The sequence below is a fragment of the Phaethon aethereus genome, assembly GCF_964289735.1.
Source record: "Phaethon aethereus genome assembly, chromosome: 1".
Taxonomy (NCBI): Eukaryota; Metazoa; Chordata; class Aves; order Phaethontiformes; family Phaethontidae; genus Phaethon; species Phaethon aethereus.
The window spans coordinates 154,322,018-154,466,196 of NC_138575.1; the positions used below are offsets into that span (position 1 = coordinate 154,322,018).

At 42.7% G+C, this 144,179-nt stretch overlaps 1 protein-coding gene across 1 annotated transcript; it reads left to right on the forward strand.

Annotated features, from left to right (window-relative positions):
• Positions 1–313: 313 nt before the first annotated feature.
• Positions 314–60,980, forward strand: TUBGCP3 (tubulin gamma complex component 3; the record flags this gene model as incomplete). The annotated part of the gene is made up of 22 exons (XM_082013886.1): positions 314–389; positions 14,078–14,185; positions 16,025–16,092; positions 19,430–19,507; positions 20,126–20,343; positions 28,213–28,385; positions 30,462–30,580; positions 33,799–33,924; positions 37,462–37,530; positions 42,198–42,330; positions 43,358–43,524; positions 45,345–45,455; positions 45,846–45,954; positions 50,549–50,738; positions 51,998–52,133; positions 52,953–53,021; positions 54,328–54,463; positions 56,983–57,071; positions 57,207–57,338; positions 57,724–57,864; positions 58,452–58,568; positions 60,822–60,980. 22 exons carry the CDS (start codon positions 314–316, stop codon positions 60,978–60,980), a joined length of 2,724 nt encoding a protein of 907 aa, XP_081870012.1.
• Between the last annotated feature and the right edge of the window lie 83,199 nt (positions 60,981–144,179).

The following is a 144,179-nucleotide window of genomic DNA, read 5'->3' on the forward strand; positions in this document are numbered from 1 at the left end:
GTCACCCGGCGGCGCGTGCCCCGGAACCCCTGCGCGGCGGCGGCGGCGGCGCGGCGGAGCGTGTTCGTCGCGGCGCGCTCCGATACCGCCGCGCGCGCAGGGGCATTGTGGGTTCTGGGCTGCCGCCGCTGCGGCTTTCGGCGGGTTCTGTTAAAATGGCGCCCTAGGCGACGGGCGGCGGCGGCCGGGGTGGGACGTGTTACCGGGTCCTTGCGCTGCTTAGCGGGGGCGGGGGGGCACGCGCTTACTTCTTTTTTCCTCTGTCATCTCGCCGTGCGCCCGGCTCTGCTGCTCGCTCCTCTCCCGCGCGGCGATGGCAACTCCGGACCAAAAATCCCCCAACGTTTTGCTGCAGAACCTCTGCTGCCGCATCCTGGGCAAAAGCGAAGGTAACGGCTTTCTCGTCCACGCGAGGAGGGCGTGCGAGCCGGGGGGGCTGCCCCGGCGGGGCGAGGGGGTGCCGGGGCGGGCGCCGTCGCGGCGGTGTGGAGAGGTGCCGGTGTCGCCGGACCGGCCGCCAGGGGCGTCCCCCCTCACCCCCTTGGCGGGGAGCGTGTGGGCGCCTGCCCCGGCCCGGTCGGGCCAGGCAGCTCAGGTGATCTGCCCTGGGCCTCCGGGCGGCTCTTCTGACGGCTGGGCACGGCAGCCGTCCCGTGAGCCAGGGCGGTGGGCGGCTGGGGAGCCCCGTGGCGGGAGGTGGGCTTGTGGGGCCTTCCTCTCCTCCGAGCGCCTCGCTGGCTCCTAAGGGCGCTCCCCTCTTGTGGGGACTGGGGCACCGCTCCCCGCGTGTTTGGGGCAAAAGATGGCTCATGTACACGTTCAGGAATCTCCGCTTTCCTCCGGTGTCTACTCGGGTCGAGCCACTGACATCCGCTAGGTCCTCTTCAGGTCCTCTACGTCCTGCTGCTGCTGTGATCCTCCAGCAAGGGAAGGAATCCGTTGCCTGTTTGCCAAAGTTTCTATCTGTTCTAATAAAGGCAAAGACTCTGTTTTTAGTAAGCAGTTGGAGGATGGAAAGGAAGAGGTAGGTCAGCTTTTTAAGTTGCTCATTGCTCACCAGAAAAATTCATGCTATAGCTTTTGTTGTGTTTATTTTCTTGTATGAGAGGTGGCTTTTTTCCTCAGTAGTAGTAGCTGTAAAGTCTTTTAGGTGTTCTTTTCTCCCTCCATGCCAATATCTTCTGACAAGTCTCTCCTGGTTATCTTTAGGTATTTCCATGACAGTAACTAATAATTTTGAGTATCTACCCGTTGTAAAGAATTGTGTTCAAATTGACTAAAATATAGCGTATAAGTGAATTACTGCTATCTTAGGAGTCTAGAAAATGAGTGATAAGGTACAAATATACTTGTTGTGTCTCTCTCTCAAACTTTCCCTTTCCACCTATTGGAGACAGCACTTCACAGTCCTACACAACGCCCTTCTCTCTACATTTGATGGATGGACTGTTTGGTGGATAGGAACTGGGTGGATGGCCACATCCAAAGAGTTGCAGTCAATGTCAAAATGGAAACCGGTGACAAGTGGTGTTCCTCAAAGGTCTGTACTGGGACTGATGCTGGTCAATATCTGTGTTAATGCTATAGACAGTACAATTGAGTATGCCCTCAGCAAGTTTGCAGATGATACCAAGCTGAGCGATGCAGCTTGAGGGAAGGGATGCCATCCAAAGGGACTTCGAGAGGCTTGAGGAGTAGGCCAAGGTGAACTTCATGAGGTTCAACAAGGGCAACAAGGTTGGCAAGGTCTTACACCTGGGTTGGGGCGGTCCCTGGTATCTGTACCGGCTGGGGGATGAATGGATTGAGCCCAGAAAGCCAAACATATCCTGGGCTGCATGAAAAGAAGAGTGGCCAGCAGGTTGAGGGAGGTGATTCTCCCCTTCTAGTCCACTCTTGGGACAGCACCTGCATCCAGTTTTGGGGCCCCCAGTACAAAGCAGACGTGGACCTGTTAGAGAGGATCCAGAGGTGGGCAACAAAACCAGTCAGAGAGATGGAGCACCTCTCCTATGAGGACAGGCTGGGAGAGTTGGGGTTGTTCAGCCTGGAGAAGAGAAGGCTCCAGGGAGACCTTGTTGCAGCCTTCCAGTACTTAAAGGGGGCTTCTAAGAAAGATGGGGAGAGACTTTTTATGAGGGCCTGCTGTGATAGGACAAGGGCAACTCTTTTAAACAGAAGGAGGGTAGGTTTAGGTTGGACATAAGGAAAAAGTTTTCTACAATGAGAGTGGTGAGCCACTGGAACAGGTTGCCCAGAGAAGGTGTGGATGCCCCATCATTGGAAGTGTTCAAGGTGAGGTTGGATGGGGCTTTGAGTAATGTAATCTAGTGAAAGATTCCCTGCCTGTGGCAAGGGCGTGGACTAGATGATCTTTGAAGGTCCCTTCCCACCCAAACCATTCTGTAATTCATCTGAGAAACTTGGAAGAGTTGGGAAGAAGTTGGAATCTCCTTGTCCTCACTGAAATGTTGAGTAGAGACTCCTTCACAGAAACATGCTTAAAGCTGTTGATTGCTGTGCGTTTTGGGTTTTTTTCCCCTAAAATCCTTTCGCTCTCTATTGCATATTTAAGTCTTCTCCAAAGCCATAAATTTCCCACTTCCAGAATTGTCAATCTGTAATAGTTCACAGAATCACTGAATCACTAAGGTTGGAAAGGACCTTCAAGATCATCAAGTCCAACTATTAATCCAGCGCCACCCTATCCCCTAAACCATGTCCTGAAGTGCCACATCCACATGTTTTTTGAACACTTCCAGAGATGGTGACTCCACCACCTCCCTGGGCAGCCTGTTCCAATGCTTGACCAGCCTCTCGGTGAAGAAATTTTTCCTAATATCCAATCTAAACCTCCCTTGGCACAACTTGAAGCCATTTCCTCTTGTCCTATCACTAGTTACTTGGGAGAAGAGACCAACACCCTCATCGCCACAACCCCCTTTCAGGGAGTTGTAGAGAGCGATAAGGTCTCCCCTCAGCCTCCTTTTCTCCAGACTAAACAACCCCAGTTCCCTCAGCCGCTCCTCATAAGACTTGTTCTCCACATCTTTCACCAGCTTCGTTGCCCTTCTCTGGACACGCTCCAGCACCTCAATGTCCTTCTTGTAGTGAGGGGCCCCAAACTAAATACAGTATTTGAGGTGTACCCTCACCAGCACAGAGTACAGGGACACGATCACTTCCCTACTCCTGCTGGCCACACTTTCTGATACAGGTCAGGATGCCGGTGGCCTTCTTGGCCACCTGGGCCCACTGCCAGCTCATATTCAGCCGGCTGTCAACCAGCACCCCCAGGTCCCTTTCCGCTGGGCAGCTCTCCAGCCACTCTTCCCCAAGCCTGTAGTGTTGCACGGGGTTCTTGTGATCGAAGTGCAGGACCTGGCACTTGGTCTTATTAAACCTTGTTAAACGTCATGCAGTTGACCTCTGCCCATCGATCCAGCCTGTCCAGATCCCTCTGCAGAGCCCTCCTACCCTCCAGCAGATCAACACTCCCACCCAACTTGGTGTCATCTGCAGACTTACTGAGGGAGCACTCGATTCCCTCATCTAGATCATCAATAAAGATATTGAACAAGACCGGCCCCAGAACCGAGCCCTGGGGAACACCGCTTGTGACTGGCCGCCAGCCGGATTTAACGCCGTTCACCACAACTCTCTGGGCTCAGCCGTCCAGCCAGTTCTTTACCCAGCGAAGAGTAAACCTGTCTAAGCCACGAGCCACCAGTTTCTTCAGGAGAATGGTGTGGGAGACACTGTCAAAGGCTTTACTAAAGTCCAGGTAGACAACGTCCACAGTCTTTCCCTCATCCACTAGGCGGGTCACCTGGTCATAGAAGGAAATCAGGTTGGTCAAGCAGGACCTGCCTTTCATGAACCCATGCTGGCTGGGCCTGATCCCTAAGTTGTTCTAGTTCTATGACAAGAATTTCTAGTATGTGGTTTTATCAGGATGTGGCAAGTCTCTACTCTTCTACCTCCCCCAAATCAACGTTTCCTTCTGAATGATTTAATACCTACTGTGTTTTTATGTAACTACACGTTCCTTTTAGCAACTGGTTTATTTGTGTATTAAAGGGTATTTCACATCAGCCTGCAATTCTAAGGTGCTATTATAGCTCTGCTTTTCAAGTTGTTTCCATTTTTAACATTTGGAAGTTTCTTTCTAATATAATTGTTACATGCTCTTATTTAAGAGCACTTCAAACTTTTCACTACCACAAATATCAAATTGTTGGGCTAGGTCTGCTCCCAAAAAGAGAGAAAAAAAAAAAAATTGAAAAAAAATTGTTTTGCTTTATTGAAGTAATGGAGATCTCTTCTTCATGACTCTTTTTCTTGAATTTGAAAGGAACTATAATGTAAACTTAATCTAAGCTTGTTTCTTGGTATTGAGTATCTTGTCTAGGTCTGTGATACCTACAAAACTTTAGAGCATTGGAATAGAAACAGAAAATTCTGCGTTTATCAATCATGTTATGAGTATTGAGGAGAGGTGGCTTCTGCTGACTTTGTATCTAGTCATCTTTTTGCAATTATAGTTTTTATACATCTCCCTCTTTTCTGACTGGAGTAATAAGTTTATTTGCAAGCAGTATGTGTTTAAAAACAAACTAACTAACTGATTTTTGTTGTGTTCAACCTATTCCTATACACTGGGATTCTACTCATGTAGCTAAAATCTCTTGCTTGTCTGTGACTAATGAAAGGGGAAACTTTGCCCAAAAGCTGCTGCGTGCAACCTGTAGTCTGCTGTGTCTGTTCACTTGTGGGTTATTTGAGGAGTTCTTTGAAGCAAAAACTTAAAAAAATTAATGTGGGTTGTCTGCCACATTTATTATTGCCAATATTTTTATGCATGGGACAGATAGGAAGCCCATCCTTACCCTGCTCTTTATTTTTGTGTTATGAGGTACATAGCTGAAGACTTGTCCTTCTAGCATAACACTTCTCTTGAAACAGTCAGCTATAATATGTGTGTTAGTTTGTCATCAACTCAGCTGTTGATATAAAGCTCATAGAGACTGATAAATCAAAAAGTCTTTGTGGAAGAAATCGTGGTCATAAAAGGTATGTATGACATCCTTGATGTTCAGGTGTGATGCACATCTCCCTAGGTGATAGGGAAACCACCAGACAAGTTATTTAGCATCTCGCTGTTTTTCAGACTTGTAACTCTAATTTCCTTTCAGCACAGGATAATTCTGAATGCGTTGTGGTTAACTTTGTGTGTGGTTAGCAGTCTACATGCAGCTTCCCCTCCCCTTGTGTACTGATGAAGTTAGGCTGCTTTGTATATACATGTTCTCTTTTTTGAAGAAGACTTTGCAAGTATTACCAGTTTAGTCTTTGATAAGTGATTTATAATGTTCAATTATTTCCACAGAGTTTGGGGAGGAAGAGGGGAGAAGCTTAGATCCTTAAGAGTTTCTTAAAATTCATTAGAGAAATTTCTCCTAAAAATTAGTAACAAGAAGCTGAAGCTAGGTACAAACAGCCATCTTTAACCATTTGTGTAGTTACCCTGCTGTGAGTGTCTTGATATCCTAGCTTTTGATACCTTCCTGGAATAAGTGCTCTTGTAAAATACAAGGTACTGAAGTAATTGGGTGAGAAGTAATGGGTAAATAATAGAAAGGAGTTGAGATTCGTTGATCTAATAGTTCTTCCTGCCTGTACGTTCCCTGAGTTTGTACTTCAGAAGATTTGACCTACTTGGCTATGTTCCTTCTCAGCACTTGTGTTTTATTATGTTTGTGAGGAAGCTATGGCTTTGGGAGAAGCTGAAGGATTCCATTTATATAATATCCATATCATAATGGTGCACTTACAGCTAACATGGGGTGAGTGGTCCTAGTCTGCATCCGTGTTTACATTCTGCGATCCCATGCCTGAACTCATCCATAATCCTGACGGAGCCTGTTGTCTACTGGGGATTCTTTCACTTCTGCCCATGATGGCCTTAGAAGGCCTCCGCCTTCCCCACTTGTTAAAGATTTATGTTGACATGAATTTGTGCTATGATGGAATGTGACTGCAGAGGCTCTCAGGGTGGAGCTTTTTTGAGACTGTACACTAAGTAGATGGCTTTCTTAGTTTCCAAAATCGGTCAGCTGCATAGGCCTAGTTACTGTTTTCACAAACAGCTCTGCTTCTGAGAAATTCATTACAAGGTCTACTGAGTTACATGGAAGAACTGAAGATAAAAAAAAATCTACCTCAACTTTTTTATTTGGTAGAACTAAGGTTTGAAAGCTCTCTGTTCTTGTGCTTTAGCCAGTTCTCAAGCAGTGGCTTCCCATGGTGCTATATGTCCGCAGCCTTCGGGATCTCTGCCTCTGCAGTGGGAGCCATTGCTGACCTCTTTCTTCCTCATGTCCTCACGGTGTCTGAGAACTAGGGGACTAGTTTTGCATTATTTATCTTTCTGTGTTTATCCAGGCTCTCCACCTCACTTTTACAGTAATACTTGATCTTGCAGAGAGCTTGCCTGCCTATGCAGTAATTTCTATGATTTTTCCAGCCCTGCCCTTTATTTGTGGACTCCAGCAGTTATACAGGGCTGTATGCCTCTCTCTGGACAGTGCATTTAATCCTTCTGGCAAAAGCCTTCTTGTTTTTAGCTGTCTTTCACAAACCTCTTGGTAGTCTTAGTCAGAGACTTTGTAGACTGCCGTACGAGCTTGTCCGTTGTACAAAGTCTCACTGCCTTCAATGGAATCAAATGCTATTGCTGTAAATATTCAAGCTACACCTATTTGTTTTTGAATCCTAAAAAGATTTTTTTGTGCCAAAGTGCTTCTGGAGGTGCACATGCTCTAGAAAGCAATGTTTCAGTCTCCAGAGAGCAGTTTGCTACCTGAAGTCCATAATATGGCCTTAATTTAGCCTCTGTAATCTCAGTGGGGGAGTGGGAGTTTTGTTATTGTTGGAGGGGATGTTGTTGGGTTTTTTAATTTTTTTTTTTTTTTAGGCTCTGAACTATTGGAATAGATCTTAAATTTTCATGGTGAGCAGAAAGCATAGAGTTCATTCAGAAGGTGGTATGGAGGGTTTTTTACCTATGCTAATAACAGAAGCAAATGCAAGTTGACAAGTTAGGCAAAAATCCACAGTGAGGGGAAAGTTCTGAGAAGATTGTGTGATTGAGTTGCTGATAGTCCAGGGTGACATTCCTCAAATAAATCTGTATACCGAAAATACAACGAGAGCCAACAATATTAACAGAATTAGAGAATCGTAATGTTTCCTGTGCAGTGCTTCAAAGTTTGTGGACAACTCCTAAGTAAGGAAAGGCATTGGAGCGTGTGTGGTTTGGGTTTTATTTTGTGGGTTTATTGTTGGGGGTTTTTTTCTTTGTAGGAGAGGAGTGTGGAGACTGGAAAGATGGTTAATCAAGAATGAATTGAAAATGTTTTAAATAAAAACTTGCATGAACAGAATACTTTTACATTTACATTTTATAATTTGTTTTTACTGTTATTTTAAATTATGAAATAAATGAACTTACAACACAGAATAGTATGTAATTGTTTTACAGTAATTTTGCATCTGCATTTAAGCAAAAGTCTTGTCTGGGATGACAGACAGCTGCCTGGAAGAAGAGATAGTGGAGAGATTTTGCTAATCTCTGAAGTCTTTCAAGAAAGAAAGTGATTACTGTTTGATTTAGATAAGCTTTCTTTAGCATTGTCCTATACTTTAGAATTTGCTTACAGACAAATTGAAATAACCAAATGCCAGCTTTTCAGGAAAAAAGTTTTCTCGCAATCATGATATGCTAACGTTTGGAAACCCGGTTTCAATTGGTACTTAGATTTTCAGGACCTTTTTTTGTTAGTTTGTTTTTTTTACCCGCTGGAAACTTCAGTAGACTCATAGCTGGCATGTTGAGAGGAATGCGTGAGACTGTAAAGTGAGTTTCACTTCACGTCGTAAAATTAGAGGTAATATTAGAAGCTTCTTTTTAGCAAAACACTTGCTGAATTTCAGCATTTCCTCTGAAATACTGGCTTCTTGTAATTATATTGGCCAATTGTCTATTTGTCTCTTAAACTTTTCCTTTTAACTTTATCTTTTGTCCTATTTCTCCTTGCTTTCCTTGCAACCAAATTCTTCCTGTGCATTTCTTCTCTATTTTTGCATGTGCTACACTTGTATTTTCTGCAGCTTTGAAATGCTGTTACCTGCCTTTTGAAATAGTTCAATTTTAATACTGCAGTTTGTAGGAAAGTTTGAATGGCTGGGTAGAGTATAGTTCTTTGAACTATTGATAGATTGCTGTGCTCAAGAGAGAGTTTTAATTTTTTTTTTTTTTTGGTATGTGTGATTCACAAGTGCTATTTCTTTGCTCAGCTGTATGGCTGCTTACTAGTATCGGTAATTGTGTATGTATGTGTGTATTACTTAAGGGGTATAGTCTGAGGAGCAGTGGCTGTCTTCATCTGCATTCAAGGCTTTGATCAGACTCTGGAAAGCAAGTGATGATCAGTGCTGTTCCCCCCCCTACCCTGCAAACAGCATCATCAATTTAATGCATCAGATACACTGAGCTTGCTGTTACATAAGAGATTCATGCCGTAATCACTTTTTGATGAAGGATGTACACATACATAGATACACAGCTGTGTATTTTAAGCCCCTCTGCTGTCGTAATGTCTGTTCTTTGAGGAGGGAAGAAATTAAATGTGTCTATTAGTTATAAACTATGTGAATCTTTATTTTACTGACAGATACCTGTATTAAGTTATGTTTAATCACTTTAGGTACTAAAGTTATTTTAGAGACTTATAAGAAATAATCTGCTGAAGAAATTCCCACAGCAGGGAGTTTTGTTTGTAAAAGAAAAGCTGGACTTGATATGAATAAAACATGAAAATCTGAATAAAATATAATATAAAAACAGTCTTGCTACGATGCTGTTGAATTGCCAGTGCAAATCTGTATGTGTGAAGAGCAGATAACTTTGTTCCATATCATTAGTAGTGTAACAGGTTTAATAATTAAAATTTTCTGATGGAACTGTAGTCTTTCAACTGGAGATAGATCTCAGATGCCTTGTTAGGGCAGTATGGAAAAGACTATACTAAGTTTCTGTGCTTTAACTAGTCTTGCTGTGCTTGGTGTTGAACCAAGGTTATAACCAAGGAGGTTATATATCTTTCTTAATATTTTCTTTAAACTATCTTATCAATAATGTATCTGTTATGTTTTTATTAGATTGAGGACTTATGTATAAATCTTCAAGGTTGCTGTCTGGAAACTTTAGTATGTATTTCTTTGTCTCTCGGTCTTGCCATCAATATTCCATTGAACCACAGAACTAGAAGCATAGGTAGCCTTCTAAAAGCTCTAGTGTCAGAGGCTGACTGGAAAACACACAAATGGCAAAGTTTATGATTTTCTTCTGTTATTTTGAGGTAAATCCCTATTCCAACACCATCAACCAAAAAAACTCCACCCAAACTTGTGGCAATGCATAGCTGTCTTTGAGTCAATTCTTCTGCAGAAATTAAATTCCGGAGAGTCTCTAGAGACTTTGTACACATCTTTGCTGGATTTTGCAATTATCTCATCAGTGAGTAAAGATAGTACTTGATTTCTCATTGTGTGGATCTTGGTTCACTTAAATTTAATCTGAACCCCCAAAACCACAGGGAACAACAGAGAGGAAACACTGCACTTAAACCTTTTTGAAACACTAATATGAAACATTTTGTTCAGAAACCAAAGAGTTTTGTTGAAGTGAATAAACACAGTAAATACATCATTGCTTACATGAAAAAGCTGTGCATTGTCATTCAGTGTAAATAAATAAAATGTAATGCTCTTATTTTTAATTTTTTTCTTCAAGCATTAAGTTTTCTGATAATCACAGTATAAATCATAGCATATACTGAAAAGTTAGCAGAAACACCTGAATGAATAATGCTCAACTGTCCAGACATAGCAGATTTTTTTTTTAAATCAACTAAAAACTTTCTTATTCAACACTCTTATCAAGATAAGCATACTGTGATATACTGCAAGATCATAAATGTATAGGAAACCAGTCTATTCAATAAAGTTAAATATATCTTTATTTCCTGTGGATTTGTGTCACAAGTCTTCTCATCAGTAAACCGCTGCATTCCTCAGCTGCCGTTCTGCCAGCTTGCACTTTCATTCTGTAGCTCTCTTCAGAAATCCCTCTTCCCCCATCCTCCAGGTCTCTGTTCCTTCGTGCTCGCTGGCTGCAGTCCAGGGAGGATGCAGTACCCAGTACCTGACACTGCTAATTCTGAGCAGGCAGATGAGAGGGAATACTTAACCATGGAGCTTTCACTGCAATCTCTCCCCCAGGGAGAGCTGCTTGGATGTTCTACCAGCCTCCAGCTTATATGAAAGCTGTTTAACTTGATAGCCTCGAGACCTCCATCAAATCTGTTTAAAGAAAAAAAAAAAAAAGAAAAAAGAAAAATTGAAGTGCAATCCTTAAAGGATAGGGTGGTGCAGGTGGACACAGAAGTTAACTTCAGAACACAATTTTCCATAGAAAACCGGGGTAATGGGTCTAATGAGTGAGGAGGAGCTATAGGGGGAAGTTCTTGTGGTTTTGTTCTGGTTGTGGTGTCTGTGTGTAAAAAGACTATGTCTATTTATGTTTTGGGTTTTTTTAATAGCTTCTTTCTTTTTATATTTTTCTATAACTTGTCTTGAATAAGTTTATTGGTGATCCATTCTCCTGCTTTTTAGTGGATAATCAGTGAGGGAGTTCATTATTTAATCTAGATACATGTCAGAACTGATAAAGTATTTTGCAATCAACCCTTGATCCTTCTCCTGACATTAGCTCATCCAAGATGCTTGACCTGGAACTCTTGTAGCAATTTTATTTTTAATTTGTAGCCCATGTTAAGTCACTATAGCAGCACGCCAAAAATATGTAAGAATGACTAGAAAAACCTATCTCCTGCCTAACTGCTCCTAGGTACACAGTGGAGGGATGAACAAAGGAAAAAATTCTTACTGTTTTTTGGGATAACTTAGTGCCCGCATTTGACTTTAATTGGCCTTGCAGAATACTTTTGGAAATATTGAGGTGTTCTGTAATGACATGCATTATACCTAATGTGTTGCATTGACCCTGGTTGGAGGCCAGGTGCCCCTCAAGCCGCTCTGTCACTGCCCTCCTCGGCTGGGCAGGGGAGAGAGAATGTAAGGGCAGGCTCGTGGGTGGAGGTAAGGGCAGGGAGAGATCACTCAGCAGTTACCGTCACCGGCAAAACAGACTCGACTTGGGGAAATCAGTTTAATTTATTACCAATCAAACCAGAGTAGAGTAATGAGAAATAAAACCAAATATTAAAACACCTTCCCCCCACCCCTCCCTTCTTCCTGGGCACAGCGTCACTCCCAGTTTTCTCCACCTCCTCCCCACCAGTGACACAGGGGGACGGGGAATGGGGGTTGTGGTCGGTTCATCACACGTTGTCTCTGCCGCTCCTTCCTCCTCAGGGAGAGAACTCCTCGCACCCTGCCCTTGCTCCAGCGTGGGGTCCCTCCCATGGGAGACAGTCTTCCATGAGCTTCTCCAACGTGAGTCCTTCCCATGGGCTGCAGTTCTTCACGAACTGCTCCAGCCTGGGTCCCTCCCACAGGGTCACAAGTCCTGCCAGCAAACCTGCTCCAGCCTGGGCTCCTCTTTTCATGGGTCCACAGGTCCTGCCAGGACCCTGCTCAGGTTGGGGTTCCCATGGGGTCACAGCCTCCTTCAGGGCATCCCCCTGCTCCGGCGTGGGGCCCTCGCCGGGTGCAGGTGGAGATCTGCTCCAGCGTGGAGCTCCATGGCTGCAGGGGCACAGCCGGCCTCACCATGGGCTTCCCCAGCGGCTGCCAGGGAACCTCTGCTCTGGTGCCTGGAGCCCCTCCTGCCCCTCCTGCTGCCCTGCCCTGGGGGCTGCAGGGCTGCTGCTCTCACACATTCTCACCCCTCTCTCCCGCTGCAGTCGCTGTTTGGTTTTCCCCCCTTCTTGACTCTGTCACCCCAGAGGTGCTGCCGCCGTCGCTGATGGGCTCGGCCTTGGCCAGCGGTGGGTCCCTCTTGGAGCCGGCGGGTGTTGGCTGTGTCGGACACGGGGGAAGCTTCTGGCAGCTTCTCACAGAAGCCACCCCTGCAGCCCTCCGCTACCAAAACCTTTCCATGCAAACCCAGTGCATGTAAGAATTACTCAAACATTTCCTCATACTTATTCTTCCCACCTGGTTCATCAGTTCAGTTTAAGCTATCGTTAGCTGAACTATTAAATTATTTTATATGTGTATTTTCAAGTCCTTATTGCAAATGAGAGGTTGCTTAGTCTAACAGTAGAATTATTCTTTCTGGGAGGCATTTAAGTCATGCAGACTGGAGACCTTACAGTAGTCTCGATATTGTCATTTTCTTTCCTGAAAGTTGAACGATACCCTTGCTCCTTTTGTGATCCACTATTGTCAAATTCTGTTAAATATTAATGATTCTGTCTGAGCAGACTTCTTTCGTGGTTGTGTGACACACTGCTTTGTGTGAACTGGTTAATGTTTGCTGGTCTACAGTTGTATTCTAGTAGATTAGGACCACTGAGTGACATTTATATCACAAGACAGTAAAAAAAAAAGGGGGGGTATTCTAAAAGAATGTAGCACATTCTGATTTCAAATTTCTCCTTTCCATAAATTTCTGGAGATTTTTATGCATTTAATCAGTAATTGACTCCTAGTATCTCCCAGGTGATTTTTTTTAGTTGTCAGTATTAGTTAATTTAAGAGATCATTTAACACTTAAAATGCCTCTGCTTCTAGTGGACCTTTACCCTATTCCATTTTTCTGTTCATTTTGTATGTATTTGTCCAGCTGAGCATTCTTTCTTTTTCCTTAGCTGAACCATTGCTGCATTATTCTAAAATTTTCTCTGAGTCAACTGCTTAACTGACTAAATATAACACATGAGGAGCCTGATCCATTTGCACACAAAATTGTTACATACAAAACAGACTTAATATGCAGAATTGCTTATATGATTTTTTTTTTTTTCTTGAAGTCAGGAAGTGTAAAGATTCAAGGAGCTGACACCATGCATTTACACTTACTTTTTCTTATGTACCTTTCCCCTCATGTCATTACACTTATTCCTTAAGAGGAATAGAAATTTATCTGACATTTTGTAAGGGTACTTGACATGTCTGTAGGGTTATAATTTGATTGATTTTTCAGGACAATAAATGGGAACATTGCTATGCTGTGGAGGCATTAAAACTGAGCTGGCCCTATCTTGGTGTTACCAGACTATTAATCTTCCCGAAAAGCAGAGATTCTTGCACTAAAACAATACTGTTCAGCAACAATATTAAAAACAGGATTATTGCATGATGAAGGAGCAGTGGAGGGAAGTCACTGGCTTGTGACCTCTCTGTATCTATGTTATACATTGGAATATGATGTCCATATCTCTGAGCTGGCTTTGAACCTAAGTGGTGAAACCATGTAAACTGATTTAAAAACAAAACAAACAAAAAAAAATAAAAACAACATGCAAACTGGTAAAACCACTGTTGTAGATATCTGAGTAAAGATCCATAGGTAGGATAATCCAGTTTTGCTGCCTGGTGAGAGAGTGTGCCTGGTGAAACGTGGCTATTTTTTTCCTATGTGTGAGCTGAATTGTGTGACTTTGTGCCAAGTCCCACAGCATTAATGTCTGTGGAGAAGGGCAGAGCGAACTGAAGTGTGATAATGCTCTCTAATAGTGAGTAGGCCTGTGTCTCTTAGGTCAGTACAGAATGGGAAAGGCTTATTCACGAATTTAAGTGCAATGATTTTGCAGAGTGTATACAGGTGAGTGTGTCTGAAGTATAACATTGATAACATGCTCATGGATGAACTGGACTTCACTGCCCTCTGGTTAGAACTGTGTCTAAGGATTATAGTATAACGTTATCTGATCTAGGCCAGGTACATTGAGCCATAGCAATGCTGAACTTTTCACTTGAAACTTTATTTATTTATTTTAATAGAACTATAACACTCAACTGAGAGAATTTTCCTTTTTTCTTTCAGCTGATGCAGCCCAACAGTTTCAGTATGCAGTGAGAGTTATTGGAAGCAACTTTGCTCCCACCGTTGAACGAGATGAATTTCTTGTAGCAGAGAAGATTAAGAAAGAACGTACGTCCATCTTTGTTTCTTCCTTAGAAATAGGAATGGAGGTTCTTCGGGAAGTTATCTGATCAGTTTATTCCTCTGAAAATGGGACAACTCTGCCTCATAGATAGTTGTCTAAGCTGTTATTAATGCTCACCCCCTGAAAACCTCATGATGGGAATTACATTAATTCCTCAGTTAGTATCCCTGAGCAGCTGTTTGTATTCACAGCTCAGATTTTTCTGAATGCTAAGCTTAGACTTCGCTTGCTGCCATTTACTTCTATTTTAGCCACCATGAAAATAAAGAAATTAATATTGCACTCCTTTCACTTTAATAGTACTCAGACTAAATAAATTCATAGTTCTTTTTAGAAGACTGATATTTTTGTGATGTGCACTTCAGATATATTACACTTTGGCACAATTAACTTCATAAGCACCTGTGTGAAACTTGCTGAATGAGCATCCTGGGAATTGATGGAATTGTTTGTGACTTAACTGCTATTTCTTGCCCTCAGTTTCTCTCTCAACAAGTTTATCTGCAACCACCTTCTCAAAACCAAAACATTAGACTGTGATAGTGTAAGTTATGTCGCAATTATATTCCATTGAGCTCTATACTGCTCTGAATCCAGTGGGCATACGATGCATTCTTCTTGGAAGAGCCAGATACTGCTTTCAGAAGATTACGTGCTCCACAGTAGAATGTCCAGAAACAATTACTTGAAGTATGCTCGTTAAATTAAAGCTTCATATTTGAGCTTTGAATGTTCATTCAGGAAGATTGAATTAGGATAACTGAAGTCTGTGGTTGTAACTGCTTTAAAGTACATGTGTATTTCTTGCTGACACAGAGCTTCCATGACTTGCTGACAGGCAAATAAGCCCATCAGGATTTCTCTAGATGCAACTCCAAAACACTGTATTTTACAGTATAGACTTTCTGCATGAGTTTCTGTGTGCTTTGGCTAGTACTAGCCAGCACAGCATATATTCTTTGCGCCTATTGCCAGAAGTTTTGAAGAAGGCTATCTCCCTCATTTTCATTCTCCCCAGCTTCAGCTTATAGGCTGATGTTAGTGGTCATGTAACAAGTAACTGGGTATATCCTTCTAACTTTACATTTCTTTTGGTGTTACCATGCAGAAAGTGACTTACTTGGCAAAATGTACTTAGCAGGGGCTTTTGAAGCTAATTAACATTTCTAAAATTTAACAGCAATTTTTTTATTATTAAGGTTTCTTCAGATGTGTTTATTTTATCCCTTTTTTTAAAAAAACATGGCTCTTTCTGATGTAACATGGGATTTTGGATTCTTTTAATCTTAAAGCTTGAAGATATTTTTCCACTGCGCAAAGGCTTCTGTTACGTAAATGGTAGTGATTGAGACTGTTAATTTTCTTAATATATATAAGTTGCGTGACCTTGGAATTCTGCTTGACTTCGTTCAAGTGGCATTATTACTGTTGCTTCTTGCTTTAATGGCCTAAAATAGGAACATTTACACTTAGTTTTGTGAAGGTCTTTATAGCATTCTCTAACTTATATCTGCTTTCAGTTATGTTTTAGTTCCCTAAATCTGCAGAATGGCAGACTAGACTTTAAAAGGGTACTTATATAGAAGATGTGTATTTTTATTGCTCTAAGAAAAACAGGTACTTACATTGCATCACTTCTGATGCAAGAATTTCAGGTCTTTAACACAGATAACATGAAAACAGGCAAAACTGTATGATTAGAGTGAAACAGTTAAGCATCGTTATGCTTTCTTGGATAAGTTTTTGTTTGTCACAAATACATAATTTCAGGCATGACTATTATACTTCTTTCAATTTTTTAATCCTTCTTTTTTTTCTAATAGTTGTGCGACAAAGAAGGGAAGCAGATGCTGCTTTGTTTTCAGAACTCTACAGAAAACTCAGTTCACAGGTAGTGTAATAAATGTATAAAGAGTAAAGAAACTGAAAGCACACGTATACATCTTTCTGACATTACAGAGTTGTTTTGGAGAGTGCTTGAATCATTAGTGGTATTTTTACTCAGAGGATGGTTGAATACTGGAACAGGTTGCCCAGGAAAGTTGTGGAGCCTCCATCCTTGCAGACAGTCAAAACCTGACTGAACAGTGTCATGGGCAACCTGCTGTAGATGACCCTGCTTTTGACTAGATGGTCTTCAGATACGCCTTCCAACCTCAACCATTTTCTAATTTTTGTTTAAAAGGTTACAAGTTACTTTTTTTTACTATCTGTTTGCTATTAATTAGAAATTAATTTGGATTTAATTGTAAATCAGAAGACAATAAAGGATGCATTTTTAGTTTGAGTCCATTTACATGAAGGGGCGCTTCATATGAAGGAAGGAACTGTGTAAAAATAGAATATTCTTTTTTTTATATGTGAAACTGATTAGTTTTCTCATCATTATTTTACAGCATTGCCTTGCAAATATGTTGATTTTTATTAATCTGGGGTTTAAACAGTCCTCATGCTTCTGAATTTTCAAGTGCTTCAGGTCTTTAATGTTGAATGTTAAGGGTGTGCTAACTTTGCTGATTCTGCTAATACCAGTGTTAATCAAAGCATACCGCATGTTGGTATTCTGACAAAAGATGCTAGTGTATAGAGAGGCTGTGATGCAGGAAGGTGGATCAGGTGAAAGGCGGGAAAGATGCAAGGATAGAAGTTTAGCTGAAGTAGGTGAAAAATGTCTGCTGCTAATCTGTTCTGGATTCTTCATAAAATGGAGTTTTTAGCAAGGTAGAATATGGTGGGCAGTAATAAAATAAGTTTCCCAGTTGTCATTTGCACCTACCTGATTTTTGACAACAAAAATTAGTTAATATAAAAGATGATGTTTTCTATATAACAGAAAATTTGTCCTTATTTTGCTCTTCGTATTTAGGAGAAATGTTTTTCTCTGTTTGGCTTTTTAGTCATGAATTTATGTATAGATAATGGCTGAGTTTTACTAAGATTTTAAGATTACAAAAAAGGGGTTCTGTGGAGACTATGACTAGTCAGAACTCTGTTTTGCCCCCTCCCCTCATCTGTACTTAACTTACTCGGTAGTTTGCTAGTACTTGGAGCCGATGTTACTGTGTAACTCTTCCTGTTTTCCTTACCCTGTGGGTTTGCATATTATTTGTATTGGTTTGTACAGTGAAGCAAGTGTCACTGGTTTGCAGACACATGCTCTGATGACCTCAGCCATTGGTTTCAGCTGCTTTTTGCATGTATTACGCTATGTGACCTTGCTCTTTTAATACAGATTTTCTGTAAGGTGTTTCTGTAGCTTACGTGCAATGTTGCCATACCGTTGCATTTGGCAAGCAACATACCTGCAGAGCATGATAGCTGCAAACTTTGAAACAAAATGCCTTGTGCCTGTTCATACCAGTTTGTTTATTCTTCGATGTAATACAAGCTTACATCAGCTATCTCCTCGTATTTTGCTGCCTGCTCAAATGTTTGAGGTTCTTTTAACCTTCAGTCTTTTTTTTTCTTCTGTGCTAGCATCTTGTGTACATGAAATGGTATCATCTGAATACTGTCGTCTTTAAAATTTACTCTACCAATTATTATTCAATCTGATGTTAGGTTTATTACTAGTGGTTGACAATAATTTCTTTTCCCCATGAGCTTAGGGAGGGCCACAGAAGGAATATATGTTTTGTTAATCAATGAGGCTTTTTGTTCCTCCAGCAATTTTCTTCAAAGCAACTAGGAGGAAAGCAAAAAGCTTATGTGAATCTGTTTTAACTTCATTTCATCCATTACTCTAAAGAGAAAAGGAGGTCAGTGCTTATTGTAGTGGCAGATTTCCAGCTGAGCAAAGCATGCTTCTTGAGGCACTTAGACTTATTCTATCCTGGCCAGTAGAAGAAGCTGGTAATGTTGCTGCTCCTTCTTTACCAGTTGTTAATGAGTTATGGGATTAGTTATTTGCAACAGATGCAATACCTCTATTTTTGCTTCTTGTTGAGATCAAAGCAGAAGATAATAGACCTCTGCTTTACATAATAATATAGAATGTCTCCTACTCTTACATAACAGTGTAGAGCTTCAGTAGGTTTGGTTAGTGGGCTCTGTCCTGAAGAAAGAAATGTGCTATAGCCAAAATTCTTGAACCGTGTAACATATATACACAAAATGCATAATTTGCAGAGAAACAGGAAAAATAGAAAAATAGAGAATGAAAATGTATTTAAAAAAAAAAAAAACAAAAAAAGAATTTCAAAGTGACCTTGAAAGTACATTTTGCAAGACTGATAGCGCTGAATTGTGTTGTTTCATAAGGGATGGAATCTTTGTTGAATCTTGGTATGACTAAAGTTTCCTTTGTATTCAACATTGCTTAGTATTCCAGACCATAGCCTGATCAATATTGTGAGGGAACTTGTATGAGTTTCTTTGACTTATTCCACTACCTAATGTCCATTATAAGGTTCTGTGTTCCTGATCAATTCAGGTGCAAGCATTAGTTTCACAGAACTGCAGAGTAACATATCTAGAAACATATGTGTATCTAAAATAAAACATTTTAATATTTGCCATAACTCTTCTCATCAGAGTGTTCTTTTTGTAGCATTGTTCTGTCTTCTGCTGGTAAGATTTCTGCTGAGATCAAAAGCTGCTGAGAGTGTTATTCTAACAGTCTGTATGTATCTGTCTGTTTGCTAGAGACAATATTGCGTATTCCTCAAGTTTCATGTTAACTGTGTCCCTAGCTTAAGAGAGTTACCAAATTTTCACAGCTTAAATTGCATTTAAAGTAATAGAAATTGAAACCCTCAAACTACTGAACCCTCCCCATAAAGGAGAGTGAAGGGGAAAGTGGAGAAAAGACAGTTCTTAGCGTAAAATTGTACCAAGGGTTTTCCTTCTTCATCTTTAGGCTAGAGTAGCATCTGCATCTAAGATGTTTTAAATGGTGACATTGTATGGGAATGCTGGTAAAAGTTCAACTCTGTATAAACCTCTTTCTTAGTAGCTATGAATTTTAAATTCTGTGTACTTGCTGATCTCAGAGCAGGTGAAAGTTCATTATTTGAACACAGTGGAGAAAATTTGTAAAATTAGCAATACAGAGGCTGCACTGCACATTGCCAGTTTACTCAAGAACGTGGCTCCGAGTTGGTCTTATTTGTGTGGAAATTTTATTTATATGTGTACGTGTTTGTAGGCTGGATAATTTAAAAAAAAAAAAAAGTCCATTATTATCAAGAGTTAAACTCATTTCTGTTTGTCTTCATTTCTTTTTAAAGGGCATTTTGAAAAACAAATGGTCAATACTCTACCTCCTGCTTAGCCTTAGTGAAGATCCACGTAAGCAGTCTAACAAGGTAGGTGGAGACCTCTGTTAATTCTGAGAAACAGTAAATGCATGTCATTTACTTTAGATGTCCTTAAGAGTCACTATCCAGACTTAACTAACACTTGTGTGAGGCTGAAAGGAAGAATACACTTGACACGAGTATCTGCAATTTTTTTCTGTGTAATTTTTTTATGCTAAGTAAATGGAAAAATATGATCTGTCCAGTGTTGGTAGCTGAAGATGTGACTTTATTAGATGGGTGATATTTTTTGTTGTTGTTGCTTTTTGCTTGGTAGTGTAATGTCTGCTCACATGCTCATGAGTTCAAAATGGAATACGGAGAGCAGAATTCCTCCTTTGGTTGCAGCTCTGCTAGCACCAAAGTGCTTTGTGCAGCATTGCTAATGACAATTCTCAGGCAAAAATAAACTATGTTGCTAAAAGTACTTTTGCTCACTGTAAGGGACTTGCTTTTTTGTCATTATAATCGTAACAACAATTTTTTCTTTGCCTAAGAGATAAACATGGTCTTCAGTTATTTTTTGCGTTCTTGAATACTACACTCTTGTTAACTAAAGGCATGGCTTAAAGCAACTCAGAAAACTTTTCTTTTTATTCCTCCCTTTTCAAATCCTCTCCTTTTCAGGTATCAAGTTATGCCACACTTTTTGCTCAGGCATTGCCACGGGATGCTCACTCCACCCCTTATTACTATGCCAGGCCTCAAAGCCTTCCATTGAATTACCAAGACCGCAGTGCTCAGTCTGCCCAGAGTTCTGGCAGCATGGGGAGCAGTGGGATCAGCAGCATCAGCCTGTATGCCCTGAATGGGCCAACGCCAACTCCACAATCACTCCTTCCAGGGTAAATTAAACTATTTTACCTTACAACTAGGTTTGGGGAAAACTAGAGAAGATGTGCACTTTTTTCCCTTCTTCTTTTTTTTCTTTCTCCCCATTTGTATGCCATTGGAAATTGCACTGTAGGTGCATAGAAACTGCGTTCCTTAGCTGAACAGTTCAAATATCAATTGCTGTCATATGACCATGTTGTGGCTTAATTCCAGACAGCAGCTAAGTACCACACAGCCACTCGCTCAGTCCCCCACAGTGGGAGAGAATCAGAAGAGTAAAAGTGAAAAAGTTCATGGTTTGAGGTAAAGACAGTTTAATAGGTAAAGCAATAGCCACGTACACAAGCAGAGCAAACCAAGGAATTCATTCACCACTTCCTATGGGCAGGCAGGTGTTAAGCCATCAGCAGGGCTCCGTCACACGTGATGGTTTCTTGGGAATACAGACGCCATCACTCCGAACGTCCCCCCCACCCCTTCCTTCCTCTTTGTCCCAGCTTTATATGCTGAGCATGACGTCATATGGTATGGAATATCCCTGTGGCCAGCCTGGGTCAGCTGTCCTGGCTGTGTCCCCTCCCAGCTCCCCGTGCACCCCCAGCCTTCTCGCTGGCAGGTCAGCATCGGAAGCTGGACCATCCTTGACTGCTTAGCAACAACTCAAAACATCAGCATGTTATCAGCATTTTCTCATCCCAAATCCAAAACACAGCCTCACACTAGCTTCTCTGAAGAAAATTAACTGTATCCCAGCAGAAACCAGGACAGACTATATGAAGCCATAAATGGCTGACCAATTTTATCCATTCTTAAACTTAATCTTGGCTACCTGCTGAACACCTGATACTTCACTGGATCTACTCCTTTGGAATCTACTGCTGAGTACTTTTCCAAATTTCTCAGTTCTCTGAAACCCTTTAAAATATTCCTCATCTTTCTTCTGTAAATACCTTGGATTTAGAGTCTTCACTCAAGTTCTTTGTAAAAAGCATTCCTCAGCCAGTGTCAAACTAGTAGACTTAAGATCCTCCATTTTCAAGTGGGTGATCTTTCTTGCATGGTCCAACTTTCTTTTAAGCATGTTCACAGAAGGTTGGCTGTACTAGAGCAGTTCTTGCATCTTGAGTGGATGGGGTTTTTTTGAAGAAAAAAAAAAGCAAGTGTTGATTAAAAAAAATTACTTCTTAGAAAAAAAAAATCCTAAACCACCTACTGTTCAGCAGTGGTTTAATTGTCTGTTCATACCAAGATGAATCTACACTTGGAACTGAAACATTCAAATACCGAATAGTTCAGATTTTTGATGAATGAAAGACGGCCATTGTAAGCCATAAGATGATTACCCGATTATTGACTTTGTTAAATAAGCCAACACAGACGGTTACATGCTCAAAATGTGAGCCCTTCTTGTGTCATTGGATATCATGTTGTATTACCCCTGCAGCTCTACAAAGCCTGACAGAGATGCACTGCAGAGTGTATGTTCTGTGGAGGGAAAATGAACGTGCTCATCGTCTGTGAGAGGGAGTGGTTCAATGGCCATTCCATAATATATACGTGGAAGTACATTGCTTCATAGAAGCTGGGCCATGGAAAAGGGAACAGAATGTTACAAAACTTGTAAAAGTGAGGACGGTACTTATTTGCATAACTGTTTCAGCCTTCAACGAAGAAGCCTGGAAGAGCAATGGGGACATCACTTTTTAAGAAACTGTGGTTAATGTCAGAAAGACTCAAGAGAATACAATAAAGGAGAAAAAAAAATTATCTAAAGGGATGCAGAAAAGAACAAAGCCCTATTATTTTGTCCCTAACAGAAGCTTCATGGGTTGTGGTTTGACCAAATTCGTAATAAAAGGCTAATTTATGGAAATTTTTATTAATTTCTTTCCTTTCTCATAACCAGAAAAGAGAAAGACATCATATTCTTGTCCCTTAATTCTCTTCTCTACCCTGAACAGACATGAAACAAGCAGAAAATTGGAACAGATGCATTTTCGGAAAGTACCATACCTTTATTTTGAGTTGAAGGTTTTCTTTTAATACAATGTATTTGAGATAATTTATAGAATTCATATGATGGAACTAATAACCAGTGCTGACACAACTGGATTTTATTGTTATGAATATGCTTTACAATACAAATACTTACTTGACTTTGTCAGTTCTAGGTTTGTATGGTGAATCTTGGATGCACAAGTAGAGAATATCTTTAAGCTAGGAACATTGTAGGAGGATTATGCCCCACAACTGAGTGAGGAGGTGGTAGACCAGGTTAGTTAGTAAAAGGTGCAGGGTGATGTGGTCAAGAGAGACCTTGAAACGAACAGAGCAGGGCAGAGGGTGGCCCACCCAAGTGTGCACACAGAAATGAGGAATGTGGAGAGGACATCCTTATACCTCAAAGGGGGTTGTGGTGAGGTGGGGATTGGTCTCTTTTCCCAAGTAACTAGCGATAGAACAGGAGCAAATAGTCTGAAGTTGCACCAGGGGAGGTTTAGACTGGATACTAGGACAAATTACTGAGAGAGTCACCAAGCATTGGAATAGGCAGCCCAGGAAGGTGGTGGAGTCACCATCCCTGGAAGTGTTCAAAAAATGTGTAGATGTGGTGCTTCAGGACATGGTTTAGTGGGCATGGTGGTGTTACGTTGATGGTTGGACATGATGATCTTAGAGGTCTTTTCCAACCTTAATGATTCTGTGATAAGGGAAGCCCTCATACCTTTTCTGGGACATCAGCACAACTTTGCTGGAGTGCCTACACACTAGCACATGCAGCATGGGGAACAGTCAGGAGGACTTAAGAGATCTGCATGCAGTACTAGGGCTATGATCTCGTTGGGATCACAAAAAAATGGTGAGAGAGTTCATACCACTGCTGTGGTGCAGAGGGTAAATACAGGCCCTTTGGAAAGGACAGGCTAGGATGGCAAGGAGTGGAAATTGCTGTTTACGTGAGAGAGCAGTAAGAATATGTGGATCTTTGCCTAGGGACAGAAGCAGTGCCAGCTAAGACTTTAGGGCTTGGGATTAAAGGGCAGACCAACATGGGTGATGCTGTAGTGGGCATCTGCTGCAGACTGCCTTATCAGGAAGAAGTAGATGAGATCTTTAGGCAACTGGAAGAAGCCTTACATTTGCAGGCCCTGGTGTTCATAAGGGGCTTTAATCATGACAATATCTACTGTAGGGGGAGTGCTGCAGGGCACAAGCAATCCAGGAGGTTTCTGAAGTGTACTGATGATAACTTCCTGACAGGTGATTGAGGAGATGATGAGGAGAGGTGCTTTGCTGGACTTGTTTTTTTTACAGACAAGGAAGAACTGGTTGGGAAGGCAAAGGTTGAGGGCAGCCTTGGCTGCAGTGATCATGAGGTGGTGCAGTTCAGGATTCTGAAAGGAAGAAGAGAGCAAAACTCTCTTGCTCTTCTGGGATCTGCTAGGAAGAATCGCATGAGACACTCCCCTGGAGAAAAGAGGAGTTCAGGAGAGAATAGAACAGTTCAATTTGAAGGGACCTGCAACGATCATCTAGTCGAACTGCCTTGAGCTGACGCCTGGTTGATATTCAAGAATCACTTCCTTCAAGCTCAAGAATGGTCCGCCTTGACAAGCAGGAATTCAAGCAAAGGTGGCAGGAGGATGGGGATCCAGGGTGCCAGGAAAGCCCAAACTCACCTAGAGTTAAATCTATCAAGGCACATGAAGGGCAACAAGAAAGAATTCTACAATTACGTAAGCAGCAAAGGAAGGCTAGGGAAAACATGGTCCTGCTGCTCAAGGGGCAGGGGCTGTGGTGATAGATGATGTGGAAAAGGCCAAGGTACTCAGTGCTTTCTTTGTGTTGGTCTGTGCTGGTAAGACCAGCTCAGGACCCTGAGACCCTTGGGAAAAATCTTCATTTCTCATATTTGAGAAATGGCATTTCTCTGCCACCCCTGGCAGAGGATGATCAGGGCCCATGGGACCTGATGGGATGCATCCACAAGTGCTGAGGGAGCTGGCCAGTGTTGTTGTGAGGCCATTCTTGGTAATGTTTGAGATATGGCAATGGAGGGAGGTTCAGGAGGACTGGAAGAAATCAATTGTTGCTACTTTGTTCAAGAAGGATCCAGGGAACTACAGGCTGGTTAGCCTTATCTCAAGCCCTGGGAAGGTGGTGGAGGAGCATCTAATCATGGAAAGCATGAGGACAAGAAGGGGACTAGGAGCAGTCAGCACAGATTTAAGATAAGGGAAGACATGCTTGACCTGTCTTACAGCCTTCTATGATGAGATGACTGACTTAGTGGACAAGGAGAGAGTAATGAATGCTGCTTATTTCAACTTCAGTAGGATTTTTGATACTGTCTACCTGTAACATCCTTATTGACAAACTTAAAATATGAACTAGATAAGGTGACAGTGAGGTGTCCTTAAAACTGAGCAATCTGCTAGGGTCAAAGGATTATGATCAGTGAGACAATGTACAGTTAGAGCCTGCTCACTAATGGTGTATCCCAGGAGCTGGATCCTATACACCTTCATCCCACCTTAATGGGACAGAGTGCACTGTCAGCAATTTTGCAGATGATACAAAACTGGGAGGAGTGGTTGATAAAGCATGTGATTCAGCTGCCATTCAGAAGGGACCTCAATAGGCTCCAGAAATGTGCTGACAGGAACCTCCTGGAGTTCAACAAAGTCCTGCACCTAGGGAGGAATAAGCCCATGCACCAGTACATACTGGGGGCTGACTGGCTGCAAAGCAGCTTTGTGGAAAGGGCCCTGGGGTTCCTGGTAGACACCAAGTTGAACATGAATGTGCAATGTGTGGTAAAGAAGGCTACCAGCCTCCTGGGCTGCATTAGAAAGAGCATCACCAGGGGGCTGAGGAGGGTAAACCCTCCTCTCTGCTCAGTACCGGTGAGGACACATCTGAAATGCTGCGTCCAGTTACGGTACCAAAAAAAAAAGGCATGGACAGACTGAATAGAGTCTGAAGAAGGAACCACAAACTAATTAAGGGGTTGGAGCATCTGACATATGAGGGGAGGCTTGAGAGAGCTAGGACTGTTCAGCTTGGAGAAGAAAAGGCTCAGGGGATCTTACCCATGTGATGGGTAAGATCTTACCCATGTGATGGCCAGGGGAGTAGAGAAAACTGAGCCAGGCTCTTCTTGGTAGTGCCCAGGGAAAGGACAAGAGGTAATTGGCAAAACTTGTAAGACTGGGAATCCCAGTTAAACGTAAGGGAAAAAACTTCTTTTACAGTGGAGTGGGGTGTGTGTTTGGGGGCAGAGGGGATGTTGTGCAACACTGGAAGGGGATGCGTAGAGAGGTTGTGTAGTCTCCACACTTGAAAATGTTAAAAACATGACTGGACAATGCATCAGGCAACTTTCTCTAGTTGACCGTGCTTTGAGCGGGAGGGCTGGAGGAGGTAGTCTCCAGAGGTCCCTTCCGACCTCAACCATTATATAATCCTGATACAGTATAGAAAGGTCTATCAGTGAGGTTATATTGTATATCTGCTTGCTTAAAAATATCAGCAGAACCTACCCTGTTCCTGACATATTCTTGGTCTGACTTGTTCAGACTGTTCAATTTTATAGCAATTTCACTGCTCTCTCTTTAGTCCTGTAGTCTGTGAGCTGAGTAACCCAAATGAGATCTTTCGGTGAACTTCATTCCTCCTGAACATATATAGGATGAACATAACATCCTCTTTATACATAGAATGATAGAATAAATTGGGTTGGAAGGCACCTTTAAAGGTCACCTAGTCCACCCCACCTGCAATAGGCAGGGACATCTTCAGCTAGATCAGGTTGCTCAGAGCCCCATCCAGCCTGACCTGGAATGTTTCCAGGGATAGGGCATCTGCCACCTCTCTGGGCAACGTGTGCCAGTGCTTCACCTCCCTCATTGTGAAAGATTTCTTCCTTGTAGACTAGATGTATCTACTCTCTTTTAGTTTAAAACCATTGCCCTTGTCCTGTTGCTAGAGGCCCTGCTAAAAAGTCTGTCCCCGTCTTTCTTATAAGTCTCCTTTAAGTACTGGAAGGCTTCAAGAAGGTCTCCCCAGAGCCTTCTCTTCTCCAGGCTGAACAACACCAACTCTCTCAGCCTGTCCTCATAGCAGAGCTGTTCCCTCCCTTGGATCAATTTTGTGACTGTCCTCTGGACTTGCTCCAACAGGTCCATCTCTTTCCTGTGCTGAGATGGTGCCGGCTCCAGAGGTGGACGCAGGACTCCAGGGGTCTCTCAGCAGAGCGGAGTGGAGGGGCAGAATCACCTCCCTTGACCTGCTGGCCACGCTGCTTTGGATGCAGCCCAGGCTACGGTTGGCCTTCTGGGCTGTGAGTGCACATTGCTGGCTCATGTCCAGCTTTTTGTCCACCAGTACCCCAAAGTCCTTCTCGTCAGAGCTGCTCCCAATGCCTTCGTCTGCCAGCCTGTATCGATGAGGTTGCCGTGACCCAGGAGCAGGACCCTGCACTTGGCCTTGTTGAACCTCATGAGGTTCACACGGGCCCATTCCTCAAGCTCGTCCAGGTCCCTCTGGATGGCATCCCTGTCCCTCAGGTGTGTCAACTGCACCACTCAGCTTGGCATCAGCTGCAAACATGCTGAGGGTGCACTTGATCCCACTGTCTGTGTCATTGATGAAGAACTAAAGAGTACTGGTCCCAATATGGACCCCTGAGGGACACTGCTCGTCACCGATCTCTATCTGGACATTGAGCCGTTGATCACTACCCCGTGGATGTGACCATCCAACCAATTCCTCATCCACCCAACAGTCTACCCATCCAATCCATATCTCTCCAATTTAGAGAGAAGGTTGTTGTGGGGGACTGTGGCAAAGGCCTTACGGAAGTCCAGATAGGTGACATTGGTAGCTCTTCCCTTGGGGAGGAATGGTCAACAGAAAAAATCTCTTGCAAATGTTTTCTACTTTATATTTTATATATAAATATATATATATATGAGGGTTATAGCCTCATGTTGCACCAGGGGAGGTTTAGATTGTATATCAGGAAAAATTTCTTCACAGAGAGAGTGGTCAAGCATTGGAACAGGCTGCCCAGGGAGGTGGTGGAGTCACCATCTCTGGAAGTGTTCAAAAAACATGTGGATGCGGTGCTTCAGGACATGATTTAGGGGGCATGGTGGCGTTGGGTTAACGGTTGGACTTGATGATCTTGAAGGTCCTTTCCAACTTTAGTGATTCTGTGATTTTGTTACCATGATACTCAAATAATCAGAAAGTTAATTTCTAGTCTTAACATTTTTCACGTTTAAGACTGTTTTTGTGAGAAGAGTGGCAAGTTTGAGAGGGAGGGAAATCAGAGCTTGTCTAGATGCTCCCTCCTTATTCACATCTTCAGGTACTTGGTACAAACTATCCTAAAGAGTAGAGTAGCAGGAAAGTGAACTTTCTTCTCTTTCTCCACTTTCCTTTATTTTTTTGGCATGTAACTATAGTTTTGAATAATAACAAAACTTTGTTATTTTTTGTGTGTTATGACTGTTTATTGTCATTTTAGATGACTCCACTTTTAATCCATTTCAGCATATCTACATAGTTCAGTGTGAACAAAATCAATCTTTGATATGAAATCACATTTGTCAAATTCGTACCTCCTTTTTTACAGGTTTGTTGCGGGGTTTTTTTGAAAGGCTAGGGTTATAGCAAGCAATGAATTGCTTATATGTTCTGTACCCTTTTTTAAGGTTCCTTTATTTAAAAAAAAAAAACACCAAAAACCCACAAAACATCCACAAAAACCAAACTCAAGCTTGAGACATTTTTTCAAAATTTGCATACCCCAAATGAGATGATGGGTATAGAAACAAAGTTTTTAAATATGTTTCTTCCTTTTGTCCTTCTAGACAATCCTATCAAGCTCCAGGCGTTGGAGACTGCCTCCGTCAGCAATTAGGGTCACGTCTTGCATGGACTCTAACTGCAAGCCAGCCTTCTTTACAAAACACTACCTCAAAAGGCTTTTCAAATGCTGTCTCCCGTGGTGTGCCAAGGTCAAGGCGAGAAGGGGATACAAGTGGTAAGCAAAGATGCATTTGTTAAAGATAACTTTTTACAATTGTTATCTATGTCCCCATTATTTTTTAATTATTTTAAAATAGTTTCATAGCATGTTGAATTTTTTGAGGAGTGTTTTGCTAGAATGTATTCAATAGAATGATAGAAGCAAATATGCAAGACTAGTATATTTGGCCACAGTTTCTTTGGCTAATTGTTAATTTCTTTTTGCAATGATTGGTTTGATAATGTGTTCTGGTCGTCTTAAAAGACTGACTTCATTGCAGTGCTTGTCAGATTCAAGGGATTGTGGTTTGTGAGTAATGACCATGCTTTTAGATTAGAAGATGCTACTGCTTTTAGAAGGTCAGAAGGAGAGCTCAATAATAAAATAATTTTTCTTCAAATTCACCCACTGTTTGCAGTGGTTGTACTTGGAGCAATTGACATAAAATATTGTCAATAAAATAAAAAGTAGATAAATATTACTAATTTATTTCCTTGATTAAGTGGCTGTAAACTTAAAACTGATGCCTAGAGGATCTGTTTTGAATTTACGTGCATGTAACTAAGGAGAAATTGTTTAATAGATCATCTCTGTGGCAGTTCTGTAAGTTTCAACCCTCTCTACTATTACTGTAAAAGTGGGAGGCTTCTGAATAGGAGAACTAATAGCAGATGTTGTCATCCTACAGTGCTATTACTCTCTGGCAAAGAAAGATAACAGATGTGGTTTTTTGTTTGTGGGTTCTTTTTTTTTTTTTTTTAGTAACTCCTCTATAAAGAAGTGGGGGTAGTTAGAAGCTAAAATATAGTTTGTCTGCCAGTCCCTGTATCTTTATGAGTAACAGTGTACAACACAACAGCTTATAGACCAGAGTTGTACTTGTATATCTGAGGGCAGCACTTGGCATTAGAACCTAGTTAACAATCCTGTTGATGTGCAAGAGGACGTGTGTATATTAGATATAAAATGTATTTATAAATGTATACTATTTTATTTACAGGATGGATTTAATATATAGAAATGTAAAAAAAAATATGAAAATACGTAAAATCTAGCAGTGCCCTTTTTTTTTTTTTTTTTTGTACTAATCGCTGTAAAGAGCAGTACAAACTTATTTAATTCAGCCACCCAGCAGCTGCGACTCATGATGCTTATGTGGGATGGGTATAAGGACTGACAGTTGTCTTAAATGTAGTCACTGGTTGATGTAGAAAGAGAGCTGCATTCAGAATAGAAAAGCTATTGTCAGGGAGCTATATTTCCATGGATATAAAATTCTTCTAACTAATTAAAAGGTGTTTTTTTTCTTCTAAAGTTGGTTGCTGTTAGTTGGAGTTTTCTTATTGCTACACTTGCACAGACAGTATAATCAGGAGCATTGTATGCCTGATATTAATACCTGTTGTATTATTTACCAATTAAAGAAATGTGCTCTTGAATCTTCTACCATTTCACTAAGAGTTCTTAAAAGTGACTAGCTAGTCTCATGTACATCTTAGTATTATGAGTGGAGTTTTAAACAGCATCTTGAGGTGATGGCTACTTTTGCCAAAATAAGACTAAAATTTATTTGTTGTTGGTTTTGTTCTGGGAAAGTGGATTGTTGGGGAGGCAAACTGATGAGAGTAAGAGTGCTGTCAAATTTTGGAGAAGCCTGTTGTAGCATCTCATTTTCTGGATAGTTGTCATTGAAATTGTTTCATTCTTGATATCTTAAATAAAGTTACAAAAGCAGATGGTGCTGTTTTGTTATTAGGATGCTTGCCTCAGAACTTGCACTGGTGATTGTATCAGAAACGATAACAAGCTTAAGAACTGGCTGAAGTGTTGGTTAAAATGTAACATGCCCTGTGTCATACAAGTTGACCTGCTCTGAGAGAATCCCATATGTTGGTAGAAGCAGGCAAAGGGAATTCTTGGCTTTACTGTCAGGTTGTTAACAGGATTTAAAACATTTCTTTACAGGTTGTGAACACAGGTCTTCCCTTTTCTTTTCTTTGCTAGGCTCCTAAATAAGTTATTGAAGTTGTAATCAAAACTAATTGTCCCAACAAATCCAAATACTGTTTGTTTTTTTTGTTTTCTTTCTAGGCTCTGTTGAAATAACCGAAGCAAACCTTGTAAGAGATGTTTTGTATGTCTTCCAGGGAATAGATGGCAAAAACATCAAAATGTGCAATTCTGAAAATTGTTATAAAGTGGAGGGAAAGGTATGGTATGGTGACTTGTATTTCATGTGTGAGCAGAGAGGTATATAGGGGAAAAACAGCCATGAAAAATATGTAAAAAAAGTTCAAATATTGTCACAAGTCTTCCCCCCAGATTTTTTTTTTTCAGTACAACACAGTAGTTTCAACAGTATTAATTTAGAATTTATTAGTTTAGGTTCCAGAAAGAAACTGTAGCATTTCACAAGATGTGAATATTAAGCCAACTATTAAGCCAGTACAAAGACTCCTAAATGATGGCTTAATTTGAGGATTTTTGTCATAATTTCCCTTCCCAGGTGTATAAGCATGAATATAAAGCAGACTCTGGCTTTTGACCACATTATTACTAGATTAAATTTAACAGCCTGAGATGTGGAATGGATGCTAGCCACTTGATGTTGTGGGCTTGATTACAACTTACAAGTGATCAGATGGGATCACGTAGATGACCCAATAAAGGACTGGTGATAGAACTGAAGAGTGCTTTCAACTGCTATTGCTGGTAGAAAATCCATCTGATGTGAATTTGAAAGAAGGTGTCAAACAGAGGGTAGAGGAACAGAAGAGTAGATCTGGCTTTAAGGTGGTGAGATGTTAAGCATATTGGCAAGGGTGAGATTGGCTCAGCTGAGCAAAGAATAAAAGAATGATGCTAGTTGCATTTGCATCTTCTCCTTATTCAGTATTTAGACAGTACTGTATCACAGTTCAGTTCGAGCTCGCTAATTGTTCTTGTTCAAATGGAAAGACAGTGCTCCCAATTTTCACTTGTATTAAGAACTTTATACTATGACAATATGGCATAGTCCTAAAATGGTGGGGAATTGATTTTGGGCCATTACATGTGCCAAGAGCACAGTAGACTTATCTTAATGTTGATGATAATTGAATTAATTTCCTTGTCTCCTCCATAATAATAGCAAAAAATGAAACTTACTATTGTTCCCTCTGTAACTTTACAATGACATTTAGGGCTGCTTAGTGGAGGAAAAAATAGAAAACTTAAATGTTCTTAAATCTTGTTAATAAACTGATTCTTAAGGATGTCATTTTCTGCACCTGTAGATGCTGCAAAATTTGTGATTCCTCAACACCTGCACTGCGTTAACCAAGTTTAATATATAAGAGTTAGATTGTATGTGGCAAAGGAAAGGTAGCATAATAGATTTTTCTAGAGGACTGTGGAGAAAACTTAATCAGTGATTGCAAAATTGACACTATGTGTTTCATTAGTTTTCTGTGTAGTTTTCATATCAAATACAAAATATATTTGAATATTTTCAAATATATTTTGAATATATTAAAATATTTGAATAGGTGAAAAACTGGTTTAGTTTGAACTCCTAATTCTGTTACTACAGGGAGTTTGATTATTCAGATCGTTTGTGGTCAATAATGCTTCTTCCTGAGAACTTTCTGTCTTCGGTTATTTTTGTGAAGTCAGTTATCTTCCATCATTCTTCCTTACTGGCACTTGTGCTGAGCTACTGGACCTAGTGGAGATGAAATTATTTGACTGACTAGAGCTGCAGCTGGAGCTTTTTCTGATGAACAAGGAGGACCAAGATTATACCTCCTCTAGCTGTGTTGACTGCGCGTTAGGCAAAAAAGTAGTCAAAGCATGTAGTTTTCCCTCAGCTGCACAAAGAAAATATCATTGTACACAGTCTGTTTTTCCAGAAAGAAACACACTTTCCAAGCTGCTATTCTTGCCTGAATGTTTTCTAATGTCAACGTTAATATTAGGACTGTTGGTGACACTCAGCACTGTCTAAGCTAGCAGCTTCCGATTTGGTCTGGGAGGTACAAATGCAATAACATTAAACCAATTTTGCTTGTTCCTCATTTGATTCCAGCGAATGTATATTGTACTTAATGCTTGCCAAGAACTCCATAACTGTATAATTCTAAATAGTTCTTATGTCATCTCTTTGGTTTTAGCTGCAGGCAGAGTTTCTAACTGTGTCCAATCATGCTTGTTTGGGCTAGAATTTATCCTATAGAAGTTGTTTAAGAAGTTAAAGCTGTGCCTGTATATCTAAGCAAGAGGGCCAGGGACTGAGCTCTGCTCCTACAGCCAAGTGTTGCTGCCTGGTTCAAGGCCACACTGCTGTGGCTAACACGTTCGTGTAGCTGATTTTTATCTTAGAGAATGCCTGTACTGCTAACTAAAAGGCTTAATGAGTGAGCTTGATCTCTAGTTCTGTAGCAATCCGTTCAGCTTGTTAGTGCAATTCCTTGCTTTGGTTTGGACTGTTCCAGCTGGCTAAAATTGTCTGTAGAGGTGGGATGGGCCCAATCACTGTGGGCAAAAGTCAGTCTCTGCCTCTTGGCCTAATGGATCAGTCATATTGTTTGTTTTTATTTATCCAATAAAATTTTGGAAACTTGATGATGGCGTTCTTGAGTAATGTGACAAAATGTGGTAGAAGCAAATCTCAAGTACGAACAAGAGGAACAGTGTTTTATGTATTGGTAATTTAAAGGAAGAGATGTGCTGACTCAGATGAAAATAGTAGAGTAGTTAAATAGAGTGTTGGGACTAAGGCAGGCTTGCAGAGTGAAGTGAGATACCTGGTATAAGAAAAGTAGAAACAGACTAGAAGAGCTCAGAGGGGCACATGATTAAATAGCTTATAAAAGCTGTTACTGGTGGATCGGCCTTAAACTTGGAATTTGGATTCTTTAAGTTTTGGTTCCTGATACCTAGTCCAGCATTGGGTCGTTTGTCTTCTACTAAACTTTTGTTTCACATGTAGTAGTAACTAATTATTTTCTCTGGGTTTCTTCATTAGTTTCAGTCATTGACTCCTTTTCTAGAGCTCTAATATTTTCCATCTTGCTGATTATCAGGATAAGAAGTGTGATTCTACATCATAAAATTTCAGATTTCTTCCTCTTTTCTGAAGACTTTTTTGTTACTGCCATAATTGTCTAATGTAAAAGGAGTGTATGAATACTGTTACATTTCAAAATGGCAAGGTCACAAAGTTGCCAGTAGTTTGTTGCCTCTGCCTTTTCAATGCTTACGTGTATAAATTTACTGCTAATTACATGATTGTCTGCTTTTTTGGGCACTATCTCTGCTGTAGAATGTAAAATGATGGTTTCCTGAACTGACTTGTTTTATGAGAAAGAGGGGCTTTCATGAAGAAGGTAGTATTGGCGTGGTAGATTTGACTTACAACTGCAAGTTATTATTTCTGTTAACTTCGTAGGTGAGCTTGTCCAAATCTCTCAGAGATACTACAAGTAGACTTGCAGAGTTGGGATGGCTACATAATAAAATAAGAAAATACACAGATCAGAGGAGTCTGGATCGTGCATTTGGACTTGTGGGACAGGTAGGTCAGCTAAAAAATTGCTTTTACTACAATACTTTGGTCTTGTGCCCCTCAGAAACTACTGAGTAAAATGCAGTACTAGAATGAATTGTAAACTTTGGAGCCTGGATCATTCATCTTTTCATTTACTCCTGTTATGGACTGCCACTTTTGGTATGGGTCATAGTCTGAAGGCAAGGGAAAGGCATTTGCTCTTTCTGGTTGTAAGAAGGAGTTGCCCCCATCATTTTTAACCAGAAAGTCTCATGCATAGATTCCTTTTCTTAATCTCTTTTTTTAAAATTCTTTTCTTTTAAGTGCTCATGCATGTTTATAAAAAAAAACCCAATGCTTAAATGGGATGGTGGCATCCCTGAGCTAATTAATCACCAATTCAGTTGTTAGGGTGATCTATGCAGGAGAATGTTGTCGGCTAATGTTGATGTTCATGTGTTAATACTGCACTAACTTACATTAAATGCAAATACCCCATTATCTTCTGCCCTTTCTTTTGAATACAGCGTCAAAAGAATGTTAATTTTTGTTTTTATAGGTTTCATCATCATGATTTGTAGTCTACAGTAACTTCACAGCTGCTGTAATACCCAAAACCACACTTACTGCTAAGGCATTCCCGTTTCCTCTCACTTGCTCCCTCTGTAAAACTGGATATTATCCCTTCTGAGTCGACAGAAATGTTATCCTTGCCTCTAGCCATAACATCCTACCTAATCTGCCAAGAAATTGAAGTGCTTCTCCCTTCAATCTAATTTTTCTTAAGAGGTCAGTAGAGACACTGTAGTGCTTCCTACTTTTCTAATGTTTTATTCTGTTCCCTTCTGTCTCTTATTCCTAGTAACCCTTTTAGTTACATATAAATAATTATTTTTCTAGTGATCCAATGCTGATTTCCATGTTTTATCTGGTAGTGCTAATGTATATGAATTTTCTTCAGACTCTCCCGCTTATATCTGGGTGAAGTTTCTTATTCTTTATCTAGCAGCTTCCTGCTTATGCTTATTTGTACTGTCTCTGGCTTTAATCTTCAATTTTATAGCAGGGGGAGAACCTTAATTCTTCAGTGAATTTAAATGTGCAATATCTCAGCTACCATATGCAGGTTTCGGATCCTGTGCAGAAGGCTGTGCAGTTAGTTAGCTGAATCTGCATAGCTTTAACGCTGTTAATTTTGCTTGAGGCAAGCACTTACATTTATTTCTAGGATGTAAATGTACAAATAAAAACATATATTCTACTGCTGCTGTCAGGATCTGGGCAAAAAGAGTATGTACCATTGCTCTTCGTGGCTTTTATAACTGACAATTTCAGGTGTTGCACACTGTGCATTAAGAGTTTAGCATAAAAATATATATTGTGCATTCTAAAACATCTTTTGCTTGATGTTTTAAAAGAACACTTGAGTAAACACCTGTTTAAACCACATGTAGGATAAGATGTTTGTCACCTCTTTTATATGATTCCGGTGACTGTTTTTACCACACAAAATGTCAGGTATTGACAATTATTAGGAGTAGACATATAACAATATACTGCACTTTAATGTTATATTCTTCTATCTTTACTGCTTAGTATCAAAGTTCTACTTTGTCCTCAGAAAGCAAAAAGAATTACAGCAATGAAATTTAACTTGCCTTATATTTTGACATTTTGCCCATATAGAACCAGTTGAGGTAGTGGGCATTTTAATTTTTTTCTCTTGAACAAGCATTCTGTTTCCTTCCTGAGTCCTCTTTTGCTGTAGACCAAATCAGAATTCTAGGATAATGTCCAGTTTTCTGTAACAGTTTGTGAAACAAAAATCTGTAGCTTGTAATGCAGGAATTGGCACTGGATGTAAATTTTAACTTCTAAAGCTTCTCTGAAAAATTATGGCCAGTTAGATCCTAAATCCTTTTGGCTACTGTTCTCACTTTATGAGTAGATGTATAGTGCCTTTGAATGTTTTCTTGGAGGCTCTACTCTGCCCTCTATCTTGGCAAGTGCTGCTTTAATAGGTTCAAAAATATACTGAAGAAGCAAGTGAGAAGAAATGAAAAATGGGGTTACACATAAGGGGATTCCTTTTTGCCCTTCAGTATCCTCTGGAATAAAATGAATTTCAAATTTCTTTCCAATTTATAATGTTGAGTTGAAGAGAGGAACCACCTTTCCTTATAAAGGATACAATAGCAAGATTAATGATTTTTTTTTTTCCTAGCAGGTAGGCCTCTTAGCAGAAAGAAGATTTATTTTCTCCTTGTGCTCATAGTAATGATTTCTCCCTTGTACATACTTTAGTGAATAAATATTTTACTTTAAGGTCTTGGGTTCTTTTTGTGTGAGGTTTTCCTTATTTTTTCCAAACTTTGACTGTGATGATTTTAAAAGGGGTTGAAGGGAAAGTCCTGGGGAATTTCCTATTTTTAAAAAATGCATTGAAATAGACATAAAAATCATTAGCCAATTAATAATTGGTTAAGAAGTCAGTTCTGAAGAATTTGTGTGTGTGCATGGAAGTACTCTTCAAAAAACTAACGAAACAAAACATTTTTAAAACCTCCAAAAGTGCTTAAAGTCCAAAATTTTCAATTCAGTCCAAAATTATTGAGCCATATTTCTAATTCTGTTTTAGAAAATGTGTTGCAGGAATTTTTTAGTCTGTATTTTAGGTTAAGAACATTACAAAAACAAAGCAAAGCCCCAGGAGCCCAAACCATGGAAAAATATCTGTTACTAAACAAGTATTCTTTCAGAAATGGTTTTTAAAATCCACCTTTATTTATTTTTGAACAACCCAAAGTAGCTGTGCTTAGAATTGCTTTACAAAGAGGAATCTTTGCTTTAGTTCAGGCATATCAGATTCTGCACATTTTGCAAATTTCTTAGGATACACTTATATATATATATATAAAAGGATATACTTAGTGTTATTAATTTCTTCCATGTCAAGTGAAGAATCGTATATGACTGACAGTTGATCAAAGGCCAAAAATCTGGAGTACTTGATCCAGCAGCGCTTATTGGAATAGTTGTGTTTTCTTGTTCATGTCATATGGTCTATACTGTAAAGATAATGATGGTTTCCTAACTTCTGTGTTCTGTTATTAGAGGCGTTCCTGAAATTGAAACTCGTATTACTTTACTACATACTGTATTTTACATGTTTATTAAAGGAAATTTCTTCTACGTCATGTTATGATTTGCACATCCCTATGGTAATTATTAATGTCTTTATTGGGATGATATATCTATTTGGAGAGTTACACTTGTCATAGTTTAATCTGTTGGTAGAATTAAGGCAGCAAGAAACAGAAAGTCACTTGACAATGGGTATATATTCTTCGAAAGGTCTGTGCATCTCTTAGGGAAGCACTTCTGCTTTGGCTAGTTTTCTGAGAGTTGACTTTTGTGCTGAAACTTGCAGCTTGATTCCTTTCAGGAAATCTCTAACTACCTTCACAGTGTGGTGATAGGATAAAAGTTATTCTGTATTAAACCAGAGAGATTTTTCCTGATTTTTTTTTTTTTCTTTTTTCTCTTTTCTCCTCTTTCTCTTAGAGTTTTTGTGCAGCCTTACATCAGGAACTTAAAGAATACTACCGACTTCTGTCTGTTTTACATTCTCAGGTAAGTTAAGTGGTTCTTACTTAACTTTCTTATTTTACTTTACGTTATCTGAATATCTCCTAAAAGGTCTACCTAGGTATCCCTTTAGAAAGTTAAGGATGTACAGCAGTTTCTATTCAAAGTGGACACAATTCTCTGTAATTTGTATATTTCTTATTCTTTGGATGTATGTACCACTGAATATTTTTCTCTTAGAAATTCGCTGTTATTTGGTGTATTACATAAGCAAGGAATATAATGTGTAATTTCTAAGCCTCTGTCCCTTTTTTGCATAATTTTTTGTTGGTTTCATCTTGCGTTGTATCTTTATCATTCAAATCCCAAACAGTGTGACACATCTTTGAAGGGAGAAAAAACATCTTTCTGTATTTCAAGCAATGCATGGTTCAGCAGCTAGTAACAACAGTTCCAATGTTTTGTTCTGTATGGGGCAGTTTGTGCATTTTCCTTGTCCCTTCCATTGTATTGAGTAAGGTATTTCAGTATTTTATTATTTTTCTGTGATATATAGACCAACTCAGTGCTGATAATAACTATTTATAGCTATGTGCACCTAGATGCTAGCTCTAAAATAAAAATTAGATATTTTTTTCTTCTGTTTACTTTTTTTTTCATATAGGACTTTCAAGGAGTTCAGTATTTATAATTTAGAAAAAATTATTCTGAGAATTGACCTAAGTTAAATCAAAATGCCATTTAAAATGCTGATTCAAAAAAATCTGTAGTTTAAGTCATAGGCTTCTGTAAACGTTTTCAAAGCATCTATTCCTTTTGACTCACTTGCAGTTCTTTAACATTCCTGACTTTTGGAATGCCTGTCATACATACTTTTTGTTTGTTTTTCTTGACCACCACCTGGTTATTCTTTTTGTAATTACTTCCTGCTCTGTACAAAATACGTTTGCTCAGGTTTTGATTTATTCTAACTCCTAAAACTTCTTGACCATGAAAATATTTATGACTTCTTTGAAATGCAGCTTCCTCTACCTTTCCTGCTCCACTAAACCTTTCAAAAGAAGAAATGAGTCTGGTGGGAGGGGAAGCATGCAGGAGGAAAACAAAAGGAAAGTCCTGGCATCACTTATTTTCAAACTGCATGTGCCTTTGTGGCGGATGGACCCTGGCCAGCAGCCAAACACCCACCCAGCCTCTCGCTCACCCCTGTCTCTTGGGGAATGGGGAGAAAATACAAGAAAGGCAAAAAGACAAGTCAATGAAGTTAGTGACAGTTTAATAGGGAAAGCAAAAGCTGTGTGTGCAATCAAAGCAAAGTCAGGAATTCATTCACTACTTCACATCAGCAGGCAGATGTCCAGCCACTTCCTGGCAAGCAGAGCCTCAGCCATTTAACTCTTGCTTGGGAATACAGACTCCATCACCACAAATGTCACCTTTTCCCTCCTTCTTTCTCTGAGCTTTTCTTCCCGAGAAAAGCTTTTTGTCCCTCTCTTCCATATATTTGGAAATGGTTTCCAGGATTAGTTGCTCTGTCAACATCCCAGGGAATGAGGTGAGTCTCTCTGGTGTGTGGTTTGACAAATCCTCCTCCTTGAAGAGAGGAGTGACATTTCCTTTGTCCTGGTCATCATGAACCTCCTCTGATTGCTGTGATGTTGCAAAGATAATTGAGAGTGGCCTTGCAGTGACATTGGCCAGCTCCCTCAGCACTTGTGGGTGCATGCCATCAGGTCTCATAGACTTAGGTTTTTCCAGTTTGTTTAACGTTTCCTAACCTGATCCTTCTCCACTCTGAGTAGGTCTCCCTTGTTCCAGACTTCCCCTCTGATCTCAGGTGACATCTGGTATTCCCAATGGCAAATCTTACCACAAAAACAAGGCATAGAAGGCATTGAGTACCTCAGCCTTTTCCATTTATCTTGTCACCACTTTCCCAGCACCATTCAGTAGTTGGACCCACATTTTTTTCCAGTCTTCCTTTTACTGCTTTTCTTGTTGCGCTTCCATGTTCCTTGCCAGATTTATCTCCAGTGTTAAGAGTTCATGAGTGTATTGAGCACATCGATTAAATGCATTCTGGTAAGGAACAGTCAATACAGTGTAATGTAAAGTTTTGCTGCGCTAGCAGACTGGAGTTTCTAGGGATGTTCCTCAGCACCTGACTGAAGGGGATCCCAGAGGATTTTCAAGAAGCCCATGGCAAGATTCATTCCCAAAGGCTGTGAAAGAAAGGAGACCCAACAACTTCTTGTGACTTGAAGGCTGGGATGCACAAGGTCACATTGCAGGATAGAGGAGGGTCAGTAGTGTGCACCAAAGATTGGTGCTGGTACTGATTTTAGTTGATGTTGATAAGAAGATAAGGCAGAGTGAAATCTCCCAATCTGCCAACGAAAGCTTGCTAACATTGGTACTCTGGATGCTCTGTCCATGGCAAGGAGCAGCATGTAACGGAATCAAATAGGTGATCGGAACTCCCAGTGTGGGAAGTACAAGGTTTTTTATCTGGAGGAAAGCTAATCTAATGCATGCTTCCTCGATGCCAAACTTGGCATCGGAAAAGCCTTGGTATCCTCGCAGGTGGTTGTCTGCACTGCTGGACTTGGTGTGCATTTGAGTGCCAGGGAGATGGGCTCTGAGAACAAGGCAGCAAGTGTCAATGTGACACTGGAGCACTGTGTACAATCCTGATGGCAGCCTCTCAGACATCGGTAGAGACTAAGGGAGAAAGTCAGCTAAAATCCTCAGGAGCATGGGGCAATTGCTGTGTGGGGAGAGGGGAGATGGGCTGAGTTTCCTGAGGCTGAAGAGGAAAAGGCATGGGGGGCTGTGGCTGAGACTTCCAAACTAATGAAGGATAAGCGAAACACAAAGTTGGGGCATTTGATGAATGGCAATGAGAGGAAAGGAGGCACTCTGTGAATTTAGCAGGAGGTTGGTATAAAACAGAGAAGAGTAGCCAACTTGCAAAATGTGTTTCCCTAGGATGTCATGGCCAAAGGCAGTACCAACAGGTTGAAAAAGGGATTAAACAAATTTGTGGAAGGCAGATCTCTAAACTGCTGTTAGAAGGACTGAGCAAGGATTCATCCTCTGACGTCCTGAATGATGCAAGGAGCCTAAGTGGGATGGACTGCGGAGCAGGGTCAGCTTTGCATGCTGCTCTTGTACAACACTTCCTTTTGCCATTATTGGAGATAGAGCAGTAGTTCATCTAGCCAGGGTTCTGACAGAGGATGGTATTTCTTATGTTCATCATTGACGGAGCAAAAATTTTTAAAAAGTCGGCATTCTCAAGACTTGTACCAGATTATCCCAGAGGTGAGCTTGGTGACTTGTCAATCTTATTTTAAAAAGTGATGGGAAAAAAATCTACTTTTTTGAAAGACGCTTTCTTTACAAAACTGTACATTTCAGTTGCTTGAAAACATACAGAAAATTGTGTCTTGGAATTAAGTGCATGCTGCATTCTTGTATTCCGGAGATCATACAGGCTGCCAGCTTAGGAGTCGTTAGCTGCAGTTCCAGTTAGCAGTTCAGGTATAGTAGTACATAACAGGAAAATCTCAAAGGGTTTTGTACTGTCTTTCTCTCTATAACTTTGTATATGTCTTATTCCATAAGCTTTTCAGGTCTTTTCATTGCAGACTGTTTTGACGTTGTCAGCCCCTTTAAAAATGCACTTCTATGATGAAGATGTAAGTGTATCATCTCTTCCCTAAAGGCAAAGGGCAGTTCTTGCTTGTATATCTCTCTTATCATTGCCAATTTCCATCTTTTTCCAAGATGACTTTAAAAACAAAACAACAACAAAAAAACATGGACCCAGAGGCATCCAGAAGCTAATGAACTTAAATGGCTTTAAAGCTGAATTTCATGTGGATGACACTAGTCTTAAGTTTAACTGATGCATTGTATTTGGCAAAGAAATATGGTAGATGTGGAAGCACAAAGTGCATTGGTTGTGGCATACAGGAAGAAATGGAGCATCTTTTGTAAGAGTTTTATCTGCTTGGACTGCTCTGGGAACTTGCTTCTGTATTCTTAGGTTCTGTTCTTGTCCTGCTTACCCCATCTGTACTTGTATGAGCTGTGCATTTGCATGTCAGATGCAAATATTTGGCTTTCATTTTCCATGGTGTTGGAAGATTCATAGTAATCACATTGTGATAGATTTTTCTTATTGTAGTTTTTAATAGTTTTTTCAATGATGGTGATTCCTTAATCTTGCTATATACCTAACTTAAGTTCTGTTGGCTTCTGGAGGAAGACATTGACAAGAATTTGTCCCAGGTTGAACTAAAATAAGCTAAAATATTAAATTTTACCTCCTACACCCTTTCTTTAGATGTTTTTCTTTACTCTTTTCTGAACATCTCTTTGGCCAGTATTTGCTGTTTCAGGATCTCTTCTCTCCTTTTGTGACTATCTGTCGCCTTGCTTTCTTCACCTTTCTTGGTATTTGTGCTCTGTCTGCCCTGTTACACTTCTACTTGTCTTTCTCCTTTCACCTGCGCTTGATTCTCTATTTCCACCTGTGTGGCTCTCGGGTTTTGGCCCAATGATTGGATGACTGAACATATAATACTGGGTATTTCAAGTGTATTAATAAAAAGCTAACTTAAGAACAAAAACTATGAAACATCAGTTCTGCTTCAGTTTTGCCAGTTTTGTTCCTTGATATGTATGTCTGTTTCTAATTTCATCAGTTGCAACTGGAAGATGATCAGGGCGTGAATTTGGGACTTGAAAGCAGTTTAACACTTCGCCGTCTTCTAGTCTGGACATATGATCCTAAAATAAGGTTAAAGACCCTTGCAGCACTTGTTGATCACTGTCAAGGTATGTTTAATATGAATTTAATGTTTACGGGGGAGTTACATAACTTTGAGTCATTGTGCATGCAAAAGGTGGATATCAATAATATTACTGTTACATTTTTAAATAAAATTTTAAGTAACTAATCCAGAGGATTCTCCTTCTTATAGTTTAAGCAAAAATCGGTCGAATTATAGTGCTGTTGTCATACACTTACACTTTTTTTCTTTTCTAAAAGCTAGAACATGCTTGAGAAATCCTTCAAATTTTAAGCACACACTTCTTGTGCTGTTTTCAATTATTCAGTTTGAGTCATCTTTCAGAGAATGTTACACTGTGAAACAAAACTCACTAATACACTATGAAATGGTTAGCTTAGTCGCTCCCTTTTGTATGAGCATCATGCCATTCCTCTGTATATGTTGGCATACAGGAGTCATTTGCAACTTGTCTGGCAAGGAACCTTTAAGCTGTGCAGCATAACGGACAAACAAATACTAGATTTTTTTTTTTCTTTTCTTTTTTTTTTCTTTTGACAGCCTCTTACCTTTCACTTGCAAGAAGACAGGACTTATTGCCTAAAGGACCTGTGGGGGGAACTATAACCAAGAAGCAGGAAAGATGTGTTTGTGTGTATGTATGCACACAGAACATCTGAGAGAGAGTCAAGTACAGGAGAGAAGGAAAACCTACTAAGGCTCCTTTAATGCTATTCTGGTGGAGGCAGTGGTGAAGAAAAGAAGCATAAAGTCAGCCTTTGTGTGTGATCTGATACCTTGAAATTTGCATTCCTCCAAGCTACCATAAAGTAGACAGAATATGGTGTCAGAGAACTGTGCTTAAATGCTTCAGTGAGATTAATGATTCATGCCCTAAAACCTAAGAATTCCCTGTCAACATTAAAAAATGTATTCCTACTACATTTTAGAATTGCTGTTCAGCAAGCTCTGAGTGACATAGGACTAGCTAAAATCAATGGCTGCTGAATTTAAGTGTGTTGTATATATTTTTCCTTCATACATTTCTTTTCCTCTTCCCTATGATCTTACAGGGAGAAAAGGTGGTGAGCTAGCCTCAGCAGTTCATGCCTATACTAAAACAGGAGATCCCTACATGAGATCTCTGGTTCAGCACATTCTTGGCCTAGTTTCCCATCCTGTACTGAATTTCCTTTATCGCTGGATTTATGATGGAGAACTGGAGGATACATACCATGAGGTAATGTATGTGATACAATAAATAATTTTATCTCTGTTTGTTTGCTTTGTGGGAGTATAATCTGTGGGAAGCTTAGAGGAGAATTTGAAAAGTAGACTGTAATGGAAATGTATAACATATGAGTAAGTAATATATACAATAACAACATGAAATGTGATTCTCTTTATCGATTCAGTTAGTGTGATGTCTGGTGGTTGTAATGATGCAGTACATTGTCTTCAATGAATCATATCCTGGGTCTGTTCAGTAGAGGCAGACTGGTGGACTAACAATAGGTGCTTGCTTCTGAAGAGAGACAAAATCATCTCTATCTTTTCTTGCTTGGTGAAACAATACTAATGTAGCAGAGTTCTTTGTAACAGTTTATTCCAAATACAAGGCTTGCATTCTAAAGTTCAGAATATCCTACTCTGACTACCTGCGGTTATCCTCAGCTTTATAAATAACTTTGGTTTGTCAGATTGAGTAGAAGAGGTTTATGGTTCCAGAGTTCCTCTAGAAACTCCGATAGAGTTATTTGTTCTGACTTCTGTAACAGCAAGTTTTAGTAACTGTTCCTTTTCTTAGAAATGTTTTAATGCCTTTTTAAGCTCTCCCAACTCTTTTTCCTGTCTCCAATCAGTACAGTCTTTAAGACAAAAGTCTTAAAGTGACTTTTTTTTTTGTTCTTAGAAGCCAAAGAATAATTTTTAAAAATTAATTGAGCACTTCTGAGATACATCTGAGTAACTCTACTTGAGTGTGAATTATGCTGATTTCTGAAACTGTCCATCTGGGTCAAAATTAAAATAAATACGAGTATCACCCACAGCTGATCTTTAAGGTCAACATTAGGAGACTTGTATGAAATGTCTATGAATCTTTATGGCTAGAAGTGTAAAATAGACTTTACTCTTTTTTCCAGCTACTCCTCAGACACGTGAGGTGTTGTCTTTTGGGGTTTTTATATCATTCATTAGTTTTCAACTCTTTGTTTAAAAATTTACATCTGCACTGTAAGAGTGTTCTTAATACTGAAAATCACTGTGGGATGTGGTATACTGAAAGCTACAATTTTCATACCACAGACACAGTTTTTGAACAAAGACAATTGGCCATTCTTGGTGGAAATGGTATTTGGAGGCAGTGAAAAAAGTTCTTGTCCAAAAAATGGATATCTTGTTTGACAGGATGAGGACAATATCCATCCACGAGGCATTTTAACAAAACTAATCATTTAGTTTTCGTTTCTTACAAATGAAAATGTTCTCTTGCTTGGAGTTGAGAGACCTTAGCATTTGATCACCAGTTCAGTTGCAGGATTTCTTGGGTTTGTTTTTTGTGGGTTTTTTTCTGCAGTTCTGCATCTGTTAAAATAGGAGGAAATCCAAAGGGGCTTGAGTAAATATAGAACCAGCGAAATAAAAGCATATTATACTTATATTGTTAACTTCACCTCCTACCCTAACTGCTGGAAATAACTATAATTATAATAACCAATTGCTGGAAAATGCTATACGCTTCTGTATTTCATAGTGAATGTTTTACAGTTAGTACACTTTAGCCTGAGGGTAGTCAAGGTTTCGTAACATACAGAGATTAAATTATGTGAGCTGTTCTTGAACTTTTTTCTTCAGAGTTCATATTGGTCAACATACAATGTACATATCAATTGCCAGTACAACTCTGCATGTTAGCTATGAAAAAAAATGGGGTTTTTTTTCTTTTTTTAGTTAAAAGAGCAACTCGGAATATTTTTACAATTTTGTGAATGGAGAAATGAACACTGGGGAGAGAGTTTACAGTCATCTTTTGTTTTTAATATTTATTTCAATCTACAGTTTTTTGTAGCTTCAGATCCTACAGTTAAAACTGATCGGTTGTGGCATGACAAATACACTTTGAGGAAATCAATGATCCCTTCTTTTATTACAATGGAGCAATCAAAAAAGGTATGAATTCGCTGATTTGTCTGACCTATGCTGCTGTTTAGATTTCCATTTAGAAAACAGAGATCAAATTTAAGAACAAATAATTGTCTTAAAATTTTTAGAATTGTTTGCTGAGGAAGACTATGATACTGTTTCTCATTTCCATTCTCTAACTGATAAACTTTGTGTAAGGAGATCTCAAGGTGGGAAAAGAAGTTTGTGTTTAAAACCTTTTTGTGTTAGCATTGAAGTTCTGGATTGCTGTGGTTGGGATTGTGAAGCTAAGAGCACAGAAAGATGATAAATTACCCTCTTGTCCTGGTGGCTGTGGGTGGCTTTTTTGTCTGGTGGTTTGTTTTATTTCTTATATGCAAATCACTTAAAAAAACGTATATATCCTTTTTTGTTCAGGTCCTCCTAATAGGAAAATCCATAAACTTCTTGCATCAAGTTTGTCATGATCAAACTCCATCCACAAAGATGATTGCTGTGGCAAAATCTGCAGAGTCTTCAAAAGATGGTAGAGTATCAGTGTTAGTCAGCTCTTCCCTTTGAACTGAGCTCTCTACAATATGTGGTTTAGGCTGTAAACTGACATTTTGGATAGCGGGGTGGAAGGGAGTAACAAAGTCCCATCTGTGCTAAAATATAGATTTATTAATAGATACTTGCATTTTACAAAAGATGTATGAAGATTCATATGTGTAATTTTTTTTTTTTTTCTTAATTTGATAGGTTTGCTGGATGGTTGTTAATGTATTGGATTTCTGAATGAAACCATCCAGAAACCAGTCTGCCTTCAGCTGACTTTTGTTGAGAAGGCTAGGGTGGGGGCAGGGATATTCTTGAGTGCTGCAGTAAGAATTTAGTACTTCTGACTTCTCATCAAATATACTTCATCATACGATTCCATAAATTCTGTGATTAAAAAATAATAAATAATCCATTAGTTGCAAATAAGAGAATGAGCAATAAAAACAGGCAGGACAGAAGAAGCCTTTCTATAAATGTACTCTACCACTATATATCTGAAGAAAATTGAGTATGTGGAAGGTTTAGTAAAATTCTCTTTACAGATTACTTAAAATTGGAGTTACGAGCTGTTGAATGTTAATCCAAAACTTAACTGTCAGAATTCCTTCAGGTTATTTCTTTCTGTTTAGAAGACATTTCAGTTTTAATAAATGAGAACTTAAATACCATTTGCAGTTATTCTTTGGTGGCATATTTTTTGCAATGAAGTTAACATTGTTATGATGAAAGATAGCAAATAATAAACATCTAAAACAAGGAAACCTTATGTGTAAATAGTAAGCAAAGAAGGTAAGGGAGTGCATAGGATGCTGCTACATCTGGGAGAAAGGACAACTTGCTTTCTTCTGGTGAAGGTGATGTTTTACTCCTATAACTTCTTTTTACAACTCATTTAATATACCAGAAAGAGTCTGATTGTTAAGATGTAGATCACTGGGATAATTTCTCTGATGCTATTTTGTACATAGTTTCTAGAAGTATAATCATGTCCTACTAGTATATCCAGCCAAGAGAAGAATAATCTAAACATTTGTTTTTCTGTCAAGTTCTTTACTTAGTTTTCTAAGAACATATTTCTTTGCACTTTTTTGATATCTTGTACAATATCTTTTCTGTTGTTCCTGTACTCAAATATGACTTTATTATACATAACTTTGAAGCTTGATTTTGTGGGATTGTATTTTTTTTTCCCTTCCCCTCCAGATTAACCTTGGATTAGTTTTTATATTAACTCCTCACAGCATGGACTTCTAACATGAATACCTTTATGAAAGATGTTCTAATAGTAAAATCCCATTCGCATCTGCAAGAATGTTTCATCTAATAATGTGGGGGTTTTTTTACTATACGTAGTTCTTACCTAGTCAAAGATGTGCTTAAAGTGCAGAGAAGGGTCAGGATTAAGTGAGTAAGGGCTGTAAATGCATTTGAACTATCATCTTGCCAGCTACTCCTGAAAAAGGCAAAAACGTTCTTTGGCTACACTACTTTCACCACTTTACACAGTGTTTATGGCCATGCTTTTCCAATTTTTTTTTTTATTTGCACTTGTTTCTCTTTCCTTGATTGAATGGAAGATCTGCATAAATACAGGTTCCCTATTATGTATGGGATGAGAGCTTCAAAGCAAGTACATTATCTGAAGTGCTGAGAATACCCGTTTCAGACAGAAGCATGGATTTAGAAATGGATGTTATCCACTACATCTACAGTGTGCTGAAGGCGTACTGAGCTTGTGGTCTGTAGCCTAAATACCTCATAGTATTGCACTGCCTTAATTCTGCACTAAATTGCATTTGTATTTAGGGCATTTTAGCCATTCAATCCAGAAAGAACATTCTATCAGCGATGTTGGAAATGCATCCTGTCCTCCTTGTTCATGCTATCTGACAATATCCTGAGAGTACCTTCAGAGGTACTAAGACGATGGAAAGCTAGGATGCCAGCCTGAATTCTGAATGCTTTTTCTCATTTTAAACCTGAATGTTTCAAGGGTTTGGCTGTGGTTTTTTTATTTCTTTAATTTGCTCTGAAACCTTAACTCTCATGTTTCCCCAGTTGCCTTTTGATGCTGAAATAATCATGATGTGAAAAACTGTCTGAACATGTAATAAAACAGGAAGTCAGAGATGAAGAACAGTGTGGAAGTTGGTCATCTTGCCTGACAGGGGATTGTAGCAGGGACTTGGAGAAGGACAGTAAAAAAGGCAGATAAAGTGATCCCAGCTCCAGTCTCTAGCTGTCCACAGTTTGTGAACTTCTGAACCAGGAATGACATGAGATCACTATGTTCAGTAGCAACTCATGAACCTGTCTGTCAGTGCTTTTTGCCTGATCCTTTCTTGACCCATTTCTGGCTTTTGAAAGTGTCCTGAGATAATTTTGCACAGCTTTAAAAGCTTGTGCCTAGGCCTCTTGTTTGTTGATGTAAGCAACCTTTTTAATAGTTTTGCATGTCAAACAGAGATGGTGCATTGCCTATGCTGTTGTGCATGTATGCAGAGATGGAGCTTTACAGCTACACACGTAAACTTGAATTTTCCAGCCTCAGAGATGAAGGGCTGTGGCCAGGTCACTTCCCTCAAAGCAAGGGGCAGTGGAGGTGAAGGAGAGAGAAAGGGGTTTTTTCTGCTTGGAATAACAAGAAGTTGAGACGGGTCCTCAGCCATAGGTACTGCCTTACATATGCTCACCCCTGCGTGAGTGGAAGCAGGACCAGCATGTGTGACTTGATAGGCTTGCCATAGGCAAACTAGGCAATTGCCTGCTGCCTGTTGGCTTTGCCTGTGCCTTGAGCCAGTCCTAGGCCCAACCTCTGTGTCCAGTAGCTGGAGGTATTAGCTCGTAACTCTTTTTAGGTTGGCTTGTTCCCTCTTTTGCTTTGCCTGTTAGGCTTGTAGCATCTTGTGTAAAGACACTTGCAGGAACGCATCACTGGGGTGTTGTAACCTACTGTGTTCTGTCGGTGAAACTCCTCTTTTAGCTTTTTTCCCCCCCTTCTGGAAGTTATTCCTTCTTTGTCTAAAGCCAGCAATGAAGCCATGTGGCAGATCAGATGGCTGGTACCACTATGCATGCAAGCAGCCAAATTTGAACCCATCTTTTGAAGACAGCGCTTAAGAGGACAGGGTCTGCCAGTGGGGAAAGGCTAGATGAAAGTCAGAATTGACTGGACGTTCTTACTGCTCTGTTGCCGTGTACCAGTGAGACAAATGCATTTGCACGAACTGGTGTTTTTCCCTTTTTCCCAGCAGTGGGAACGCTGCTGCGTGCTTCCTTACCTGAACAATGCAAGAATGGCCTTACCAGACCACACCAGATCTCTGCTTTGGCCAGATTGAGCAGAGACGTGGGTGAGCTGTCTCCCCTGCTTTGCTGTCAGTGACTGGAGAGGGCACTTCGAGGATTTGTTACTATAGCCTGTATTCATTCTCACATCTCCTAAGCTGGATGTGTGTTACTTGACTAAGTAGTATTCTCCTAGCGTAGGGATTTTGAGCACAGCAATGTATTGCTTGCACTTTTTGTGTCTTATGGAGAAATTCACAGGTTACTGAATGAGAGTTCGGAAACCTCAGGGAATGAAATTGAACCAGACATTGTGAAGTTTCCCTCATTAAAGAGTGACTTCTTTATTAGAACTACTGTTTATTTCTTCAATTTAAAAGCATTTTAGTAATTGAAGATGAATCTCATCAGAACAACATGAAACTTGATTTCAATTTTTCCTGTCTGTAGTACAGGTTGAACCTAATTCTGGAGCAGGCAGTGCACTGTCTTGCTAAATTTGGTACCTAGATCTTCATTTTTTTACCTTTAGAGCAATAGTTGTGTAATTAAAAATTGTTGAAAGTGGGAGTATATCCTTTAATGCTGAGGAAGGTCTGAATCTTACAATAGTTGGCAGTCCAGTATTTGGAATTTTGCCATGTTGCCTGAAGAGGCACACTTCTTGCTATCTCAACAGCCTTATTGCAGTCCCTTTCTTAATAACCTTGTAGTTGCAGAAAAGAGTGAAATACACTTCTTACTAAAGGGCCGTGCCCTACTTTCTGACCCCAAGTTGCCATCATGCATTAATGGTGGAGAAGAAAACATAAGGCTGCTGGCTGTCCCCCAGATAGTGCAAGCGTATTTCCACCTCTCATTTTGACTTGCACGTGGGAACTCTTTTCTGTTGAATGTTCTGACTGATTCTTCAATTTCTTCCCCCCCAGAAGTGACTGCTGATGTAGATCCCGCCGCAGCAAAGCTTTTCCCTAACTCTGAGCTTTTAGATCTCCTTCAAAGCTGCAGTATTTCAGCAAGCTAAAAAAAACTACTTTCTTTGTAAAACTGATGAAATAATGTCAGCTCTTTTTGGAAAGTACAAGCTGGGCACACATTAAAAGTAATAATGTTAAAGTATGGGCGGCTTTATACTTGCTTTCACTTTGGCTATGCCAAATGTATAATATAGTGGATCAGAATAAATAGCAATTTCTCTGATTGTATGTTTCAATTCCAAAGCTGGCTTGCCTCAGTTTTGGAAAAATATGAATTTAAATTCAACTTTTTTCTTCTTTTTTTTTTTTTTTTAGCTGCTGATTTGTTCACAGATTTGGAAAATGCATTTCAAGAGAAAATTGATGCAGCTTATTTTGAGACCAGCAAATACCTGCTGGATGTTCTCAATAAGAAGTACAATTTACTGGAACACATGCAGGCCATGAGACGCTACTTACTGCTTGGTCAAGGAGACTTTATCAGGCATTTAATGGACTTGCTCAAGTAAGAGAGTAGGAAGGGTAATTATATTGAATTTCTAATGCTTGCAAATGTGCATGATTAGCACAGAAACTGTTTCATGTTTGGAAGAAGACCCTTTATCTTATTCAGAGGTTTAATTGAACAACTTTTAAATTCTGTTTTGGGTTTAATTTCTTTGAATGTGACGCTTAAACTGTTCTTTTTGGTAGGAAGTGTGTACAGTACCATTTCATAATGTCTTGAAATGTTGCACTAACGTAGATACCTTGGCAGTTGATCCTGTGACAGCCTCGAGGATGTTAGCACTTCTCTTGCTCCTGTCAGCAAGTTTAAGCAGAAAAGTTTTGTTGCTCTTGATGCAACTAGTTAGCATTGCTGTGAATATTAGGCTTCTATATTTTGGAGGTGTTTGGCCCAAAACATTGTGTCAAAACCCCTCAATGCATTTTCCAAAATTTAATTGATGCCTCACCAGCCTCTGTTTTAAGCACTTGGGTGCACCCACAAGTATCAGTTTCAGTTCTTGAAGTGTATTTGCAAGCTCACTGCTTTTACTTGCTGGTGCTACCGATGAAACTTAGTTGACCAAAAATGTCCTTTACAAAGCTTTCCTTTGGTCTAGAAGGCAGGCTTTGTAATAGAGCTTCCATTAACTTGTTTGTAAATCAAAATCAACGTTGTCTGGTGATGATTTGTATGTGACCACACTAATTTTCACTTAAAAAAGCGTGAAGTAGAATAAGGTTGGTTTGCGGAGTCAGTATTACATTTGAGGCAGAAGTAGTGAGGGGCTTCCCAGGACTGGTCATGGAGGGGAGGAGTAGTGCAAAGTGCCTGTTACTTGCATGCTGCAACTCTTCGGAAAGTTTAAGTTACATAGAGGGGATGGGTTTGTGTGCTTCTGCCAGCGCTTCTAAGCCCTATCAGTAAGTCTCTCAAAACTGGAATGAAATTATTGGTTTCATTTGTTAATGATGTAATCTGCCTCATTTTAGATATGAATGTAACTCAAATTACGGAATAGTTGTGCTAGCAATCAATTTCAAATTGCTGGCATAAAGTTGCTCCTCATGCTGATGTTCAGGTGTATAGCTGCATATGAATAGACGTATTCTGCTCAAATATTTTGCTCATAGATTTTCTTCGTGGTTAAGGCTGAAAGAGTAATACAAGAGGTTTTGAAAGTCTGTTAAAGTGTTTCACTGTGTGCTACAGTTACTCCCAAATTGCTGCAGAATATCTTAGTAATATGCCATACCTGTTCGTTTCATAACCACCAGGCCAGAGCTTGCACGACCAGCTACAACCTTATATCAGCATAATCTAACGGGAATCCTTGAAACAGCAGTGAGGGCAACTAATGCCCAGTTTGATAATCCTGAGATTCTCAAACGATTGGATGTTCGACTTCTGGAGGTCTGTTGCATCATGGTGACTCTGACCTGAAACATACTTTGTGTGTGTGTGTGTGTGTGTGTGTATACATGCAGACATCTATATGAAATAAAACTTTTGTATGTGTACATAGTAAATACTCACCCTCTCACACCTTCCTATTGACGTCTACTTTGAATTATATACACCTCACTTAGTAAGTTGTCTTTTCCCGTTTCCTGCCTATTGTCTATTTGTATTTCAAGCTGTGCGTTTACAGCCGTTTTATTGATGATACAAAGTTGAGTATTTAGGGTCTAACAGTAATTGATGCTGGTGGCCCTGATTTGGGGTTCTGCAAAGAGCTCCTACTGCTGTTGCTCTTGCAAGAATCTGGGAGGGTGGGGTGGTCTCTTATTGCCAGTAGTTACAAAGAGTGAAGCAATGAAAATATGTTTCATGAAGGAGACCTCCGGTATGAAACTTGAGTTAATGAGAAAGCTCCAGTCCCAGAGGTGTGGGAGCTAACTGATGTACTGTAGCATCTGAAATAAGTCTATACCTTAGGCTGAGTCCTGCCTAAGAAGTTTTGCCTTCCCTTCATATCCTTTACTAGCTCCAATGGAAAAATATTGACATTACAAACATCAACATCTGGGTGAGATGAATCCCATCCTTGTGTCAAACTTTGGTTCATTTTTGCTTAATCTACTATTTTCGACAAGGAACCCCTGTATCCTGTATAGATGTGGATGTTTGTTTTTTCATAGGCTGTGGAGAATGGAAGAGTAAGCAAGAATTGCTCTTCAGCACTAGTATGCGCTGATTATACACTGAAAGTAGCGTATCTTTCTAATACAGGTATCTCCTGGGGACACTGGATGGGATGTCTTCAGCTTGGACTATCATGTTGATGGGCCAATAGCAACGGTAATGTCATATACTGCTGGATGTGAATATGTCACTGATACTGAATTGAATTGCTAAATTAATTTTTTAATTGAAATAACCTTTTTTATTCCAGAGTGTAAGATCAGAGACACTTGGGGTTTTGGTTTGGGTTTTTTCTTTTTTTTTTTTTTATGTAGGATGCAGCCACTGTATAAGCAGTGGAGCCAAAATCTCAATTCTTATAAATTAACTATGAGTGCTAAAAAGCTACATTTAAAACAGTCATTAGTAAAAATCAGTAATTCATTTGTTCCAGCAGAGATTTTAGCAAGTACTTAATAAATAGAGTGCTCCTCTTCTTCCATTATTGCTAGGCTGTAGCTGCTAATTTGGCATAATTTGCAAGGAACTGAAGAATGTATTTAAGAAGAACCTATTTGTACTATCTAAATGAAATTTGATAGGTAGTGTTCATTAGAGCTACTGAGAAAATAGCTGCACTATTGATCAGACTGCATTTAGGCTCTATAAAGAACTTGTAAAGAACATTATTTTTTTTTACATAGGACATCAAAATGTGAGTCTGACCAGCAGAAGGAAATTTCATGTGCATATGTGGTTTGAAGAGAGTGAAACGTTTAGGCTTTGTCTTGTTTACTCCTTCTTACTCTTTCTCCCATATAGGATTGGAAGTGCTCAAAACCTCCCAAGAAATTATTGTCTTGTAGCATGCGGGTCCAAGCTTTTTCAATTAGCGTGTTGGTAGGACAACAAATGCAGTTGGTAGGACAACAAATACAGTTGTACTTTCTCAATCTGCAATGAATTGGAACTGGCGAAATCATCAGAGCAGTACTTAGGATTTAAAAAAATACAAGAAAACAAAACAACCTTTTTATTTAACTTTTTTTGAAATATAGAAAAGATGCCTATGTGGAGGGCTCTGTAGAGAAGCATGAGAGCTTCAATGCATTTCTACTCTGTTGTCTTCAGTCTTCTCAAGGATATGATGTGGAAAAATTGACAATGTGGCAATCCTTTTAGTGTTAAAATGCAAAAAAATAAAATAATGGTGCTGTTGACGTACACTCTGGACCAGAGCAGGTGCTATAGCTCTGCCCTCAGCAGTGCCCCGTGCTTACTTGTACTTGAATGTTAGGTGACTTAGCTCAGCCCTTGAGGGAGGATCTTCCCAAAAGCTCTGGAGTTTCCCAGGATTTTGTTTACACAATATTTGCCAATAAACTGCATGGGTTGGAATAGATGGACTGTGAAGAGGTTCTTGGTCCTTCAGAACACAGGGTATGTCTATTAAATTTTTACTGATATTTTGTTTGTTTTGTAGGTATTTACACGTGAGTGCATGAGCCACTATCTAAGAGTATTTAATTTCCTTTGGAGAGCAAAGCGAATGGAATATATTCTTACTGATATATGGAAAGGGCACATGTGCAATGCAAAGCTTCTGAAAAGCATACCAGGTGAGAGTCCCAAATGGATGGTATACTTGCAAACTGGATTCATATGACTGCATCTTATTTTAAACTGTATGTTACGAAGGGAGAAAAAAAGTCTATTGGGACAGATGAGTTTTATATTTTGTTGCTCTTCTTGACTGACTGTTTAATGGTAGATGAAGATAAAATAACAGTATGGTAAATGGAAGTTTCGTGTTTGCTGTTTTACTTTAGTTTTTGCAGCAGTGAGCAAAAAAAAACATCCCATATCTCTGGAAAGAGACCGTTACTCTTCCATCCCCTTTTACTCATCTTTGTTGATGCCCTCCTATCTGTACCTTGTGTCTCCCTCTTTCTTGTGTTGGAAGTAGTAAGTCTCACACATGCACGTTTCTGAATTTACTAGTTTTACCTTCACTCATTCCCTGTGTTTTTGTTTAGCTAAGAACAGAAGAGACAAAGATAAGAGAAACAAATGTTTGAGAAGAAATAGGAAAACTCTTAAGTGTAGTGGCCCTGGTCTATGTTTAATGGACTGGGATTTTTGATCCTGCTTCTCTCTGAGAATATAATCATATTTGTGAGCATCTGTACTGGCTCAATTTTGACTTTTTTACCTAGCTACATTTCTCCCAGTAAAAAATAGCTATTGAGGGTTACACTTTTTTGTGGCATAGTTAATATTTACAAAGATATGTTTATGTTTTTATAATTAGGAACTGTTTGATGGGTGGGAGTGAACACCTTGTCCTCAGGAAGGTCGCTGGGAAACAAGGTGTTGTAAAGCGTGCTCCTGTGCACAAGGCTGATCTCTGGAACTGTACGGGATGACTAGGTTTCCTGTCTGTTTCTGTGAGATAGGAGTTATTTTACTGTCATTTCTGTGTCCCAGATAGGTGCTTGTTTCACTCAAAACCAGGGGTCTATTGCATTCTTGCTTTCTGTTCCCTTTGAGACTCGACTCTACTCTCATCCTCCGGGGGTCTTCAGGCTGGAGCTGTCTCCCATTGCTGGGTTTTGTTTGTTCTTTTGTTCTCAGAAGGAAGTTTGTTTGTTTGTTTGTGTGTCCGTCCCTCTGTCCCCCCCAGGCCGTCTGTCAGTCCCATCCCCCCCACCTTCCTTCCTTGGGAGGCCTTTTATGCTTTGCTATGGAGCAATCTTCTGTAAGTAAAACCTCAGTTGCTTGTAGCCTTTAGGTTTGGTTATGTTTTAGGTAATTCAGACATTTAAAATTCTGGCCAAGCTGTTACAGCTATTGTTGGCAGAAGGAGCCATGCTCACTGGTGTGTCTACATTGGAAGCTGTGAGCAGAATTGTTTCTGAAATACATGGAGAGTCCATCACAGCACTAATTTATGAAGGAGTTTTAGGACTTGCTTTTATTTTCTCTCTCTTCCTCCAAGATAGTACCTTTCCCTTCCAGTCACAGAGCACCAGATGGAAGACAGTAACTGATAGGAGAAAGTAGCTGCAAGGTCTTTTGTTTTTCAACCACAGAGAGGTAGCATTGACTTTCAAGGATAGCTTTACTGACAATTCTCAAAAAGTTCTAAGAGCCAGGATTTTAATGCTTTAAAGGAGTACTTCTAAACAGTACTGTCAAAGCTCACGCTTTTCCTATCAGTAATTTGAAGAAGAAACACAGAGGTATCCAACTCATGAATGTTGAGGAATTTCTGTTGTTTAGCCAACCCTGGAGGTTTTTTTCATTGATCCTATTTAAAGTAAGATCATAATGTGTTAGGGGTAGTCTTCCTGCAAAGGCATAAGAAATGAAGAACAGAGTAGCTTGTAATATCTTTCAGACCATTGTATGGTTCTGTAACATCCCAAGATAGAAAAATGTAGAATTGCTTTTGTAGTAGTCTCATAGCTTGTCTGCAGTGGCAAATTGCTTTGGCAGCTTTCTAGAAATTACTTCACCTCTCTGGCTATCGGCCTGATTCCACAAGGCTGCGTATCTTCGTTCCAGAGAATTTTTGCACTTGATAGTGATCTTGATAATACCCTTCCACAACAGAGGTACCTTCTCTTACGAGTGAGCAGCTAAGGCCATTAGTGACTTACCCATGGATCTCTGTGGTGGATCACGGAATTGAGCCTGGACCACATGAGCCATAAATTCCCTACCCGTGTCACAAGCACCCTCTGTTTTGGTGTCAGTGTAGCTAAGTAATAAGAGATGGGAGGACCCAGAAGCAACTGTAAACCTGTGGCCTCAGATTTTCAACCAAAAGAGCACATGGGATACTTACTGTATTTTGGTCTCTAGGGACTGAGAGGGTCTTTTTCACTGTGATACTCAGCAAGTTTCCAGCACTGTCTGAGCACACAGTCAGTGTCATCTTTGGCTCACATTTTCTAGGAGTTAACGGTGCAATGTTCTTTGCTCATCTGTTGCCAGCCAGTATTGCTGCTGCCATCCAAGACTAGTGGCTGTTCTATGAAATATTCAATTTGGTAGAAGAAGTTTACCAAGCTGGTTTGATGGCTGTGCCTGTCCTTGCAGTCTTTAACATGCCATCTCTTTGGATTTTTTACAGAGCTTTCTGGGGTGCTGCATCAGTGTCACGTTCTGGCATCAGAAATGGTCCATTTCATTCATCAAATGCAGTATTACATTACATTTGAGGTATACTCTATCCACCCAATTAGTTGCTTAAGAATGAAGTACTTTTAATATTCTGTATGTGTTGTGTGTCATAAATTTCAAAGAGCTTGTCATCTAGCAAATGAAAACAGCCCAAATACTGAATTGTTGCTCCAGGTGCTTGAATGTTCATGGGATGAACTCTGGAACAAGGTCCAACAAGCGCAGGACTTGGACCACATCATTGCAGCTCATGAAGTTTTTCTAGACACAATCATAGCTCGATGCTTGCTGGATAGCGATTCCAGGGTAAGTCTTCTCCTTTGCGTTAAGTTATAGCTTTGTGGTCTTGGCTTATATGTTAGGAACCGTCTTTGCTTATGTTGTAGGAGCAAAGGGAAAAGTATTTTTTCTTCCTCCGATACAAGGCCTTAGGTAGCCTTAGGTAGGCTCTGTACATAGTCACCACACACAGTGACAGATGCCAATTATAAAACTTGTTACAATGTGGGCCAGTTGCTTTTGGTCCTAAGAAGCTGTGTGATCATGCAACAGCTGACTTAGGGCTTTGCAAAACAGTCTCTCCAGCTGTGTGTGAAAAGGTTTAATTACTCATCTTCTAAAGAGTGGTAGTAACTTAAAACTCTTTTGCCATACAACTCTTCCATTGTTTTGTTGCTTAACTGTCTCACAGGTACTTCTCAACCAGCTTCGAGCTGTTTTTGATCAGATCATTGAGCTCCAGAATGCCCAAGATGCAATGTACAGAGCTGCTTTGGAGGAGCTGCAGTTGAGATTGCAATTTGAAGAGAGGAAAAAACAGCGTGGGCTTGAGGTACAGTAAGGATATTGCCAGAACATGAAAATTCATGGAGGCAGATATACTTGTCTTTTCATATACAGAGGATTTTAGATATCTTGTAGAGGTATAGCAAAAATGAAAAATGTAGTTGGGACAAATGTAAAAGTCACCAGCAGTAGCTAGTGAATTCAAACAAAACTGCTGAATGGTGTTTTTTATTTGTGTCTTGCCCAAAACCTCTAGGTGAATTGATTCTGCAGTGGGCTTTGGAGGATGAGAAATTTAGGTCTCGTTTAGGTGAAGGAAATGGAAGAGGCTTTAATACTCTGAACCCTTTTGCAAAAAATGCCATAGCTCCATGCCTACCTCCCTACTGTCAATATGTGGGACATGCAGTGCTGGTGTGAGACTTGCCTGCTTTGCTAACCTCAGATTTCTTTCATGTGCTGTAGAATCACCCAGGGGACTGATAGTTTCAATACTAGAGGCTCCATGTTTGGCTTTCCATGGCAATAGTTGGTTTGTATAAACATGGGGGTTTAGATGGGCAGAAAGCCGCCCAATTAGCAACTTTTATCATGTGATGCTTTGACCTCTTAACTCATTTGGTCTCTGTGTAGGGCAAGTGGGGTGTAACTGCATCAGAAGATGAAGAAGAGAGCAAGAGGATGAAAGAATTTCAAGACTCAATACCTAAAATGTGCTCACAGCTGCGAATACTCACTCACTTTTACCAGGTGCCCCTTAGATTATTTTTTTAATATAGATGCTGAGCTTTGATATGTAGAAATCAATTTCAAATATGGAGTAGGTGTAACTTCTGTATTCATGTGGATTTGAGTTTGTGGATCTAGGTCTTCATTTTATTGCTTCTCTACTTAGAAGCCTGTATTCACTGTTACTCAGTAGTAACTCAGATCATTTTTGTGATCATGTACGTTCCCCTGATGAAGAGGAATAGTCTCTTCATATAAGTCTCCTCCTTCCTCCAGGAGTGGAAGTAATAGTTATCTTCTAGTGTAATCTGAAAAAAAAAAAAAACCCAAAAAACCAAACCAAAATTCCTTCTGCACACCATTTCTTCTCACCATCTTTGCAAGTCATTGCTGTTAAATCTGCAGAAAGGGTCCTTATTAAGGGCCTAACACTTGATTTTAAGGACACTGAGATGGGCAGTGGGTAAGCTGTTTGGGGGAATGTGCACAGGCTAACTTCCTTGATATGAATTAGTCTGGCTTTGTCTTAATTTGTTATATCTGATTCTAAAGCTCCCATTCCCCAGGAAAATCAGCTGTTAGATTTCAGGGAAAGCATTCCAGAAAGTGATGAAAGGGAGGGACACAGCACTATGTGCCACAGCAGCCTTTCAGGATTAGACCCCAGATCAACTGAAAACCAAAACCCTACCTCAGCTTGACTTTGACATGTGAAATACTCTTGATGTTGTGTAGCGTACCTTTTAACTTCTATTATTTATCACCTTTGGCAGCCTGAAGTTAGGATTTTTTTAATGATGTTGATACTGAGTTTGTCTTAACGTGTAGGGCCTGCTTTCTTCTATCTTGCTGTTGATATTTCTTGTGTCTGTCTTTCTTATTTTAATGTCCATAAACACACATTTAGACAAATATTAAACATGCATTGTTTCCCTAGGTAAATGAATGAGGTTGAAGTGGTTTTGCTGAGTTGTTACCCATACATTCATTTTGCTTTGTAAGAGTACAGTTGGTTCTTTATAGCAGTTACAGTTGTGACTTAGCACCTGTACAGCATGTGCAGAGCACTTCCCAGCCCTTCTCTCTGGTGGTTTGCGCCAGATCCGTTTCTGTATTGCTTATAGCTTTGCCAAGCTATAGCTACCCTGGATGAAGTGCTGCATTGTCAAAAGTAGGCAGTTCACATGCAAGTTTCAATGAAAATGGAATAGGGTACCCAGGTTATACAATACTGATGGCTTTTGTTGAAGGCTGTAGAGATCCTGAGCTCTGATGCGAGGACTTCAAATCTGGGAGGGATTTGCTCCTGGGTCCAAATATTGCAGTTGGCTGTAAATGAATTGTAGTTTGTGTGCTCTATAGGATTGCTCCAATTTGGCAGTGTAGCTTCTGCCTGTTTGGACTGTATTCCTGCTGAGCCCTGCTATGGATTTTCCATGTAGGACTTCACTAGCCAGCCTCAGTCATCTCTGGAATTAATGGGGTGCTCTAGTAATGGGCATGTCCACATTTAGTATTTAGTGGAGACCAGGAATGAGCTCTTCAAGTGAGTCTTCCCATCCTCACAAAGTCCTCTGCTTTCCTGCAGTCTGTGGAGCTCCCACAGTCCTTGGCTAGAGCCATATGGGAAGATGGGCTCCAGAAGTGTGCCTCCCACATGCCGAGTGCAAGTCTCACATAAAAACTTGCTCCAGATACGTAGTCTAGCCACTGGGTCAGCAGCAGTGACTGCCCTGGATGGCAGACGCTGTGCAGTTCTGGGGTGCCACTTGCTGCTGTATAACCTACATCAAATACGTATTTTTGAAGCAAGCAGTCCTGGCCTAGCCTGCATTGTATGGGTAACAGAGAAACAAGGTGAGGTCTCCTGCTGGCACAGGTTGGGTCCTGAATTGGTCTCTTGGCTCTGGTGGGGCTGCCCTGGGAGGGCCGGGGCAGTGGCGCAGGGGCAGCTCCCCTGCAGCCCGGGAGCCTTCGGGCAGGTGGCGAGAGCCTGCAGGACAAGGTGGGGTGGCTTGAAAGACCAAACTATTTGCACTGGAGACTCTGACATGCATGGCAGACGTTTGAAGATAAAATGAAGCTCTGTGTTTTTGCACAAAAAATGAATCCAGCATAACTCATTTGCTAACAATTGGGTATCAGTGCTTGTGCTTGCCCTTTCCTGGATTCCCTCTGCCTCCTTGTCAGGCTGGGGCACCATTTGACATCCCTGTGCAAAACACACTACTGATATCGTCTTAGCTGTCTCTTGGGCTTTTCTTTCTCCTTCAGGGAATCGTCCAGCAGTTCTTGGTCCTGCTGACAACGAGTTCTGACGAAAGCCTTCGGTTTCTTAGCTTTAGATTGGACTTCAATGAACATTACAAAGCAAGGGAGCCAAGGCTTCGTGTATCGTTGGGCACTAGAGGCAGACGAAGCTCACATATGTGAAATGACTGCTAAGGACTGCACCTCGGTATCCAAAGGATGTCGAACCTCTTGTTGAACAGGGCAACCAGCATTGACATAATACAACCAAATCGTGCGTGATCGGTGTCTACCATTCCTGCAGGCAACATGTTTTCAGTCATGTGATTGTGCGACACTGTATAGCAGAAAGCAAAAAAAGTAGAGTTTTTTTACACTGACATTTCTAGAATTACCAGACTAAATGGGCCAACTGAACCTCTTCCAATCAACTTCTTAAATCATCCTTTTAAACAAATGCCAATTTTATTTAAAGCTTTCTGAGCTCTCTCCACTGTAACTTACATCTGTGTCAAGGAAACCGCCTCTTTTGTTTATAGAAAGCACCCTTTCCTTTTTTTAACAAGAAAATAAGAAGGTTATTTTTTCTATATGTACTTGTTCTATTTGAAGAGAGCTTTTGTTAAAGCTGATTAGGACCCAGACCTAATGTCCTTGTTAAGAAGCTATACAGCATTTCATTATGCTGATTTTCAGTGTTGTGATGTGTTTGTGTGAGAAACTTTGTATCAGGAGACATAAACGTATATTTAATTTTTATGTTGTTTTCAAAGTTAACAAACTGATATAAAAAATTTAGTAGGGAAATTCTATGGTTACTATACAGGAGAAAACTATAGAAGCAGAACAGGAGTGTATCTATTGCACATAAGACCTAAAAAATGAAGTTAAAGCCCTAATACCGTGAAAGGAAAATTTTGGTTAAGATTGAATTGAATGAAATAATTGATGTTCAAAATCAGATGTGTAAGGAGAAAAAACTGACTTGGCTAATGTTGACTTCATTCTCTTCCCTTCCCTATTTTTTCATTGTAAATATTTATATATTGCTGTCCAGATGTTGGGGAGAGGGGGATTCTTCTTTTGCAAAGTTGTCATTATATCAGGTCATTTATTATGTTCCACAAGTGCAAGCTTAGAAAAATAAAAACACAATTATCTTTCAAACAAGTGGTTTGCTTTTTGTATTTGAAAGATTATGATTTTTCCTCAGGGTAAGAAAGGTAATTCCACTTAGGAGTGCATTGATTTACAGATCCCTACCCATTACAGGATTTTGATACTAGTATTAACTATAATTACAGTTGTGTACAATTCAATAATTAACAATTTCCCTCAAATAAAGTAAGTCTGTGGCCATTTTTGCCCTTTCCCTGCTCTGCTCGAACCCCTGGGAAGCAGAGGCACCTGCCGGACCATGCAGGCGAGGCTTCTGTGAGCCATGAGGGAGGTGAACTCTAGTGGGGATGATGCACTGACTTGCAGCCCTGGAGTAGCAGGTTTGCCCTCCAGACACCAGGATTCCTGTTACTGTGCAGGCCTTGGAGTCCTTGTTTTTGTTAAATAAAATATACAAGCCTTTTAACCCCATGCCCTTAAGGGACCTTCTGCTGCAGCTACCCTCATGGGAGTGCCTGCCAGCAGCGTTTCCGCTGTAAGAAAATATGGACCCTGAAGCCAGTGATATTCTGTGTGCCAAAGGAGAGCTGAAGGGTGCTGAGCGTGGCATCACAAGGTCACAAATCACTTGACAGGCAGGAGTACTCTGTTTTTGTGGTTGTGGTGGGAGAGTATTGTTCTTGTAAAGCCTGAAAGAACCACAAAGCTTAATGTGATTGTGTTTTGGCCAAAACTGTTGGGAAAAAAAATTATCTGCAAGGGCACTCTTTTGGCCATTGCTTTGAGGGACATATTGCATGATGCCATGTGTCATTAGACAATCCACAGGCCAGAGAGCCAGCATCAATGTCAGAACTAGCAGACAAGTTCCAGAGGAAAATTTAATTCCCTTCGGCGCTAAAGTGAATCCAGCAATACACTGGAAACCCACAGTAGTGGCTGGGAACGATCAGTTTTGGGGTGATTCCACAGATACCTCTCAATCTGGGAAGAGTCCTCACTGCTGCAGGAGTTGCTCCGACTGCCAGGCTGAGGGGGAACTTCTGAACGCAAGGCATGGAATACCTGGACCAGTGGGGATCTGCCGTTGTCCTCACTGCTCCTTTGTGGGTGAAGACCAGTCTTTTAACCCAGAAGCCGTCATGTTTATTTTAATCTACACATTTTTTGTAGCTTCCGATCCTACAACTGAAACTGAGCACTTGTGGTGTAACAAGCATAGCTTGAGGAAGCCAGTGATGAAGTAAGTTGGAGCAATGAAAAAAAAAATATGGACAAAAAGATGAATCTTCATGATCATCTGTTGGCCTTATACTGTTAGGGCCAGACTGTCATCAAGTGAGATCAAGTGGATCAAAAGCTGAGCAACAAATACTTCAAACCTTCCTTTGGGCTTAGAAATAACTATTATTAACAGCACTGTCATAATAAATTATATGAGAGTGCCAACACTTCAAACCAGAGCAGAAAATCGAGACTTGATGCATCAATATTTAAAAGGCGAGGCACAGAATAACCTGTCCAGCTCTGCAGAAAAATCCTCTGGAAGTGTACGGGAACTGTTCCTGAGATCTTCAGTTTCCCAGGCAATGGCTTCCATTCTTCTCTCTTTCTCAGCGATCGCTTTGCCTGTGCTTGTACCTGGGGAAGAGCCACCACCACTCTCTGACCTTCTCTGACTGCCAGGCTGGGGGGATTGTTCTGAATCCCTGGCACAGAGTAACTAGACCAGCTCTGCTGGAAGATCCCCTGGAAGTAGATGGGAGCTAGCGATGAGATCTTTGATTTTTACAGCAATTTCTGCCATATTTTTTTTCCATTTGCTGATTTTTGCTTCGCCTTCACCTGCAGCTGGGTTTTCCCTCTTTGGGACACTGTCAGCATTACCTAGTGCTGCTTCTCTGCAACACAAAGCATGGCTTTCATGAAAGAACCTTGACTGACATGGGTGAGGACACTAATTTGATAAAGTTCTCGCAACAGAAATGCTAACAGAGCTGCCTGCAGCTAACTGCGCTCCAGGATGCTGTCCCCAGAAATGCTTCACTGCGCGGAGCAGCCATCCAACCAAGAATGTTGGGAAAACCAACGCACCCTTTTCTCTTCTTCAGGAACGATTTAACCAAGTGACCCAAAGGTGATTTTGGAAGGAGAAGGTGTGAGAAAACAGTGGGATAAGCAGATAGAAAGGGCCGGTTGTGTGTAAGCAGGGTGCTGGTCAGTATATTTTCTAGCCTTGCCCTTCACCTGATCAGTGCAGGCTGTCCTGTCTCCTTACAAAATCCCTTTTCCTGGGGGTGTGTGATGGGGGTCTGGGTGCAGCGACTGAAGTGGGATGGCGGGTGGGAGGTGTGCCTGTGGTGCCAGCGACTGCAGACACTGCAGGGAGAGGACGTGTGTGTCCGGAGGCGAGAGGGTCCAGGGATGCGCTGCTGGCTGGGCTGTGTGTGTGAGCCCAGCTACTGGAGAGGTGGCAGTGAGCCTTGCAGGAGGTGGTGTGTGCACCCAGCTAGTGATGTTGAACAGACGTGCCTGCTCTTCTGGGCCTCGTACCTGAGGCTTGAGCAGCCTGAGTGTCGGTGTGAGCAGCTGCTGTGTGGGATCTTGATGGACTGCCCTGTGCCAGCCCATCCCGCGCGCCGGGGCACGGGAAGAAGGAGATCCTCGAGGGATGGGACCTGTGCGGTGCACCACGGCAAAATCCATCCAGGCTCCATCCGGTGCTGCACAAAGGCATTGTGCCCAGCACCTGAAGGGATATAAGTTTTACTCGCTACCTGTATTCCTCTTTTTATCCTATTTATATTCCTGGGTTTATTCTGTCTTATTAAAACAGCTATTTTGTGAAGGCATTTGTTGTCGGGCCTTTCTTATCGAAAGCCAGAAAGAACCCTGCACCCACTCTCTTTGTTACTGACCTCCTGGTGCAGAACAACGTTGTGCTTATAAAAACAAGTTGCAATTTTTAATTATATATATCACATGTAATATAATAGATATAATATATATTATATAATCATATATATTATATACTAATATATAGTATATCTGTATCTCCCACTAATGCCCCTCCATCCAGCTCAGCCAGAGAGGGGAACAGGATGAGGCCACTGGTGCTGCCTGCGTCCATGTGAGTGCTGCGTGTGTCTGCCTGGGTTGAGCTGTGCAGCCAGCCAGGTATATATACGCATGTGGCGTGTACGTGTGCTCTGTGTGCTCGTGCCTACGGGGGATGCATCTGAGCCTCGCTGCTGGTTGGACCTGGGGCCGTGGGAGCTGTGGCAGCCTCGCCTCTGTCAGGCTGCTGGATTCAGCAATTCCTAGCGAAAGCAAGAGAAAAATGACCTTACGTTTCCTTTGTGCCTGGACGCCAATAGTGAATTCTACAGAAATGTGCATGCTTAGTGTAAAAGCTGGCAACCTCCTCCTGCTGCGACGGCACACGCGGCTTACCTGTCGGTGGGTGGCAGCAGTGCCGTTCCGGTACATTTCTAAAGAGAAACATAGGAGTTTTACCTTTTTATGTTATTTTTTAACACTGAACTGCTTATCTGCTACAATCAATGAGAAAGATTCTCATTCTTAACAACACATTTACTCTCTTGAGGCTATTCTTCATTTTGTAAGGTATGTAACGCGGGCTTCTGGCTGGTAATTTCAATTTTTTTTTTGTTGGAGCTACCGTGTCTGAAAATATAACTACAGCTGAGGGCGTGAGCGGCGATGTCTCCGAGCTGAAAGAGGCCCAGCTCCTCCCGCGGTCTGCATCCCGCCGCAGGGCCATGGCCAGCCGACCCCGCACGCTCGGCCCCCTCCTCTTCAGAGTTGCCAAGGCCTAAAGAAATTTCTGAGAAACTGCAGCGAAAAGCAGAAATGCAGAAACTGAGGATAAAATTATCACCTGCCTTAGGATGCTATACAGCATGCAAAACTCTCCTGGGGTGGAGGGCTATCCGTGGGGTGCTATCAATATCATAAATACATTAAAAGGAAAAGAGCCGGAAAGTATTTATGTCTTATTCTCTTAAACTACAAGGGATACTTGTGCTGGTAACTGTCACAGAAATTACATCTTAACCAATATCAACTCTGAAGAAGGAAAAAGTTAAAAAATAGCCCCTGAACATTTAATCTCCCTCTGTAAATTACAACAGCTTGTATGCCTTGGGGTACAGTACGATGCAATTTAGTATCTTAGAAACATCCACTAGGAAATGCAGAAGCCCAGGATAGAAAGTATTTTTCAGTGAATTAGTGGCAAGTTTAGGGTAGGAGATCAAGGACAGAATATAATCATAATCTGGTTTTATTTTAGTGATTCTATTTTTCGCTCAAGGCCCTGTGGATTTTCTCCTCTTACATCAGATGCAGTGAACAATTGCCAAGGTCTTTCAACTCTACATAGGAGGATGCTTTTCTTTATAAAAACCCCTAAATCTACGTCATCTATTTTGTTAAAATTAGTTGTGGAATGATTCAGTCTTTCTCCTGTCGCATATGTAAGAACTTTTTTCAACCTTTCAAAATAGCATTTCTATTAAGAATGGCTGCTTACCTTTGGTCAGTGTGAAAACTGTAACTTCCAGTATGCCACATCTAATCATGATTTTCAGTATTAAGAGTGCACATGTAATTTTTTAAACACACACTAAGAGTTGAAAGGTAATGAATGATTGAAAAAAAGGGAGGTATCTGGACTGAATATTGAAGCTTATTTTAAACACTTCTAGACTTAAAAACGGAAGTTGTCTCTGACATTTCAGGCACATTTCCTAATGCTGAGCTTAGAAACCAGCTTGTGGGTGTACGCATTTGTGCTCATTTCAATTTTCACCTGAATGAGCACCCTCAGAGATGACAGAGCATATTATTTCACACACACATAAAGGTGCTCAGACACTTCTCAGAAGTGCCTAATTCGTTTTGAAAATAGTCTTTTGGCTACTTGAAACCTAAAATATCACTTTAACCTCTAATAAGATTCCACTAATTGGAGAGAGGAAAAAAGAGTTGGGAGAGCTGCAAGAGGTGCGCAAACATCTGTAAGTAGAGCAGGGGCAGATACAAGAACTTGCTGTTTCAGAAGTTGGAGGAAATAATTCCATATGGTTTCTAGAAGGGCTTTGTAACCATCACCTGCTCTACCCAATATAAAAAACCAAAATTGCTTACAGTGCCAGGGATAACAATAAATGGCCACGAGTAAGAAATTCTCTTTCTTGAGAGTCTGCAATTGTTCAGAGGGAAAAGTTTCTGCAGCCATTGATTTAACTGGTCATATATCACTCTGAGGGCTTGCTGAACCGCAATTTTAAAATATAATGAAAATATGATATATTTATGTTGACAGGCAATACTAAGAATTTAACAGATGAACACTCAGTCTTTCTAAAGTATTAAGCCAGGCTCCCTGCCATAGTATTTTAACTACTTTATGTTAGCTTGGAGCAATGCAGTCTTTAAGGCATCAGAATCACACTTGATCCTTACTCCCTTTCACCAGAAGAGCAGCAAAGGTGCTTCAGCCAGTATTTGTTTCCCTTCTTTTTGTTCCAAAGTTAGCTCTTTGCTAATGCACTTTTAACTACCCAGTATTGTACATTCTCTCATGAAATCATTGGGCCAAAACCTGAGCTGCACACAAGTGGAAATAGAGACTCGAGTGCAGGTGAAAAGACAGAGATGAGCAGAGGCGTCCGGGGTCAGGGAGGATACGGAGGTCACGAAAAAGAAACCGAGGTGATGGATAGTCGCTTACAAAAGGAGAGAAGAGATCCTGAAAGACAGCAAATGATGTCTGAAGAGATGCTCAGGAAAAGAGTAGGGAAAGAAAGACATTGAAAAAAGTATCATCTGAGGAGTGTAGGAGGTGAAATTTCTCTCACTGCACAGTTAATTTACTTTAGCTCTTTGTGGAACAAACTCTGTTAAATGTTTTCCTCCACAAGTCATCAGAACACCAATTAAGTTAGCTAAATATTAGCGTATTGCGAATGCAATTGGGGTGATTGTTACCATCAGTCTGAATATTAAAAGATACGATAGGAAAAAGCTGTCACAAGGTGATTACCCTGTGTATGAAATTTCCAGTGCCATGGAGCATGAAAGCAAATTATTTGCATTTGAGATACATGCCACGAGAAAAAGGTCGTTAGGCATCTAGGATCCCATCCACAATGGGAACATTCCCAAAACGAATCAAAGCCACTTCATCTCCCTTTAAAGTTTTTCCAAAAATTGCCAAGAGAGAGGCAAAGAACACAGTCTTCTGCTTTGCTTTTTAACAAGGCACTATGTTCACTCCTTAAAAGAGGGTATTTCTACTGAGTTTTATCTCCTGTTTCTAATGAGTGGTTGTGGTGGGTTGACCCTGGCTGGAGGCCAGGTGCCCCTCAAGCCGCTCTGTCACTGCCCTCCTCGGCTGGGCAGGGGAGAGAGAATGTAAGGGCAGGCTCGTGGGTGGAGGTAAGGGCAGGGAGAGATCACTCAGCAGTTACCGTCACCGGCAAAACAGACTCGACTTGGGGAAATCGGTTTAATTTATTACCAATCAAACCAGAGCAGGGTAATGAGAAATAAAACCAAATCTTAAAAAAAAACACCTTCCCCCCCACCCCTCCCTTCTGCCTGGGCTCAACTCCACTCCCGATTTTCTCCACCTCCTCCCCCCGAGCGGCACAGGGGGACGGGGAATGGGGGTTGTGGTCAGTTCATCACACGTTGTCTCTGCCGCTCCTTCCCGCTCAGGGGAGGACTCCTCACACTCTGCCCCTGCTCCTGCGTGGGGTCCCTCCCACGGGAGACAGTCCTCCATGGACTTCTCCAATGTGAGTCCTTCCCACAGGCTGCAGTTCTTCCAGCCTGGGTCCCCCCATGGGTGCCGTCCTTCAGGAACAGGCTGCTCCAGCCTGGGTCCCCCATGGGGGTCACAAGTCCTGCCAGCAAACCTGCTCCAGCCTGGGCTCCTCTCCCCACGGGGCCACAGGCCCTGCCAGGAGCCGGCTCCAGCGTGGGCTTCCCACGGGATCACAGCCTCCTTCGGGCATCCCCCTGCTCCGGCGTGGGGCCCTCCCTGGGTGCAGGTGGAGATCTGCTCCCCCGTGGAGCTCCATGGCTGCAGGGGCACAGCCGGCCTCACCACGGGCTTCCCCAGGGGCTGCCGGGGAACCTCTGCTCCGGCGCCTGGAGCCCCTCCTGCCCCTCCTGCTGCCCTGCCCTGGGGGCTGCAGGGCTGCTGCTCTCACACATTCTCACCCCTCTCTCCCGCTGCAGTCGCTGTTTGGTTTCCCCCTTCTTAACTCTGTCACCCCAGAGGCGCTGCCGCCATCGCTGATGGGCTCGGCCTTGGCCAGCGGCGGGTCCGTCTTGGAGCCGGCGGGTGTTGGCTGTGTCGGACACGGGGGAAGCTTCTGGCAGCTTCTCACAGAAGCCGCCCCTGGTGCCCGCCGCTACCAAACAGTGCAGCGGTGCTGAAGGGCATGAAGAAACAGAGGGAAATTACAGACAGGTTTACAACAGCAACTAAGAAGTCAAATGTGAACTTCCAACTTGGTGTGTAAAAATAAGAATTAGAGCATGTTACAATGGGCAGAAAAGGAAGAAAATAGAATTTCTCTAGAAAGCAAGCAATTTAACCATCACATGTAGAGGAGTAAAATTGCACACTTTAATGGAGAACAGAAAGCATAGAGAGAATATGAAATGGGGGGTGAAAATGATATTAGATAACTGAGAAAAATTGGAGAATTCCCACTCATTGCAACTTTACTAACACAACTAAAATTTAAGACAAAACCAGAATATATTTTTGACAGCTGGGATCCAGGTTATTAAAACATTCATAAATAAACTGAAATATTTTATTTCTTATCCTGTAAAAGAGATTAACATAGTATAAATTTATACTCTTTGTGTACATATATGTGTGTATATATAATATATGCACATAATTAATAAAAGTGTCAGTGGACCACTATGAATATAATCATTATGTCATTTTATGTGCTAAAGAAAAAGACATGATACAGATTTCCCAGCTACACCAGAATGGATGAGCCAACACCATTTTTCTCCAAAGAAATGCCACACAGGGCATTAGACGCTGCAGAAAATGGGTTTCGTGAGAACTGCAGACAAGACAAGCGTTGCGCTTCTGCAAGGGCCATTTGCAACTTAATTACCTGCAAGAGCTGTTGGAGATCAGAGTTTCCTAAAACAACTGAAGAGGAAACATGTAGTGACTTTACTACCTAAACCTCTCATCGTTCTTGTTTAAAAAGACAACTGAGAAATAAGGATGACAGGTAAGTTCTGAAAATGTCATGTGACAACTTTCTTTTCATCTTGGTTTCCCTCCCCACCAGCCTCATTTCTCCCTTTCAAGGGTCTGGGGGAGTACTGGGATCCTCGATACATTTAGGAAGGAGTGTTTAAAGGATGTTATAAATGCAGTTCCTGACAGATTAATTTAGTCAAGAGTTGCAAGAAAGGTGGATCCTTTAGAAAGCCATAAATGAACAAATCACAGAATCATATAATAATAGAATAGTTTGGGTTGGAAGGGACCTTTAAAGGTCATCTAGTCCAACCCTCGTGCCATGAACAGGAACATCTTCAACGAGATCAGGTTGCTCAGAGCCCCGTCCAACCTGACCTGGAATGTTGCCAGGGATGGGGCACCCAACACCTCTCTGGGCAACCTGTGCCAGTGTTTCACCACCCTCATTGTGAAAAATGTCTTCCTTATATCTAGTCTAAATCTGCCCTCTTTTAGTTTAAAACCATTACCCCTTGTCCTATCGCAACAGGCCCTGCTAAGAAGTTTGTCCACATCTTTCTTATAAGCCCCCTTTAAGTACTGGAAGGCTGCAAGAAGGTCTCCCTGGAGCCTTCTCTTCTCCAGGCTGAGCAGCCCCAACTCTCTCAGCCTGTTCTCATAAGAGAGCTGTTCCATCCCTCTGAGCATTTTTGTGGCCCTTCTCTGCACCTGCTCCAACAGGTCCATGTCTTTCTGAGGGCTCCAACACTAGATGCAGGACTCCAGGTGGGTTCTCAGCAGAGCACAGGAGAGGGGCAGAATCACCTCCCTTGACCTGCTGGCCACGCTGCGTTGGATGCAGCCCATGAGACGGTTGGCCTTCTGGGCTGCGAATGCACATTGCCAGCTCACGTGAAGCTTTTCATCCACCAGTACCCCCAAGTACTTCTCAGCAGGGTTTCTCTCAAACCTTTCATCCCCCAGCCTGTACTAATACTGACCCAGGAGCAAGACCCTGCACTTGGCCTTGTTGAACCTCATGAGGTTCACACAGGCCCATTCCTTGACCCTGTCCAGGTCCCTCTGGATGGCATCGTGTCCCTCAGGCATTGTCAACTGCACTACTCAGCTTGGTGTCATCTGCAAACTTGCTGAGGGTGCACTCGATCCCATTGTCTGTGTCATTGATGATGAAGTTATTAAACAGTATAATCATTAACTGCAGTGTTACACAAACACCCCCTCCAAATTGCTCATAGCACCCTCCTACAGTGTTCAGAATCTGAAGAGCTCTGTACTCAGATTGCCTTTGTACTCCAGCATTATATGGTACAGGCTTTACAAGGAATATACTCCAGGTCTTTCATATTTCCATCATTCAGGTTACCTCATTGCCCATAGGAGCTATTAGTTGATCAGATCTACTCTATAACATCCTGTGGGCAAAAGCAGCAGATCTATATTTTCAAGAAGTCTTCAGGGAACACCAAATTTACAAGCAAGAAATAGGTTTGGCAGAGACACCTTTAATGGTAAGATGTCCCATCTTCTAAGACAGAAGTGGCAAAGCAGCTTGAGAGATGGAGCAGTAGAGGAACGGTGTCTGTCAGATCCAGACATCCTAGAGTTAGAATGTGTGCAGAGATACCAGTATTTCACAGGCAAAAAGTTTTGGAAATTAAAATAAATCAAGGCTCGGGCAAACCAAAAGAGAAAAACAGGCATTAATAATAGAATAGGAAATAATTACCAAAAGAGGCATTGGATGGTAGCCAGGATATATAAGAAAAGAATAAATGTTACCATTTCCTTAATTAAGACTGTTGAAGGGCAACACTGTAAGTGACTCAGAAGAAACAGCTGTGTAGAAGTTTACAGGTGCTTGTGACTTAAACTACAGGGTTTCTTAATGGGCAATTATATAATTCCAGGCTTATTTTAAGGCTTGACCTTTCTCTGCTATAAATAAAGAACTCCTGAATGGCACCTTATAAAGGCGTAGGCAGGTACTAAACGAGATCAAATTTATAAGTCCATCCTGGCAAGCTGATTTGGATGCGTGGTACTGTTTGCAGCAGGTGCCCGGACACGCTGAGGGTCTTCCAAGCCTCACCAGCCGAGCGACCTGTATCAGGATGCAGAATAACAGAGATCCTGCTGGTCCCACCCTTTGCCAGAGTAATGCCACCGGCGCGGCATCACACAGCTCACAGACGCCGTCTCTCCCTGGCGCTGGTCAGACCCATCTCTTGTTGTGGCTTGTAGAGCTCCAGCTGAAGCTCTGCCTAAACCTCCCACTTCTCTCCAACCTGCTGGTCTGTACACGGAGACAGAGCAGAAACAATTTGCTTGTTCAAACTCCGTGGCTGAAATTCCTGAAACAGCCTTTAGAGGACAGCGGAGAATTGCAAATGACACATTTTCAGCTCTGGCCTCATAGTCTGGGATCCTCGGGGGGGTTTAAACGAATTATGAGTTCTGATTCAAAGTGCAGCAAAGTGTAACTTCTGTATTTATGTGTGCTGTTTATACACTATGGCTTTCTAAGATAAGGTTGGGGCTCATAACAGGCATGTATTTTTAAGTATGTTCTAGCATTTTCTATCATTAAGAATTCCAGTTTCCACCTCGCTGAACCAACTGCTGCATCATCAAAAGGAGCTCGGTGCTTCACGTTCAGGTCTAATGGAAAAGAGAACAGTGACCCCAGATAAAAATGCTGGTCACCATTGTTGGAGGTGTAGTGATCCTGGGCTTTGCCACAGGGACTTTAAATCTGTGAGAAATTTGCCGTCTGGGTCCAAATATTGCACTTCCTCCCTGGGAAAAGTTGGGCCAACTTTTTTAAGAGCTGTTAGCAATAACTAGATTGTAGTTGGATTTTGCTCTAAATTGGTAGAAGCTGGTTGGGTCAGCAGCAGTGACTGCCCTAGTTGGCAGATGCTGTGCAGTTCTGGGGTGCCACTTGCTGCTGTATAACCTACATCAAATATGTATTTTTGAAGCAAGCAGTCCTGGCCTAGCCTGCATTGTATGGGTAACAGAGAAACAAGGTGAGGTCTCCTGCTGGCACAGGTTGGGTCCTGAATTGGTCTCTTGGCTCTGGTGGGGCTGCCCTGGGAGGGCCGGGGCAGTGGCGCAGGGGCAGCTCCCCTGCAGCCCGGGAGCCTTTGGGCAGGTGGCGAGAGCCTGCAGGACAAGGTGGGGTGGCTTAAAAGACCAAACTATTTGCACTGGAGACTCTGACATGCATGGCAGACGTTTGAAGATAAAACTGCTGACAACGAGTTCTGACGAAAGCCTTCGGTTTCTTAGCTTTAGATTGGACTTCAATGAACATTACAAAGCAAGGGAGCCAAGGCTTCGTGTATCGTTGGGCACTAGAGGCAGACGAAGCTCACATATGTGAAACGACTGCTAAGGACTGCACCTCGGTATCCAAAGGATGTCGAACCTCTTGTTGAACAGGGCAACCAGCATTGACATAATACAACCAAATCGTGCGTGATCGGTGTCTACCATTCCTGCAGGCAACGTGTTTTTGGTCATGTGATTGTGCGACACTGTATAGCAGAAAGCAAAAAAAGTAGAGTTTTTTTACACTGACATTTCTAGAATTACCAGACTAAATGGGCCAACTGAACCTCTTCCAATCAACTTCTTAAAACATCCCTAACGAATGCGATATTTAAACTGGAGGTTTCTGAGCTCTCCCCACTATAACCTGGGTCTGTATCCAGGAAATCACATATTCTTTTGTTTATAGAAAGCACCCTTTCCTTTTTTTAACAAGAAAATAGGATTCTTTTTCTATGTGTACTTGTTCTATTTGAAATCACTTCGGTTAACGCCAAGATTTTTGGACTCAGACCTAGTGCTCTTGTTAAGAAGTTATATAAAGCACGTAATTATGCTCATTTTCAGTACTGTGATATATTTATGACAAACTTCCATACTTTTTTCTGTGTTTGTTTTTAAGATTAATATTACAACTAAGAGTCATGTAATAGGCAAATTTTACAGCTACTATACGGAGCAAGCTAAAGAAGCAGAGCAGGAGTGAGCTTATTGTGTATAAAATATCCTAAGAACTGAAGTTAAAACCTCAATACTGTCAAAGGAAAGTGTAGTTTATTTTCAAAATCTGATGTGTTAGAAAGAAAATGGCTTGGCTACTCCAGACTACTTTATTTCTCTTTCCTTGCCTATTTTTCCGTTGTGAATATTTGTATATTGCTGTCCAGATATTGGGGGAGGGAATCCCTTTTTTTGTTTGTAAGGATGTCATTATATCAGGTAATTGAAGTATCCATATATTATGTTCCAGAAGTACAAGCTTAGAAAAAAAACCCCACAGTTATCTTTCAAACACTTGGTTTGCCTTTTTCAATTGAAAGACACTAATTTTTGAGCAGGGTAAGCAGGGAGAAACCTCCAGTTCAGAGTGCAGTTGGTTTACAGATCTCTCTAGCAAACAAACTGATTACAAGGCTTTGGTACTAGTATTAACTATAATTACAGTTGCATACAGTTCATTAATTAACAATTACCCTCAAATAAACTAAGTCTCTGGCTCTTTTTTGCCCTTTCCCTTAGTCTGCTTGAGCCCCTGGGAAGCAGAGGCACCTGCCGGGCCACACAGGCGAGGCTGCTGTGCATCATGATGGAGGCAAACTCTCCTGAGGACAATGATTCAAACCCACAGGATCAGATTAAGAGATTTACCTTCTGGACATCCAGAGACTGCTGATGGTGGAAGCAGTGCTCCCCAGTAGGTTATCCGTCAGGACAACCTGCCTCTCCCCAGGTGGGGTGGGCACAGGCTTTTCTGTGGCACCGTGTGGTGTAAGATGGAGGGACCTGTAGAGAAGGACAGAAGTTCGGGTGGTGAGCGAGTCCTGGCGGGGGGTGGCAGAGGACGAGAGAGGTGGGGATTCGGCTGCAACGTCATTTTCTTTCTGGGCAATTAGACATATCACTCTCAAGATGAAGCCTTTTAAATCGAAATCAAAAGGGGCAGATTAACTCCTTAGCAGGCTGCCAATCCCTTGAAGCAAATCCGCTGACCAAGGCTTCACCAATTCTGCAGTTTAGGCAAAGTCACTGTTTTGCCCCCTCCCAGCTCCAACACAACGTGCCCTGTATTTTTCACCAGAAGAATCTAGGTGATACGACCTGCAATTTACACGGCCAGTCTGTTCGATTTGGCTGTCATTCTACTGTCTCGCAGAGGAGGGTCATCTCTCAGCACTGAGGAGCTGATTTAGGCCAGGGAGGAGCAGCTCTCTGAGGATGCAAAAGTCTGGCACAGTATAAACTTAGGCTAAATTGGCATTAGGCTTCTGAAGCAGTCAAAGGTCAACCTCTACAGTTAAGTAAGCAGCTTTACTACCAGGAGAGGGACCTGCCCTACATCAGCCTGCTCACTCTGCCCAAAGGGGTAGCTTCTTCCTCACCTGCATGACAGGATGGTTGAGCTCTGTCCTGACCTAGGTAAGCTGTGCTGAGATTCTGATCTTTGCTTGGAAGCAGTTATTTTTAGCCAGATAAAATGTAAATCTCCACATTTTGCAACAGAACCATCCATTACGGCAATGTGTTTGATAACACTAATTGTGACCTGTGTAGAGGATGGAGACCTGTAATACTGAACTGTTGTGTCTTTCAGTGTCACTTGCAGGTGTTGTCCTTACTTAATGAAGAGAGTTTGTCTTGTCTTTCCTTCCGCTCCCTTCCCTCTGTTTCGCCCCCTCGTCACTTCACTAAGCTAGCTTTAACTGAATTGTTGCCACCTCCTCCCTCCATCCGCAGTACGGCCCTTTGATCTTCCCGTGATCCTTGGAGATCTGCAATGAGCTCCTGGGACTTGCTTGGTGCTTCCCTGAGCCTTTTAGCTGAGACTTGGGGATGGACTTCAGAAAGTCTTACTTCCCCTTTTTTTCTGGGGTCTAGTTTTGTTCCTTTTAGCTATAGTTAGAGCTATGTTGCTCCTTTAAACCAGAAGTCAGGCTTTTTGCCTCCTTCTTCTCACTCTTCTCTCCCAACTAACTAAACCCCTGCTTTTTTATTAAGCCACTTCAGCATCTCTCTGGCTTCACCAATTACAGTTATGAGTTCAGACATGTTTTGAGGAATGAATTCTTCACTCCTGTGAAATAAAACACCTAAAGTTTTTATTTCTGTTCCATTTAAGGGACCTGCCAGTGCAGCTGCATGGGAGCACTTGCAGACATCATTTCAGCCAAAAGAAAACTTGGTCCATGAGGCAAGTGTTGTTTTGTGTGCAAAAGGAAAGCTGAAGGATTCAGAGGATTCTGGTTTAAAGAATTGCCAAAGCTGCCTTTGAAATCAAAGTTCAGTTACAGACCTCTGGCAAACATCCTGAAGGGTTGGTGATGGGCTACTCTCCAGTATAGGCATCTTCTGTGTATCACCGTTACAGTAATTGTGTTGCCACATCAGCCCTGGCCATTTGTAAAAACTCAATGTTCATTTACAGGTATGTTTAAATAATTTAAAGGTCTCTGTATGTGCTACTAACTCTTGCAGAAGTATCTCTGGAGCCCCAAATATTTATTCTCTGCCAACTGTTCTCATATAGCCAATGCTTGCAACAAGTTCTATGTTGGTGGATCCAAAGACCCAGACATAAATTACTGCAGCCACCAAGAATGTGCTCCATTTTAGCCAGATGTATTTAATTTGGAGAGGAAAAGAGAGATTTGGTTAGTTCATTTCTTACTGTTACTTAAGATGCTCTTAATATGCAATTAAGTTCTAATATCAACAAGTACTCAATCCTAATAGAAAAACTTTTCTTTTTTCATTAGTATGATTACAGAAGAAAACTTGACTTTCAGCACTTGTAGGACCAAGACAAAATCACACCAGGTAAAACTGCAGATGCTAAGCTCTCACAGTACAAAATGACAAGTACTAAAACGATCAAGTGAGATTGCAACTTCTATGCTCTTGTGAGGCAGCCACTATGGTTCTTTTAAATTTTCATTTCTGAACAGCAGCTGTGGATAACAAGTATTTGTGAAAGCTGCTCATGGTTTTGTGCTACAGTAGACTTGCAGAAGTTCTGGTCTGTCCTGGTTTCAGCCAAGATAGAGTTAATTTTCTTCACAGAAGCTAGTTTGAGGTTGTGTTTTGGATTTGGGATGAGAAGATGTTGATAACGTGCTGATGTTTTGAGTTGTTGCTGAGCAGTCAAGGACTGTCCAGCTTTTCAGGCTGCCCTGCCAGCGAGAAGGCTGGGGGTGCACGGGGAGCTGGGAGGGGACATGGCCAGGACAGCTGACCCAGGCTGGCCAAAGGGATATTCCATACCATATGGCATCATGCCCCGTACATAAAGTTGGGAGGAAGAAGAAGGAAGGTGTGGCGGGACGTTCAGAGTTATGGCATCTGTCTTCCCAAGAAACCATTACGCGTGATGCAGCCCTGCTTCCCTGGAGATGGCTGACCACCTGCCTGCCCGTGGGGAGTGGTGAATGAATTCCTTGTTTTGCTTTGCTTGTGTGCGCAGCTTTTGCTTTACCTATTAAACTGGATTTATCTCAAATGATGAGTTTCCTCACTTTTCCAATTCTCTCCCCGTCCCACTGTGGGGGAGTGAGTGAGCGGCTACCCGGGGCTTAGTTGCTGGCGGGGGTTAAACCATGACATGGTTTCATCATTTCTTTTTGGTGCTGAGTTAGTGTAGGATGTGTCATGAGCAGGCTGCTCTTCTGAAGCTGCCAAGTCTATTGCTGCAATCCCATTGCCCTAGGATTCCTCTGCTGGCCGTCACAGATAGTTGACTGCAGGTATTGTTGAGATTCGCATTTTGTATGGCAATCACATCCTCTTTTTGCTTATATTCCTGACTTTTGTCTGTGTTCTTCTCCTTTTGAATATTTTCTTTTATAGGCAGTGTCAGTATTAGTTAATATTCACCCTCTGCAATAATAAAAATGTTTCAGAAAAGGACACTCACTGGTATGAATTAAGAGGCCAATGGCCAATGAAAAAAAACCCCACCTTACAGCAAAGATCTCAGCAGATTATTGTTAACAGCTGTCGCACTCCAGAATTCAGTGGTGAATACTGTAACTATAAACACTTAATTGCTAATATCAACCATCTAATAAAGAATTATGTGCATGGGCAGGGAATCAACTGACTGTTTTTCTCTTCTCCATTAGTGAAGTAACTACTGAAATCAATACTGTCCCAACCAATATGAAACCAGAGACTGCTGCAGAGACTATTATACGGTCTTTCCATACTTCTTTATGATCTGCTGTCTTTGTGTTCCTCCTGCCTGGAGGAAATCATGCAATCCATATGTCAGAGGAGGAGATCCTGCATTGCTGGTAATCTCACATAGTGTTTGACATTCTTGTGTAATTTTGTGTAATCTGTCTCAACACTGACAGGAAATTTTCTTTTTCACTTGTGTTTCTGAATGAGTGAAAATCCTGGAACAGCAATATTTTCTTGATTTCAGTGGTGAGAAAGGGAACTTCCAAGTCATTGCAGATTAATGTGCTGTGGAGCCTCTCTGTAGACTTTTCTCTAGAACTGCTTTTGTGGCTATGGCCATTTTGACTGTTTTAACAATCTGATTTAGTGAGATGCAGCCACATTCCCTCTTGTCCTCACAGCCTACCCAAGCAGTTTCAGAAAGGATCAAACAGGAGGGAAGTCATCGCTGTTTTCCTACATACCTTGTTCTCGTGTCAGGTGCTAAAAGCTTTCCTGCTAAACAGGGAGGAACTGGGTCTTTAACAAGCACTGATTTGGAGAGCTCTAATTTCAACATTCAAGGGATACTTGTCAAGCTCTGCTAACTATTTAAATCTGCTGTTCAATTTAATGTTTTTTTTAATCTCTGCACATGCAGTTGGGGCTCTGGAGAGCACGGCTGGGCTCAAAGCTGCCAGCCCAAATGGGACCTTATCATCTAGTTTGGGAAGCTGTAGGAGGAAAACCTTGAAAGAACTTGCTGGTGCATTCATCCTATTGCTACTGCCGTGTTAAAGGATCTTTTTCCATCAGTGAACTCAGAGTTCAAGGAGCATGTGGACAATGCTCTTAGTCATATGGTTTAGCTTTAGGTAGTCCTGGAAGGAGCAGGAAGTTGGACTCAATGATCCTTGTGGGTCCCTTGCAACTTGCGATATTCTGTGATTTGATGATGTTATGAGCTTGACCCTCCAAGCAGTAAATGCCATTTCTCCCCTCTGCTCCCACTGGAAGACCCACCTGCCACTGAATTACTTTAATGGTTACACATCACAGCTGTTAAAAGAAATTTTTCCATGGGCAACATCAGCCTAAAGGGTAAGTTTCTCTTCTTCCCTCCTTGTGTTCACACAGGACCACATGAAGCCATGATTACCCTCAGCCCACGCTTTGCCCTTAAAGCATTTTTGGACAGTTTTAAGTAAGGAAATATCTTTCTTTTTTACTACCTAGTTTGGTACAACTTCCATTCCTTCAACACAGCACTACCCTTGCTTTGCAAATCCAGAGACTACAGTAACAAGTTCCCTCCTTTCCACTTTCATGTTAATTCATTCCTCTTTCCATATCTCTTTCCTGCTTTTTTGTTCCTTCCTATGCCATTGCAATTATTTTGCCATTGCCTTCTTTCCCCCTTTCAACACTTTTTAAAAGCAAAAGAAGTGAGAGGCCTTATAGTACTCCTTTTCTGGGGTTGATGTGTTTCTTAAAGAATAATTACTATCCTTAAGAGTTTTCTACAACATAGACCTAAAGCACTCACTTTACTGCAGGATCTTCCCTGCTGAATTAGCATCCCCAGAAATAATCCCTATGTATGGAAGTTGAGACACTAACTATGGCTCACAAAAAAACCGTTTTGGGGTCTGTTAGGCTAATACCAGTATGATAGCCATATGTGGTGGGATAGCCACGGCTAACAACCAAAATCCCACCCAGCCACTCACTCACACACGCCCTCAGCAGGATGGGGGCAGAGAAAATAGGAAGAACAGAAATGAGAAAGCTGATGGGACAAGATAAACCAGGGAGATCACTTACCAATTACTGCCGCAGGCAAAACAGACTCAAGTTGGGGAAAATTAATTTCTTGCCAATTAAAATAAATATTTAGTTACTTGACCAGGTAGTGGGAAGCAACAAGACAAGCATTAAAACAACACCTTTCCTTCCTGCTTCCCCACGCTGAAGTTCTCAGACTCCTCTCCTCCAGCCGTACTGAGTGTGTACGCGGTCCCTTCAGCGAGGTGACGAGCGGTACCAGGCGAGTGTTTATGGTCAGTACATAGTGGTTTCTCTTTGCAGCTCCTTTCCTCCCATGTCTTTCTTCTGGCCCCGTGTGGGCTCTCCAAGGGCTGCAATTTCCTTCAGGAATATCCAGCTGCTCTGGTGTGGGGTCCTCCTCCACTGGCTACCGTGTGGATCTCTGCTCTGGTGCCTGGAGCACCTCCTCCTCCTCCTTCTCTGACCTTTGTGTTTGCACTGCTGTTGCCCACCTTTTTTTTTTACTCTGACTGTTCGGTGTTTTTTGCCCTTTCTTAAATATATTATCACCAAGGCACCACCAACCTCACTGATGGGCTCAGCTGTGGCCAGCAGTGGGTCCCCTACAGCCATCTGGATCCCTCGGCAGCCCTCCTGCTGCCAGCACCTTGCCATTTATACCCAACACGCTGTATTACTTTGGCATCCAAAAATCAGCTTCAAAATGGATCTCTATGGGGAAGAAAAAGGAGTGTAAACAAAGACATCTCAATGCAGTAGAAGGACACTTCTGGGCTCAGCAGCATTTCCACTGGGCTCTTCCTCCCTCTGCAGATAAATACTGTTCCTGCCCATCTCTCCGTAGTCTACTACCTACAAACTAAAAAACTCCACGCTTCTCACTGAAGATGCACTGCATGAGGGAATCACGTATCATATGTTTTTAAGTTTATGCATTATTATTATTATTATAAGAATATTACTGCACTTACCTAACTTTCTTTGTTCTGTAGAATACATTTCAGCTGAAAAATATTGCTCCGCTAGACCCATTAGTGAGCTTTAATTTGTAAAGTGCTTTCTTAGGTTCTGTTTGATGAATTCTGAAACCAAATTTGCACAGCTGGATTTCAAAATTAATGCAGCAAATAGACCATCAGTTTTGTGCAGTATCTCATTCTGAATTCTCACATCTTGCCTGACTGGAGTTTTCCCTTGTAATCTAAACAACTCAACAGCAAGAAAAAAATCTGCCCTGGTAGTTCTGTAGCTGAAGTCATATGGCAATAGAAAAAATGTTTGCTGTCTTTCATCTGAATAAAACCCAACTATAAGCCCCAAAGCAAGTTCTCAAAACCAGCATGAGAATAGCTGTATTTTACTAAATTAAGGAATATAGAACCACAAGGACAAAATTATACACCTTTTGTATTAGGTAAGACTCAGTTTAACTAAACAACCCTGCATTGCACAGAGATGGGCAGGAAGACCAAACTGAAGTTCATTGACTCAGTTCATTCATTAGTCAACATGCTAGTATGCCAGCAGTCTTGACTGGACGGCCTTGGGAAATACTTACTGTGCCTAGTGAAATGTGAGGAATATTTCAAGCCAAAAGACCTTGGAAACAGAAGGAAGATGAGCACCCTTAGTATTTTAGTTGGGTAAATTGCACTTGGAGGTGACTGTTTTCCCCGTCGACCAGATGGTGTCTCTGGTGACTACCTAGCTTGGACACTGCAGCTGAAAACCTGAAATGAGGTTGGACACCATAGTAGGCGAGAGATGATGAGGAGCAGGAGGGGCCTAGCATTATACTAGGGCTCCAGAGTTGCTGGGTTGCTGTATTGGAGCTGAAAATCATAAGCTGACATTTTTGTGTGTGTGTTTAGGTGCTGTTGGGGTGCTGCGACTCCTTGCACTGAAGTGATCTAATTGCTTTTACTTAGGACTAGGCAGAGGTAGTAGAAGCTCCCAGCAGCCTCATTCTTCCCCCTGTCATAGGCAGGCAACAGAGTAGGAGTTCTCCATGCTCTTCAAAATGCCCAGAGAACCAGACGGTAGATCTCTCCTCTCAGGCCTGCCAGGCGGAAATGGAACAGAAAGGGTAGATTGCTTTCAGTGCTTTCATAATGTAAATCATCATTTCCCTTTATGCAACAATGCTTTAAAACACAAATCAAAAGACAAAACATTACTTGTGCAAAAGATGCTGCTTCTGCCAGTACCCTTTTAAACCAGAAGGTAGCTCCCAGTCTGCTGGGAAAGCACAAATTGCTCTTAAATCCAACAGATGGGGATAAATAACCACCAGTTCATGTAACTGCAGTAGACTACAAATCATGCTTCAAGGCTGGGATAAACTTTGCCTCCAAGGGACATTATCAAACCATCCCCAAGGGCATTCTAACCAGCACCTGCACCACAAACAGTGATGTGAAAGAGTGACATCTCTCCCCCAGACACCAATGAGTGACAGGGACAGACTCTCTGCAACTAAGAGCCAATGTTTTAGTATGATCTGGATTGGGGATTGATTTTAGCAGATTTCTTCAGATGTGACCAAAAAAAGACCATTGACAAATCATATGATATGAATGGCTGACTTGCATTGTAAATCTTGAAAAACGAAATAGTTGAAAGTAATGGAAAGTGACTTGGTGCTTATTATTTTGACTTTGGTCTTTGGAAGCCATGGAAAAATATGTCTTGTTGGCAGTAGGTTTCAGTAGCCAAGAACTGCTGTAATTCCATGCTTCCTAAAATGTAGATAAATTTTTCTTCAGTTGTACCATGAGCTTATATTTCCCTTAACTTTATTAGGTTTTAAACGTTCTCATTTCACAGGGACAAGGCTAGAAGGTAAAAGAATAGCAAGGCTGGCAGGCAGTAACCTGCACGGGGACAGGACGTGGAGCAGGACCCAGCCTGGTGAGCCTGCTGATGCCCGCTCCTGTGCACTGCCTGCCTCTCTTGCTCATACCCGACCCTCACTCTGGGGCAATGGGTGGGTTATTTCCTTCTAGAAACCACTGCTTTCTAGCAACCACACATCTGAGAAGTGTGAAGGTCCATGCAAAAGCAGATGGAAGTACAGAGGCAGCGGTGGATCACGTCTCCAACATGGCAGGCTTCTTTAACCTGGGCCACACAGTGCAGGTAGCATCTGGCTCTGACACGTTGCTGAAGGTCCTCAGAGGCGGTGGAAAAGTTCAGGTTGGGAGACTGCCTGCCAGGCAAAGTCTGCCAGTCTCAGCAACCCAAATCTGGCTGTGCATCTTCTGTGAGGCCCAAGGTCATTCTCCCCTTGGGCAACTGGAAGACTGCTTGTCCTGTGACAGCTAATAAGGAGCTAGCCCCACATAGAGTCCCCTGTGCATTTTGGTGTAAGCACCATCAACTGCGACATTCGTCCCTGCTGTGCTTTAGCCCGGCAGGAAGCTAAAACAACACCACACAGCCATTTGCTCACCCTCCCCCCTCAGTGGTATGGGGGAGAGAATCAGGGAAAAAAAGGTAGAAGTCATGGGCTGAGATAAAGGCAGTTTAATAGGACAGGAAAAAAAATATAGTGATAAAAGAAAATACCAAACCAGTGATGCACGGCACAATTTTTCACCGCCCGCTGACCGATGCCCAGTTAGTTCTCGAGCCGCGGCCCCTCCCCGGCCAACTCCCCCAGTGTATGTACCGAGCATGACGCCGTATGGTATGGAGCGACCTGAAAGAGGAGGTGGAGAGGCTGAGGAGCATTAGGGAGTGTGAGAAGGAGATGGATTGGTGGAGCCACACCCAGGCATCCCTGAGGCAGGGGCAGCCGGTGGAGGCTCCACAAGCAGCAGGGGATCCCCTGCCCTCTTGCTGCCGAGCAGAAGAAGGGGACCTAAGAGATGAGGGGAAATGGAAGCAGGTCCCTGCTCGGAGAGGCCGGTGAAGCCCCTCCCAGCCTCCCTCGCTGTCCCAGCTGCCCTTACACAACAGATATGAGGCTCTGGAACGTGAGGGACAGGAACATGAGGACCATGACGAAAGTTCATCCAAGGGGGTGCCTAGGGTGAGTCAGCCAGCCCCACACATCAAGACATCCTCTGTTAAGAAAAAAAGGAGGGTAATTGTCGTAGGCGACTCCCTTCTGAGGGGTACAGAGGGCCCGATATGTCGACCAGACCCAACCCACAGGGAAGTCTGCTGCCGCCCTGGGGCCCGGGTGAGAGATGTCACCAGGAAACTCCCTGGTCTGGTTCAGCCCACTGATTACTACCCGCTGTTGGTCATGCAGGTTGGCAACGATGAGGTTGCACTAAGAAGCCCAAAGGCAGTCAAAAAGGACTTGAGAGCACTGGGGCGACTGTTCGATGGAGTGGGAGCACAGGTAGTGTTTTCATCAATCCCTTCAGTGATAGGGAACAACGCTGAAAGGAACAGGAAAGCACACCTGATCAACACATGGCTCAGGGGTTGGTGTCGTTGTCAGAATTTTGGGGTTTTTGACCACGAGGTGGTTTACACATCACCGGGCCTCCTGGCAGCAGATGGAGTGCAACTGTCTCCAATGGGCAAAAGGATTCTTGCTTATGAGCTGGCAGGCCTCATCGAGAGGGCTTTAAACTAGATTTGGAGGGGGAAGGGGATAAAACCAGGCTCGCTAGAGATGAGCCTAGGGGTGGCGTGCCAGAGCTGAAATCAATAGCCCAGCTCAACAAGTGCATCTACACCAATGCACGCAGCATGGGCACCAAACAGGAGGAGCTGGAAGCCATTGTGCAGCGCGACAGCTATGACTTAGTCGCCATCACAGAAACATGGTGGCATGCTTCTCATGACTGGAGTGCTGCAATGGATGGCTATAAGCTCTTCCGAAGGGATAGGCAGGGAAGGAGAGGTGGTGGGTTGGCTCTGTATGTTAGGGAGTGTTTTGATTGTATAGAAATCAATGATTGTGAAGACCCACTCGAGTGCTCATGGGTAAGGATGAGGGGGAAGGCCAATGAGGCAGATATCCTGCTGGGAGTCTGTTACAGACCACCCAACCAGGACAAAGAGACAGATGAGACATTCTATAAGCGACTGGCAGAAGCCAAGCATTCGCTGGCCCTTATTTCTTGTGGGGGACTTCAATCTACCAGACATCTGTTGGAAGTATAACACGGCAGAGAGGAAACAATCTGGGAGGTTTCTGGAGTGTGTGGAGGATAACTTCCTGACACAGCTGGTGAGTGAGCCCACCAGGGGAGGTGCCTTGCTTGACCTACTGTTTACAAACAGAGAAGGACTGGTGAGAGATGTGGTGGTCGGAGGCTGTCTTGGGCTTAGTGACCGTGGCATGATAGAATTCTCAATTCTGAGTGCAGTAAGGAGAGGGGTCAGCAAAACTGCTACCATGGCCTTCTGGAGGGCAGACTTCAGCCTGTTCAGGTCACTGGTTGAGAGAGTCCCTTGGGAGACAGTCCTGAAGGGCAAAGGGGTCCAGGAAGGCTGGACAGTCTTCAAGAAGGAAATCTTAAAGGTGCAGGAGCAGGCAGTCCCCATGTGCCATAAGAAGAGCTGGCGGGGAAGACGACCGGCCTGGCTGAACAGGGAGATTTTTCTGGGACTCAGGGAAAAGAGGACAGTTTATCACCTCTGGAAGAAGGGGAAGGCAACTCACGAAGAGTACAAGGATCTCGTTAGGTCAAGCAGGGACAAAATTAGAAAGGCAAAAGCCCAGCTAGAGCTCAGTCTGGACACAGTTGTAAAGGATAACAAAAAAATGCTTCTACAAATATATTAACAACAAAAAGAGAGGCAAGGAGAATCTCCATCCCTTACTGGATATGGTGGGGAACATTGTCACCAAGGACGAGGACAAGGCTGAGGTACTTAATGCCATCTTTCCTCAGTCTTTAATAGCCAGACCAGGTATCCGCAGGGTATTCAGCCCCCTGAGCTGGAAGATGGGGATGGAGAGCACAATAAACCTGTCCATAATCCAGGAGGAAGCAGTTAAGGACCTGTTAAGCCACCTGGACACCCACAAGTCTATGGGGCCTGATGGGATCCACCCGAGAGTACTGAGAGAGCTGGCAGAGGAGCTTTCCAAGCCACTCTCCATCATTTATCAGCAGTCCTGGTTAACAGGGGAGGTCCCAGAAGACTGGAGGCTTGCCAATGTGACACCCATCTACAAGAAAGGCCAGAAGGAGGATCCTGGGAACTACAGGCCTGTCAGCCTGACCTCCGTTCCGGGGAAGATCATGGAGCGGTTCATCTTGAGAGTGCTCACAGGGCATGTGCAGGACAACCAAGGGATCAGGCCCAGCCAGCATGGGTTCATGAAAGGCAGGTCCTGCTTGACCAACCTGATCTCCTTCTATGACCAGGTGACCCGCCTAGTGGATGAGGGAAAGGCTGTGGATGTTGTCTACCTGGACTTTAGTAAAGCCTTGGACAGCGTCTCCCACAGCATTCTCTTGGAGAAACTGGCAGCTCGTGGCTTAGACAGGTGTACCCTTCACTGGGTAAAGAACTGGCTGGATGGCCGAGCCCAGAGACTTGTGGTGAATGGCATTAAATCCAGCTGGCGGCAGGTCACAACCGGTGTTCCCCAGGGCTCGGTTCTGGGACCGGTCTTGTTCAATATCTTTATAGATGATCTGGATGAGAGAATCGAGTGCTCCCTCAGTAAGTTTGCAGATGACACCAAGTTGGGTGGAAGTGTTGATCTGCTGGAGGGTAGGAGGGGTCTGCAGAGGGATCTGGACAGGCTGGATCGATGGGCAGAGGTCAACTGTATAAGGTTTAATAAGGCCAAGTGCCAGGTCCTGCACTTCGGCCACAACAATGCCGTGCAACACTACAGGCTTGGGGAAGAGTGGCTGGAGAGCTGCCCAGCGGAAAGGGACCTGGGGGTGCTGGTTGACAGCCAGCTGAATATGAGCCGGCAGTGTGCCCAGGTGGCCAAGAAGGCCAACAGCGTCCTGGCCTGTATCAGAAATAGTGTGGCCAGCAGGAGTAGGGAAGTGATCGTGCCCCTGTACTCGGCACTGGTGAGGCCGCACCTTGAATCCTGTGTTCAGTTTTGGGCCCCTCACTACAAGAAGGATCCAACGTGTGGATGTGGCTCTTCAGGACATGGTTTAGGTGGCATGGTGGCGCTGGATTAATGGTTGGACTTGATGATCTTGAAGGTCCTTTCCAACCTTAGTGATTCTGTGAATATCCCTTGGCCAGCCTGGGTCAGCTGTCCCGGCTGTGTCCCCTCTCAGCTCCCCCTGCACCCCCGGCTTCTCGCTGGCAGGGCAGAGCACGGGAAGCTGGACAGTCCTTGACTGCTGAGCAACAACTAAAATCATCAGTGTGTTGTTAGCATTATTTTCATCCCAAATCCACAACACAGCACTGTACCTGCTCTCAGGAAGGAATGAACTCTATCCCAGCTGCAACCAGGACAGTCCCATCACCATTATAGAATCACAGAAGGGTTTGGGTTAGAAGGGACCTTCAAAGTTCATCTAGTCCAACCCCATGCCATAGGCAGGGACATCCCTCACTAGATCAGGCTGCTCAGCACCCCATCCCACCTGACTTTGAACACTTCCAGTGATGGGACGTGTGGCAGTTCGCAGGCTGAAAACTAAGCACCGATAGCAATGCCTGCAGAGTCAGCACCGTGACCTGATTTCCTGCATTAGGGAAGGGCAGCCCATATTGTTTTCATCATCACTCCTGCCTTGAACTTGCCCAGCTGCAGGCAGGGCTCGTGCATGAGCTGAAGACACTCATCAGTTCCTGACATCTGGATACCAATGTCTGCAGAGCACAACCCTGAGGAGTAATTGTAAACCTGGGGTAGCAACAGCCTCTGGGGCGCGGCTTGGACTGGAACTGGCAGAGGCTCTGGACCAGCTCTGTGGCTTGCCAGCGAGTGCAAAGTGTGATGTGGAGTCATTGCAGTGTGGCCGTGATCAATCCCTTCCCGCTGCATAAGCAGTTTATCCATACACGCCTCTAAAACCTCGGGCTGAGAAGTCCTACAGTACACACAGACGGAAATAGACCCATCGTGCTTTCCCAATTCCTGCAGTAAGAACTCCTCAGTCCTTTCAGCTGGCACTCCAGAATGTTTTGCTTTCATATCTTCATAAGTTGCTCTTTGAGCATCTTAGGAGAACATCTTAAGTTAAATCTCACCTGAATGAAAGATTTAAAAGTAAATTTCTATTTTTCAAATGAATAGCTTTTTATTACTTTACCGTGGAATTGCCCCAAGTCAAATAAGTACAGAAATTACTCCCAAACATAAATTTACCTTAGTAAATTGTACAGCATTAAGCATCCTTTGCAACCCTGAAATTGAGAAGACTGCGCCTTCACATAGTGTCTTATTGAGGATATTTTAGAGTACCTATGAATACATTGATGGTCCTGGAATGGTGCACTGGTTTCCTCAGTTACAGGAATAGCGTAACACCGCAAGTGTGAGACTGACAGCAGCAGGGATGTGCGTGAGGTATGTCATGGCTCTCTCGTACATCTAGCCGACCCCTGTGACAGATAAGCAAATCCTCAAATATGTTACTTAATGAAACTGCAAGGGCATGTGGTAGTTATTGCCAGTGAAAATGCTTGCAATGGAGTGGTAAGATAGCACAAAACTCCCTGAAAGTGATTCTGAGGTGGGTGTTTGGGAGTGTAAGCAAAATGTAACCTTGTGACAAGAAACGGGTCTGTGTATGAGGTCAAAAAGCAAGAACTACAAAGGTCTGACATGGCATGTCTCCTGTGCTATAGGGCCATGTGGTACCACCTACTCTGCAAGCAACAGAGCGTGTGGGAAGCCACGCACCCAGCTGGAAGAGAAGCTGGGACATCAAGACACAGGTAACCTTGCTGTTCAACATCAGACAGGGCACATCACTTGCACACCTTCTGCTCTGTGTAGCGTCAGAATTACTGTGACCAGCCAATACTTCCTCACTGACCAGAACATCCCAAGTTTATGGGATTATTGTATTGTATTATTCCTTGCTTAATGAGTGATGGCTTCTTCAGCCTTCACAGTATTTTATGAGCATGTGCCCATTTTGGTTAATTCCCCCCACCAGGAATGAAAAGGGAATCTCTCCAGACAGAATCTCTATGGTGACTGGGTGTCTGGACTCGTGCACGTAGCTTTGTTCTTAAGTAATGCTATGCTTTTTCGGGGGGTGCTGGGAGGTGGTTTCCAACTCCAAGAGTATATTTCCATTAAGCCATCTAAGATGGTACTTCCCATGGTTGTTCATTTGCCTAACTTAGTTTTTTTGCATAGTTTACATGCTACTTTGCCATTACTATAGTAGAAACCCTAGAAATACAGAAAAGTCTGGGCTGGAAGCAAACCATTCAGTTAAGTCTTCCAGGGCCCTGACAAGACAAGTCGTGAATATTTCTAGTGAGGGAGATTCTACCATGTGACTGGCCAACCTATTTCAATATTTAATTGTTCTCACAGAAAAGGCTTTTTTCTTCTATTCAGATAGCAGTTCTCCTGAAGCAACTCATGTCCATTGCCTCTCATGCTGGTACTCCGCATCCTTGTGAAGAGCGCCTCTCCATCTCCTTTATAACTCTCTTAGGTATTGGAAGACTGTGATTAGATCTCTCCTGAGCTTTCTCTTCTCTAGGCTGAGAAAACTCAGTTCTTTCAACTTTTCTTCATATCATGTTCTTCAGCCCTCTAATCACCTTTGTGGCTGTCCACTGTACCCTCCTCAGTTTTTCAGTGTTGTTCTTGATTTAGGGGAACCAAAACTGGACACAATATTCCAGGTGCCAACAGGAGTGGAATAATCACATCCCTGGAACTGCTGACTGTGTGCTTGTGCTTGGTGACACAGTCCAGAAGGATGTTTGCCACCTTTGCTGCCTGGGCACACTCATGTTCAACTTGCTTCCCCCCAGGTCCTTTCAGCAGAGCTGCTTTCCAGCCAGTCGGACCCCCAGCTGTACTGCTGCTTGGGATTATTCTGTCAGGTGCAGCACTTTAAATTTGTTGTTCTTAAATCTCATGCAATTCTGGTTGGCCCAATCTTCCAGCCAGCTGAGGTCTATGTGTATAGTGACTTTTTCCCAGTTTGGTGGTGTCTGCAGTCTTGGCAAGGGTGTGTATAAACTTGTTCATCCATATTGTTTGTAAAAACTTTGGATAATGTTGAACCCATATTGACTCCTGAGGAACTCCGCTCATGAGTTGCTGCCAGTTTGGCTCTGAACCATTAAACACTACTTTTGATCACAGCAACTCAGACAGTTTTTCATCCATCTTCCGGTCCATCTGTCCAGTCCAGAAGTTGTCAGTAAGGATGTTTTGGGACATGCTGTCAAACACCTTGCTAAAATCAAGGTAGCATCCTCCACAGTGTTCCTCTCATCTACCAAGCAAGCTATTACATCATAGAAGGCTATGACCCACTGTATGGCTTTTCTTGGTCACCATCTTGTCCTTCTTCATTTGCCTGGAAACACATTCCATGATGGCTTGACCCACAGTTTTCCTGGAGAATGAAGTAAGCCTGACCAGTGTGTAGGTTCCCAGATCTTCCTTTTTGTCCTTTTGTAGATGAACATAATATAATCCCTTTCCTCGTTGTCTGGGACTCCCTGACCTCCGTGATCTTTCAAAGATGATAGAAAGCGGTTTTGCAATGAGGTCAGCCAACTCTTTTAGCTCCCTCAGCTGCATCTCATCAGGTCCCATAGACTTGTAAATGCTGGGTTTGTACAGATGGTCCCTAACTCAGCTCTCCTCTACTATTGGTAAGAACTGTATATCTACATTTCCTGTTCTTCTAAACCCCCCGATAAATTGCACATTGTTAAAATGAACATTTCCTGTCACTGAATCTTTTTATATAAATGTAGTTTTTAATTTTTACTTTCATTTTATTCTGATTATGATTATAGAGTTCACTCGTTAAAGAGAGAAGACTTTTATGCCATTTGACACATCTACAATGCAGCTGCAAATAAAAATACTTCTTTTTTTTCTCACGTAGAAGTCATTAAAATATTTTTTGTAGATGAGTGAATCCAGGTTCTGCACCAAGAGCTTGTGATATCTGAATACGAACTGCCAAAAAAACCCCGGAGGAGATGCTAAATAACTGTGTGAAGATAATAGAAAAGGCAAGTGGCCACCATTCTTTGAAGCACTATTTCTTGCTCAAAGGCGAAATTCAATAGTAAAAACAAATGGAGACACTCTGCGTGTGAACTTCGGCTGTGTGTGGACGGCGGTGTGGGTTCAGTGCCACGGGCCGTGGGGCGGCTGCTGGCGCGGGCAGTGCCGGGAGCTGCGGGAGATGTGCTGCCTGCTGGAAACACGGGACCAGCTCTGGGGCCGACACCTCTTCCAAGGCAGCCAGGAAAAACCCTTGCAGCCTTCTAGATAAACGTGTTCGGACACCGAGAGAAAACATAACCCAGCAAACAAAACGAGGAGAAGAGGGGAACGTGCAGTCACTGGTACGGCCAGTAGTACCAGTAGGACCACTGCGTAGTTCCCGAAGAGAAAGTAGCGTAAGCAGAGGAGTTCCGCTTGCAGGCCTGGCCCCGGGGACGATTTTCCTTGAATTCAGTGGAATTTCTGCCAACGCGAAAACCAGGACTGGTCCCGCGCGAGGTTGGCGCAATCACCTCACCGCACCCGTGCGGAGCAACGCGTTACATTCAGGAAGGGTATGCAAGCTCCAACGCTAAACCAACGACAAAGCTGATTTTGAAATGGTTTTTAATGATAGACAATCTGCATACCGATTGACTCATTTGCGCATACGATAGCTTGGAACAATACCAGAGAAATATGTACGGAGTCTGCAACGCTGTATGACAATAGCTTCCAAGTATGCTGACCTTCGGTAAATGAAACAAAGGGAACGTACAGTACTCTTGTGATGAGGCATTAACGAAGGATTAAGAGCGGATACAGCTGCATCCCCCGAGCGCTTGGTGAGACGCGCTGTTTTCACGCTGCGCCTTTTCCATCATTGCGTTCCGGGGCCGGCAGCGAGCACACGCTGCAACACGTTTCTGTTTTACAACAACCACCGGCCCCGCGCCGGCCGCTGCGGCGCCCGCCGGGTGCTCCAGGCCGGCCGCTCTCAGGGCATCCCCCGGCGCGGGGAGCGGGGGGGTAGCGGGGGTGCAAGGGGCCCTGCCCGCCTCCGCAGAGGGGACGCCTAAAATGCATCCCAGCCAGCCACAGCGCTGCCACGCAGGAGGGTAAACAGGAGGCAAGAATGCCAAGGCCAGGGGGAAAAAAATGAATTAGTACGTGAAGGGGAAGGGCACGAACGCTCGCACAACTGCTTTGTCACCGGGGCTCTGACGTCGCGTGTGCCAGCCGCGGAGAGCAGGGCTCAGAGAGGAGTTTGTAGGCTGGACCACAGCCTTTCTACGGGCAAAACAACCTTCTAGCGTGCAGCCACCCCCATACATTGCAAGAGATCCTGGCTGTTTGAAGTGGTGCTCAAATCCTCACTGGGTGAACAGTGACTACTTACATTTTTGCTCTTAGTACCCACCTCCAGAGTAGGGAGGCATGTCATATATGTATGAAAAATAAAGTAGATATATATTTCCTTTTTTATATTGTTATACTGTGTTTCTTCCAAAGCTTATTTGTAAGGAAAGAGTTGAATAAAACTGAAACTGCTAACATGCCAGGAGACTTTCTATTCTAACGAATAGACCTTGAGCAGTTCAGTTCAGACACTGCAGGTCTGTTTCCTGACACTTCAGGGAAGTGATTGTGCCCCTGTACTCGGCACTGGTGAGGCCGCACCTTGAATCCTGTGTTCAGTTTTGGGCCCCTCACTACAAGAAGGACACTGAGGTGCTGGAGCGTGTCCAGAGAAGGGCAACGAAGCTGGTGAGGGGGCTGGAGCACAAGTCTTATGAGGAGCGGCTGAGGGAACTGGGGTTGTTTAGTCTGGAGAAGAGGAGGCTGAGGGGAGACCTTATCGCTCTCTACAACTACCTGAAAGGGGGTTGTGGCGATGAGGGTGTTGGTCTCTTCTCCCAAGTAACTAGTGATAGGACAAGAGGAAATGGCCTCAAGTTGCGCCAGGGGAGGTTTAGATTGGATATTAGGAAAAATTTCTTCACTGAGAGGGTGGTCAGGCATTGGAACAGGTTGCCCAGGGAGGTGGTGGAGTCGCCATCCCTGGAAGTGTTCAAAAAACGTGTGGATGTGGCGCTTCAGGACATGGTTTAGGGAACATGGTGGCGCTGGATTAATGGTTGGACTTGATGATCTTAAAGGTCCTTTCCAACCTAGTGATTCTGTGATTCTGTGATTCTCACTGCCATGTACTTAGGATAACTCCCATGGAGCAACTGTTCCAGGGAAAAGGTTGCCCTTTCTTTTTTTCTTTTTTTCTTTTTTTCTTTTTTTCTTTTTTTCTTTTTTTCTTTTTTTCTTTTTTCTTTTTTTCTTTTTTTCTTTTTTTCTTTTTTTCTTTTTTCTGCGGAGGCAGATGCTCTGGTTGGGTCCCAGGTATGGCTCTAGAGTACACCATCCAGATTAAGAATCATTAATCCTACCTTTCAGCTCGGTTAGTATTTGCTGCTTCTGATTCCATGCCTCAATGTTGTTGTTTTTATAAGACTATTAGGGGTCCAGCTGGGAGCTTAATTCTCACTGGCATTTCCATTCCCCCAGTACCAAGGGTGGATGATGCTTGCTCTAACAGCAAGTGCAAGCTTTGGTGGCCTCGTGGCTCTGCCATCTTCGTGGGGGAGCAAGGGTACTTGCCCTCTCCTCCAGTGAGTCCTGACCAAGACCTATGGGATGGTGTGGTGAACCTCTTGTCTTCATTTATTTTCAATGCAGGTCATTTCAGTCATCTGCCTTGGAGCTTATCCAGGCTGTCGGCAATGTTAGCATGAGTGCAAGTGAGTGCAGCGAAGAGACAAGAGCAAAGGGGTGTACTTCTCAAAGGTATATATTTTAAAGTTAGTTTAAAGTTTTAAAACATTAGTAGCAATGTCAGGAACCATTTAAACCACAATCACAACAATATGCTTTGAACAGGTTTTAAATATCTATGTTTGAGACAGCAACATTTTGCTAGACCTGTTTGGGAAATGACTTCTTGTAGGGTACAGACTTGCCCTGAGCAGGTTGCAGATCTAAGATGAAATCAGATCATTGAGATGTGAGTACTTGGCATGTTTAACATGTTTGAGGATTTCTGAGCAGTTTAACCTTTCCATTGCTATTATTTAATAACTTCCTGGTAAGTTTTTCAATGGAAGCTGTTCGCATAGATCTTTTCTATGTCAGTGACTACATACTGAAAATGGTCAGGGCAACTAAATGCTCCATATTGCTACATAAAGCTATAGGAACAGATATACATGTAAGCTTTGCTATGCTGAAGTCATACACAGCTTTTTCAAACTGTTCAGTTATTATATTCACAGTCAACATTCATGTAATATTTCAGTTAACTGCCTTGATATTGAAAGACAACATATCACTACAAAATTTTCATAAGATGAAATTTAAGGCAGTCTGCAAGCACTTTGGTGGATAGATTCATAATCCAGAATGATTTTGACAAACTGAAAAGATGACCTGATGTTAAAAAGAGAACAAATTAAATGTGAAGTGCCTAACACTACATGGAAGAAGAAGAAATCGATGCACAAACGTAGAGAATATGTATTATTTCTTGAAGTAGCAGCATCATAGGGAGGGATCATGGGTCTGCAGGAGATCAGAAGCCTAATCTGTATCAGTGACATGATCCTCTTCCAGAAGCACCTAATTCTGGGTTGTCTTAGAAGAAACATCAAATGTAAGACATGGGAAAATGCTGGTGAATCTTGTGGTGGAATCCTGTGACTGGCTTTGCACCCTAGACTTCAGGAAAGAGGTGAGCAAGGAACAGCACATGACAGCCTTGCAGTACCTAAGAAGACAGATGATTATCCTGTCCGGTCTTGTTGTCAAGAAGCTTTATTTGCCATAAAAACTTTGCAGGTCAACTGTAAAGAAAAGATTCCCAAAAGAATTTAGGCAAGTTGATCTTCTGAGAACAGAACAGCTTGGCAAACTGTGGACTGCTGGTGAGGAGAGCTGAGTCGAACCCTGCTCTGGAGCGGTGTAGGTAACTCAGTCTCAAACTCCTGCCGGCTGCCGCTTCGTTTGTGCGTGCTCTGGTCCTGCCTGAGCAACGTCCGCCTGGAAGTTGCTGTTACTCTTGAGATGCGCGCTGGGTGTGACGTTGCACCAGCCTATTTTCAGGCCTTCTCCTACTCTTCAATTGTTTTTTTATTCGTCTTCTTGTGTTACCTGCTTCTGAATTCTAACACCGTTCTGTGCACCATCTCTGCACAGACCCATAGTTCCGCACAAGAAAACAAAAATGCAAAATAAACTAGCAGTAAGTATCTGCCATTCTCTATAAGAAAGAAAGTAAAACTAGCTAATCTGTCTCCACCGATAATTGTTCTCATTCCTGTGGAGGCTGTAGAATTAACTAGAATCAGGTTCAATTCCCTTTTGCAGGCCACCACAATGTGTTAGCTTCATTCATGAATCTGTCAAGCTTTACATTTCCTCTTCTTTCTTTTTTTTTTAAATCTGCTTTAACTCCAAGGAAACTTTGTCCGACAAGGCTTTTTAGCACGCTAAGGGTTCATTGGTAAGAGGTGTGTGGGGTGCTATTGGGATAACACTGGATTATCAACCAGAGAGAGTTTACAGTCTAGGAAAAATTATTACTAGAAATAGCAGGGGTGCAATTTCTGATTTTTGCTCAGTTATGCGAGTAGTTTAAAAAAAACTTGTCATAAAACACACTGCAAAATTAGTAAATTAATTAGAGGCATATTAGTGCATAGACTGACATTAAAGACCCTGCAAATTGTGAACTTCTAGGATTCAAAAAAAGTGGAAGGGAAAAAAATCATATAAATCTAACCTATTTGAACTTTCTGGGTAGGAAGCATAGGATTAGCTGTATCAACTGAGAAGACAGACTGGTCCAGAACATCCTTGATCTGTCTCAGTAAATGGCCAATAGCTAACATTTTAGAAGAACATGGAGAAAATCTCAAAAGACAGTCTTCCCTGTATGATGGTGAATAAATCATGACCACACATTTCATATGACTCAATAGCTGGAATACAAAATTCCAAGAAAAAGAGAAAGTAGCTATCTGCAAAGTAGACTACCTTTCTTCTTAATACTTCCACCTAGGCTACGTTTTGTGAATGAGTATTACCTCTTTTTAAACAGCATGCTTTAAAAAGACTGGGCTGATTTTCCTCCTCACTTTGAACACCCTCTGAAACACATAAATTGCCGTACTGGCTCAGCCCAGGCTTAATTTACCACAGTGCTCTGTGCTCCAAAGGAGTCATGGAAATGCAGCAGATGACGGAGTTTCACCCTGCACATTAAAACAGGATGGAGTATACCCAGACTGTTCCTGAGAAATGTTTGTTTATCCTGTCCTTAAAGAGCTCTACCAGTAGCAATTGGGTTGGGTTGGAAAGTTTGTTTACTAGGTTACATCTCAGAGCCGAATAATCTGCAGGGGTTCTCTTCTCTTGCCTCACTCGGGGGATGTTCAAGTTAGATGAGGATTTCCAAGTAATTCCAGCAGAAGGACAGGCCTGAAGGTCAGTAAATTACAGCTGTTGAATGTCCAAGCAAGAAGAGACAGTGCCTTGTATAGCTGGAGGTGGATGGAAAAGAGAAGGGATAGAGGTGATTGATTAGAAAAGGTGGTGAACGGAGATGGCTGTGACTGAAACCAGAGGTTTTGGCTTCCCACGTTTCTTTCCAAGCCACCCCACACTTGTTTTAGGCCGACGGAACAGATGTTAAACAAAGCTGTATGAACATGGATCTGGGCAAGCTTACGCATTTTGGTAAATGTGAGGGTGCTGCTGTTAGGTATCATACATGCTCCAGGCAACCTCAGGTAAGAAAAAGAAAAAAGGCCTGGGAAAAGTGTCCAGTGTGACAGGGGTTAACAGCTGGTTGAAGTTTAAACACTTTTTTCTGTTAGAAAGCCAAGTTGAAGATAACTTGCATTACCAATTACTGATTTGGTTAACTTCAGGGGTATACTTGGGTATGTATTAGGAAGAAACCTGCAATTTGGCAATATACACTGCATATAAAGTAATCGCTTGTTTTAAAACACAAATGATGCTGACTATTATAATGTGAACTGTTTTCCAGATGAAAAGAATTAAAGGGATGTAATTGGAGAAGTATGCAACAGTGGCTAATATGCTATTATTTGCACAGAGATAGTACAACTTATAATCTTCTTTCATGGGTTTATGTTGTTAGTGTTTGCTTAATCAGGCATGTGAGTGTAGTCAGGTGTTAAACCATTCCATTAGCTAGGAAAATTGCACTATTATTTACTGAGCTGTTTGTGATATATTGTTGTTGGCTTTTTTACTTTCTATTTCTTGTCTTTGTGCAGTTTATATAGTTGTCCTTTCTACTTTTGTCTTGTACAAAGGCTTGTAAAGTGTCACGAGGGCAGATTAGCCATGTCAAAAACCAGGACTTTATACTTGACATGAATTAATCTTATTTCCTATCTTGTTTTACTGGAAGGCACCACAGCTACAAGCTGGTGCCTTTGCACTTTGGTCAGCTTCCTCTGGGAAACTGAAGAACCTCTGGCATCCCCAGTCATCTCCAGTGCTCAACAGTGATGGCAGAGCGAGAGAAGAAGGGCTTGGTAAAACAGTGTTTGCTCCAGACCCAGGTCATTGGGAAGTCTGTGGTGATGAGGATGGGTGAATATCAGCCCATGGGCTGGGGTCTGAGTGTGGGTCAGCACGGTCAGGCAGGGGCAGGGATGCAGCGCCGGAGGAGGGATGTGCTTAGTGCATTTCTAACGCAGGGAATCAATCTCATGCTTGGAGTTAGGTGGGAGGTATTCACGGCTGCCTCAGCACCATGCTGCGTGCAGGGATAAGAGAGGACTTTGGGCAGCCCATGGCTCTGAGCAGTCTTCCCATGTCCTTGGAAGAAAGATGGTGGGCTGGATGGACCAGTCCCGTGAGCCACATCCCGCCGCAGGACACACGCTGATTTGCAGTGCTGTGTTTGGGACAAGCTTGCCTGTCAGTTCCTGAATAGGAATGGCTTCAAGCATTTGTTAGATGTTTTTCTGAATCAAAATCAGGCCCTGGGAATTTGTGAGTTCAGCAGATGATGATTGCCCACCCTTGTCTTGGACAAGTCAGCAGGACTTCTAAGAAGACTTGAGGTGTGTTACTTCAAAAACCATAAAATAATTCTGTTCTTCATCAAACTCTTAGCTCTTTCTTTGTCCTGAAGGTTGCGTAGATACCTGCATTTGTGCTGCATATCACCCAAAGCTGCCCTGGCCCTGTTACCTCCCTGTGTCTTGGTCTAGCTTAAGGAGAAGCTCTAAGTCCCTTGGAAAGCCTAAATGGGTAGTTGTGGTTTAAGCACATTTCTGAAACAAGATGCAGTAACTGCAAAGGCATCTGTGTCCACTTTTTAAAAAATGACCAGGGAAGATCTTGGATGATAAAGATAAATAATTTATGTGTTTAAGAGGAGACCTAAAGAGCTGAGCTTGCTTAGACCAGAAGAGGAATCTGAGTGCTCAGCATCACTCCTTTGGGGAGCAAATAACAGGGAAGATGTGAAGAGTACTGGAATATTACTTTATGGGTACAAGTTGTTCCTGAGTTGTTTTAATCCAAAATGAGAAGAATGGTTCTAGTTCTTGGATGGACTCTGAACTCCAGTCTGTAAATCAACAGACTAAAATTATGCCCAGGTACTTGATTTGGAGGTATGTGTCCTCTTTGGAACCAAAGCCTAGTTAAACTCTGTATTTTTTTATTTTTGGACTGAAAAGTATTGCTCTTACCTGTTCTGTGAACTCTGATTGTATTTATGGCATGTCTTTCAAACTAAAGCTGTGTCATGTCACTTTCAGTCACACTACAGCGACTGAGTGATTCGGTCTGAAGGCAAAGGCAAAGGTAATGCATGCAATCTGATATAAAAAGGGCCTCTACACCTTCTCTCTGGTTGGGGTCACTGCAGCCTTTCTCCCTTCTGCCTGGGCAGCCTGTGACCGTAGTGTTAGATTTTGCTTCTAACCTTAAAAATGGAATAAAATTTCCAGTAAAGTCCTTGCTATACTGGAGACCACATTTCTGTGAATCATTGATGCATCCATATTCTTTTATATGATCACACATCACAAAACCCAGGATGAATCCTGTGAGAGGTGAGACCAAAGTCTTATGAGTGTAAGCAATTCAGTGTGAAACAGCCTTCCAAATAACACCAGTCAAATCACGGTTTGTCTTTTTGAGAATTTCTTCAAAATTTCCTCTTTGAAAAGGCCTTTCCACTAAAAAAACCCCAAACAACCCTAGTACTGACCCTTGAATTGCCAACCTTTCTTCTCAAGACAATAAAATTGAAAAGAAAGGAAACAAAAAATATTCACTCCAAGCAGAGATTTTTATTTTCCAAAGGGAGAAAATTCCATTTTTCTAGTAAATCTACTTCCCTGTGCTTATACATTTCTGGTGCAGAAAGGAGGCATGGACAGATTTTCTTAATAAGCTCATCATTCTATTATAGCAAAGCACAAAGGATGGGACCTAACTGTAGACGCTCATAGGACAAGATACAATTTAGGTCTTCTGAAGAGCTAGTCACTCAAGGCTGCTTTATGATCAACAAAGGGAAACAGTCATTTATAGACCATGACTGACCATACACACTTCAATAACTGACGTGAGGATAGATGCACTACTGCCAGGTAGGCCTCTCACTTTCCTTTTCTTTTTCTGCCTTCTTTCTTTCATGAAGTTCATAGATCTCAATTTTTGCCTCAGTGCTACGTTTCTGTACCTGGTTCATCACCAGGCATGTGCACATTGTAATTCCTGACACACATAAGAAAATACATTGTTTATTACTTACTATCATCTAATAAAACTTAATTAAAAGTGTAAAGTTTAAAATAGGTGGAAACCATATTATAGAAGAGAAAGTACATGTTCCTCTCCATTGCTCTAGCAAAGGGTGAAACTTCAAGGCCCGGTGGTGGATTGACCCTGAGTGGGTTGGAAAAGTTAGCAGAGCATTCTGACTGTGGAACTAACCCACCTTAGCTGGCGTCTAGTAGAGACAATCTTGGACAGACCAGTTCAGGGAAGGATCAGTATACTACCACACGAGCAGATTCATGGCCCATAACCTTGCTGGGGGAATAGTGGGAGATAAGGCAGCTGCTATGGTACCCATCAAAGGGCAGCAGCACCCATGAAGGCAGTGAGGATAGAGTTCACCTCCTCTGCCCTTGTTTCAGGTCTTCCCTTGCACAAGGAAGGATGCACGTCACCCGAAGTGAAACCTCTAGCATTTAATTACTAGATACTGCCACCAACTGCTCCGAGGCCAGAGAATTTGTTCCCCTTCTAATATTACTTGTTTGTAGTTGCAAACAACAATGCCTTCTTGGGGTGAGCTGTACTGCTGCTGGCACGGGAAGTGGAGGGGAAAATCCACAGGCCATGGGCAACAGGAGCAGCGGTCTGTGGGTACAAGAGCACGTGACTGGGCTGCACAATCTATGAACGTGGGGATAGCCACATTCTATCACAAAGAAAAGAGAAGTGGTGCGACACTTTATAACATGACATAACATATGTCATGTTATGTTTATAACATAACATGACAACACGTAGTTAGAATATTTAATGATTCCCAGTCATTTAGCTCATTTTTCTCACCATTTAAAGATATCACTTGTTTTATACACAGCACTGAAGACTAAAAGGAACTTCCTTCTAAAATGATCTGGTAAGGTGGATTGAAAAGAAGCAAGTGTGATGGAAAATGAAGGGAGATCTTCTTGATAGATTCTATATAGGGACATTGAGTCATATACAGTAAAATTAATTTTCACTCAAAAAGGGGAATTCTTACCTCACTGAAGTTGGTTGAAAGTCTCCTGTTGCTTTTGATCGAGTGAGGAATTCACCCAAAGTGGCTGGATGTTTGTTAGGAACCCATGTGAAGGAGAAATGTTAGAAGTGGCTCTAGTGGAGTGCTGGACCCTTGAAACTCTTGTGAACACACACAGAGTAAAGGTGCACTGAGTACATTGCTGGACAGATCTGTCTGTTTACATCTCAAGACTTGCCGTAGAACACTTTTTCAGGGTTGGCCTGAAATCTTTGTCCAGATAAAACTTTTAAACAGAGAACAAGGTTTTAATATTTCCTCTATCAGCGTGATTTCAGATCAGGTGATTCTGGCCAGATTAAATGGAGTGGGTTGGATTGGTCGGATCACTTGAAGGCTGGGGACAGGGCTCAGTAGGTGAAGTCAGGGTACTCCAACACAGAGCCTTAGGCCATGGTTTCTGCCTCTTCATTTTGCCCCCGTGGCTCCTATGAGAAGGGAGAAAATAATAGACAGGAGCTTTACCTCCAAAATTGCTCACAAAATAAACAGGTCTAGTACAGTGCTTGCAGGCTGCAAGAATCACAGGTAAGAGGAAAACAGGAGAAAATGTAAAGAGTGACATCTTCAAACGATGAGAAAAACCATCTCAATGCCTGTACTACTCTTAAATGAAGCAATGAGGCCTGTTCTCACTAATAGAAGGATTTCAGGGTCAGAAATACTGTTGCTTGTCTCTTTGCTGTGGAGAAAAAAGCCTGTGTGAACATTTTTCGTAAATACAGGCATTTTCTGACCGTAAGGGAAACAAACCTTCAAGTCTATGAATTTTGGCTAGCAGTTTATGTCTGAAAGGGCAACAAACGTTTTGAGACAAGTGAGAAAGTGAGAAGGTGTTTGTCAAAGTTCAGTATGTTGTTATGGGAAGTGTTTTAATGGAGTCAGATTAAAACAGTCTTGAAAATTAATTTTTATTAATTTCAAACTTGCCTTTGTTGACAGCGTTCCATCCTCATCTGCTTTACTAAGAAAAACTACTGAAGTGCAGACATTTCCAGAAGCTACTGCAGTATTCTTTATAAACTTTAGGTTTCTTTGCTAAACCTCTGTTCTGTCAAATATGATCCTAATTGTCTGGCATTTTATGTCATCCATCAGACCAATTTTTAATTCCTCACATGCTGTTTCAAGAACTCTGATCCCTAATTTAATTAATGAATCATTGTTTCCTGAGTTATTAGCTGCATCTGTTCCTCTTAATTTTTTAAAACAATTGCACTATTTTTTTCACTTGTCTCCCTGAAAACAAATGCTGCAAATTTGTTCTGATGCTCAAAAGTGCTGTTGCTTTTAAGCCGTTCTTCCCTTCCCTTCCCTTCCCTTCCCTTCCCTTCCCTTCCCTTCCCTTCCCTTCCCTTCCCTTCCCTTCCCTTCCCTTCCCTTCCCTTCCCTTCCCTTCCCTTCCCTTCCCTTCCCTTCCCTTCCCTTCCCTTCCCTTCCCTTCCCTTCCCTTCCCTTCCCTTCCCTTCCCTTCCCTTCCCTTCCCTTCCCTTCCCTTCCCTTCCCTTCCCCCTGGTGAGAGGCTAAATGTGACCCTTTAATGCTGGTGACAGTCCCATGGGGTCAGAGCTTGTTGCAAGTTATTCTAGCTGTAAGTTTTCTTCTATGTAATGACATCTGGGCCCCAATGAATTCTGTGAACATTTTGACATCTGGTATTTTTACTCATATTCCAGCTATTTAATTCATGCCTGTGAAGAGCTTTGAAACTACACAAACACTTAATATTGTTCTTTTTTATGATTTACCCTTCTCAACTCACATGAACTTTGAATTAGTGGATTTCTCTCTTTGTAATCTGAAATTGGTCTTATCAAAGATTGACAGACTGTTCGCACTTTTCAGAACATGCCTCCTCAGTTTTGGTTTAACTTCGCTACTCACTGAACAAAACACTGTGAAAGCATGACCTCACCAACTTCAACAGGGACCATGAGCCCATCACGAAAACATCACCTCAGACACGACTGAACTCCTCAAGTGCATGCAAGAAAGATTTTAGGAAGTTGTATGAAAAGCCAGAGCTTAACTTCCCACCTATGGGATCTGGTCAAACTTCCTGCCTTTGCTTGATCCACTTCTGACACCAGCACCATGTGGTAAAAGCCAAACTTGGCCAACTTTGACTGCCATCTGCCATCTGATCATGTTTTTGGATTTATTCCTAGTCTAATTGTGCTTAGAAACTAACACTACAGTACCAGTTTGGGCAAGCAGTAGGTTCATCCAGAACTTCCAAAAACTTACTCTATTTCTATTCAGTACTTGAGGAGGTGCCGTAGATCACCATTTTTGTAAAAAAATGTATTTTGCAGGAATAAGGCTGAGCTCTTTATAAAAGTAAGATAAGGAATTAAGACCAGAATAATTTTCATCGAAAGGCTGTGTCTTTCTTTTAACCCAGTGGCCTGAGTCGTGCTCCCAGGAGGAACCAAAGTGCAGGTGGTGGTATGAGGGAGAAAGTAGTGTTTAGGTCTTACCCCCGACTGGGCATGGGACATAGCCACGCTGGCACTTTGGACCGTAAGAGCATTCCTGTAGGCTGGTTCAGACAAGGCTGGGATGAACAGGCACTTCTCAAAAACCATATTTAGAAATCATCTTAATTGTGTCCTTTGTTAAAATAGGTGTTTTTATCTTGAGCAGTGATATATTATTATTATTTGTTATGTATATTATTATACTGCCTACTCACACTTGCATGTTATTTGAAAGCTAATTATACCTCCCATCCTTTCACAGTCTCCACTAATGCTCAGTTTTAATGCACTAATGCGTTCTTCTTGTATGACGCATATCCTGGATGCAAGAATAAAAATTAAATTGAAATCTTAAGGTAAAAAGGAGGCTCATCTCAGTTAATTAATATTTACCTCCAGCAAAACACTGACTAATTACACTGGTGCTGTAGAGGGGGAGAGACCTATAAGGAGCTGGTTACCCATTATCTGCCCAGCCTAAGCAGCTCTCCCAGCCCCTGTGAGCTGATGAGAGCCCTTGAGAGGTTCCCAGCCGCGGTAGCAGGAGGGCAGATGCTTTCTTCCCTCCTTACCACGCCTGTGCTGTCGAGGAACCAGAGCAGAGCCAGCGCCAGCAGCTTGAGGCAGGTTTTGTGCGTTTTTTGACCCCCAGCAGTGCCACGAAAGGGCGAGCACCTCTCCGCTCCCGGCTGCCACTGTGCCCGGACCACAGCGTGCGATGGGGTCGGTGGCTGGGGAGGCGGATGAGGTATCGCAGGCGATGCAATTCGTGGCATCACCTCTCTGGGAGAGGCTGTGTGCTCTGGCTCCTGAAGAGTGTCTACCAACGCTCTTAAATCTTGGGTTGAAGAAGGGTTTGTCAGACTGGCTCCTTTTGACAGGTTACTGACTCTTGGGGTAAAGATACTAAGAAATAGTCCCATTAAGTGGCACCTGCCAGTACGCCCTGGTGTCCTCCAGTATTTTTTGGGCCTGACCCCTATTCCTTTAAGGTAAACGGGGTTCTCTCATCACTGGGAAGGAGCCATGGGATAGGGAGTGCTGGTGCCGCAGACCAGGCGACGGCTCTGCTGCCCGTTTGCTGCCATTCCCCAGCATCGCTGCACAGCAGCACTGCAGTCCAGCAGACACTGGGACCTGAGATGGGGAAATGTGGGGTTCAGCTCGCAGTGACAGTGCTTCCCTGCTGATGTTATTTTGTTCAAATTATTTCTTCTACATCTACAGCTTGCCAGCTGTAAAATCAGATGCTTGCAGGTGTTCCCAAGGTCTGCTGGTAAACAGCTCGATGGTAGCCCTAGGAACAGGGAGTTTCTTACGCAGATGGTCTTGTGAGTTCCACCGAGAAGCTGGCTGTCACCAGGAGAAGACCTGAATCCACAGCTGTGAGGCTCCTACAGCTAGAGCTGGGGGAAATGGCTGCAGTCTTCAAATACTTTCCACTGGCACTGCTGGAATAGGAATTCCTTCCCCCATCCATGTCCCCTCACTAGAACCAGGCCATGTAATCATTATACAGCCGAAACAAAATTCACCGTATTTTCCATTGAAAAGATAATTTTACATGTATCTCGAGTAGGTTTTCTGACTTGGTGGCCTAACAAACTCACAGGATTGAGTGGGTATCGTTTCTCAAAATCACTTTTAACAGATCTTCTCATTAATCATTGCTGATCTTCACAGTTTGATCCCACTGAAGTATGTAAAGCATACATTCAGTGACTGACTGCGTTATGGAGTCACCATTTAGTCCAGAGGTTAAATGCAAAGTTGTATTACATCTACAGTATTGCAAAAATAACCCCAGGCTTTTAGTTTTGATTTCCACTTTATTGATTTGCACTAGGTAAATTTAATTCCAAATCTTACAGATGGCTGAGACAGTCATTCCATTTTGTCATTGTAGTGAAGAAACCATTAGGAAAATGGAGAAGTAAAGGTCACAGTAATCTTTTCTGGAATGAAGAATGAAGAACCAATTTTATTCAGAGGTCAGCTTTGTACCAAAAACACTGAAGTACTCACACTATGCCATTATTTAAGCATTCACAAAGTTTCGTTGACGTACAACATTTGTGAAACACAACATTGCTCAACAGAAGATGAAAAAGTGGGAAGCAGCTTCTTTCCTTCCACGCATGGGTTCTGAATTTCCCATGTTATGCAAGCATAGTAATTAACCATAGCCATTTTTGTACTCCTTCATCCTACGGAGGTGTTCGTATTGGCCCTGTGATCTCCAACAGGAGAAGGACCTTGGATCTGCCTCAGACACATACCCACAAGCTCACAAATAATCACTTTTTTTCTTCCGAGCAGTCACTTTTTTCTTCCAGGGATACTTAGAGGAAATACTTTCTGCTATATGAGATAAACTGAATTTATTTACTTTAATTTTAAATGTCTTCTCTTTGCACATGAAAGATACTCAGTGTGTTTTAACAAAGCCTTCTCATATTTAAAAGAAGGCAACAGAAGTATGAAAGTTATATATTTGTTTCTTGGAAGAAAGACTGGCTTTTATAACCACAAAGCGTTGAGGAGTGCCTGAAAACACCTCGTACGCCCTTAGCATGTAAACGTTGGGAGAAATTCAGATGCCTAAAGCCACTGCAGGTGGCCTCAGCGTCCCTGACTTGACTCCCCAGCCATCCCATGAGGGTGGAAGCAAGTCTCCAGCGGGTCCCGGTCTGTCAGCCCCTCGGGTGTCTCAGGCGTGCAGGGTGCCCGGCCGCACGAGGCACCCGCACCGCTTTCCTGGGGCTCCTGCCCTGAGAGCTGGGGAGGGGATGGGGGGGGGGGGAGGGGGGGGGCAAGCAGCCTGGAGGCAGAGCGGCCAAAACGCGGAGGCGGGGCTGTGCAGAGCGCTGCCTTTCGGAACCCCCTCGGCTCAAGGTTTACCTACAGCCGACGGCCCACGCCAGTGTGCTCCGCCACGCGGAGCGCAGAGGTTCGGCGGCCGTGTTAGAAGACAACGTTCACTTCAGCCGCAGCCCGCAACTCCCCTCCCACCTCGCCACCAGCCGGGACACCAGCAGCAGCTTCTTCCCAGCCGCATCCGGGCGAAGCGTTTCCACCCGAGGCCTGGGACCAGCCACCCCGCGCGGACGCAGGGCCGCTGCTGCCGCTCGGGCTTTGTCCCCCTCCGGCTGCGAGGCCGGAGCCTTCCGGCGCAGCGAAGCGCGGCGGCAGAACCCGCGGCGTCTGGAGCCTCCTCCTGCGCAAAAAGCCCACTTGCTGCCGGGTGATTTTACTTGCTCCCCTGGTAAAAGTCCTCACCAGTAGCACGAGGGATCGTTGGCTGCCGGGGCTAGAAACGGAGTTGAGTAAATGAAGCATGTTCTGTGTAAACCCCTATCTCGCTCTGTCAGTCTTAGAGGAATTATATTGATTTCCCACTTGCTGTTCCTTTAAATTCTTTCACGATGAACATAACGCCCTTTGTCACATTTAGCTCTGTTTCTTACACCTTTTACCTTCAATCAGAATGCTGATATCTTTCCTTGTCTTTGTCCCCCGAGTGCCAACAACCTTGAATCCGTGGCACGCTGCACACTCACAAAACAGATAAGTTCGTGCCCTTTATTGTAAGAAAATATACTATGCTATAAATAATATAACATATAGCATGTATTTTTAATATATATATGAAAGCCATAGGCTTTTCTGCAGACTTTTTCCTTTGGAAGAAAGCAGTAATCCAGAGAAAACCAGTGCATTTTTGAACTATGTGCCTTAAGTTTTAGTCCCATTTCTTGAAACACGATTTAAAAACTGATGCGGACAGAACTAAAGGTAGTAATAACCATGAGCCTCTTGAGGAAGCCCTCCCAAATTGCATTAATGGAAAAGCGTGCTACAATTGCGCTGAATTAAAAAAAAAAAAAAAGAAAAATAACATCCCCTTTTACATTTGGTACCACAGCAAGGTTACAAGCCTTATTACATTCTTAGTTACATATTACAGTCCCCTGACTCTGTTCCAGGGTAATGCGGGGCTGGGAACTCTGGAGAAGGGAAAGCCCCAGTTCATACAGGGAACACAGGCAAAGGAGGCACCTGGGTTTGGAAGAAGGGGCACGTAGCAAGGGATGATAAACTCTGCTTCCTCTAAGCTCTGCCGTGCCAGCTGCTCATAGATTACCTTTTTAGCCTGACCTATTCAGGGTTCACATCCCTGTTGGCCATGGCAGTATCCTGCTGTCTTGCTTGCACTCCCAAATTCACCGTGTTGCAGCTTTTGGCAACAGCAAGCCTCTCCCCGACCCCAGGCGCGTTCCCAGGCACGGTGTTAGCATCGCCTGTGTTAAAAGAAGGGGACTGATGAGGGCTGGGCCTCCTCCTGGCTTTTTGGCAGACTCCTTGTATAACTTGGGGGGACCCCCGTGGAGGCTGCGTTTCTTCACTGGCCAAGACAGGGCTAGCGCGGCACCTGTGTTTCCTGACGTTGTGATAAAGATTGTTCTTTTCTAAAAAGAAATACGTGTGAAGGACTAACTGCAAAGCGTCACACGCACAGAAAATATCTGTAACTGTACCTCTCCGTCCTTTTTTCACACTGAGCTATCACTGAATCCCTATCGTTTTAATTCTTATATGGCTTATTATCATGGGTGGGCAGCAGAAGTAATGATTATTTACTTAATAAAAAATGACATATGTTGAGGATTTCACTTTCTGCTTACTGTCCCTTCCACCAAGGCCCCCTTCCAACATTGCATCCCACGGGACTGCCCCCCGGATTTCTGTACTGGGATAAGTGCTCCTGTTTGTTTCATTTGATGTGTCTTTTTAAAGGGAACTATGTGTGTAAAGGCAAATATTCTACAAAAGTTTGATGAGAAATTTTTCCATGGTTTGTATGAGTGCCAAGATCAAGTGCCTAGAAGTGTGTGAAAAAGTGTGCTTTCCTAAAATTTCCGTAGAAGTGGGCTATACCTGTGGTATAGTCGACATCATACTCATTTCTTCAGTTACTTCTAATGAATAAAAGCAAAAATACTTTTTTATTATGCCAATGCATTTTAATTAATAACATATTGCATTACATTTTCTGGTTTAGATTTTAAGCCCTTTTATGCCATTGTTGTGCCAGTGATTTTCAAATGTTACTTTGGCTGAAAAATACAGTAAAATAGAAAATGGCTTCAGGATCCTGGATTAGCTGTCACTGATGGCATAAGTCTGTCAATAGCAGCCAGTAAATGTGGGAGACTGACTTTTTCCACTTATTTTTATTTATAAATTCCATTTCAGAATAGCAGTAAGACACTGCAGGCCATGCATTTTGAAGGGATTATTGCACTTCTCTTATGACTAACGTCACTTGCCCTTTACCCTTGCATCTTATAACATCTCCCGAGGTGTGCAGCAGCAGTCCAGAAACGCACGGCATGCTGTGTCTTATAGCTTAAATATATTTAGCTTGATCATCCAGAAAAATAATGATAAAGTAAGAGAATGTGCAAGGAACGCCTCCACCCCCAGCTATTCAATTTTTTTCCCATTCTTTTTTAATCAACTCATACATAAAACAATTTGCAGGTTGCCAACTGTTTGCTAAAACGCACGTGAAACACGGAAGAATTGTTTCCCTGTTACGGTTATGATATCTTGCAGTATATATGAAACCCGACCTTTTAATACAGTTTGGGTTGTTGCACGATATAGAAATAGAGCTAAATTCTTAAAAGGGTTAAACAGTTCCATTCTGCCTTCAATTACCACTGTCATTCAATTCATTAGATGAGTTTATGGAGTTACAATATGTCTGTAATTTATAGCCTGCTTACTGACAAAGCTTAATGCTAACATATGCTTAATTTGCCAAGGTTATCTCAAGCCCCATTCATCTCCCCCACTAACAATATGCTGCTGATTCCATGCTTCATGGATGAGGTACATGCGGTTTCATATTTAGTGCTATCAATCACAAGTAATTGCCGCCAGCTCCCCGCCTCAGTGTTCAAAGCGATTTCTCTTCAGTCTCCGAGGCTTGGTGAAAAGGGGATGCGTAGCCAGAGGAGGGCATCCTCCTCCAGCCTTAGCAGCTGCGGACCTGAAGGAGCTGGAAAGCAGAGAGAGGAGGGATACCTGCAGCTGGTACTTCCAAACTTTCCTCTTCTGGGGCAGATGCTTTTTGCAGTCAGGAAAGTACGCTCCTGGGTATCTGCTTGGGCAGCAGCGGCAACCCTCCCACGGGGAGCGAGCTGGCTTCTGGCATGGTGCCCTTGGGGTTCCCGCCGTGATCTGCTGGAGTGGCCACGGACGCCTCCAGCCCAGCTCCCCCGTGGCTCAGATGGCAGCCTGGGGCTCCACCACTGTCCTCCTGGACACTCCTCCACTGCTCCTCCTTAGCATGGTGGCACTGACGTGGGGGACGTGGCAGGACCTGCCAGAGGGGGTTGCAGTTCACACGTATATTTTCAGCATGCACTGAGTCTTCTTGGTGGGACTGTTATACTGCCAACAAAATGTACCTTATGGAGCATAACTTTTTTAAATTCTAAGAACCCTGGTCCTACTAAGTCTTAAACCTGTGCCCAGCTCCGTTCCTGGGAAGGATCCTCTTGGTTTGCCCTGCCAGAAGCCTTTACAGTATTGGGGTCTAAGGAGAGCCATTAACTCACAGTTCCCTGTCTTCTTCCTCTTTGTCTGCTTGCTGATATTTTCCACAACTTCACGTTAAGCTATAATGGCCCCTTATATGAGTATGTACCTACCCATCTTTCTACCTATCTATCTAATCAGGCTTTTTTTATACGACTGTCGTCACCCTAGAAGTTGAACACTGAATGGAAAACTCATCTGAAGTGTCTGATCCTGAACTGTTTATTCACATTCTTACTGCAAGTCATGGCCATTGCTCACATTCCTGTACGAGCACTAGCATTTGTATTTATAGCACATGGATGAAAATCTTCAATTTTATGAATGTGAACACATATACACACACCCGTTGTTTGTTGGATGAGCTGCTGAGCCATGTATCCATGTCGCTTCCTGAGCCTTCAGATACATTCCAGAGAACTCTTAAATCATGTTAGAAAACACAGAGAATGAGTTAGCAAATATATTTTGCCTAAAATACAACTTCCACTTTAATTTGGGATTCGACAATCAAGAATATATAGGAAAAAGTTTGGTTTTGGATACTCTGCTATCAACCAGCTGTACTCTCAGATTTGTCAAGGATGTTGTTGTGCTTGATATTCTAAAACTTCCCCAGGATAATGGAGATTGTTTGGCAGATCCAGTGAAACTCTCTGCTTGTGTGAATTTACTGTGATCTGCAGTACTGAAAGAAATGACTGCAGCTAAAACAATCCTGAATGGATCAACAGATGTGTAGGGTCTAAAACTGAAGTGATATTCATTAGTTTTGCTGCATAAGAACACCGTAATTTTAATGTTCACTTGGAAAATGAAGAGCGTTCTGGAGAAAAAAAAAAGTTTAATTAAAGAAATTGCTGATGCCAATACTGGGTTTTTTCCTATAAAATGAAAATCACTGTCCTCTGTGGAAGTGACAGCTGATGATATGAAAACCAATGTTAGCTTCTCTTAGGGGTTTGCTGGTTTTTGTTTGTTTTCTGTGTTGTGCCAGAACTTAGGAGGATGCCATGAAAGAGTAACAGTCATGGGCTTCAAATAAGTTTACTTAAGAAAGAACTAACTCCTATAACAATCAGAAAAACTATTGCACTTGCAGAAGAAAGTGCTAACTCTGTGGCAGTGTGGTTCGTCGTGGTTATGCTTGTTATGAACTGACATTTGGGTGAATTTAAAACCGCAGTGATTCTTGCTTGTACTTAAATAAGCTTTTATTTCTAAAGAGTCTGACAGGATAAAGTCAAAGGATCTGTTAAAAATTTGTATTCATTTTCCTTCCTGCCCTCAGATAAAGGGCCAACCATTTTATTTTTATAGCACAGTTATAGCTTTTTAGGTTTACTTTTAGTCAAATCAAATGATCAGACATACATATAAAACTCTTCCATACAATTTGTATTAACGTGGTTTACAATTCAAGAGGACTGCACCATACAGGTACAAAATAAATTACATTTAAAGAATACAATATTAGCTATTAATTGAGGGGTTGAGGTTTTTTCTATTTGAAATATCTGAAATAAACATGAAAACAAATAAATCAGAGAATTTATAGAAAACATTTCTGAAATAGAAGAATTTTTACGGATTTTTTAAAAAATCCAAGTGTTGTGAGGCATTAGAAAGATACGCATTTATCCAAATAAGACATAAGCAGTACTAGCCAGTAAAAGAAGAGAAATAACTGCCACAAGCATTCAGAAAACTTATCTTCTTGTCTTTTCTAAGACTGTTTCTTAATCAGTGGCTGGAAGGAAATGCCTTTGTGAATCTTTGCATATATTCCAGAGGGCTGTAAGGCGAAGGGGCTGCACTTCGCATTGCGTCTGGTGACTTCCCATTCAGAGCCTCTCGGACAAGCGGGGGGTGGAGGGGTGCCGTGCTGTGGTTTGTGGGAATAGGCTCTTTCAGTTCTGGTTTATTACATGGCTAATTAACCAAGGTCACCGAGCTCTTTTATAAGTCTGCCAATAGAGACATCACTGGTGCTTTAACAGATCTGTTTATTATATTGCACGCCCTGATAATATGACAATGATTAAAAGAATATGGGGCAGCGTTTACCTGGGGCATTGTATAAACACGGAAACATGGGAAACAAAAATAAATCTGAAATAATGCACCATAGTGTTCTGGGTTTTGACATATTTAACCTTAAAACCATTTCTTTTCTGTGTTATCCCACAATGGTTATGTGTAGCAAATATGAATAATGACTACAGGCATTTATAACCTGTAACAGTCACATGTCACAGTAATAACCCGATTTACCTGGTTCACAGGCTCTTCAGTGAGATTACCACTCTGTATACAGATAAACAAGGAATGCATGGTGGTGAATAATGAGGGAGTAAAACAAGGGACTGCGCCTCAGGATTAGGCACCAGGCTAAGGTAAGCCTCAGTGTCCCCGAAGCTGCTGTGAATGCAGAGCAGAGCTGCGTACCGCTGACCCCACACAGATCCATCCTGCAAGATGCTGCCACCCTCATTTAGGTACCTAAGGGCTCTCTTAAAACTAATGAGACCAGTGCTGTGCTCTGGCCCCAAAGTTCAGTGGCCAGAGGCCTCCTCAGGCCGTCCTTGGCATCCACGGTGTCCTCACTCCTGCTCCAGCCCTGTGTATGAAGCCAGGCGTTCATGATGCTCTCCCTGTATGAATGACAGGTACAACACTTCCCAGAGGAGCTTTGGCAACAGCTCATCAACCCGGTAACACCCAGCTTGTACCTGCCTCTGGGAAACCCCGTGGCAGCTGTGCTGGCCGCCTCTCCTCAGCTGTGAGATGAGCTTCAGCCCCCATGTCTGAGACTGCTGGGTCACTGGTGGTTATTGGTCCTGCATCTGAGCTGGTCCATGTGGAGCGTGTTTGCCAGTGGCTACACGGATGTGTGTATGTACCTCCAAAAGTCCCATGTGGATGCCAGCTGGGGTGGTTTGGCCCCCACAATGCCACTGACTGAACTGGAATGGTATCAGGATGACATTCAGGAAGGCAAGGGTCGTGCAAGCCAATCTTGAATGACGGTGGAGGGGGTAGTCTGAGCAGTCCTACCTGGGAAGTGCTAATCTGCACTTGCTGTAATGTTGGATCTCTGTAGGGTTGCTTTTTCCAGAAGAGGGCTGGCCAGGGCCCAGTGTGCACCCCAAGGACCCCTTAAAAATTTGTTCACAGGGCATGGAGGCTGTACTTTGGTTCTTGTACCCAGCTGCAATTTTCTGGGCTGTGATCTGAGAGGCTGGTGCCCCTGTGGTCCCAGCTGCATGCATTGTGCTTCCAAGGGGCTCCAGGGCACGCGGGCAGCTGTGATTCTCTACTGGCCTTTCCTGTATTTCCTCCAGAGGCTTCCAGTGCACTATGGGAACCATCTCTAGATTGACCTCCTCAGTATCTCTCTACACGCCATTCCCATCCTCAACTTCACATCCTGACCTGGGACTTGGTATCAACAGGTGAGTTGTTTCCCTGCTGTGGAAAGCAAGAATCCCAAAGATTCTTTGGGATTGTGTAGACTACACACTGAAAAGGTGGCCTTTTGGCATCTCTCCACTGACTTGTACCTTCTTCTGTGGCTCTTCCCCATCTCATTTGGCACTGCCCCATTACTCATTTACTCAACATTCAGACAAGCATCTTCTTGCTCCCTCCACTTTAGAAGAAAGTTCTTCCTAAAAATTTGCAGTTCATCTTATTCTATCAGATCTCTTCTTGAGGCTCTTCTGTTACACTTACAAAGATCCTGAAAGTGGTTAGGCTGCTGGTATACTGAAACCACCATCTCTTAGATGGTGCAGAAACTACCACTCTCTTCTCATCCACTTCTCCTGTCTATTGTATTCTCCTGGATTTACGGGGCTGGAGCTTAGCTCTGAATCAGAATATTTGTACTTAGATATGTATATGTAGGTGTGGAGTAATCGCTGAGGGGTACTTTGGAAATTTACCCTCTAAGAACAGCATTGAAACTGGGTGGAACATGGCACTAATGTACAACGGGTCTGTGCCATGGAGATTCCCTGGACGGCCCTGGATGTTGGCAACATCAGGGGCACTTGGTGTGCTGACTCTGGTAGAGATTACATGGAGGGTGGAGCGGAGTGGAGACCTCGCAGCCACGCTCTGTGAACAGGGGAGTTTAGGGATGCACAGTATGTACATTGATAAGCTGCACGTGTGATGCCCTGGGTCAGTGACCTGTCAACTTTGATGAAGTGCTGTACTTGGAGTGAACTTTGCTAATTATAATATCATTATAATACTAAAACGCACACCCCTCTCAAAAGTTACCACCCTCCCAAGGTGCGACCCCATCTCAATGAGCGTGCGCACTGAATTTTTCCTAGTCTGTACCTTTAAACACAAAGCGAGAGAATTCTGAACCAATCCTGATAAAGGTATGTATGACTAGAGTCACTCAAGCTCCACCTGCAAAGTAAAACACTATAAAATAGTGTTTTAAGAGCTGGATGTTAGGGAAGATACCATCATCGTGTACCACTCTAACTTCTGGGATCAGTCGACGGGCTGAGCCTCTCTTCCCCCCCATTGGGACGCCGTTGGGTAAGATTCGAACACTTGTCTCCCCGGGAAACAGAAATCTCTATAGAGTCACTTTACATCTTTTAACGCGTTTATAGCCAAGTAGTGTTACTCATATTTTTGGCATTTGCACGTGCTTTGCAGACAGTGAATTTATCGCCGGCAATCCAAAGAACCTGTGTATCTGTTGCTTCAATAAATCGCACTATTGATTGACTCAGCCGTGTGTGTGTTGTCCCTGAACGTGACCGTACCTCTGAGTGCGGCGTGTTAGTTCAGGAGGTGTCCGGCTGAGCAGGTAGTGTGATGTGATGTTAGTAGTGCATCCAGACCCGTGATAGTCCAACGAAGGTTTTGGGCGCGACCGGACTGCTAACGCTGACTTTGGGCATCATTCAGAACCTAAGCTCAGCTGCCCCCAGTCCCTCTGATATCTGAGGGTCGACTGGAAAGCAAAGGGGTTTAGTTTCTGCCAAATTGCTCTGCCTCTTAACGCAACAGTAGGTGCCACATATAGGCTAGGAGCCCAGGCCTCCCTTATGGTCAGCTGTGTCTAGTTGATACAGTGGAAATGGCAGGGTGATTCGGCTTCCTCAAGCACAGACATTGGGGGCTTGATTCATCTACCAGAGCCCCTGGTAGAGTGTTGGTGCACAAGTAGGAAGCCTACAGTAACACATGTAACAAATAATTATGGCCGTAAAGGGATCCTAAAAGTAGATTGGACCAAAAAAATAAACAAAATAGGGATTCTTCCTATAGTTATCTGGCCGGAAGCCTTTGCTCCTTAGGAAGTTTCTGCTGCCTGGAGAAACTAAAGAATGGTTATCAATCAGTGCCTTTTAAACTGTGTAACATCACCACTGAAGGTGGTACTGGTCATGGTGGACCACATGTGCAGTAGTCACAACGGGCAACAGTCATCCCTGTAATCCTTCTTACAAGGACCTAATGCAGCATTAGGCAAGATGCAAAGAATGACCAGGACTTTTCATAGTCTTCAGGCAAATCACATCATTGTAAATCCCACCTAGAGAACTTGGTTTCTATTCTTTCCTGAGACCATTTCTGGTCTTGACTCTCAGACACAAGTTTGCTTTGTAAGCATATGAGGTCAGAATGAAAAGAGAAGAGGCCCAGAACCAAAAAAAACCCTACCCTAAAACACCCAAACCCAAAGAACTATACCCTGTCAAAGTGTCAGTAGGAATCAGAGGTCTGACTACATTAACATCAGGCAAGGACAAAACTTTTCAATTTCTGCACCCTGGTCTTTACCATTCAGTAACCTTAGTGGATGAATCTGGAACTATATTTTGCTCTTTGGCTGCTTAATGTCCTGTTACAGTCCTTGGAACATGGGTCAAAACACCGTCCTTTATTAAATACACTCCATTTTAAGCTAGTGTCATAGCAAGTAGGCTGATAGTCATACTAGTGACTTGGGTTAGATTACAGAGAGACACTTGCCAGTTTGCAGCACTTGTTACACACATAGATTTGCTTCCTCGCTGCCAAGAAAGTCAAGCACGTCATTCATGTCCCGGGTGAGTGAAAGGGTGGAACAAGTACCTCTCACATTTTTAAAAAGAAGAGTGATGGGTTCTCTATTTTTTGTGAAACAAAATGAGACATGTCTTATTTGGTCTGTTTTTATTTCAAATTTAATGGTATTGTTGCTCACAGGGACCTAAGCATTTCCACATATAGTGAGGGCAAACAGGTTGCTTTTTTGGGGTGAGGGTTACAGGGAAGTTCCCCACAGACTTGTATCCTGTGACATCGATGTAATCGTATCAAAAGTTTAACCCTCTGGTGATGACTGTGTTAAAGGGAAATTTATAATAGTTTAAATTGGGAGTAACCTAACATACTGGCTTGTTCATCAACAGTATAAAATCTGTTAATCTTAGCAGGATAATTTATTTCTGTGACGTGTCACATTTTTGATTCTGAATCCTTGGATGTAAAGACTGAATTAGCACAACTTTGTTGATATGAGTTCTGAAAGGTCAAATAGTAGCACCAGATACATCCTGTTCTTATTCACAAGTATAATTTGAAAGGGAATCTCACTGTTGCTGCCACACAGTTGTAGGGGCAGTGTATTTGTAAACATTTAATTACCTACTTTGTAAAACCTGAACTAATGTTTTACAGGGAAAATCTAACCGTGATGTTTCTGGAGAGAAGAATGTTAAAACTTTCATTGCTTTGCTTTTCTTCCTGCAGTGCCTAATATCTAAATGGCATAGATTTAAATCACTTCCACAAAGCTGTTGAATTGAGTAGGCCATGCCAAGCATTTTACAAATAATCTCTTTTCCTTTCACATCTATATTTTTTCCAGTCATGTGAAATCAGCTCTGTTTGATACTAACTTTCTGTAATTCTCTGGGTAAAAAGAGCAACAACCTTCTTATGCCCATCATCTCCTTCATCATTCTCCTGAAAGCGATTGTTCACGCCTGGCTAATAACTTACTGCAGTATGAAAATTTAATCAGTTAATGTCTGTTCCCAGTGTTTTTCAAGAGTCCTTTTGGTTTTAGACACCCACACTTGGTCTCCTTTGTAAAAAGTGGTGCTTTTCCTTTAAGCCCCCATAGATTGCTTGCTAAATCCTCAGTGAGTTGAGGGGTTTACACCAGCAGGATTGGTATACACGGTCCTCTGAAAGCTGCCGTTACAGTACTTCATAAATGTGGGTAACAGTGTAGTAAAGGCATTGTGGGTTGTAAAATATCTCCACATCCTGGATTTTAAAGTTCTGCTAAAGCACTCTGTAACTGCAGTTTTGACTTCATTATCAGTAGCAAAAAGGTGAACATTATGTTACCTTAACAAACTGCTGAGGGACCTGTTTGGAAAGTTCTTTAAGCCTCTTAGTCTGTAATGTCTGAGCTTCACTTCTTTTAGCAAAAAATGGTTTGAAAGGCTTGTGAGCCTTTCATTGTCCATCTTAGCTGCTGATCCTAAAATCCAGGCACATTATACGGCTGAGGCTGGTGGGTCACTGGTGGTTATTGGTCCTGCAATGGTGATCTGCTGATCCTAAAATCCAGGCTCATTTTATATAGAGAGCTAGATCTAGAGCTAGAGCTAGAGATAGAGATAGAGATAGAGGTAGAGATATATATAGCACATATGTCATTGTTGCAATGTACTTGAAACTACCACTGTGCTTGGAGAACTGCTGCATACCCAAAGTGGGCTTCCCATTGTGCAGCTCCATATACTACTTTTGTTTCTTTTGAAATGGACTTGTGCTGCCTTGTGCAAAGTGGAGGCCAACCTTCTGCTTGTTGACTGGCCAAGACCTTGCTACATTTGCTTGGCTTTTCAAACAACAGAGCTCACTCCTCCCAAAATTGCCATCAGGTCAATACAAGATTTTCTTTAATGGGAACATGCCTGTGGCCAACGCTGAGGTTTATTTGGCTTCTTGAAGGAGGATGAAATATCTGTTGAGATGAACCTTCCTGAGACATATGTGAGTTTGTTGAAACCCTCAGAAAAGACGCCTGGAGCTTCTCTTCTTGCGACCAGAAGAAAAGAAGAGTGGGAGGTGTCTGTTTGTATACAGTTTGAGGAACAGAAAGGACATTTGGGACTTTGCTTTGGTCCAGCAGGCAAAGGCCAATGGGTCTGTGGTTTAACCCTGAGACAGGACTGTCCTGGTTTCAGCCAGGATAGAGCTGGTTTTCTTCACAGAAGCTAGTGTGAGGCTGTGTTTTAGATTTGGAATGAGAAACTGTTGATAACGTGCTGATGTTTTGGGTTGTTGCTGAGCAGTCAAGGACAGTCCAGCTTCTCGTGCTGGCCTGCCAGCGAGCAGGCTGGGGGTGCACAGGGAGCTGGGAGGGGGCACAGCCGGGACAGCTGACCCAGGCTGGCCAAGGGATATTCCCCACCATACGACATCATGCCCTGTACATAAACTGGAGTTGGCCGGGGGGCGGGAATTGCTGCTCGGGGACGGGCTGTCGATCGCCAGGTGGTGAGCAATCGCTGTATTGGGCATCACTTGTTCTGGTACATTCCTCTGTCAGTATTATTATTGTTGTTATCATTGTTGTTTCTTTCTCTCTTTCTGTCCTATTAAACTGTTTATCTCAACCCATGAGTTTTTTTTCCCAATTCTCTCCCCCGTCCCACTGCGGGAGGGGGAGTGAGCGAGCGGCTGCGTGGTGCTTAGTTGCCGGCTGGGGCTAAACCACGACAGTCCTTTTTGGCACCCAATGTGGGGCACGAGGCTTGAGATAATAACAGTTGCAGGTCACAATATCAGTTTATTTGATTTGCATCATGCTCTCATCTTTGCCATACATGTTAAGGATCGGTGTTGGTTTCTGCGGGCTGCTGTACTCTGCGATGGTCAGTAATGTCTCACCTGCGAGATTTGTTTTTGGAACACTGACCTTGAGCTTAACGTGGTATCATCTGAGCTCTGTACTAAAGCCGTTACTGTATTTAGGGTACTATCTTGTGGAGACGATTAGCAATTATACTTCTGCCTCTGAAAGGCTTTTTATGGAGGAAATGCAGAGTGGTACCTTTGCTACCCTCTATCATAATGTTTCCTCCTTCATCACAATAATTTTTCAGTATTTTGAACGCCCTTGGGTAGTTAAAATACCTCTATTGCTACTTCTGGGGAAAACTGTTTCGGTTTTGTCTAAGGTTAGTAAGCAATTTAAGAATATCACCCGGAGATCTGCCCCAAGGCTGGATAGTTATGAATGGCAGGGCGTGTGGAACAGCATGGGCAGATGCCTGGGGCGGTGGGCACCTCCGATGTTCTGGAACTTCACTCCCGAACAAGTGCAGAATCCTGATAAACTAGCAGAATATCTGGAAGAAGTATGCTGTCAGCCTGGCAGCTCCAAGGAGACACAAATCATTGCCATGTGCTGGGGCCTGGCCCATGCCTACCGAACCCTATTTAACACTGTGCAAAGGGGAGAGAGGCTCTCTGGGTCTGATGGCAATGTGGCAGGCACTGTGACTACTCCAATCCCTGTGGCAGGCACTGTGACTACTCCAACCCCCGCGGCGGGCACTGTAGCTACTCAGACTGTTGCAGCTGAACCAGAGAACCAGCCCGTCCCAGTATCAGTTGCCCCTGCACAAAAGAAGAAATCTTGGAAGCGGAAGTCAGCTCGTTTAGTAAGGGAGGAGGAAGATTCTGCTAAGAAGGAGCCAGAGGAAGAGAGTGAGGAGGCAGAGTGCTCTGAAGCAGGGCCATCACAAGCACGGAAGAGAGAAGAGAGCAAGTCGTTGCTTGAAGAGGAGGAAGAGGAAGAATTCATAAAAGAGACGGTAACTACCCGATCTCGATCCCTGAGTGAACTGTGAGATACCCAAAAGGATTTCAGCCGTCGTCCAGGCGAGCACATTGTCACCTGGCTGCTCCGATGCTGGGATAATGGGGCCAGTAGCCTGGAATTAGAGGGTAGGGAAGCCAAGCAGCTGGGATCCCTTTCTAGGGAAGGGGGCATTGACAAAGCAATCGGAAAAGGTGCACGAGTCCTCAGCCTCTGGAGACGACTCCTGTCGGGTGTGAAGGAAAGGTATCCCTTCAAGGAAGATGTTCTATGTCACCCAGGCAAGTGGACCACCATGGAGAAAGGTATCCAGTACCTGAGGGAGCTAGCGGTGCTGGAAGTGATTTATGGTGACTTGGACAATGGACAATCATCCAAAGACCCAGATGAAGTCAATTGCACGCAACCTATGTGGCGGAAGTTTGTACAGAGTGCACCATCATCATATGCCAGCTCATTAGCAGTAATGGCCTGGAAAGACGGAGAGAGACCAACGGTGGATGAATTGGCTGGCCAACTCTGGCAATACGAAGAAAGTCTCTCTTCCTCCCTACGGGCCTGTGTCTCTGCTGTAGCGAAACTGTCCCAGGAGTTCCGGCAATTCAAAGAGGATATGCCCTACCCTCCACCCATACAGCCATTAGGAGTAAGCGCTCTTCTGTTCAAGAGAGAGGATATAGAGGATACACACCGCGAGCCACCCTGTGGTTTCAATTGTGTGACTATGGAGAAGACATGAGGAGGTGGAGGGAAGACCCTAGAGGCATGAGTACGCGAGCTGCAAGGAAAAACAATTACAAAGGGGGTTCAGGTTCCTCCAGAAAAATCATCACTCCACTTTCCAGTGGGCAGTTCCCCAGAAAGAATAGGAGGGCTGATCTTCTGATCTTCTTGAAGGGACTTCTGATTCATATTTACAAGAAGTGGGTAACGAGTACTATGACCAGGACTAGAGGGGCCCTGCCTCCAGCCAGGCAGAGGAGAGGGACAACCAAATTTATTGGACTGTGTGGATTAGATGGCCTGGCACATCAGACCCACAGGAATATAAGGCTTTAGTGGACACCGGTGCACAATGTACCCTGATGCCATCAAGCCATATAGGGGCAGAACCCATCTGTATTTCCGGAGTGACAGGGGGATCCCAACAGCTGACTGTGCTGGAGGCTGAAGTGAGCCTAACTGGGAATGAGTGGCAGAAGCACCCTATTGTGACTGGGCCAGAGGCTCCGTGCATCCTGGGCATAGACTACCTCAGCAGAGGGTATTTCAAGGACCCAAAAGGGTACCGGCGAGCTTTTGGTATAGCTGCCTTGGAGACGGAAGAAATTAAACAGCTGTCCACCTTGCCTGGTCTCTCAGAGGACCCTTCGGTGGTGGGGTTGCTGAGGGTCAAAGAACAACAGGTGCCGATCGCTACCACAACAGTGCACCAGCGGCAATATCACACCAACAGAGACTCCCTGATCCCCATCCATGAGCTGATTCGTCGGCTGGAGAGCCAAGGAGTGATCAGCAAGACTCGCTCACCCTTTAACAGCCCCATATGGCCAGTGCGAAAGTCTAATGGAGAGTGGATACTGACAGTAGACTATCGTGGCCTGAATGAAGTCACGCCGCCACCGAGTGCTGCCATGCCGGACATGCTAGAACTTCAATATGAACTGGAGTCAAAGGCAGCCAAGTGGTACGCCACCATTGACATTGCTAACGCGTTTTTCTCAATCCCTTTGGCGGCGGAGTGCAGGCCACAGTTTGCTTTCACTTGGAGGGGTGTCCAATATACCTGGAATCGACTTCCCCAGGGGTGGAAACACAGCCCTACCATTTGCCATGGGCTGATACAAACTGCACTGGAACAGGGTGAAGCTCCAGAGCATCTGCAATACCTTGATGACATCATCATATGGGGCAACACAGCAGAAGATGTTTTCGAGAAAGGGAAGAAAATAATTCAAATCCTTCTGAAAGCTCATTTTGCTATAAAACAAAGTAAGGTCAAGGGACCTGCACAAGATATCCAGTTTTTAGGAATAAAATGGCAAGATGGACATCGTCAGATCCCAACAGATGTGATCAACAAAATAACAGCTATGTCTCCACCAACTAGCAAAAAAGAAACACAAGCATTTTTGGGCATTGTGGGTTTCTGGAGAATGCATATTCCAAATTACAGTCTGATTGTAAGCCCTCTTTATCAAGTAACCCGGAAGAAGAACGATTTTAAATGGGGCCCTGAGCAACGACAAGCCTTCGAACAAATCAAACAGGAGATAGTTCATGCCGTAGCCCTCGGGCCAGTCCGGGCAGGACAAGATGTTAAAAATGTGCTCTACACGGCAGCCGGGGAGAATGGCCCTACCTGGAGTCTCTGGCAGAAGGCACCAGGAGAGACTCAAGGTCGACCTCTAGGGTTTTGGAGTCGAGGATATAGGGGATCTGAGTCCCGCTATACTCCAACTGAAAAGGAGATATTGGCGGCATACGAAGGAGTTCGAGCTGCCTCAGAAGTGGTTGGTACTGAAGCACAGCTCCTCCTGGCACCCCGACTGCCGGTGCTGGGCTGGATGTTCAAAGGGAGGGTCCCCTCTACACATCATGCGACTGATGCTACGTGGAGTAAGTGGGTCGCGCTTATTACACAGCGGGCTCAAATAGGAAACCTTAATCGCCCAGGAATCTTGGAAGTGATCATGGACTGGCCAGAAGGCAAAGAATTTGGAATATCACCAGAAGAGGAGGTGGCGCGTGCTGAAGAGGCTCCACCATATAATAAACTGCCAGAGAACGAAAGGCAATATGCCCTGTTTACTGATGGGTCCTGTCGTATTGTAGGCAAACATCGAAGGTGGAAAGCTGCTGTATGGAGCCCTATATGACGAGTTGCAGAAGTGCTGAAGGACAAGGTGAATCAAGTCAGTTTGCGGAGGTGAAAGCCATCCAGCTGGCTTTAGATATTGCTGAATGAGAAAAATGGCCAATATTCTATCTATACTGACTCATGGATGGTGGCAAATGCTCTATGGGGGTGGCTACAGCAATGGAAGCAGAGCAACTGGCAGTGCAGAGGCAAGCCCATCTGGGCTGCTGAATTGTGGCAAGATATTGCTGCCCGATTAGAGAATCTAGTCATAAAAGTACGCCATGTAGATGCTCACGTACCCAAGAGTCGGGCCACTGAAGAACATCAAAACAACCATCAGGTGAATCAGGCTGCTAAGGTTGAAGTGGCTCAGGTGGATCTGGACTGGCAACATAAGGGTGAATTATTTATAGCTCAGTGGGCCCATGACACCTCAGGCCATCAGGGAAGAGATGCAACATATAGATGGGCTTGGGATCAAAGGCTGGACTTGACCATGGATGCTATTGCAAAGGTTATCCATGAATGTGAAACGTGCGCTGCCACCAAACAAGCCAAGCGGTTAAAGCGCCGCTGGTATGAAGGACGATGGTTGAAATATAAATATGGGGAGGCCTGGCAGATTGACTATATCACACTTCCACAAACTCGCCTAGGCAAGGGCTATGTGCTTACCATGGTGGAAGCAACCGCCGAATGGCTGGAAACATACCCTGTGCCCCATGCCACCGCCCGGAACACTATCCTGGGCCTTGAAAAGCAAGTCTTATGGCGACATGGCACCCCAGAAAGAATTGAGTCAGACAGTGGGACTCATTTCCGAAACAACCTCACAGACACCTGGGCCAAAGAGCACGGCATTGAGTGGGTGTATCATATCCCCTATCATGCACCAGCTTCCGGAAAAATTGAACGATACAACGGACTGTTAAAGACTACACTGAGAGCAACGGGTGCCGCGACATTCAAACATTGGGATACACATTTAGCAAAAGCCACCTGGTTAGTCAACACTAGGGGACCTACTAATAGAGCCGGCCCTGCCCAATCAAAACTTCTACGTACTGTAGAAGGGGATAAATTCCCTGTGGTGCATGTGAGAAACATGCTGGGGAAGACAGTCTGGGTTACTCCTGCCTCAGGCAAAGGCAAACCTGTTCGTGGGATTGCCTTTGCCCAGGGACCTGGGTGCACTTGGTGGGTAATGCGGAAGGATGGGGAAGTCCGATGTGTACCTCAAGGAGACTTGATTTTGGGTGAAAATAGTCAATGAATTGAATTGTATTAAGTTAATTGTTACACAATACAGTATGACATTACTACTACGGCTGCTATCTACCATATCGATGGTATTACAGTAAGAATCACCCAGACTGATGAAGAATGAGCTTCACTGAAACCAAGCAACGTGCAGCAGTGATGGAACCAGAACTGGCTTCAGAAGCTTGCACCCAACGATTTCCTCGAAATTGACATCTTTGACATGCAGACCATGGACATGGACCATGCCAGATGACAATCCAACACCACATACCATCTCCCCTGCCCTGAGAGACTGCTATGATGGATGAAGCCCAGAGTCAGGGACCGAATGAACTCCACAGACATTTTAAAGTGATGGCCCATGGACTAAGAAAATTATATCTGTGTGTGTATATTAAAAGACAGGAAAAGTAATAATGAATAATTGGAATGTATTGAAAAGTGTAGGACCCAGGCATGACGTAAATGGTATGGAATAAGGGGTGGATACTGTCCTGGTTTCAGCCAGGATAGAGCTGGTTTTCTTCACAGAAGCTAGTGTGAGACTGTGTGTTGGATTTGGGATGAGAAACTGTTGATAACATGCTGATGTTTTGGGTTGCTGCTGAGCAGTCAAGGACAGTCCAGCTTCTCGTGCTGGCCTGCTAGCAAGAAGAGTGGGGGTGCACAGGAAGGAAGGGACCTGGGGGTGCTGGTTGACAGCCGGCTGAACATGAGCCGGCAGTGTGCCCAGGTGCCCAAGAAGGCCAACAGCATCCTGGCCTGTATCAGAAATAGTGTGGCCAGCAGGAGTAGGGAAGTGATCGTGCCCCTGTACTCGGCACTGGTGAGGCCGCACCTCAAATGCTGTGTTCAGTTTTGGGCCCCTCACTACAAGAAGGACATTGAGGTGCTGGAGCGTGTCCAGAGAAGGGCAATGAAGCTGGTGAGGGGTCTGGAGCACAAGTCTTACGAGGAGCTGTGGCGGACCGACGCGTGGACTTTGTCTTAAACATTTCTTGGTGTGGAGGCCTGCAGAGCAAAGCTACAGCGCAGGCACAGTGATCCTTATCTATGCGGAGATGACTTGGGAGGAGCTGCACAAACGGCTCAGCCCAGGGAACAATGCATCATGATAAGAACCGAAACCTGAATGGAGCCTTAAGTACAGCACTTAAGGAGGGCACCGGACAAGCAACAACGCTCCCCAAGCATGGGAAAAGAACGTGCCGCGTGGGCACTAAAAATGTACCATTTTCTCGGGCAACAGGAGTGAAAAAGGCGGTGTTCACAGTGACTGAGAGGGGACCCCCACCACCAAGGAACAACAAGAATCAAGAGGACCAACGCGACACTGCCAGATCCACGAGTGGTGGTATCTTCTTTGTCTCTATCTCTGTCTCTGTCTGTCCGTCTCTTTCTCCTCGTCTCTTTGTCAAACCATGAAAGACATGGTTCATGGGACTTGTTGGTCTGGTTAGATTGTTTAGTTTACTATTAAATTGGTTGGATGGTGTCATTTCACCTTAATTCAATCCAGGGGGATCACGAATCTGGTCGTTAGTCCCAAGGGGAGGGAGGTCGTCCTAAACGCTCCTTTGGGGCTGTGATGGGAGTGGCTGAGGGAACTGGGGTTGTTCAGCCTGGAGAAGAGGAGGCTGAGGGGAGACCTTATCGCTCTCTACAACTACCTGAAAGGGGGTTGTGGTGAGGTGGGTGTTGGTCTCTTCTCCCAAGTAACCAGTGATAGGACAAGAGGAAATGGCCTCAAGTTGCACCAGGGGAGGTTTAGATTGGATATTAGGGAAAATTTCTTTACAGAATGAGTGGTCAAGCATTGGAACAGGCTGCCCAGGGAGGTGGTGGAGTCACCATCACTGGAGGTGTTCAAAAAACATGTAGACGTGGCACTTCAGGACATGGTTTAGTGGGCACGGTGGTGTTGGGTTGATGGTTGGACTTGATGATCTTAAAGGTCTTTTCTAACCTTAATGATTCTGTGATTCTGTCATTGGAAAGAAAGGGAAATTAGGACTAAATAGTCCTAAAAAGATGCCAAAGGCCTTTATTTTTAATCCAAACTATCTTGAAGAGAAAGGCAGACATTAGGAAAGGGAGCCGGCTGAGGAAATGTTTCAGCTTCTGGAGCAGATTCCACTTAATGAGGTAGAGATGTCTCTATTACCTCTTACGACTGCCTAATCATTTTAATTAAATGGCATTATTTTCTCCTGTCCATAATTCTGTCAAGCTTCTGTGACCTGAGATGAAATTTTCTTTGCCTTCACTCTGCCAGTCCCTGAATTTCCTGTGCGAGTATTTATAAAGTGAGGCAAGACTTTTCTGTGAACAAAGTTAGAAAAAGTTTTTGTGAATTCTTCCAACTCTTCTGTATAAATCTTTGCCATTTTCATGGTTTTGAGCAGCCGTTTAAAATTTGTCATGAGACATGACCTGGGAATAAGGGGAGTTTTGCTGCACTGTGAGAGTGCATGTGGATTTGAACAAGATAGGAAGAACTTCACTATTTTTTTCTATCATGGGCCTAGTCTATCAAAAGTGGTGATTCATCTTAGGTGTCTCAGAACTTGCTTCTCTGATTTGAGACACCTGAAGGAGATTGGGAACCAGAAAATTTTTTAACAGGCCACTTATCATTTTTAAAAATCTTTATTTAATATAAAAGGAAACACTTCCAAAATATTTCGTCATCCTCTTCTCTGCTGCAATTTTTAATTTAATTTTCAATGTACCTATGTAGCTTTTCCCCTTAGCCATTTTTATTTTAATTTTATCCCTCCCTTCCCATTTCATACTGTGAAAAAAGAACCTGTTTTCACTTAAAGCTATTCCATCTCCAATTAGATATTAACATTTACTTCTGTATATGTGTGCTTACTTAAAAGTTAAGTACCTACTTAACGAGATTACTTTTTTAAGAACCCTAAGCATGCCCGTCTTCATACTTGAGGATAAGAAATTTTAATTCTTTTTTTCATGTATTTGCCCTGGAAGTTTATAAAGTGAGAGGAATATTTCTGGGCCTGTAAGGGGAAGCAACCTTCCAAACCCCAGCCTGGACTGGAAAAGACAGAAAGAAATAAAAGTATAACCAATCCTTTACAAGTTGGTCGGAATCTTCTTTTTTTTTTTTCTGAATGCGAATACTTACTTTAAAACTAGCATTCAGTTAATACATGTTCCCATTGACTACATCATCTCCTTGTTCTTAAACACCTCTTCTGACTAGCAAAAACAACGTTTAGGCTTGGACAAGAAGGATTGCAATTATGTAAAACTTTCAATCCTATATAAATATAGCCTCTCTTCAGAGGCCCGTTAAATCTCTCACAGTTGCAGAAGTGATGTTCATCAAGCCAGGGAGTAGCTATAACATTATGACCAAATCCAAACTAAAACTCATGGTTTGAAGTCTGACTATTGGATATGAAGCATTTTATTAAAGATCTCTCAAATATTTTAGAGTAAACACAAACAATAATTACTTGGAATTATTTATTACTTGAAATTCTCAAATAAACCTGAAGTAGTGCAAATATTCAGTTAATAGAAAAATAGTTTTCATTGTGTAACCAGTAACTGTGAATTACTCACCTCCTTGAGATAGAGAATAACATCTGAAACTTGTTTTCATACTCTTTTGGTGATCTTGTGTAAAAGACCCTTGCATACTTTATGAAACTTTTTAGAGAGGGGGCATTGTAATAACAACTGAGGTAGCTGGTTTTGAGACTTTTATTACAACACTGTGTTGAGAAATCTTAAAAAATGGCACATGGAATATTTGAATTGTGTCACCATTTTGTACATCATCTCCCTTCTCAGTACTTCACAGGTGGCATTAGCCTCTCTCTGTCTTGTAACCTAAAAGAAATGTTCATACTGTGATGCTTCAGAGCTGCCATTCTCCAGAATTGCCTGTAGCTCTATTTGCTCAATTCTGCATGCTAGGGGAAAACGGACTCTGATTTTCACCCTGTTATGTGTACATTTGCTAGTTGTTTCTATTTGTTGTACTTCTATTCTGGGCTTTCATCCAATACCTTTTATTAACATTTTTTCTTGGCTGTCTTTCTCATTCCACATCCTATTTTTTATTTATTTTAATTTTTAACTTATTCACACACTTTTCTTTTTTTAACATCTCCTGCAGTCTTTTCTGCTCTTTGCTGGAGCTATTCCCTTCATGACATCCCACAGCAAGGGCACCATATCTCAATAACAATGTTCCATTTAAGATTTCTAAAGAAGTTTTGTTGTGTCATCATCCAGTGACCTAGGATCTTCCTATCCTAATGCTTTGAAATGGAGTGTGTCATGGTATTCAGCTTAACAGTGATCTTTGGTCGCCAAAGATTTACTTTTCATTGTACAGAAATAACCTATGATTGGAAAAACTATTTTAAAAAATGCTATGCTTCTTATTTAATGGAAATAGTTTCCAGCTTCTAATAGGGTACTGGGAAAATGTTGCAGCCAAACCTGGCACGCTGATAATATGTTTTTGCATTTGTACTACTGGTCTGAAAGGTCTAGTTTAGTTTCCCTTCAGATTTAGAGAGCTGGAGAGAAAGATCAGTCCAATATCAACGTTTCTAACCATCTCTGGTTAACCTCCATCCTCTATTAGGCTCTCGTTCCAGTTCCTCGTGGGCTAGGAGCACATGCACTAGAAGAAACCATAGGGATTTGAAACGCTGTAAACTGGAAGATGTTGATGCATAGGCCTGGAAAGATATGAGGTCTCTGTATCTTCCTGATGTCTGTCTAACCCACCCTTCATAAAGATGGCCTTCTTGAGAGGGGGCAACGGTGGAAGCTGCTGTCCTCTATAGAGACACAAACTTTGTGGCCTGGCTGGCTCAGGCACCTTTTTAGGCCCTGGAGACCTTTCCAAGGATGGGAAGGCAGAGAGATAGTTGGCTCAGGTGCCCCTTCTGTCCCAAATCCCAGTTCCCTGCTCCAGTTCCCATGGAGCATCGGACTTGCAGAAGCTGCAGTCAGATGCCTGGCCAAACCTGGGCCTGGCTGCCTGGGTCCAGGTAATACCAGCATTACAGAGACTTTTGGTGTCTTACTGTATGATTAGGGCCCACAAACCACCCAGGTGTCCGACTCCTACCCCATGAATGGATGCACCCATGCTTGCTTCAGTCCGGTGGGAGCCACACTGTGCACACCTCCAGCTGGAAAAGCACTCGGGAGCACGAGGTAGCAGGGGGCTTTTCATTCATTCTCTCTTGCAGAAGGTGTTCTTTCAGGGGTTGAGTGTGGTAAACAGAGGAGGGCGTAGTTTGCTGCTAAATTTGCCTTGATCTCAAGGCTCAAACAGTCATGAGTGGCATGGGTCACAGCAGAAATGGAAGCAGCAGTGCCATCAGCACCCCAGACCTGCCAGCTTGGCTGGTGTTATGTATCCCACGTTCAGAGCCAATGGAAACGTGTAAAGTATCTGGAGTTTTAACCAGGACCCTTCTGCTTTCCTTTAAAAACAATTTGCAATGTATTAACACCACTTCAAGTGTTAGCAAAAAAATGTAGTCAGAGAGTTGCTGAATATTCTGGACTTATGAAGAAGCTGGAAGGTTTCTAAGGAGGATAGAGACATCTCCGATGAGGTAAATAATCTGTTTGTATCTGCCTTCCATCCAGAAGAGATTATAAAAATATCTGTCTCTTCAAATAATAAAGGTGAAACAAAACAAGTCAAGAGGTATCAAGAGAAGATTCTGCAGCACGTTAAGTAGAAAGCGTTGCACAACATGCACTCAGCAAACATAAGCAACTAAAACAGGAGGTAACTGAGCTGGTAACAAAGCCGTGGTTTCTTGTCACTAATATGTATCTGAGAATGGTAAAGGTACATGTTTTTAAAAAAACCTTTTAACTGGGCCTTGGGAATTGTAAACTGTTCTTCCTTCAGTACCAGACAGGGTACTGCCAGGGCAATGGCTAAGGACAAGCCACAGCATGCCAGAGACCTAATATCTGACAATCAATAGGGAAACCTGGCATGGTTCCCCTGAAATAAATATTGTGCTCTTCAGATTTGAGTCCTTTGAGGCAATCAGAAAAATTACCAACAAACCCACTTAACAAATATTTGTGTTTTTTACAGAGCTTTGTACAAGAAACCAAAAGCCACAGTACTTTCACAGACATCTCACCCAATAAAGGGATAGACATGAGTGGGACAGAATAACTATGGCTAAATAGGATAAATACTATCAGCACAGCAGTAATTTTCTGCACTACTGTTTTATTCAGGAGGTGTCTGGGGATGAACAGGACCATCACTTGAACACAGTGTGAAAATGAGTCATACAGAAGGGGGATCTTGACTTCAAACTCCTGATTTCTGGTGCAGTAATTCCTCAGCTGCTTAGCAGTCCTCTGTCTCATGCCAGTAAAATGTTGCTATGCTTCTTTAGGTGAAACACCTATTTCTCTGCAAAATCTAAAGTGCTTCAGAGAGTTGGCTCTGCTTTTAGTGTGAGAACTCTCATATTCCAATAAATATAAACACTATAGGCCCCTTACAGTCTCTTTGCTTACCCACTGATTGGTGAGGCTTGCTGCATTTTCCTGTAACGGTAAGGTCTACAGTTTTTGAATCTGAAGTCATTTTAACTTCACGTGACATGGCTGCAAAGTTTGGAGTCAGGATTTAGAATTCCTATTGTTGTTTGCTTATGTCTGCAAGATATAAACTGGACAGAAAATAACTCTGAATTTTTTTAAGTTCTTTGTAAAATTTATCAGTTTATGAACATTTTTTAAATTACAGATGAGCTGTTTTGTTTTTTTTTTTAATTTTACTTTTTTGTTCTGTATTTCTATTTTGTATCTTTCTTGTAGGAGCCTATCTCCCAAGCTGGTCAAAAGTCCAAGATGTACCACAACAAATCATCATCCCAGGTATATGATGCATAGGCTATGTTTTCCCATCTTTCTTTTTATTTTGTGATTCCGTGTGCCCTACTTCTGGTAGGGGAGGTGCTGAAATGATCTGGGCCACCGTGGCAATGGTGTCCTGCTTAGAAACAGTTTGTCCAGTCCAGGAGGAGCAGCACTGTTGCCCATCAAAAGCCTGCCTGAACTTGAGGGAGAGGTATGAGCAAATTCACTGAGTTTTAATCTGGGCGAGACAGACCTGATGCTGAAGAAGGAATGTGCAGGAATATATATAACCTAGGGGAACAGAGATTCCATTTCATGGTGAATATTTGCCTATCTTTCCACAAACCGTTGGCAGTACAGGAGCGTGTTTATTACCTTATGTCCATCTTGAGTGAGGTGTGGTAAGATAGGCATTGCCTTCCCAATTTCTAGAGTGGCATATTTCCTCTTCCTGGGGGTATCCTTGGGGCTGGCAAGCTGTCAGGGAAGGCACTAGCAGGTATGCCACCTGAGAGATGCCACCCTGGGCCAGAGCAGTCCCCAGGAGTGCATCCACACTAGCACATCTCAGCAGCACTCCTAATGGAGCACAGCCGTTGAATGGTTTGAAATCTACCTCCTTCATTTCTTCTTCCTCCCCAGGACAGAAGAGGTTAACAGGCACTTGAGCAGGAAGTCCCTGCTTTAATTGTCTAGCAGTTGCTAGTGAGACATTTTCAGTGGAGGACTCTTGACTCTGGAGCTCTCTTCCAAGGAAGCCCAGAACGGATTCATTGACCTGTGGGGCACAGCCCGGCTTTCACCTGAAGGAGAAGTGGGAGAACCGGTTTTGTTTTGGAATTATGCACAGAGAAAAGAGAAAAATATTGTGTGGTGGTGATTTGGTGAACTTTGTGTGCCCACTCTGTGTTAGGCACATATTATATGTGAAATGGAAATCGAATGATTGGTAACACAAGCCACATATTAGCTCCCCATCTCTTTCTTCTAGTTTGTTTGGACGCCACAGTTTTCAAAGGCAGTATTAATTTACTGTTCCCTGAATTCATTCACCCATCTTACTACCACCCCAAAGACTCACCCTCTCAAAAATGGAACAAAAACCAGCAGGAGTTATCCCTAATGGCCATTCCATTAGTTTGCGATTAGGACAACGGTATTAAAAATCACTCTTCAGTATAAATGTTAATAGACAAATATGTTTTCCATAGACTTGGTGTCCATGATGTCCTGATTTGAACAGCACCTTCTGAAATCCATTGGTACTTCATGGAGTCCAAATGGCAAAGAGATCAGAAAATCTATCCCTCCTCTTCTTCCTCAGGGTTTTCATTACCTCAGCTAACTCAAAGAAGAGTCATTCAGTGTAATTTACTCTGTGACGGAAAGACTGCACAAATCTGCTAGCATGCTCTTCTGCTGTGGATCATTAGTGAGTTAGACATGCAGGCAGAAGAATTTATATGTCAAGCGATGCCAGAATTTATAATCCGTCATTTAATCTTGGTTTGCACTTTACAGCCCAAGCTTGTAAGTATGTGTATCTCCATTTTTTTCTGACATCACTAAGGATTTGTCAAAGAGAAATGTGTCTCTTTCACACTGGCAGGAGCTTACAAACAGCAGTAGACAGCAATCCCATGGTAACACCAATGATCAAGAATTGGACTTTAATGGAGGATATCCCATGCATGTGCCAAAATTCAAGCAGGAAGTTGAACTACAACTTTCATTCTCTACAACTCACATTCTCTCTGTGTGGACTACAGAGGTTTGGGGTTTTTTTAATCTATGTTTCATATAAAATTTTATTTAAATTATTACAGTTGGCTTTGGTAAAGAGTAGATGTTTTGAGAACTCCTGCACTACAGCTGAACTGGATGACTCAGAAGTGTTTCCAGGCTCCTAGGCTGGGATGCAAACTCTAGCTGCATTTTTGCTCTGTGTTGGAGTTAGATGTACGTGCCCATCATAACATCATTCCTTCTCTAGAAAGGGAATGTTTTTGTACGGGCTAAACAGGAGCTACACCAAGTTTTGAGAGATGCCCTCTGCGGACAAGAGTTGTCCAGTTAGATGTACACTTTATCAATGCAAATGGTGCAGAGATGCAAGTTGTGGCTGTTTTATTCACAACATATTCATGGGATAATAAAGTTATTTTCAAATTATTTAACCCCAGTAATTTGAAACAGCTTCAGAGGTGGGCTTGAGAGAGAGTTAGGAAGGAAGAGAACACTTCGACTTATTTCTGTGGTGGGTTGACCTTGACTGGACTCCAGGTGCCCACCAAGCCGCCCTATCACTCCCCTCCTCAGCAGGAGAGCAAGGGGAGAAAATAGGGTGGAAAAAACCTCATGGGTCAAGACAAAAGCAGTTGAATAAAGCAAAAGCAAAGGCTGCACATGGAAGCCAAGGAAAACAAAAGATTTATTCTCTATTTCCCATCAGCAGGCGATGTTCAACCCCTTCCCAGGAAGTAAGGCTTCAGTACATGTAGCAGTTGATCCAGAAGACAAATGTCTTAATGCCCCCTTCTCCTCCTCCTTTCTCTTAGCTTTTATTACTGAGCAGACATCAGACAGTATGGAACATCCCTTTGGACAGTTTGGGTCAGCTGTCCCGGCTGTGTCCCCTCCCAAGATCTTGCCCACCCCCAGCCTACTGGTGAGGTGGCAGGGGCATGTTGGAGAGACAGCCTTGGAGCTGTGCCGCACTGCTCAGCAGTAGCAGTAGCTCAGTAACACCTACTGTTAGGTGTTATCTACCTGCTGATAGGCAGCACTGCTATCTCATCAGTAGGTAGATAACACCTAATAGTAGGTGTTATCAACACCTTTCTAGCTGTCAGTACAAAGCACAGCACTATGAGGGCTGCTACAAGGAAATTAACCCCATCTCAGCCAAACCCAATACAGCTTCATTAGAGATTTCAGATTAGCAGCTCTTGTCAAGTATCATGCCAGCAGGGTTGCTTTCCATTTATAAAATTGTTCATATTTCACATGTCACAGTACAAAAACATGCATGGAAGGACTTTGAGATCTTATGCAGGAAAAGGCATGGTGTGCGCAAGTCAGAATGCCCCCAAATTGCTTGTGCCTGTAAATATGCACCCTGGGATTGATCTTTTGTCCTTTCCTTTCACACTGAAACTCCAACTTGCCAAGATCCCCAAAAGCCCCTTCTAAATGAAGGGATGAGGCTGCAGAGGTTTGGCTCTGGATGTCAGCAGCTCCTGGCTTCGTAATCTCCACTGATGCCTGTTCTTGGAGCAATTTGCATTCCTGAGCGATTAAGGGATGTTTTGTCCTTCAGGTTTTATAGGTCATTTCATTATTAGAAGCTTGCAATATTTTTGTCAGACTCCCTCTCTCTTTCCTTCTCTCAAAAAAAGAGAGAAGAGATCGGATCTTTTTATCCAGGACCTTATAAGAGTCATTGGTGAGCTCAGAAGCTTTAATGGAGTTGCTTATTGCAGTTCAAATAATCTCTAGCAGCAGCTTCCTAGAGCTATAACAATAGAAGGGTATTTTATAGCTTTGAGCATAATAGTATCCTATGGAAAAAAAAATCTTTATTATCTCAAACTCTCCATCTCAGACTTAAAGAGCACACTAGAGAAACATTTTTATATATCTTTAACTCAATACTTAATAAGAACAGAAATAAACCAAAGAACAATTTTCACCTAAATTACTGAGCCTACAGGTCTTCTTACCTCTCCGTGTTTGAACGTGTGCAGACAGTCTGAAAACAAGCCACCGCTCCCAAGAAGAGTAATTATTTTAATCTTTGTCCTGGAAACTTACTGCACTTACTCTTTGGTTACAGAGGAGCCAGTTGGGAAACGTGGGCAGCTCAAATGTGCTTTTTAAGAAAAAGTCCCCGTGTCCTGTATGCTGGTCTTTGGCAGGAGCCCATCAGACACCTGTGCTCCTAAACCTGGCCCGCTACAGATGTCAGAGCTCTTTTGTTGACTTCCTATTAGTCGCCACTTAATGAATGTGAGCAGAACACAGCTTTGCCTAAGCACTTATCAATAGACAGCAAACATTCTTCTTTCAGTGGGCAAAGGGTCAAACTGTTTCGCCTGGCTATAAAGCTGTGCCAGATAATTGCTGGTGATTAGCAATTTTAATTACCAGGTGCTAGGGGTCGTTGCTTGCGGAGGGGGTTTTTTGCTGCTGTTGTAATTGGGCAGGCTGTTAATAGGTATGGCTTATTGTACGCGTGGTGTATATTTTACAGATACATCGTGCATCCTTTTAAAGCAAGTAAAATAAAGTCAGTAACATAACCCGCTTCTGTTTGCATCTGATTAGCCGCATAGTGCTCAAACAGGTTTTTCGATAAAACTTGTCTGATAAAGGAATCTTTAATACAGCTCGCTAAAGCGGCTTTTAATCCTCTTGTAAACACTTGTATGTACTATTGTTATTGAAGAGAGGCAATGATTTTAAAATCTTTTCCTGCTACATTGGTCATGTTGGAACTAAGCTTGTCAAACACGTTCTACCTCATTGGTTTTGCATGCAGACTTTTTAGGGGGTTTTCATAGAATCACAAAACCAACAGCACAATTAGCAGTGAACTAATCTCTTCTCATATTCAGCAGTGAAACGGGTTCAAAATAAAACTGACACAAAAGACTCTTCTCTGATCTTCCTCACAGCAGTGAGAAAGTAAGCAGCTACAATGCCTGTTTCTTTTTTTTTTTACTAACATTTCCATTTATTTCCTTTGCTGATATTATTTTACATCACAAGCCCTGCAGATGTACTGAAGGTCTCTGAAAGCGGAATGTACTGTTTACTGATCTACTTGGGTTGGTAGATTAGGCTTGTTCTCTGAGGGAGTACAAAGGATGAATACCTCTGCAGTACGGAGTTCTAGCTCTGTTTTTATTTGTTCTGCAGTAATACTTCGTGTCCCAGCTCCGATCACAGCTCCATTTATTCCAGCCATAGCCAGGCTGTGGGTCGTGGGCTGCTTCTTGGCCGACAGAACAGGGCTGTGCAAAGCGCTGCCCGGTATCTTCTCGCCTGGGGAGCAAGGAGACAGAGGCCAGCACTGAGCTGAGGGCTGTGTCGCCTTGTTTTGACCCCTGAGGCCTGCCATACCCTTTCCTGAGCGCTCCCCAAAAAATCAGGGTGTGCATCCAGCCCTGCGAATGGGATGCTGGAGTGTCAGGTATTGCTGGATCCATGCCTGGGTTATGTGAGGGGGGAAGTGCTGCAGGGTGAGGACTGGCCTGGGTCTGTTCTCAACCACGTAGCCCTGCCCTGTAAGTACAGACGTGGAAAGGGGACAGATTTTAGTCTTTTTTCAGTAGAAAAGGCCAGTAAGCCCCTCACTCCATTTTGATGTGATAAAGTCTCACTCAAGCCTCAGGACCCACTGGTTTCACTGGAGAAGGGAATTGCCTGGGGACAAGCACCCGGCACCGTGGGCTGGTGCCGTGCTGGGCCGGGCCAGCTCAAGGCCAGTGGCCAAAGCTACAGCCGCCTTCATCATTTCTTCATCCCTAGGTATGGATGCTTATGGGCCCTTGTCATTATGGCAAATCCCAGCCTCGCAACCTGGGAATTCCTTGTGGAGCACAGACGCACACCAGACAAAGAAATATAATGCATGAAAAACAGGATTTGGAGCCAGCTGTGAAAGCATCAGCAGAGGGCAGGTCCTGGCTGGCATAGCAGCTTGCTTTGAAAGTAATGCCGTCAACTCTGAAGGCACCATTAGTGCCATCAAGCACTACTGACCTTTGAAAATGTTCCTGAGCCCTGGCCCAAGGTGCACACGGCCGTAACTCAGCTTCTACAGATTTACGCGTTCAGGATGCGCTTTTTCACTTTAAGAAGTGAAACCATTTTGTAGATTTTTTTTTCCTCAGGAACTGCCAGACAAAATCCTGTGGCGGCAGCTGCCGTTGAAACTGAGGGCAAAGCTTTGCCTGGCTCGAGGAGCTGTGCGGCTATACTGTCAGGTCCCTTTTGTGTCAAAAAAACGAAGATGTCTTAATGCCTGGGATTACTATAATGGTGATTATGAAGCTTTTCAATCTGATGCACTCTGCAGCTACAGTTTAGCCATACAGGTTCACCTTCCGCTGCTAGTTAAATTAATCAGACCTTTGAAATCATTGAAACCTGGAGAAAAAAAAAAAGTAGTTGAATAGTTAGCGCACGGAGAAAGATGGAGAGGGGGATGCAGTGCTCAGGGTGCTCCCGTCCCCTGTGCCTCCATGGCACAGCTACAGGCCCTGACACCTCATGGAAAACATGGAGCCTTCTCCTTTATTCTGACCCCAAAACCTGCGGACAAGCTGCAAAACCGCAGTGCCAGGCCTGACGCTACTCCAGAGAAAGCTGGAAGTAACTCATATTTCTGAGAAGTGGGGCAACCCAGGGCAGAGTTTGGTTTCCTGAAACCAGTCTTTGAGCAGTGGGACATGTAGGCACCTGGTAGCAGCTTTTTTTGGCAGGGGCTAAAAATTTTGTTTATAGGACTAGCACACAGCCATGACGGGCTGGTTGGTTTTCACAAGCAACCTTTGTTTCCAAGTCTGAAATCTTCACTGTAGAAACAAATTTCGTAGCTCAGGTATGGCTGAGTTCATTATGTTTCCCTCTGTGCCTTCACCTGGAAACAGATTATTTTGCTTCCTACTCTGTATTTTTGTTCTCTTACAATGTCAGGCTGAAGTAGGATGTTCTTAATATTGAAGACCCCTGACACCATTTTGTTTTGGTTTCAACATGGACTTATACCAGTTCAAAAAGATGCAGGAACCAGTGCCAAGTGGACTGCTTCTGCTGTCACAAGAAGACGATTCACAAAATCGGTGTTTCCCCAACTCTGCTATCACAAAACTCCAATATTGCCCAAAGAGCGAAGAGAAATACGCAGCTATTTAAACCTCACTCATCTCAAACAACCTTTTGCAACTATTGCAGCCTGCCCCCGAAGTCCCAGGTTTCAGGCTCAAGTAAATGCAAATGCTTGTAGGCAATATCTTTACTAGATACAAAACAGTCAGTAGGTGTCTGCATATAACGGTGGGTTTGCTTTCTCTCACTGTCTGTATGGCAACATGTAGCCACAGAGACTTGAGATGAGAGTTCAGCTGCATTCATAATGCAGTTCCCAAAGAGAGTGGATTATGGATAGAGTTTAAGGTTTAACTTTGAATTGCCTTGCTTTTGTGGCTTGAAGTTAGACCCATACAACATTATTTGAACAGAGTCTCTGGTACTTTGTTGATATTAGTTACCTGCTGTGACACACAGCACATGGCAGTTTCATTTTTGTACTCGGTAAAATACAGGTATTGTACACCTGAATTATAATCTTGCTGTGATAATATGCCTCTATTGATTCAACAAAACAAGTTGTCTATTTTGTCTTCACTCAGACATCGCTATGAAGGAAAGACTGACAATCAGAAAGGTAAATATTTTGGACTTCACATCTCGTGGCATGACAAAAAAGATAAAAGTGCAATAATTTTGAAATGAGACCTTGCAGACAATGCCACTCCATTTGAACCAGTGAGATGAACTTCTCACAAAAAGTGTTTATTATACAGCAGTGTTAAAATGTTGAAGACCAATCATTTAAAAAACTTATAAAGTGAAAAATGCTCTATTTAGTGATGTACTACTGTCTGAAGTATAAATATGCAGGAACTAAAATGTAAAATAAGGCTGAATTTTGAACTTTCACAAAATGGATGCTCTCTTAACCGATGTACTACAATGCTTCACTTTCTACAAGGATTTTGTATTTATTGTAATACACTAAACTCAGACAATGTAGAGGTTCTGAAGGGAGAGTTTTATTCATAGACCACTAATTTTAGTGCTTTCCATGAAAATTAAAGTTAAAAAAATAAAAGCCATATAGTTTTCTTATGAAAGATTCTGGTCTCATTTTGAAGTGCCTTAATTTTAAAATTTTATTGCCATACATTCACAGTAAACGTGTTGCAGTCCTGATGGAGCTATACCCAGTGGGGTGCCCTGACTAGTGCTGGTTTCAAAATACTCCTATATCCAGAGCACACGGGCTGTGCTCTAAGAAGCTAGAATGCAGCCTGAAACAGTACTATTTGACAAGAAATATTAGAGTGCTTTTAGAAAAGACCTGTGGAGCCATGAAAGGGTGTGTCTTGGACCATCTTTTCTACCGAGAACTTTCACTACAAGGATGGCGGGTGGCTACACAGCAGCACAGCTGGAGGCCGCGCAGCACATCTGGCCATCCCCATAGCACGTGCATAAACGGGTACTCAGATTTCTGCCTGGGATTGCCAGGTGCTGGGTCCACAGGCCAAGCAGGAGCAAGCTGGGCAGGCATTTGATTTGGTCCTCCAGCCACCTCACGGGCCATCACTAGCCTGTGTAGCCTCAAGAAATACTTTCTTTTCCTGTCTGGCACCTCCCGATGCACAGGCTGTCTCTGTTACTAACCTTTCACCAGTCTGCACCAAGTCTGCAGGGCAAACTAGGTAAGTGCAACTTTCAGTGGACATTCTTGCACTGTGGTACGGACTTTCTCAAAAACATGTGTTATTTAAGTTACGTTAATTTGGGAACAGGTGTTCCTGAGTAAAACTTGAGTGGGCAGACCAGGAAAAATAGTCCAATAAAGACATTTATAACAAAGCAATGAATCAACTGCTGGTGAACTTTGAATACGTGATGCAAGTGATGTTCAAGTCCCATGAAGATAGAGAAGGCTCAAGACCTCCTCAGAGATGGAGAGAAGCCCAAGGCATGCTTAGGAAACTAGAGGGGATGAAGTGCTGAGACACACTTTGACTTAGTAGATGTCTGCTGAAGTTCAGACTGTTACGGTCCACGAGCTCTTTACTTCCTCACGGCTGCTTGGCACTGATGCCTACTGAGCAGAGGGAGAACACATGCATATGTACTATGTGTTTCGATCCCACCCGAACGGAAATTATTAACCAGAGTGATCGTAAGGTAAAAGCTGGGGAAGAGAGTGCGTACCAGCAACTGAGGTGCTTGCACGGGGGACTGAACCCCGGTCCCTGGCCTGGAGGCACTACCCCAGCGGGACGACAGGACTGCACTTCCGCAGGCAGTTAGCATGCTCCGGGCCCTGGAAGCGTGCCAGAGGAAAAAGTGCCGTCGCCTATACACACCCGACACGGCAACATAGTGAGGTGTCTGGGAGAAGACCACGATGCAGCAAGTTCAACCGAATAAAGTGGGTTAGAGAAGTGGGAGACCTGACCTCCCAGGATGCCTTTTCTCTCTTTCCCTGTGGTGAAGGAAACGATGTACAGCAGCTGATCGGGGCACTAGCCGCCAGCGGCAAGTGACTTGAGAAAGACGCCTGAGTCCACAGCAGAGGAAAATCAACAGAAATTAGTTGATATATTAATAGGACTTTCAGGGACTGGAGGAGGAAGGAGGGTTTGGGGTATACAAGTGTAAAAGTAATGTGATGAGAGAGATTAACATGGTAGAAGTCTGTGAGAAAGAATAAAGGAAGCAAGTCAAAAATGAGCTAAATATAAGATGAAATTGTGATCATTGTCTTACAAATAATGTCTGTTTTTCTAGTCAAGCCTTCTTCTTGAAATTATATAAGGAAGTTTGTATACAAATATGTCAGTGACTTTCTAAAGCTTCTGAGATGTGTGTGAGCCATAGCGACTACAGGACAAACATGTGGTGTGGAAAGACTTGCTCTAAGATTCATCCACCATATATGTCAAGGAGATAGTGAAAATCATCTAAACTGAGACCTTCCTGTTGCCTTACTTATTGTCCTCCGCTGGTCCTTACATTTTTGAACGCTGTTGATCAGTGCCTTCAGTCTTCTTTTCTGGCCATTGCAGTGCCTCCAACTACTCCTTTCCTAGGGCCCTGGTCAGGGGTCATCTCCCCTCTAGGCCCTTTCCAAATTCAGTGAAAATTGGTCCCTGTGCCTAGACCCAATGCTTTAGATGAGGCTTCTCCAGCATCAAGTAAAGCAGGAGGATTACTCTGTGTGTCTTACAAATGACCCTCCTGTTTACACATTCCAGCATGTTGGGATTTTTTTTTTTTGGCTGCCACATGATGTCTTTGGCTGACATTCAGCTTGTGATAACTCCAGATCCTGCAAATCTGTACAGTAGCTAGACATTTCCCACTCTGTATTTATGCAGCTGAAATACAGAAATGAATGTAGAACTTTGCATCCAAATTTTTTCAGATGATTCCAGTTTTCTCAAAGCTCATTCAGATTCTAACTCCTGTCCTCCAAATCACTTCCAGCTCCTCCCAGCTTGGAGTCAGCTGTAAATTTACAGAGTATGCTCTCTATTCCATCATCCAAGTTGATGATGCAAATATTGAATAGTGCCAGACACCGGACAGACTCCTGGGAAACCCCTTTCAATGCATCCTTTTAATTTGGTGGTGGACCATTGATAACTAATTTCTTAGCACAGCTTTCTGGCCGGTTTTACATCCACCCTATGGCTGCTCTTTTGTTACTGTCCTGCAACTGGGGGCTGTTCCTGTAAGCACCTGCTCTTTTGTCAAAAGATGCTTTTTTTTTTCCTCCCCCCTGTACTTGCATGCTGGTAACCCCAGGGAACAGTAGCCAGCGAGGCGGCGAGCACACAGCGTCTGAGGAGCTCCTCTGGGCCCTTAGACAGCCAATTAGTACAGGATGAAAAGTTGGGGTGCCCGTGGGCAATTTGTCTTTTCATTCTGTCTGTTCACTTCTATTCAGCACTCCAAAGAAATGCCCTCAGTGTTTATGCAGGGTTTTTTTCATATATTGCTCTTGTGTCCCTTGGAGGAAAGAAAGTATTTGCCTGTCTGAGACTGAGCTAATGTTAAACACAAGTTTGTGGTTGGGGTTTTTTTTTCCCTTCCTAGTGCTTGATGGCTTTTTTCGTAATATCAATATTCTGATAGCATCTTTACTATCAAAAAAAGCATGTAAAGAAAGGCTATATGAACCCTGATAAGTCAAATGCACTTCGATCTGCAAGCCTCAAATGCTTGTCGGTGACTCTGCTCAGGTAAGGAATTAGTATTTTGGAAACTGTAAGAAAGATTTTTGCTTGGAAAAATAATTAACCTTGTATAATATCAGATTTTTTTACTATTCTGCTCTTTTATAACAAAGTTGCCAGTAATATTTCTGGATGTTTTAAAGACCTGGATTGAGTCCTACACTTCATTAAATGAATATACCCCATAAGTTAAGTAAAAGACAGTGCTTCCCAGAGAGGGAATAATAAATAAACATCAAAAGTTCAGGTATGATTCAGGGATAATGGGGATTACCAAAGGTCAGACTGTTGTTATAACCATCCAATGCAAGTGGAGATGGTGAATCAGAAAATCTTTTACATATTCAAAGGTACACTTGTCAGAAGGTTGGATCAAGGCATTTTAATTCCTCATCTTTTGCAAAAGGAGCAGACATGAGGTGATGAGAGATGTTCTGAGACATAGTTCAGGAGTCCTTCACAATTCGCAGAGTTATAAGAACACAGCCTGCTCTGGGCCCCACCTTGAGAAAATAAGTGTTTGTGAAATGGTTTGATATTTAGAAGTACCTCAGATCTTGCCATTACAACATTTTAGATGTCAAAGGCACAGATGGATAAATGTGAAGAGCCTTTAAAAAAGAAGTCTTTCAGATACTGAAGTTGCCATCCCATACTGAGTGAATAATCCACTCCAGAAATGTGGAAAATATTTAGTGAACAGCTGGAGTGACTGCAGTCAATTCATCACTGTTTTAACTGGGGACAGAGGTCAGCAAATGCTATGTTTAAGTGGGAATATGAAAATTAGTATAATCAAGAATTTTTAAAAATATAAACCATCTGATTAAAGCAAGAGAATTAGAGGATAATTTTCCAATACAAGAAGCTAAGTTAAGGGACAATTAGGAGAGAAAAAATATGAATCTCAAATCGCTGAGAACATTTCAGCTATCAGCAGAACACACAATGAGGCTAACACAAGCCCTAGCTCCAGTTTTAGTGGAGCGGGGGACTGACATACTTGTTTTCACCCCAGGAAGCACAGTGCTTCCCTGGAGCCAGTGAAGCCGCTGGTGCATTCCCACTGCTGGAGAAGTGGCATCCTGCAAATAGCTTTCTGGCATCTTGCTTTGAAAAAGAACAACAGTGCCACACTGGGACTTTACAGAGCAACCCTTCAGCTGGGCTGTGAACACTGGTCAGATACACCTGCCTGGTTGAAACTGGTTCCTCTTTGGCATTCTTACTGCAATTTATGATGGGCTTGCTTGTTTTCGCTCCGCAGTGATTTGGTCCTAAATGAGTAATATAGGGGTTTGCACAAAATCAGCAGAGTTGTAAATCACCACCACCAAAAATGATGAAACTAATTCTAGCATCTTTAATTTCCAATCAATGAACAAATGAAGTTATTGGCTGAATAAGGGATTGAGGATTGTCAGGCTTTTTAATTCAACCATTCTTCTGGTCTGACTCAGCTGTCAGAGCTGACTTGAAGGGAATGGTTGAGACAACACACAATCTGAGTTGTTAGAGGGCAAGGAAATCTATAGAATGAAAGCAATGATTATGACTTCCCAGGAACATTGATATGCTAAATTTGTGAGTGAGAAAGATATCTTGGATAAGAGTTTTAAATAAATTCAAGATTTTTGTAAAAATTAGCTTTTGAGGCCCACGAGAAAAGCTTGCATTTGAAATGGTGGCTGCTTGGATACACCTCACCTACATGAATTGTCTTGTGCGATTTTTGGTTGCTAAGGATGCTATCGCAAACAGACGGAATTTCAATTGGAGCCTGGAGCAGGCAGCCTGCTATTTCTGGTGGGGTGTGGAGTAGCCTGTTCTCATCTATTTATTATTACTTTTGTAGCAACATATCAGTTCCTGGAACTGGCAAAGCAATCTTTCTTGGGAAGAAATGTCTTCTTTTTCAGATGGGGAAATTCAGAATACCACCACGTG